Source organism: Lemur catta, chromosome 9 (assembly GCF_020740605.2).
Source record: "Lemur catta isolate mLemCat1 chromosome 9, mLemCat1.pri, whole genome shotgun sequence".
In the NCBI taxonomy this organism is placed as follows: Eukaryota; Metazoa; Chordata; class Mammalia; order Primates; family Lemuridae; genus Lemur; species Lemur catta.
Genome location: NC_059136.1, coordinates 25,230,822 through 25,369,557, shown reverse-complemented (window position 1 = coordinate 25,369,557; position 138,736 = coordinate 25,230,822). Strand labels below are relative to the sequence as shown.

At 57.4% G+C, this 138,736-nt stretch overlaps 3 protein-coding genes across 7 annotated transcripts; 2 read left to right on the top strand and 1 right to left on the bottom strand.

Moving 5' to 3' along the window:
- Positions 1 to 17,276: 17,276 nt before the first annotated feature.
- PTP4A3 (protein tyrosine phosphatase 4A3) lies at positions 17,277 to 57,837 on the top strand. 5 transcript variants are annotated; one of them, XM_045560930.1, is made up of 6 exons: positions 17,277 to 17,296; positions 48,518 to 49,441; positions 51,839 to 51,931; positions 54,184 to 54,314; positions 55,054 to 55,128; positions 57,296 to 57,837. In XM_045560930.1, exons 2-6 carry the CDS (start codon positions 49,337 to 49,339, stop codon positions 57,411 to 57,413), a joined length of 522 nt encoding a protein of 173 aa, XP_045416886.1. In that variant the 5' UTR covers positions 17,277 to 17,296; positions 48,518 to 49,336; the 3' UTR covers positions 57,414 to 57,837. The 5 variants fall into 5 exon arrangements, with proteins under 5 accessions (XP_045416886.1, XP_045416888.1, XP_045416887.1 ...); XM_045560932.1 differs by lacking the exon at positions 17,277 to 17,296 and adding an exon at positions 37,924 to 37,991; XM_045560931.1 differs by lacking the exon at positions 17,277 to 17,296 and adding an exon at positions 38,414 to 38,432.
- A 2,749-nt stretch (positions 57,838 to 60,586) lies between these two features.
- LOC123644386 (maestro heat-like repeat family member 5) lies at positions 60,587 to 119,766 on the bottom strand. Its single transcript, XM_045560466.1, has 32 exons — positions 119,687 to 119,766; positions 112,254 to 112,435; positions 111,156 to 111,301; positions 110,413 to 110,541; positions 108,370 to 108,529; positions 106,074 to 106,126; positions 100,034 to 100,141; positions 99,627 to 99,743; positions 98,832 to 98,951; positions 97,576 to 97,722; positions 96,777 to 96,899; positions 95,994 to 96,073; positions 95,331 to 95,475; positions 94,533 to 94,660; positions 93,774 to 93,903; positions 93,514 to 93,609; positions 92,332 to 92,436; positions 90,843 to 90,978; positions 90,398 to 90,576; positions 87,390 to 87,539; positions 86,420 to 86,574; positions 74,885 to 75,038; positions 73,393 to 73,573; positions 67,892 to 68,036; positions 67,314 to 67,431; positions 66,369 to 66,512; positions 63,064 to 63,240; positions 62,350 to 62,505; positions 61,603 to 61,725; positions 61,299 to 61,401; positions 61,033 to 61,107; positions 60,587 to 60,687 (listed from the first exon to the last, which is right to left on the bottom strand). The coding sequence occupies exons 1-32, from the start codon at positions 119,764 to 119,766 to the stop codon at positions 60,587 to 60,589; spliced, it is 4,146 nt and encodes a 1,381-aa protein (XP_045416422.1).
- A 10,651-nt stretch (positions 119,767 to 130,417) lies between these two features.
- Positions 130,418 to 134,218, top strand: LOC123644385. Its single transcript, XM_045560464.1, is given in 3 exon segments — positions 130,418 to 130,499; positions 133,730 to 134,078; positions 134,080 to 134,218. Coding segments are annotated over 3 exon segments (570 nt in total).
- The last annotated feature ends 4,518 nt before the right edge of the window (positions 134,219 to 138,736 follow it).

Below are 138,736 nucleotides of genomic sequence, written 5' to 3'. Positions count from 1 at the left end.
AGCTCCACCATCTTGGCAGGACCCGGGAGTGTCCTGTGAACCCCCCTGGCGGATCTACCCTGTGGGGGCAGGGCGGACTCACGGCTCCTGCTGCCCACCCTTGGCCTTGACTCCGAGGCCGGCCCTGCAGCCCCACGACGTGAGGGGTCTGAGAGCCTGAACCCCCAGGACAGTCTGTGTGCCCAAGGCCCTCTCAGGCCCCTCACCTCTGGGTCCCTCTTGCAGCAGGAGCAGTGAAGTCCCGTGATGCTGCACTAGGGACCCACAAGCCTCTGCCGTCCACAGGCAGTGTGGCCCGCAAGTCTCCGTGCTGCGTGACGGAGCCACAAACAGCAGCCGAGCAGTCGGGATCGGGGGAGGGCAGGGGACCCAGGGCCCAGCAGACACTGGTGCCAGTCAGCAGGTCCTGCCACCGGTGCTGGGGCCTGACACTCCAGCTCCTCTGTCCTCCCAAACGGCCCTGTCCGGTGCCACCCGAGGATGTAAATAGCCCCGGGACCTGGCCACGGTGTCCTGCTGTCTGGCCACAGGGAGGCCAGCCGAGGGGCCTGTGAGGGTGGGGGGCGCCCAGGCTGGCTCTGCAGGAGGACCCCACCCGCTAGGGAGGCTAGCACTATGGTAGGAGAAGGTGGAAGGGGGCGTGGGGAGCCTCTAGTCGAGGGTGACCCCGTGAAGACCTGGGGTGCCTTCCTGAGGGGGTTCAGGGCCACACTACCCTCCTGCACTCCGGACTCCCTGAGCAGTGGCCAGGGTGGGCAGGGGCCTTTCTCTGCCCCTGGGGAGAGGGGAGGGGCCCCTTGGACAGCCCTGGATTGATCACTCACTGCTCTGATCCTCAGTTTCCCCCCTCAAAGTGGAGACAAGACGGCCTGTGCTGATGCTGGAAGGGGCCCCTCTTCTCAGGACGTGCCTAGTCCTGCCGTTCCCCCCAGACATTCCACGGAAGGATCACGCCCAGGGCAGATGGAGGACGCGAGGCTGCGTGGGGAGGGGCCCACGGCAGGGGGGGGGGCTCTTCGGCCTCCTGCACGGCACCTGGGGGCCGGAGAAGCAGGGGTGGGCTATGGGGCCCAGCAGGGCAGGACCTCTGAGAGTGAGTGAGGGGTGGGCGGGGGGTCACCCGGGCCAGCCTCCTGGCGGAGCCCCGGGGGCACCTGGTGCAGTGCCTGCTCCATGGTTGGCCTCTGTGCACGGGATCTCAGCTCTGGAGCTCCGTGGAGCCATCCCAGGGTGACGCTGGCACCACCGCCCTCTGGGCTCCCCCCCGACCCTGTTCTCTGGGCTGCCCTCCCACCACCACTTGTCACTCAGGAGTCCCCTCAGAGCTCATCCCGTCCTATCCCCTGTTCTTACAGCCAGAGAAACTGAGGCCCAGAGAGGGATGGAGACCTGTCCAAAGTCACACAGTGAACGGGGCATGCAGACTCTGGGCTGGAACCAGGGCTAGGCTTCCAGCCACCCCAGCAGCCGTGTGGCAAAGCCCCGACTCTGAGGCCAGCAGGCCACCAGAGTGACCTTCTGTTAGACTCGGTGTCTTGGACTGTGGAAAGGGAGCCCCCACAGAGCAGCCCCTTCTGTGGGGTCCAGGAAGGCTTGGCCCTGGCCCACGACAGGCACAAGTAGGACCCAGTGCGGGCTGTCAGTGCTGCTGAGGGGAGGCCGCAGGGACACATGGAGCAGTGGCCTTGAGCCCCATGAGCCAAGGGGGGGCTTCTGGGCTCATGGGTGAGAAGCACAGGAAAACCCCAGGTCTCCGAGGACTCAATCCAGGGGTCCTTTCTGGAGGAGGAGGTCTGGTCCCTGGCCTTACTGACCCTTCCAGCATGCCCATCAGCTGCCCAGCCTTGCTGTGTGCCCAGGAGCCTGGAGTGAGGTCTGAGTGTGCGGGTGTGGGTGGGGCTGGCCACTCCCCTGACTCTCAGCCTCTGGAACGGGCCAGCGTGGCCCCTGAGAGGAACCCCTGAGCCAGTGGGCCTTGGCGCCCACCGAATTGGCCCCACTTTTTATAGATGAGGAGACCAAGGCCTGGAGTGGGCTCAGCCATCAGGACTCACCTACAGCTCAGCCCCACTCCGAGCCTCCCTGAGGCTGGGCAGGGGCTCCCTGTCATGGCCCTCCCTCCTTGCCTGGGGCTGGCTGGGACTGGGAAGGGTCACTGCCTATCCTCCTGGGTCCCCAGGCCCACCCAGGGCCAGCTGGGAGATGCTGGGGGAATGAATGGTGGGTTCTCTGCCCCAGGGCAGAGACAATGGGACAAAGATTGCCACTTTAAGTGGGGGGTTCCCGTGTGTCCCACTCCAGGCCTGCACCTGGATTAGTGCATTTCATCCTGCCCATTTCCTGGCGAGGGGCCCCATGTAGACAGAGGGGGCCAAGCCCATCCCCTCCTTGGGTGCACACAAAGGCAGCGTGGAGGCCTGGGAGCTCCCACAACCCTGGGACTTTCTCCACGGGGCCTGAGGAGGCACAGAGCCTCCAGGGTCTGACCCGCTCAGCAGGGGACGCTGCCCCCAGGGTCCTTGCAGGGGCTGACTCCACGGCCTCCCTCCAAAGCCTCCTTTGCATGCTTGGCCCAGCCTGGGGGTGGGGGTGGTCCGGTGGGCTGGCACAAGTGCCTGAGCAAGCACAGGTCTTATGATTTGGTGACCTGGGGAGGTGGCAATGAGGGGCCCTGCTTGGTCCTCCATATCCTGGGCACAGTAATACAAAACGGCACCAAGTATGAGACCCCACTAAATTGACCCCCTGCTGGGTTGTGATCTTTAGCTTGAAAACGCTGGTCCAGGGGGTCAGTCGCTCAACAAGCAATGCTGACCGATGGCAGCAGCTGCCGGTACTGCGCACTCACCACAGCAGCCCCAGGCAGGCGCTTTGGGAGTGTTTACTCCCCAAACAGCCCTATGGGGGGGCGCTTGTTGCCATCCTCAGAAGAGGAAAGGGAGGCTCAGAGAGCTGAAGTCACTTGCCCAAGGTCACACAGCTACGAAGGGCTTTGAACCCAGGTGGCCGGGGCCAGGTCTGGAACCTGGGCTCTTGAGTCTTTCACCCTGCTGCACAGCCCTGAAATTGCCCTACTGAGACCAGCCAGCTCTCTCTCTGGAAGCTTCCAGAACCTATTCCCCAGGCATAGTGGCGAGGGCCCCCCCACCCCAGGACCCAGCACCCAGGGTTTGAGATCTCTCCTGGGTCCAGGCCCAGTGAGCTGGCCGGGCCAGGCTGGGCCGTGGCTCCCTCTGCAGAGTCAGACTGACCCACCCAGGTCAAGAGCCGGCCACGTCTCCCGCAGGGCCTCTGGACCTGCTTTCTATTTCAGCCCTTCCCGGCCTTAGCTGGCCCCGAGGGACCGGAGTAGCCGTGACTGTCTGTGTCTGTCTGCCCTGGGCCTCAGAGGAGTGCCGGACACCCGGCTCTCCTGACCTCGGCTGCCTCACCGACCCTGGAACAGCAGGGGTGGCGAAGCGTAGTGTCCACGCAGGGACGCTGTAGCGGCCGCTGTTCTCTGCCCACCTCCGTCCACCTTCCCTTACAAGGCCATGAGCTCCCCGTCACCCAAACTGCCTGGACCCAAACAACCCAAGGGCTGCCACGTGGACGCCAGACACTGGGTGAGCTGGAGGACTGACGACCTCTGAGAAGTGTGACATGAGACGCCAGGTTCCAAACTTTCTGACTCTGAGGTTCTGTGTTTCCAAACTTCCAAGATGCTGTCACTTCTAGGAGCCCAAAGTTTCTGGGACAAGCCCTCTGTGGCACCAGCTTAAGGCAGAAAGTCTGACCCTGAGGTCCCTCCCCACTGTCTCCCTCCCACGTGCACGTTCTCTGCTTGGAACACCCTCCGCGTTTCTCTTTACGGATCCAAACCCACCTCCTGCAGCAAGGCCACCTCTTCCACGAACCCTGCCCTGACCGGCTCCTTTCAGCCCCAGTTGTGAGGGCAGTGAGGCCTGGATCACAGGCTTGGGAATGGGAGGAGGGATGCTGTTGTTGGCCGGGTCGATCACTTTCCGGAAAGCTGGTGCCAAGTCTCCCTGTGTTGGCGGGCAGGCAGGGCACTGGGAGGCCGGAGGCAGGTCCTCAGAGCACTGGTGGGAGGCAGCAAGCCCCAGACTCAGAGTCTGGGACCTGGGCTCAGGTCCCCCCTCGGCACCTGCCCAGCTGTGGTGAGCAAGGCCAGGGCTCCACGCCCCTGAGCCTCAGCCTGCCCTCCTGGACTAGAGAACAAGGACCTCTCTGTCCGGGCCTACTCGTGGGGCCACATGGGGTGTCAGGGTGAGGCCTGGGTTAGGGTTCGGCCTGTGAGCAGAGTAGGTGCTCAGAGTGGGACCAGGGTCAGAGTTCATTGTGTGGCTAGGATTGAGGCTCAGGCTGTGACTAGGACCAAGGCTCAGTGTGTGACCAGGATCAGGGCTCAGTACCTGGCCAGGGTCAGAGCTCAGTGGGTGACTCTGTGTGAGTCAGGGCACCCACCTGGGCACATGCTTCCTAAGAAAGGCTCTCAGAGACCATGGGCCCTATATGGGCACTTCCTGTGACCTCTGTGCCCTGCCCTGTCCCTGCCCCAGGGAGTTCTCTCCTTCCAGTGAGGAATGGGAGGTGCTTGAGGCCCCATCTAGGCTCTGCCCCCTCCCTTCTTCCTCCCCACGGAGCTGGTGGGGTCTGGGATCCTCCAGGCCTGCCTGTCGAGGGCTGCTGGCTACTTCCTGCTTACGAGGCGTGTCAGGAGGACAGAGACCAGGCCCAGAAGGCGCTGAGATGGGCGGGTGGGGAGTGGGCTGAAGCTCGGGAAGGGCAGAGTGAGTCAGGGCTGTCGGGACGGCTGCCTGTGGTCCCCGGTGCTCTCTGAGGGCCAGCAACCTGGTTTCCGTGCTGCCTGGCCACTGGCTCCCTGGGTGACCTCAGGCCAGTCAGTGGCCCTGGGCCTCTGCTTCTGGCGAGGTCGTGCTTTGCGTCTGGGCCTCGGCCCCACACCCCTCCCGGGAGCAGGACCCAGGCTCCGGCCCCTCCCCGCTGGCTCCCAGGAAATGCGTTCTGTGTCCGTACTGGGCGCCTTCTCTGCGGGGGTGTGACAGATCCACAAACACAAATGCACGTCACAACAATGATGATGGTGACGGCAATAGTCATTGTGACAGTGACCCCTGCGCATTGAGCTGCCAGCTCCCCTCCAGGACGCCTATGCGGCTGTAGTTAGGAATGCATTTGCTGCAAATAGGAGACTCCTCCAGGGAGGCGGAAGCAAGCAAGGGGGAAGTGACAGTCCTATGGGGCCGGGCTGGGCTGGGCCCCCAGATTCAGCTTATCACTGTGGGGCATCAGCTTCTCCCCTAACTTGGGCCGGGTGGGCCGCTGGGAAGGCAGAGCTTAGAGACCTGCAGTGTCCGGACCCTCAGGCAGCAGAATGGACCCCCTCGCTGACCCCCTGGCAGAGTGGGGAGGGAGCTCGGGGCTCACCTAACCTTACAGTCAGTCCCCCTAGCTACAAGCAGCAGAATGTTTTGCCCATAGAAGTCACATGTGTGTCCTCTATGTGAAACAAGCAAGAGGGCTGCGCCAGAGGCAGAGGGGGAGGGGCACAGAGCCCCCTTTCCTCCTCCTGTTCCCGGAGCCCTGGGCTCGGGGACCTGGGGAGAGCTCTGGACCTGGGACGGCTCCACAGACCCGTCAGACCCTGGAGAGCCCCGGGCAGCAGGTGGGACTGAGGGCTGGCTCCACCGCAGGAGCAGGGGGCTTCTGGGAGGGGAGGGAGGCCTCAGAACTGACAGCCAGTTCTAGGTGGGGCCTCCTGTCACCTGGGGCAGGGGGCAAGATAGGTAGGGGCTGGACTACAGCAGGGCCCATGACTAGGAGCAGATGCCTGCTCTGTGTCCTGCCTGTGGGTGTCTGGGGAGGGGGCAGGGGGCTTGGCCATGGGCAGGGAAAGGGATGTGGCTTTCTCAGACCACAGGAAGGACCCTGTGGTTCTGACCACCGGCCCAGTCTCTGTCCCCACCAGGCATCTGTGTGTGGGGGACATTCTCCAAGAGGAAGCTCTTAGAGTCTTTTGTGTCTTTAGCCAGGAGGCCCCTCTAACGTTCTCTGATTCAGGGTTCTGGATGTGAGGTCCGGGGTGGCCTCATGAACCCCCAGAAAGCATGTGTGCCCAGAGGCACAGGGATCACCGAAGTCCCACCAGGGCCCAGGGGATGGCAGCTCAGAGTTTGGAGGTGAGGTCCCTGGATCACCCAGCTGGCATGGGGCAGAGTCAGGACTAGGACCCAGGCCCTCAGTCTCCAGCACACAGCCCCTCCCCACAGGACACCCTGTGGGGCAAGTGAGGAGAGCGAGGGAGCAGCCCTGAGGACCCAGACCCGATGGGGACAGTCAGCCCCTACCCTGGGGACCCCGATCTGATGGAAGAGGCAACAGGAAAATGACTCATCAACAGGGTGATGGGGACATTTGGGGATGACAGATTTGGGCTCAACCCTGGCCCCACTGCCTCCTACCCAAGGCAAGTCACGTAGCCACCCCACGCCTCAGTTTCCCCATCTGCATAGTGAGGGCAGCAATGTTTGGGGCTACGTGAGATAACCGTGCCCACATGGGGTCCAAGGTTCCGGAGTGTGCCCATGCCTGCTCGTGCATCAGAATCAGCTGGGGGATTCCATCAAAGGCAGATGCCTGGGCCTGGCCCCAGAGGGGCTGCCTGAGGCGAGCTTCTGGGCATCAGCGTTTTTAAAAAGCTCCAAAGTGATTTTCATGTGCAGCCGGGGTGGCCGTCCCTGAGCCCGCCTTTGGCTCCGGCAAGCACACTGAGACGCCACCAGAGGGGACCTGGGTTCTCCACGCGCTCGTCTCCCTGCTACCTAGAGACGGCTGGCACTCGGCAACTGCGAGTCCAGCCCCAGCCAACATCGTCAGTCTCCATTTGCTCATTCACTCATTCACTCGTTCCACCCATTCATTCATTTACGAACAATGGGCTTTACTTTATCCCAGGCCTTGGAGATAATTATTTTCCCCTCTGTAAACCAAGTCCTGTCTAAATCCGTCCAGATCCTCCGGCCGCACCCCGCCTGCGGCCTGCTCCCCATCTCGGGCCCAGCAGGTTTGTTTAAGGCCCGGCTGACACTGCTCCTCCTGCCGCCTTGTTGTGTTTACACTGGGCTGTCAGTGGAAACTCCAGGTGCGGGAGGGAGGCCAGAAAGAGGGCAGGGCCCACGGGGGGTTCAGGCACCCCTTCCTCAGCGTCTTAGGCGGCCCTGTCCCCATTCTCACAGGTGCAACCCCAGGCCTCCAGGCCCTCCCCACTAAGAGGGGTGAGCCCAGGAAGGCTTTTTGAGAAGGGAACACCTGAGCAGGTTTCTGTGGAGACTGAGAAGCCAACTAGCAGGTGTGGGGCAAAGGGTCTTACCAGCAGGGAAGAACAGCGAGCAGCAGCTGGAAGCCTTGAAAGGCTGTGGCTGTCCATGCAGGGATATGGCCAGAGCACAGGCAGCAGGCTAGAGTCTCAGTGTGAATCCTTCCACCACCACCTTCCCGCCATGGGGGCCTTAAGCACATTACCTAACCCACCTGTGCCTCCGTTTCCTTACCTCTCCCGTGAGGGAATCATTATATTAACTTCTCAGCCTCATGGTGAGGGTGAAATAATCCAGGGACACAGGTGGGCAGCCTGGGATGCCATGCTCAAGAGTTTGGGCTCTGCCTGACAGGCAATGGGGAGTTGTGGCAGGTGGTTGAGCAGTGCTGGAGCTGGACAGACTTCTGAGTCTCTGAGCTCCCAGGGCCTTTTTTGCATGGCTGGGTTGAGGGGATTTATACTGCCGCTCTCTTACCAATCACAGATCACCTGCCCTCCCTCCTGGCCAGTGACTGGTCCAGGAGTGGGTAAGCCTAGACTGATTTGAGCCAATGAGAGGAGCCCAGAGGCTTGGTGTGGGTTCTGTGCTCTCTCCAGCTTCCGGACAGTCAGGCAGCCTTTTTGTGACCGTGAGGGGGAATCTCAGAGAAGCACATCTGGAGCCTGATCATCCTGTGCCTGCCGTCCGTGCTCCCTCTGCACTTCCGGTTCTGTGAGATCACAGATTTCCTCCCTGGGGAAGCCAATGGAGTCTGGGTTACTGTCACTTGCTTCTCAAAGTGTTCAATCTCCACAGGACCCAGAGCATCTTCCTAGAGCTCAAATCTGACTGCATTAGTACCTGCGTAGAACCCGTAGGAGCTCTCACCCTTTGTGATGAAGCCTAGCGCTTTACCCAGGCCCACAGGGCTCCGTGGACTGTGGCTCCCACTGTGGTCTCCAAGCCCCAGCCATGCAGGTTCCCTGTCCCTGAACACACCAGGCACATGTCTGCCTCAGGGCCTTTGCACTGGCTGCTCCTTTGGGCAGGAATGCTCTTCCCTCAGCTTACACCACCTCACCTCCCTCCCCATTGAGGGCCTGGCTCAGATACTGGCTCCTCAGAGCGGGTGAGCGGTCGGGACTGCCAGGGTTACACGGGAGCAACACACAGCCCCTGACTCTCTGTGGCCCAAATGATGAATGCTTGGTTCTCATGCCACATGTCCACTGCAGGTCAGTGGGGTGGGGCTCTTGCTCCTTGGCCTGGGGACCCCAAGTGACAGAGGTTCCACTCCTGCACGAAGCCACCGCTGTCTCCACAGGAGGCTTCAGGGTCCACTGTGGTGGGGAGAGCGGAAGAATCAGACAGCAGCATCTCTGCTGCTCACACTCCAAGGGCCACGGCTGGTGGTGGCCATGCCTAGTGTGGGGGTCTGACCCGGAGCCTATTCTGGACATTTCATATAAATGGAATCATACAACATATGGCCGTCCGTGTCTGGCTTCTTCCACTTAGCACAGTGTTCTCAGGGCTCTGTCCCGCGGAAGCACGTGTCAGGACCCAATTCCTTTTCATGGCTGAGTACTATTCCACTGCAGGGACAGACCACATTTGGTTCACCTGTTCACCCACTCCTGGTAGACGGACGTTCGGCGTTTCCTCGTTTGGCCTGAGCCGTGCTGCTCTACACGTTCACGTTCCAGTTTGGCTTTCAGCTCTTGCAGGCAGATACCTAGGTGCCAGCCGTCCAACTCCGTCACTCTGTAGATCACTTTCTGCAGTTACTCCCACCACACCTCGTGTCTCAGCCTGGGAACTCGGGATGTCTCAAATCCTTGCCTCGGGCGGGGGGTTCCACAAGTAGAGGAACTGGCTGCCCTCGCACCCCCCACTGGCACGGCTGGAGGACGCATCTGGGACTGCCGGGCCCTAGCACAGGACTGGCACGCAGCAGGTGTTCGCCAGATGCTTGCCGAATGCATGAACAAACTAGAGCTGCAACTTGGGTTTTCCTGTGGGGTTTTGTTTGCAAGAAGAAATCTGTCGCTACACAATGTAAAATGTGTGACAAACACCACACTTGGAGGCTCTGCCTCCTCAGCCAGCACGGCTCACATGCTCCCAGGGCCCGGGGATCAGGGATGGGGCCAGCCCCAGGTTGGGGGGGGTCTGTCTACCCTAGCAGGCAACTCCTCCCTGCCAGCTGGTAGTGAGGTGAGGGTGCCCACAGTAAAACACCGTGTTTGGACACAAGCCAGGTGGGGCTGGGTCACGCTGCGTTCTTCCTGTGCCTTGTAAAGTGGCTCCAAAGAAAATTCCCCAAAAGGAGTTTCAGATGCTGCCATACCCGGGATAGTAGGCTGTTCTCCCTCCAGCGGGGAAATCTCCTCTGCCATCTCCCAAGGGAGGCGTCCCCAGAGAGGCTGGGCTATCCTCCACGGGCAGGGGACTCACTGCCTCTCGGGGATCGGAATCCACTTTTGACTGTCCTTCTCTACATCCTACTAGAAACGTGGGAGTCCCCCCACCCGCAGCATCCCGTTCTGGCTTCGCTGGTTCCTCACTCCCTTGGGCCGTCACCCTCGCTCTGGCTCCAGCCTCCCGGAAAGCACAGCCCGAGAGCACCCTCAACACCCTGCAGGCGGCGGCCAAGGGCACGGGCATCGGGGGTCCTGGGTGTGCCAGCCAGCTCCTGCGCCTTTGCTGTTTGGCTTTGGTGGGCTCCTCCCCTCCCTGAGGCTTGGTTTCCTCCCTGGTAAACGTGGATAAAGAGATGGCAGAAAATGTGTTTGGCCCAGGGCCTGGCACACGATGTGTCCACATAGATGCCAGCTGCAACCCCAAGACCATGGCTAATGTGTCCCCTTCCGGGAGCCCCAGAGGGCAAAGCCTGAGCACCCCAGCATGGCATTTGAGGCCCTAGGCCATCTGGACACACCTCACCAGGTGCCCCACTCCTGGTGGTGCAACCGCACTGTGCGGGGCCAGGATGCCTGCATGTTCCCAACCTGCTGTGTGCTTCTGCGCCTCTGTGACTTTGCAGGTGCTGTTCTCCTGCCCACGATGCTCTTCCCACTCTTGGTGGCCTACAGCATCCTGCAAAGCCCCCAGCTCTTGTCCCCCAGACCCTGTGAGTCTGTCACTCCTGGAGGGCAGGGTCTGTGGTCTGCCTCTTCCCCCCAGGGCCCTATCATTACTTGCAGATGGGGCCTGGGAAGACTGCGGGGGTTGGGGGCCATGTGAGCCCAGCCAAGGGTGGCCACTTCTCCAGCCCGGGAGGCTGGTAAGTGAATGCCATATGCACTCTCCTGGTAAATGACACAAACTCGTAAATGGTGCGGAGGTCCAGCGCTGGTGAAAAGTCTGCAATTTGCACCCTCTGGTTTAGAACATCGTAGAGATTCAACACCTGTCTGCTGATGAATGCTTGGATACTCTGATGACGGAGAACTCACTACCTGTCAGGCCATGTTTTCAGCAATGGTGGCTTGCTGGGAATGAGGGCTCAGCCCACCCAAAAAGGCTCCCTTGGGGGAGGTCAGCATCCCTGGGGGGCTGAGGTGGGGTGGGGGGGGAGAGAGAGAGAGAGGAGAGAGAGAGAGAGAGAGAGAGAGAGAGAGAGAGAGAGAGAGAGAGAGAGAGAGAGAGAGAGAGAGAGAGAGAGAAGGTGCTGCCCCCTGGTGGCCACTGCCCATAGGTGCGGAGGTCTCGCTGGCCTGGGTCTGGCTCCTGCCTGGCCTCACTCAGCTCCTAACTCTGAGTGCCTGCTGGTGGGAATGAGGGAGATGGGACAGTGAATGGATGTCCCAGGCCCCAGGTGCCCTGGGCCAGTGCAGTGGGGAGCACGAGGCATCTTCAGGCTTGGGAGGCCAGCGGTGCCTCCTGGAGTCCCTGGGTACCTGTGGCCTGTCCCATGCAAGAGAGGGTCAGGGACCTTCAGTCACTTCAGGCTTCCTTGGCCTGCACCTACCACATCTTGGGCAGCATCAGCTCAGTGTTGGGGCCCCACAACCTCAGGGTGGGGTCACCTGGGTTGCCCTCTGCCCCCACCAGGCTCCTCTCAATCCCAGGGCTGGCCAGCTGCCCCCCTCCCTTGGGTCTGCCAGGGTCTGGGGGCCCTCTCACCTTCCAGCCCCAAGCAGCTGGCCCTGCTCTGTTCACCAGAGGTCCTGGACCCCGCCACTCCCACTTCCAGCCTCATCCAGTGCAGGGAGGAGGGACAGCCCCCTCTCACTCCCGCACCCCCCTCACACACACGTTAGGCCTTCCCTTCTCTTCTTCTCCTTCCCTCCCCCCTTCCTCCTCCCTCTCTCTGCCCCCTTCCTTCCCTCCCTCCCTCTTTCTCCTCTCCGCCCACCCTACTCTCCTCCCCAGTTGAGGGACATTTATCTAATCTGGGAGAACAGGAGAAAACAACCTAATCTCAATTTTTTTTTGTTTGGCCTCATCACAAATTCCCCAAATTGTTCTTGGATTGAGGACTGGGAACTTCAATGTCAGGGTTGTTTTCCTGGTTTTGTTGCGGTCTCTGAGTCCTGTGGGCTTCCCAGGGTCTAGGAGGGGCCCCAGGAGAATGGGGGTGGCCAGGATAGAACCCTTCTGTCAGTACCCCCACCAAGAGTGCAGATGCCTCCCCAAACTTGGGGCCTCTGGAAGGGCCGGAGTGCCCTGAACCCAGGGGGAAGGCGGCTCCCCACTCTCCCCAGACCTCCAGGGGCTCCCCCTCTGCAGACTGGAGGGGTGGGCTTGCTGAGACACAGCCAATGGTCTTCCTTCAGAATGACCTGCCACTCCCAACTTACTGGTGGTCCTGACTGCACCCTCTGCCCCCGCCTTGGAGCCCCCCACCAGCCCCCTCCTGCCCCCAGAGCATCTCCTGGATGAGCCCTAACCCCCACTCACTCTTTGGGGACCAGCACAGATGTTTGCTCCTCTGGAGGCTCCCTTCCCTCTTCAGGGGTCATGCCCCCAACTTCAGTGAGGGGTACAATGACCCTTTCAATGCCTGCTGTGGCCCCCAGCCTGCGGGCTGCACCGGGGGGTGGGGGAGTGGGGTCCTGCTGTGGGCCTTGGTGGCTGGCAGGTGGGTGGGGCAACATTTGGACCAGGCTCTCCCACCAGGGGAGGGGAGAAGGACTGGTGGACATCTGGGGCAGTCCTGGCCCCCAGGCCCCTGCCAGGTGCCAAGGAGGCCTCTCCCAGGGCCATGGTCACTGTGGACTGACATGCGGAGAGTGGCAGCTGGGCCAGCTCCCTGACACCGGCCAGCAGCCAGGCCTGCTCCGAGGCCCCAAGTCCCCTGCCACCCTTGGGGCTCTCATCCCAAGACTCTGCTCCTGGGACAGACAGGAGCACGGTTCTACCCTGTCCCTCGCTACCTTCCACTCTAGGCCGGCCCTGATGGACCCCAGGGTGCAGAGAAGACTGAGCCAGACTCTGCCTCGATGGGCCCACAGGAGGGGACACAGCCTCTCAGACACATCGGAGGACCCCCCCTTGGCTGTGCCTCACATGGGAGACCCTGGGTCAAGTTGTTAACATGCTCACCCTCAAAGGACTGCGATAAGGGCCCTGCCCAGGGCTGTGCAGAGGGCTGACAGGTGCTGGTGGGTGCTTGTGGCAGTGGCACGTCCTGTTCTGGCAGCACGTGTGCCCATCCCTTCCTCCCTCCCTCACCAGGAGGGTGGTAGGGGGTGAGGAGCCAGCCCTAGGCCTGTGTTTTGCCTCTCGTCCTGAACAGGGTCCTGCAGGGCCCAGGCGCTGGCACGCTCACAGCATCTCCTCTGGCTCCCAGCAGATGAGATCAGGGCCGGGTGGGGCCCACAGGCAGGATCAGCTACGTAATTTCCAGGCCCAGTGCAAAATGAAAATGCAGGTGTCTTATTCAAAACGATCAAGGGTTCGTGATGGGGACGCAGAGCATTAACTCTGCCGAGGGCAGGGCCAGAGGACAGGGCCCCGGTGACCCACTGCCCAGGTGGCACACCAGTGCAGCAGCCCTGCCCCCAGGCACCACGAGGGGGCGCCCGCGGGGCGTGCCCAGTGCCTGCTCCCAGCTGGGCCAGAGCTGCTACCCCAGCCTTCCCACTCCAGCCCTCGTGGGAGGCTTCGATGATAACGCCAGAAGTGTGCGTGTCCCAGCTCTTCGCTGGTGGGAGTCCTCATCGATGGGGTCTTCCAGCAGCAGGGTGTCACCAGGTGCAATGGTGGGTGCCAGATGGGGCTGAGAGGCCAGCAGGGCTGGGTTTGGGGACACACCTGGCCATGGGGACACACAGGGAGGCCCTGTGTCCCCAGTGACACCCCAGCTCTTGCCTGGGACCCGAGTACCCAACCATGGGGGCTCTGCTGACTCCTCCTGCCTGCCCCTACCCCAGGCGCCCTCCTGTTTGCTGAGCACGCTGGACACTCCACCCCCAGCCTTTGCACACGCAGGGGCATGTTCCTGAATCTTCCCTGACCCAGTCTGCTTGGCCTACAGGTCTTCCTTCAGGTGCAGATGCCCAGGGCGTGCCTCCCCCAGAGCTGCCTGGGGGATCCCTCCCAGCCCCAATCTGGAGCCCCTAGGGCAGCCTGGCACAAGTGCTCAGTAAAAGTTTGTCAAATGCATGGGGCAGTGGGAGCCACGGGCGTCTTAAGCCAGCAAGGGGCTACAAGAGGGGGCACAGCCTAAGCTTCCAGGCTTACGTGGGCCCACCACACCGCAGGGCCTCCAGCTCAGTGCCCTGCTGAGCTCCCACACCCTGCTCCATCGGCGGCCTCAGAAACCTGGGCTTGGGCACTGCCCACCCCACACTAGCACTGGGTGGGAAGACTTCCCCCTCCCCGGACCCCAGGGCCCGAGCTCATCCTGCAGCTGCCTTGCCACACAGTCACAGCCTGCACAGGCTCAGGCCCAGGCAGCTACCCAGCTGCCCTGCCCAGGCCAAGTGATGCTGTGCGACTTCTGAGGCCGCGTGCGTCTCGTCGGTGGTAAGCCCTCACGCTGTCAGGACACTCAAGCAGCCCACGGGGGGAGCTCACCAGGGGAGGCACCGAGGGCGCAGCTGACACCCTGCACCGCCTGGCCAGCGTGACAGTGGGCCGGTGTGGAAGCGGCTGCCCCAGCCCCAGCCGGGCCCCACATGATGGCGACCCTGGCCACCTGACCACACCTCACGAGGGACCTGAGCCAGAAGCACCCAGCCCGGCTGCTCGGAACCCCTGACCACAGACACACAGAGCACATTTCACAGCAGAAGTAACCAACGCCTAAGTAATACACAATGTTTTGTCATTACAGTAGCACGGCTGCATTATTGAAAACTTGGGAATGAGAGAAATGAAAGGGACCTTCCGCACATCCCTCCGAGTCCCTGCTTCCCTTAAGTCCTGTTTTTTCTTCCCATCTGGGGCACAGCTGCTTACTTTGGTTCCCAGGATAGTGGAGCCTGAGATGGGGACGTGGGCACAGGTGGTTTATCTGGGCTGATCCCAGATGAGGGAGCCAACGTGCAGGTGTGTCATGGAGGTCGCGGCTGGTTTCAGGAACTCCTGGGAAGTGTGCCAGGTGCCCCCAGGATGCCTGCCTGCAGGCCAGGAGGCAGCGTGAACCCGGCTCCCTTCCTGCACTGGGGAGGGCTGGCCTGGGGTGCTCAGTCCTGCCGTCAGTGGGCACTGTCGGGATAAGGAAGGTCCAAGCTTGCTCAGAACGGGCCACTGACACTGCGGCTGAAATTAGGGAGCGTGGCCACCAGAGCATCATTCCCCAAGTTCTTCTCATTCTACACCTACACTCTTGCACTCGGCTTTTGGTTTTACCTAACAAAACTAAATGACAAGCACTTTTTCTTTTGCTCACGTTCGGCCTTCAGGGCTTGAGGAAGATTCTGGAAGGAGAGTCATAAAGAATATTTACTGAGCACTTGCTCTGTGTCACACAGAAACCACCCAGCAGCTGATAAGCACCATCTTCACAACAGCCTTATAAGACTGGAACTGTTACCACGACCCCACTTATGGATGAGCAAACTGAGGCAAGGAGAGGCGACAGTGTGGGGCCCAGTGAGGGTGGCACCAAAGCTGCTGCTGGTGCCATTAGCCCACCTGCTGCCCTCCATGGCTGGATCTCAGTCCCCCAGCCCTGGCCCCTCCTGTGTGGCCCTGCCGTGTCCTGGGCCAGGGTCTGCTGGGCTGGAGGTGGCTTTCGGGAAATCCACTTAGCACTGACCTCCTCTTTGTCCTCCTTGGATCTAAGCTGCTAACCCTGGGCCCCACCACTGCCTGAATCCTCCCGTACGCCCCCCCTAGCTGGGGGCCTCCTCCCCGCCATGCCTCCAGGGTGGCAGGTCCAATGACTGGGGGCAGGTTGGAGGTGGGGTGGGGGTCCTTTCTACGGAACATACTCAATCCCACGGATGATTCGGGGGACCAGGCCTGGGTTCTGACTCTGTCTCCTCCTGGCTCATCCATCACCTCCATGGCCCCATTTTCTCCTCTGTAAAACAGGATCACTTCTGAGCCACCCGCTACCCGACCCTGCTGCTGCTCAGGAAGGGATCAGGGGCCTCTGGACATCCCCCTGCCTCACCCATCCACAATTTAGCATGCATCTGCCAGATGCTGGTCTAGGTGCTGGGGACACAGCTGGGGACAAGCCAGACAAGGTTCCTGTCTGGACCACAATCAGTGTTGTAACTGCCTGGGGGACTTTCTGGCAGAGCTGAGAGCACAGCAGGGCTGAGCGAGGGGTCAACCAGCAAGACTAAGCTCTCAGAGGAGGCAGCAGCTGACAGGGAGCACATGCTGGGAAGGATGGAGCCCCTGGGATAGTCTGGCGCCAGTTTCCAGGCAGGACACTAAGTGCAAAGGCCCCGAGTTGGGAAGGAACCTGGCATGTTGGAGGAACAGCTTGTAGGTGTTTTGCAGAGAGGCTGAGGGAGCGAGGGGAGAGTGTGTGGGGCACGGTCAGGTGGCTTTGAGACAGGTTTGGGTCACTGGTCTTCACTGGTGAGGTGGTGCCCTGGGATTCTGCAGAGGGGAAGGTGGCTTTCACTGCTGCCTGCCGGTCCCTCTGGCTGCTATGAGTGGATGGATGGAAAAGCATCCTCTTGGGGAAGTGGAAGCAGGACAAGAGCAGGTGGACATTCAGCTAGGCCAGGGCTCCAGGGACTGGCATGGGGGAACTGGGCTGGGTGGGAGAGGACCGCGGTAGACTCCAGCTTGCCTCTCTGCTCCCCTCTGTCCTGGGCGTCTTGCACACCCAACCACTGGTTTTCCCACTAACTTGAGCCACAGCCTCCCTAAGAAGGGCTGGTCCAGAAGGGGACACCCTCACTGGTCCCCAAGGGAGCCTCTGATGTCCCCAGGGGCTGGCTGGGGGCTGAAATGCCACCCTCACCTGGGCGGGGCCGCGCAGCACGGAGCAGTGGCGGCGGTTCGCCGAGTGTGGGCCCTGCACACCCACGATCTCGCCCACGATCTTGCCACTTAACAGAGGGGGCCCAGGGACCTCAAACCCGATCTGACCCCAAGGCCCTGGGCCGGGTGGCTGCTATGTCGTTGCCGCATCTCCCAGCAAGTCCTCCTGTGGCGCGGGACTCAGCCCCGATCGACACGGGGAGACCGAAGACTCCAGAAGTTTCGTGAACCTTCTGGCCTCAGCCGCGGGCACATCCCGCCCTGTTCATCCTCACTCGGGTCCAAAACCGGCCTTACAACGCCCGCCGGCCGTAGGCCCCGCACTAAGAGGCCAAGATCAGACCCCGAGGCCGTCCCCAAGGTTGCCGCCGGCTCTTCCCGCTCCGAGAGGCCGCCGAGCCGCGCGCGGGGCCGCGGGCGTGGGCAGCGCTCCCATTGGGCCGTGCCCCCACGTGACCCGGGGCCGGGCGCGCGCCCCGAGCCGGAGGAGCCGCGGCCGCGCCCGTGCACGAGGGGGCGTGCGCGCGTCCCGAGCCCTCCGCCCGTCGTGCCGGCGCCGCCCGGACCGCCAGGTCAGTCTCCTCCGCGCCTGCTCGGGGCGGGGGCGCGCGGCGCTTTGTGCAGGCGCGTGGGGGGCCGTCCGCGCGCGAGCCTGCTGCCCGCTGCGGGCGCGGCTTCGGGGCCGCGCAGGCCGGAGGGCCCGCAGCCTCCCTCCCTGCCCGCGCGTCCCGGGACCCTGCGCCTGGCGGCCGCTCCTGCGTGAACGCCGGCTGGGTGGCTGCCACGTGCCACGTGCCATGTGCCCGAGGAGGCTGCTCTTGGGGACGCTGCCTGCCGTTTCCCCAGGCGAGCAATAGGACAGCCCTGGCTGGAAGGCGGGACTCCGCTCCGTTTTCTGGGGGCGCGAAAGACTCCCTACTCCGAGTTCATCCTCCCCAAGGTCCCGCCCAGCATCTGGCTCTGCCACCATTCACTGCTCAGTTTCTTCATCTACACAGTTTTGGGGTGATGGAACCCCACAAGCTTCTCTGCCTCCCTGGCAGGATGTGGAAGTCCGTGGATGTCACCGGGTCTGAGTCCTGGCTGCTACCCACGCGAGTGTTGGGAGCCGGGGCGGGGCCTCACGCCTCCGGGCAGTAGCCTGTAGAACCCGGTCAGCAGCCCTGTCCCAGGGGCTGCAGGAGTTAAACAGCTGACTCCTGACACGCCTGGGGGGAATCTCCTGGGCAGCTGGTGGCCGGCAGAGTTGGGGTTGGCATGCCCAGCTCCAATCTGGCCTGGTGCTTCCCTGGTGGAGCATGGCGACTCTGCAGGCGGGATTACAGACCTGAGGGTTCTCGTCCCTTCTTTGATAGCGGGTCTGAGGGCAGCGTGAGGTCCCGGCGGCTGGTCAGTGTGCCGGGCACCTCGAGCTCTGGCAGACAGGCATGTGCTGCACTTTCTCTGCCTGTGGGCTCTGGGGTCAGCACACACGATTCACCATCATGCCTCAGGTGTCACTGTAGCGTGTGGACTCCATGGGGGCCCTGCTCTCAGGCTGGAGCAGTGTGTGTGTAGAGGGGGAGCGCTGTGCACCCGATGGAGGTCCGTGGACACAGGCCTTGCCCAGACAGAGAGGTCTTGGCAGCTCTGTGCAGGACCATGCTTCTCAGGCCTCAATCCTCCCACAAGGATTAACCTATTTCTCAGATGAGGGGCCGAGGCACAGACGGTGGAGGCAGGTGCGGCCCCTTAGCCTGCAGGCCTAAGAAGAGCCTTGGTTTTCTCATATGTGAAGTGGCCGCTGGTTGGCCCGCCCTGCAAGCTGCTGTGAGGACTAAATGGGAGAGGCACAGAACCTGTGGCCCGAACTGAGCCAGCCTTTGGGGGTCTCCTCACTGCCACCCTGGCTGCATGTGTTAAGGAGGAAAGGCTGTCCTGACCCCGTGGGAATTCCTGGGCTGCTCCCAAATGGCCCCTTGGGGAGCTGGCCACCCTCTAACACCCCAGCAGTGAGTGTTTTCCAAGCGCTCCCTCTGTGCCAGGCCCAGTGCTGGACTTGGAGGGGGGTGATGGTGTGCCCAGACCCATGACCCCCTTGGCTGGTGGGGCAGGGCAACTCGCAGACAGGGCCCCACAGGCAGTCAGTGTGGTGGGAGGACACGCAGGTGGTGAAGAGAGGGGCTCTCCAGGCCCACTGGCTCCTCCTTGCCTTTGCCCTACACCAGGGTGTCTTTCCTGACCACTGCAAGGAGGCTGGGGGCCTCAGCTGGTCCCCTGTGTCCCCAGTGCCAGCGCAGGATGTGGTGAGGGTGGCTGGCCAGTGCAGTCAGTGGCCTAGGCTTGGTAGGCAGGAGGATAGCTGGATGGGTGGGCTTCTTTCCCAGATAAGCAGTCCATTTGGATGGTGAGAGACTCTTGGTGTCACTATGGGTGGGTGACATGAGGTCACCAGGCAGGGGCTTATGGTAAACGCTTAACAAAACCCTAACTTGGAGCATTAGCCAATTTCTGTGGTGTAAATACTCCCAGGCTACCAACCTGACTTCCCTGTCTGTGGACTTGGGAAGAGGCGAACCCAGTCGGCCTGAGGGGGGCGCAGGCTGGTGTGACCCCTGGCTGACCACTGGCGGGGAGGGGAGGGTGTTGGCAGATGTGCAGGGCGTATGCAGGTGACCTCCCTGGAGACTCACATCCAGATGGGGACGATGCAGCTTGGGGAGGCACTCACTGGTGGCAGGCCCTGGTGAAAGGGTGGGGTAATTGGAAAGCACACCGGCTGGTGTCCAGGTGGCATTTGGCCAGAGGGGCCAAGCCGGGAGCTCCTGGGGCTGGGGCTGGCAGAAAGCAGTGGGTATTTTCCCCAAGACCTTGGGTTTGCCTTTGTTCCCCAAGGACTCAAGCCTGACAGCAGGCTGTAAGCAGAGGATGCACCTTGGCTCACCTCTCACCACACCCTCCCTGCCAGCTGCCGGGCCACCTTCTACACAGTGCCTTCTCAGACCACCCCAGGGCACTTTCTTAGCTGCCGCACCTTGAGCACTGCTTCGTGTCTCCCCACCTCCCCCGCAGCCTGGAGGACCACCGGGCAGGGCCTGGGCAGGTGCGAGGGCTGATCAGCCCCGCCCTCTCCCACTGTTTCAGAGTTGGGTGGGGAGTGGATGCGGGCTGCAGGTGGAGGTCCTGCATTTTGGACAGGGCTGTGGTGAGGGTGAGTGCTGGGGGAGGGGGGTGGAGGAGTGGCTGCATGCATGTCCAGAGCCTGCCTGCCCCTGCCAATCAAGCCGGCCTCTGGGGGCGAGCCTGGGGTGGGTGGGGTACTTCCTCCGTGAGGGGTCCCCAGGGGAGGGCAGAGGGTCCTGCCGGCCATGGCCTGGTGCCACACTCAGCAGTGGAGCTAGAGGAGAATGGGGATACCATTGGCTGTGGCCCTGCCAGTGTGGGTGGAGGGCTGAAGGAGGTGACAGGGCCCATGGGTTCTGAAGGCTCCATAGGAGTTTGCCTGGCACAGGGGATGTGTGTGTCTCCCACCCAGGGGGCGCGTGAGGTCAAGACCCCGAGAACCTCACTTTACCCCTTTGAGCTGGGCTGAGGCTGTTGTACGGAAACACAGAAACCTATCAGAGGCTGTTCCTCCCAGGTTGGGGGTGCCCTAAGGAAGCCACCACTCCTCTACCAGGCATGTTGCACACACTGTCCCAGTTGCCTCAGGGGCAGTCTCCTGGGGCTGAAGCGGAACTGAGGGACCAGAGCTCCGCTGACCAACTGACGTGACCATGTGGCTCAGAGCTGAGCCCCTGCGTGAAGGTGGACTCTCAGGTGTACTTTCCTCCTGGAGCTAGGGAGGGGAGCTGGGGCACCATCCTCTGCACACCCAGCTGCTTGGGTGCCCCAGCCCTCCCCCACAGCCCAGCACACGTGGGCCCTCCTGTGTCCCCCTCCCCCCGGCTCTTCTCCTGCCATCTGCCCCAGACCTGGGTGCCCCGTGTCGGGGCTCATGCTTCTGGAAGGAGGTGAAGGAATGTAGTATAATCGTTGTTGCTCCCATGGGCCATCATGGCTGGTGACGTCTGGGGCTGCCTGCCCTCGCCCACCTTGGCCTGGCCCTGCCCCAGAACCCACCCTGCTGTCAGCTTGGAGGAAGCAGGAGTGTAGCCCCTGACCCCGTGACTGTGTAACCAGGTGCCATGTGAAGGTGGGGGTTCCGCAGGGCCTGGTGATCGCAGCACGATCAGAAATGGCCATGGGTACCACTCACCATGGCTGTCATTAACTCACGTTTAGCACTTGATTCATTCTAACTCAAGATGAGGATTAATGCCTCTGGGGTATTAGTATTATCACCCTGTCCTACAGCCAGGGAGGGCCCTAGGGTTACAGTGATGTGCCCAGGGTCATTCTGCCGAGAGAAGAGCAGAAGAGCGGGAATTTGAATGCTGGCTGTGCCTCCTCTTTGGGGAAGGGTCAGTATATGGGTGGGGGAGGGCTCTGGTCATCTGGGAGGTGGTCCTCAGTGGGGTGGGCTGTGCTAGGGTCACCAGGTGATGTGGAATGTGTTCACGTAAGCCATGTCTTCCCGGTGAGAGAGGTTGATGGGCTTCCCTTCCCTGTGCAGCCCGTCCTCGGAGAGCCTGGACTGTTTGAAATCCATGGAGTGCCGGGCGTTCAGGATCAGGGGTGCATGACGGGGCTGGGCATCAGCGGGATCACGCGTGTGTTCTCCTGCCGGGGGCTGGATGGCTTCAGGTAGCCAGTCCAGCATTCTTTTCTCACTGAGCCAGCAAGACTTGAGCCCCCACTGCATGTCTGGCTCTGATCTGCCCCTGCGGAGCCGGCAGCCAAGTGGGGGCAGACACACCAGAGGCTCCCACACCTGCAGTAGAGATCACGTCTGCTGATGCACAGGCCAGGAAGGCCCAGGAAGTGGGGTTGCAGGCCAGAGGATGGCCCAGGACGGGCTGGGGCGAGACTGGACTGTGCTCCCGTGGACTTGCCTTCATGTGCCAGGTGTGCTGGTGGGTGTCCCGAGGGCCCAAGTTCAGCTTCTCCATCCCTGCTGCTTTCTTGCAGAGGATTCAGGCTGGAAGGGATGTTCAAGGGATGAGCACAGGTCGGCTTGCCTTGAAAGCGGCCCCGGCTCCTTCCCTGGGGGCCAGAGTGTCTTCTGCCACACAGCTCTGGGAGGCAGGGGTGAGAGCTCTGTTTGACGGCAAGGAAGCTGGGGCTCAGGGGACGGTGATTGCTGCGGTGTGCCAGGCCCTTCCTGACCCCGTCTTGGTTGGCCCCTGTGAGGGCTGTCCCGGGTCGGAGTTGGGTGGGAAAGCGAAGGGGTCTTGCCAGAAAGTGCCTCTGCCACGCCGGGCTCCAGCCACAAGCATGGTACAATGACTGTTTTGCCACTTGGCTACCCCATGCTAGGCGAGTGGCCTCCCTGGCTCAGGCTTCGTTTAGGAGCCCAGGGAGCCAGTTCATTGTCCCCCACAAAGCCCTGCAAGGCAGGTGGTGGGATGGGTGTCTGGGCGCAAGGACACTGCCTCAGTTCCAGCTTTCTTGGGACCAGTGTCCTTGTCTCTCAAAGGCAGTGGTCTTTCAGGACAGCTGGCATGGGAGTATGCCGTCTTTCCCTGTCTGAGCTGGAAGGGGGTCTGGGAAAAAGTCACCCAGAACTTGGACCTACCCCTCCTGTCCCCATTCTCAGGTCTTCTGCCACTAACTGCCTCTGTGTGCTGGGTCTGCCATGTGCCTGCTGTGAGCCCGGCTGTGCGTGGATGAGTCCTGGATGTGGGCCCTGGATGGTCAGTGCAGCTGAGCAGGGAAGGAGGCGGCCTGCCTGGAGATGCGGGGCTGGAGCCCTTGGTCCTGGAGGATGTGGGGTTGGGGCGGCAGGGAAGAGTGCCACTGTGCCTTGAGCCCTGGGGCTTGGCCCATAGCAGGTGCTCAGGAGTTGTTTGCTGGGTGAGAGGCTGAGTGGGGCTGGGTTTGGAAGGTGGGTCAGGGCCTGAATCTCCTGCTGGGTGACCCTTGGGGGTGGGCGTAAGCCCCCTGTGTCTCCATTCCGCACCTGGAAACGAGAGGCCGGACCAGGTCTGTGGCTGTAAGTTGGGGAAGCACCTTGCTCGCTTGGTGCTGTTTGAGGTGTACACCCACTGGGAGATTCTGACCCCCACAAAAGCCCCCATTACTGATGTGGGCAGATGGCAGGTTGGGAGCCCCTAGGCTGCAGCAGGCTGTTGTTTGAGTCCCTGACTCTGATTCTGGGGGAGGGGTGGCAGGGGCTGTGGAATGTTCTAGAGCAGGGGTAGTGGGATGGAGTGGAGCCTGTGGGATCACAGTTCCCTGGGTGTGCTCCTGGGAGTGGAGGCTCCAGAGGAATGCTCAAACCACTGGGGGTCGGGGGGCCTTGGGCCCATGGCTGAGGGCTAAGGTGCTAGAGCAGGGCTCCCTAGCTAAGGAAATCGGGGTGAGGGTGCTGAGGTCTGGCTGGGGAGACTCTTGCCTCAGTTTCCTTGGTGTCCAGGCCTGGGCTGCCCAGGGGACTCTGTAGTTGATGACAGGTTGTCTGGAGGCCCTTCTCCTCCTGGGCCTCAGTTTCTCCTTCTGCAGAAAGGGCTGGACCCACTGTCTCCAGCCATGCCACCCCACCCCCTCCTGGGAGCTGCAGGAGCCTGTTCCCACAGCCTCATCCTCACCCGCCTCGGAGACCCCGAAGCCAGGGCTGGCCCAGCTGGAGGAGGTGATGGATGGCCCTGCCCCATCCCTGTCCCCGTCTCTGTCCCCGTCCCCATCCCCTTCCCGTGGGACTGGCGCTCCCAGCCGCTCTCCTGGCCCTGCCCCCTACTCCCCAGCCTCTGTGACTCAGGCTTCCTGGAAGAGGCTTGGGAGGGTTCGGAGGACTCCCTGCCACCCGCCAGAGCTCCTGCTCACCTGCCCACCTGCCCCAGGTCCCCGTCACTGCCTTTGCTGTACACAGTGGTTTCACCTGCCTGTCCACTCTGTCCCCACCCCTGAGAGGATGCCCCTTCCTCCTGGTGCCCCTGCTCTGCCATCTTCTACTGGTGCCTGGAACACTGTCTGCCCTCTCCTTCAGCTGGACCTGGGCCCCCTGCCAAGGCAAACATTTTGTCTCCTTTAATCTCCCCATCCGGGGTCAGCTGCTGAGGTCCTTCCTCCTGGGCTTTGCTTCTTTCTGGCCAGCTGCCTAGAGGCCCATCTGCTGGGAATTGTCATACGGAGCTCAGGGGGTGCCCGGGGCTCCCGGCTGTCCCTTCCCACAGTGACCTCCCTGTCCCCTCCACAGGGCCCTAGGGAGCCACAAGGCATGGCCCCAGCTCTGCCAAGCCTCTGTGGATGACCCTGGCCCTGCTCCTGCCCTCCCTGGGCCTCAGCGTTCTCATCTGGAGAATGGGGAGCTTGGAGGAGACCACTGGACCCCGCAGCAGACAGAACAGGGGATCAGGACAAAATCTGGCAGCCTTGATGGCCGAGCCCCAGCCACCTGAGCCAGGCTACCTGCTTCTGATCCCACGACTGCCACGGACACACTGGATCATGGCAGGCACACCCTTTACTCTCTCCCAGGCCTGTGACTTCAGCAAGGGCCATCCATGGGTGCCTCAGTTTCTCTATCTGCCAGGGCCGTGCTCTTGGGGCAGGTTGATGACCTGTAGTGGCAGCACTGCCCGGCCCCGCTAGGAGCCCTGGTAGGGGAGGGGCAGCATGCGTACGATGCAGTTAAGATTTTAATCGTAGATTTGGTGATGTTTGTTATGGTAATTCACACAGCCCAGGAAACCCATAACTGCTTTGGTGCCGGGCTTCTGGGCATATGCTTAATTTCACAAGAGCAGGACGGATTGCGTTTGCTGTTCTGCATCTCACTTGAAACTTCCCTTGGTGTGAACTGTGGGCCGCTTCCCAATGGCACCCTTGGGCCCTGGGCTCTGGGTCTGGATGGGCCCTTGTTTATTAACTGGCCGCCTCCAACCCTGTGATGGGCTCTTATAAAGGAGGCTGTGGACAGCCAGGGACGTGCGTCTGGGTGCTGGGGGAGGCTCCCTACAGTCCATCCACAGAACCTTGGGCTGAGTGAGAGGGTTGACAGTGTCCAGCCTTGTTCCCGCAACCCGCATTGCTCCTGTCTTGGCTGCTGTGTAGTGGGGTGGGGGGTGCAGGCCTCTTGGGGGCTGCCCAGGCCTGCACTGGCCCCCATGGGAGATGGCAGTAGGCAGAGAGGGTGGTCCTGACTCCAGGGGGTCCCATGGGAGAGGAGGACTTATGGGAGACAGCAGTCACCTTCCTGGAGTATGTGCCCCCAAGACAGGTTGTGGGGAGGCAGGAAGGGGACTCCCTTGCCAAGTAGGGTGGGGTTCTGGGAGGAGGTGGCGTGCTTTGGAGGGAGGGGTGCAGGCTGGGTGAAGGCAGGCTCCTGGGGGTTCGCGGCCTGATGGAGCAGCGTCACCCACAGCAGCACCGTCCTGATGCTCTTCTGGGACAGCAGCGGAACTTGCCCAGGGTACCTCCTTAATCCTTAAGGTGACCTGTGGCAGCTGTTGTTGTCGGGGAAGCTGGTGTCTGAGGCTGGCACCTGCTCAGGTGGCACAGTTGGGAAGTAGCGGTGCTGGGATGGAAGGTGGGGGCCTTGGTGCACGTCGAGTCCCACAGAGTGGCCCAGGGCAGCTTTTGTCCCGTCCTTCGCAGATGAGGCCAGACAGGAGCCTGCAGGTGTGGGGGCATGGAGGGGGTGCCGTGTCTCATTAGTTTACAGGAGGCCCTGCTGCTGGCCTCTGGTGTGACTTGCCTGTCCATGCTTCAGTGTCCCCTCTGTGGATGGGGGCATTCGGGCCTCTCTCTGGGGTGTTGGAGGCCCAGGCAGGCGGGGCTCTGTCTGCAGTGGGTGCTGCAGGCCTTGCCCTGCTCCCGCCAGCTGGGCCATTCCCACGCTGCCCAGCCGCAGGAAGCCATCTGGAGGCCTGTTGACCCCTCCCCCGCCTCCCTGGCAGGAATTCACCGGAAGGGCTGTCCCAAGGGGCCTGGGCCTGTGAGGACAGCCAGTAGCTGGGGGTCTATGCTGTGGAGTCCCGGGCTGGAGCGTGGGGGGCAGGGAGCCCGGGGAGCAGCTGGGCACTCCGGGGGCCACTGGGGTGTGGGCTGGAGCATGGACTAAGGCAGTTGTGGAGTGTCCATCTGTCCATCCACCCTGCCAGTTACCCCTCCCCTATGGACCCCAGAGGAGGCTTTAGCCAGGGTGGCCTGGGTGATGTCAGGGCCACTCCTCCAGCTCCAGGCCCCGCTCCCCCACCTCCTCTGACCTTACACAGACCACCCTGGGTGGGTCTGGGGGGAGGGGTGGGGGAGGGGTGCAGGAAGAGGGTGGGGCCACCGGGAGAGGTGGGTCTGCGAGTGCAGGGTGTGGGGTCAGGCTGACCCAGCCGGCAGGAGGCAGGGTCTGGGGGCATGGATTGTGCCAGCAGGGGTGGTTGTGGACCTGCAGGCCCCCGCCCCCACCTCCCCCAGCTCTCTGGCCCCTCCCTTAGGGTTCCCCCAGGGCCCCCAGATCAACCTGTAGGCCTAGACATGCCTAGAGCAGCCTCCAGGGCTCTGGCTTCTGCCCCCTGGGACATGTCCAGCTGCCCTGGCATTTGTGGCAGCCCCAGTGCCCGCTGACTGGCCTGAGTGTGGCCGCAGGGCCTGGGGCTGTTCCCACGGACACTGCCAGCTGGGCTGCCTGGCCCTAGGAGGAACTTTGGCCCCAGTGGAGCCTTGTGTCCTGTGTTCTTGGCTGCCTCGTGCCTGCGCGAGCCTCCTGCCTTCAGGAGTCGAGTGGGCCTGGGGGCGAGAAAGCCCTGCCCCGGCCAGCCAGGGGAGGCCACAGAGCAGCCCCCCAGCCCAGGTGCTTCCTCTCTCCACCCCCACATCTCTCCTGCTCCCCTCCCTCATAGCTGTTTCTTCCCTGCCCCCTCCCTTCCTTCCCCTCCCTTCCCCTCCCTTTCTTTCCCCTCCTCTCCCCTTTGGAAGGCTCTGGCTTGCAGTCCTCAGGGGCAGAGCCCTCCCTGAGAGCTTATTGGGGTTTCTGGGCCTGGCGAGTGTCCCCCCAGCCCCCTCCCAATGAGGGAGGAAGTGAGCGTGAGAACCGGGGCTGCCGAGGTCCACTGGTGGCGGAGGCATGTCTGTTGGGGGCCTGGCCAGCCAGCCAAGCCGGCGGGGGGGGGGGGGCAGGGTAGACGATTCAGAGGCCTAGGTGAGTAAGAACAGGCAGCCACACGTGTCCCAGGAGGGCCACCGGCTGGTCCCAAGTGCCTACTATGTGCACCAGGCACACTGTTCTGTGGTCCAGCCTCACAGCAGCCCTGGGAGTGGGTACCCCTATTTTCAGAGGGAATGACAAGAGTTAGGATCAGCTACCTCCCCAAGGTCACACAGGTGGAGCCAGGGTGACCCCAAGTCTGAGCCACATCAGCATCTCCATCCTACCTTGTTACAAGACACTATTTAGAACAGAACGTGCCGGGAACATGCAGCCTCAGAATGGACTGCGGAAATGGGGGGAGCACCGAGGGGCGTCGGGGGAGCACTGGGTCTGCGAGTCCAGAGCCTGGGGAGGAACCCCAGGCCCTTTTCCTGGGTATAGTAAGTCCTCAGCGTCATCGACAGGTTCTTGGAAACCGTGACGTTAATTGAAACATATAATGAAACCAATCTGACCATAGGCTAATTGATACAAATAAGAGTTAGGTAGTTCCTACGGCATATTTCTGGTCACAGAAACATCACCAAACTTGTAAATAAAGACCCAAAACACTTCTAACGTTGAACACTGAAACAAATGTGAGCTATACATACATTTAAGAAAGACTAATAAGAACAAGTATACTAATTACCCAACTTTTGATGAACAGTGAGTTGAACAGATGACGGTGGTTGTTGTGGTGGCATGTTAAATGAAGGAATAAGTGTCTGCAAAGTGACAATTGTCAGGAGCACCTCCTACCACGAAATTCAAAAACAACTCACATGTGGTGGGCTTGCTGAGCGCTTGCATACACTATTATGATTATCGTATACTTTGACAATAATTTGTATTTATTCATTCCTTTTCCCATGCCAGTTTGGGGTGGCGGGTGGCGTGTGCAAGGTGGGTACCAGCCCTGGGACAATAGGACACCAGCTCATGGCAGGGCACGTCACATACACACTCACTCCGGGACAACGTGGACATGCCAGTGAGCCACATGTGCACATCTCTGGGATGCCAGAGTACCCGGAGAGAAGCCACGCAGACGTAGGCAGAGTGTGCAGACTTCACACAGACGGTGGCCCTGTTGTCATGAAATGACGTTGAACAGTGTTATTCTAGGACATACTGTGCTTTATTGATGGTGTAGGACAATATAGGACCCTCTCGGCCCTTCCCCCTCTGGGGGGGGTCCGGGTATAGAAACTGGGTCCCATATGGGAGATATTTATTGTGTTGGAGGGTCCAGGGGCTCCCTAGCACCTGAGGGCCTTTTTCTCCCTTGTGCTGTTGAGGGAGCTGGGGTCCTCAGGACTCTGGCCCCCATGAGGTCCACCACCGGGTTGCTGTGTCCAGATTCATTATCATGCCAGGAGCTGCGCTTTTCTCCCTCACAAGCTCCCGTGGATAGGGTACTGCCCTGGCATCCAGTCGGTGCTCAGGAAGTGTGGGCTGGGGAGTGGGCCTCCACGAAGGTGGGATTTGGGGGATTTGGATAGACAGAGTGGAGCCAGGAGGGGGTTTAGGTAGGTGACCCCATGGGGACAGGGTATCCCTGAGGCCTCCTGAGCACATCAGCAGGAGGGTGGGGATGGTCCCCTCTGGGAAGGACCAAGGAGTCAGACCTGCGAGGAGAATGGCAGGGCCTGCACAGGGCAGTGATGTCTGGAGAGCATCCCTGGTGCTGTTGCTTAGAAGGGGACAACAGGTCAATGTCCAGGGCACCTTGTGAGTGGACCCAGGACCACTGTATGCTGTCTTTGCGGAGGGGTGGGGTGCTCCATCCTTGGGGACCCTGGAGGGCCTCCAGGAGGAGGCAGCCATGGGCCTGGCATGGAGGAAGGTGCTGCAGCCCTGAATGGGCTTGTCCCAGCCCTGAGTTCTCTGCTGCTCCCTGGACAGCTGCCCGTACGGTGAGAATTGCTGTCACTGCCAGCGGCTGTGCTCATTGAGCACCAGCTTGCTACATTGCTGGGAGCATTTGAGAAGTAATTTAAAATGGTAGAAATCTTCATTTTACAAGCTTTAACCAACAGTCTTGGCCCTGTGCCTATGGCTGGAGACCCAGCATGGATCAGTCAACACCCCATCTGCTGTCCATGACCACGAGGGTGGACAGACAAGTCACCAGCAATCGGGTGCGGGGCTGCCCAGAGGAATAGGCAAGACCTCCCTGAGCACTGCAGGGCCGGGACTGCCTGGCACCACTTTGGACCCTGGCCTCCTGAGGGAGCAACGTGGCTGGGTAAGGACCCTGGGGCCCTTGGGTCCTGCATGCCCCACTCCTGGTTGTGCAGCCCCCATGCAGAAGTGACCCATAGTTCTTTCTGGGTGCTTGGGCATGTCTTGTCTTCCTTGGGGGCTCCCTGGGCGATTTTGGTTAGGGCACCCGCAGACCCTCCTTCCTGCAGGCCCTCCTGGATCCCTGAAGTTGGAGCCTGTTTTCCCTAAGACGATCCAAGCAGTGACCTTGGGTCCACCCATGAGGTGCCCTGGTCACCGTCTTGCTGAACTGGCCCCCAGGCCCTGGGAGGGCTCAGGTGGGAAGGAACTGGCCTGCCAGCGGGTTCTCTCTCACCTTCGCTGGCTGCAGGATCCGGGCCAGGCCTGCCTGGGCCTCAGGGCCCTCACCTGTCAGCTGGGGATGGTCATCTCTGCCCTGCCTCCCTCTCACAGGACAGGTAAATGCATCCAGACATCTACTGGGCACCTACTGTGTGCAGGCCTGTTGAGAACCAAGGCAAACGCGGGTGGGGCTATGAGTTTCTGCCCTGTGGGGGAGGGGCCAGAGAGCTGATGCAAGGGGGAGACCGAGGAAGCCGGCAGCGTGGGTGCAGGATAGTGGGTGGGGTGTTGGCGGGCGCTGAGCCTGGGAGGATGGATGAAGGGACAGAGGCCATGGGCACAGCCAGTGCAAAGCCTGGAGGCAGCACCATGCTTGCCAAGTGGCAGGAACAGCTGGGAGGCAGCAGGCTGGGGCAGAGAGGAGTGGGGAGTGGAAGGAAGGCAGAGGTCAGGTGGGGAGCAGGTTGAGTGAGGCCTTCAGGGCGGTCAGGGTTTTAGGCTACTGAGTGATGTGGGCACCATGATCTGACTTAGATGTCACAAGTAGGGGGCAGGGGTGAGGGTACCCAAGATGCCGGGTGGGGCTGGCTCTGGGCAGATGCTCCCGACATTCCTGGTCACCCTCACCGGCCCCATGCTGGGGCAGGGGCTCCAAGCCTCTGCGCCCTGGTGCCACCATCTCACCTGTCAGCCACCCACGGCCTGGGGTTCTGGGGACTTTCCATTTTCTCTGCCTGGATGCAGGAGTGTGGAGACTCTCCACGCCCTGCAGCCATTCTGCGAAGCCAGAGGAGCCTGCCTTCCAGGGCAGCAGTTCCCCGGAGTCCTCAGCTGGCCTTCCGCTGGCCTTCCTGCCTCTGGGCTTCCGAGCTTGCCTGGGACGCCCGGCTCCCTCCACTTGCTTTGTTGGCTCTGCTAAGACAGGTCTCGCGGATGTCTGTGCCCACTGCGTGCGGACTCAGTGAGGCCATGTGTGGATGCGTAGATGTTGGGTGGAGGCGCAGGTGGATGTCGTCTGGTGGAGAAGGTGCCCATATGACGGCTGCATTGCCCCGTGGGCCGTCCCCAGCTCTGTCTCATCTTTTCCGGCTCAATCCAGCGGGCACTTTGTCTCTCAGGCTGTAAACACTTAGCCTGGGAATTCTCCTCTGAGCCGGTTTCGTCTCCTGCCGGTTCTGACCAAATGAATTAAATAAATCTTTGACTTGTTCTCACTGTATGTGTTAGGGTCGTGTTTTTAACTTGAAGAAACACTTTCTATAAATCTTTCCCCTTGCTGAAAGCCCCTCTCGGATGCCGCCTTCACCTCTGGGCTCCCCCCAGGGCAGTGGGCTGGGCCCTCAGGGGGTATCAGCTTGGGACCCTCTCCACCCCGCCTGGCCACTGGGACCTCCCTCCCTCCATGACCTGCCTAGCATCCTCCCTCAGTGACCAGCACAGGCCAGGAAGGGCCCCAGATTCTGCCCACCTGCCCTGTGTCGCCACTGCCCACACTGCTGCCCGGCCTCCTCAGGAGCCTGGAGCCCTGGCCCCTCTCCTGCCCTCCTCACTCCTCTGATTTTGTCACACACGTGGGTGCATGGTCAGGACTCCATGGGGGCCCTGCAGGTAGGATTTAAACCTCCAACACCCCAGTACCCCACGGGGTCTCAGCAGAACATATGCTGTGGATGTTTGTGAAACGTAACACCCGCTCCCCGGCGATGTCCAGCACAGCCCCCTGGCCCAGTTCCTTAGGGTAAAATCAAAACAGACTTGGAAATGACCCAAATGTCCATCAAACTAAATGTGGCATATCCATGCAGGGGAATATTAGCCAACCAGGGAAGAATGAAGCACCCGCATGGGCTAAACCATGGGTGAGCCTTGAAGATACCATGCTAAGTGGAAGGGGCCGACGCAGAAGGCCAAATATATAGTGCATGATTCTGTTCACATGAAATGTCCAGAACAGGCCGATCCATGGAGACAGAGGCAGATGGGTGGTTGCCAGGGGCTGGGGATGGGGGCTGGGGGGCGTGACTGCTGATGAATCTGGGGTTTCTTTTTGGGATGACGGAACTATTCCAGAATTAGAAGTGGTGATGATTACACAGCACTGTGAATATACTAAAAAACACTGAATTGTGCACTTTGATATAGTTAAAATGATGAATTTCATGTTATGTGAATTTTATCTCAACTAAGAAAAACAGTAAGCCAGCCCCCTGCCCTGCACAGGGTCTGGCCTCAGCAGGCTCTCTGTACCCTGACTCTGCCCCTGGGGGCTTTCTCAGGTGTTGGGGAGGAGAGTGAAACTAGCGCTTGCACAGTGCTTGGGACACGCCGGGAACTCAGTGGGTGCTAGAATTAGAAGGAAAGGTCCTTCCCGCTGCCCCTAGCAGGGTGCCTTGCAGCCAGCTAGCTTTTGTTGAGCGGATGAAGGAGTGAAGCTTAGAGACAAGGTTGTAAAACACCCCACCCTCCCCTGCCTGTAACCCTCCTGCTCCCTGACCAGTTTTCCTTACTTATCTGAGTGTCCCGCTGGGTATTTGCTTCTGGAGGGTAGGGGCCACTGGTCGGCGGGTTCCCTGCGGACCCCCAGGGCCTCAACGTGAAGGAAGTGCAGCCCAAGGCCTCCCGGTCCCCAAGGTGCTGCCCAGCAGCTGCCTTCCAGAGTCCTCAGCCGGCCCTGTGGGAGGAGGCCTGGGAGCCGCAGCATCCGTCATACCCGTGTGAATGGCCCCGCCGGCACTGCCAAATAGGGCACAATTCCCGGCCCCGGGGCTGTCCTTGGGGGCCCTGTGGCTGGTGGGGTAGAGACCAGCTCCTCAGGGCTCCCCCCACCCCCAGATCCACCCCGCAGCTCCAGCTGTTAGGTGGCAGCTCCTTGTGGGTGTGTGTTGGGGGTGGGGCTGGGAGGGCTGGAAGCGTCCAGTGCCTCACCCGGCCCATCTGCTTGCGGGCCTGCTGTCTGTGGCCCGCCCTCCCGCCTGCCCCTGCTGGGCACCCACAGCAATGCCCAGAGTCCCCGAGGGGCTGCAGGGAGGGCATCAGATGGAGCAGGGCTCGGCGCAGCCCCAGGCTGGAAGGACGGGCTCTGAGTCGAGGTCCTTCAGAAAGTGCATGTAGGTTTCTGGTCCCTCCCCGGGGTGCTTGTGTCCCGGATGCCTGGGAGAACAGGGGTTTCCCTCGGGTCATCTGGTTTTGAGGGCTCCCTCTCTCTTTCCTGGGAGCTGGCCCAGTCTCAAGGTGGGCGGTGCAGGCTCTGTGGGTGCCCACATGCTGGGCTCTGATGCCCAGCTCCCAGGACACATGGTGGGACCCAGGCCCTTTCCTGCCCTGCCTGGGAAGGCGGCTCTGAGGCATCGGCAGGGCTGGCGAGGGGTCGGTAGGGCAGTGGTGAAGGTGCCATGGCTGGGTGCCCGGTGGTGCCTGCTAAGGGGGTTCTCCTCCCTGAGGCTGGTGCCTCCCTGCCACCCACTGGGCTGGGTGTCCGGCTGGGTCTTGGCTGTTGTCACCGTGGCCGATGCCTGCAGCCATGAGCTAATCTTCCACCCTCAAGCCACTGTCATCATGGCTGTGATGAACATGGGGACATACAGGCTGGGTGGGGGGAGGTGGCTGGGCCTGAGGGTCAGGACCGTCACAGCCAGCGAGGCCTGCCTGAGTCTTTGAGTTTCATTTTACCGACGAGGCCCCAGCTCAGAGAGGGGGTCACAGCCACACAGACGAATGGGAGTCGTGCAGGCCCAGGCTCTCTGATGCTCAGAGCCGGAAACCAGGGGCACGGGATGGCCCAGCCTGCTGTTGCCCAGGTGGGGTTCTGTGAGGCACCCTCATTGCTGGTCCCTGGTGTCACAGCACTTGGAAATGCCCAGCCTGCTCCGAGATCCTGTGTCTGTGGAGGAATAAAGACTCTAAGAAGTCCTGCGGGCAAGTCTTCCTCCACACAACCCTGAGTGTCCCAAGCACCCTGCTGGAGAACTGTCCTCCCGGGTGCTGGCACCCATAGCACAAGCCTGAGTGTGGAGTCCTGGGGAGTTCTGCGTCCTCTCAGAGCCCCTGTGGGTGCCTGGCAGAGCAGCAGTGCTCCGGGGACTCGGGCAAGGCCTCTTGGAAAGGGGAATGTCCCTCTGAATCACAGGAGAGCACCAAGGGCAGCTCCGTGGACAGCCTTCCAGTGAACCCACCCTGCAGATGAGCAAACTGAGGCACAGAGAGGTTGGGGAATATGCCCAAAGTCACACAGCTCTCAGTGAGGGAGCCAGGAGAGGAAGCAGGCCAGACTCCCAAGCTGGTGACCATCTGTGCGGGTGGGCTCTGAGGACAGTGGCCACAGGGTGAGCACTAGTCAGGCAGATATGAGCTGGGCCTCGGGTGCCCAGCACAGGCCTTGGCACGTACTGGTGGCCTACGAATGCCAGTGGTATGAACGTGAAACTCACCCACTCACAGCTCAGGGTCTGCTTTTTGAGAGGGAGGCAGCTCAGAGAGGAAAGGCCCCCTGTGCAGGGGCCGCCAGCAGGCTCTCGGCACCTTGGGGACCATGCGGCCACTTGGGTCCCTCCACCACGTGTCTTGGGGGCAGACTTGCCTCACTGGGCCTCGGCTGCCCCTGTGCCCTGGATCTTTGGGGGTGCCAGGGCTGTGTCTCACCACCAGGCTGGCCCAGAAATAGCTGTGACCTTCTGCAGCTAGCTTGGCAGTGGCCGGGGCCGAGAGGCCTACGTGCGCCCAGCTGAGTCCGTCACCGTGCTGGGGTTGGCTATTTTGGACGAGGCCTCCCAAGGCCAGGTCAGAGCTCTTTCCCGCGGCTCCTGCAGGCCCCTCTGACGTGCGTCCACCAGGGCTTTGGCCAGTGGCCCTGGCTACCTCTTCCTGCCTGCCTGACCCAGCGCCCTGGGCTCTGGGCGGGGCAGGGGGGATCCTGGGGACTGAAGCAGGAGCTGGGTGACCGGGGCCCTTGGAGCCCTGACAGGGAGTGGAGGGCTTGGCTGTTTTAGGGAGAAAACACATAGAAAGTGCCCACCCTGGGCTGGCTCTGAACGCCCGCTCAGCCCCTCAGAGCTGTCACTGACTGTGTGGCCTGAGCCTTAGTTTCCTCACCCATAAATTGGGTGCCTTCCAGGCTGCTCTGGGGATGGACTTAGGGGGTGGCCTGTGCTGAGGGCACCGTGTGAGACCATCACACAGAGGGGTCCCCGAGCCTTCCCCTCCTTTCATGAGCCCTGACTCTGGGCTTAGGGAGCGGATATTGTGCGGTGTATGGGAGTGGTTAGCTGGGCAGTGTCTAAGCAAGGATTCGGGCCATGGGTGACTCACGGACCTGGGTTCCAGCTGGGCTGCAGTCTCCTCTTCTGTGACACGGCAGAAGTATACACATTTGGTGCCCTGCCCAGGGGGTGGTGGTGAGTAGACGTGGCCACCACACCATGATGCCCCAAGGTCCAGCCACCCTCAGGGACCACAAGCTTCCTGGATACCCCACTGATAGGGTGTTGCCGTGGAGGGACAGACCAGCCCCCCCTCCTCACCGAAGTGAGCACAAGTGACTGGGTGGGGGTGGGGCGTTGGCTGCCCTGCCTGAGGGTGGAACTCCTCCTCCCTCGTGGGTGCTGGGAGGGCTCCAACCCTGCTCCTGGGCTTGGCGTAGGGCACACCAGCAGCAGCAGGGAGGAGCTGCATGCTGACGGCCCTCAGGGGCCTGTCCCCTGTACTGGCCAGGAAAGTCCAGGGATCCTAGAGGTAGAGCCGTGGACGCTTTTCTGTAGACAGGGGCCGGCCCATGGCCTGGCTCAATCCAGGCAGGCACATTGAATCCCACTGAATCTGCTGAAAAGGGGCTTAGCTCAAACCCTCCGCACAGCACGCCTGTCCACCCCTGCCCTGTCGGCCTCTGTGACAGTTATGGCAGCGTTACAAGGTGCGGTTCCTGTGTGTTCTTACCTTGTGATGGGTTCATAATTCTCACACTGTGCTGGTGACTAAAAAGGCCCAGAGAGCTCAGGAGAGGGGCCCAGAGGCACACAGCAGCGCATGGGGACATCGCAGTTCCTGGTGGGCATCTGGGGGGAGGCTTACGCCAGGCCCAGTGGGCATGACTTGATGCTGGCCTTGTCCCCTTCCTAATGAGGACCTCTCTGGAGCCTCTGGCTGATCTTGGTGGGTAAGGACCTTCCTGGGAAGCCTCCTTCTGGCCAGCAAGAGGGGCTGTTAGGCCACATGGACCCTCTGGAGGGACACAGAACCCACTCGGCTTCTGCCCTGGGATCCATTGTGTCCGTTGAGGGTCCGCTGGATGGTCATGTGTGTATGTGTGTGTGTGTGTGTGTGTGTGTGTGTGTGGCACAGGATGGGTGGGGCCTTTGCCTGGTGAGCTGGCAGGCTCTGATCTCTTGGGGAGGCCAGAGTGGGGGCCTCTGCTGGGCCTCCTGGGGGCCACTGTGTTCCTGGCAGGGGTCCGGGCAGGGGCAGCATGAGGCCCCTCTCAGGGGCCATTAGCTCCAGGTGGACCTGTGGAACTCCATGCCCTCTGGGACACTACGCCCACTTCTGGGCACTGGACTTTAGGAGCCTTGGAGCCGTGGGTGGCACGGTGCCAGGAGTTGGCAGCAGCCTGAACGGGCCCCAGGAGGAAAGCGCTGGGATTGTGGGCACGCAGGCCTGACGCCGAGGCCAGGGCAGGCTCTAAAGCTGCTTCTTCCTGTCTAGAATTCCTGACCCCGCACCCCACACTCCGGTGTTACCCGCTTTTACTGGGAGCTGCTGCCATCGTGTCATAACCAGGACTCTGGGATGGAGGCTCTACAAACAGGGAGGCTGGGGGCAGGGGCCACCTAGCCATGTGTGTGAATGCAGGTGGGGGGCCCCTTGTCCCGGTGTGGCATGGGAACCTGCATGTATCAAAGCATGCGGTGTTGGAAACACCCATGAGTCTCGCCATGTCTGTCCCAAGACCAGTCTGGGCTGCCCCAGAGAAGGGCAGTGCCTGGCCCAGGGTCTGCAGTACGAGGTTCTGCCAAGGGCTTCAGCCCTCCAGGTACCAAGGCAGAGCCTCTGGACCCCAACAAGCTGGACACTTCATCTTGGTGTGGAAATCCCTGGCAGTGTGGGGGCAGGAGAGGTCATGTCCCCAATCCCAATTCCAGCCTGGGCAGAGGCTCTCCAGGCAAGATGGAAGATGGAGGCGTGGACTGGTGGGCATGGAGGGTTGTGGGAGGAGTGGGTCATGGTAACCCTGGAGTGTCTGGTGGGCACTGTGGTGCCAGGCTGCTGCAGGTGACAGGGTCCCCATCTTCCTGGCATAGGCATCTGGTCTGGTCATCCTTTTTGTGGCATGTGTGTGCACGTCGGTGTGCGCTCAGCAGAGCTCCGCATTGGGCAGTAGCCACACCGGGTTCTCAGTCACACCAGGAGGTGGGAATGAGCATGGGACCAGAAGTCCCCTTTGAGCCACTGACTTGGTCCCCTGTTGTGCAGCTGTCCTGTCACTTGCTGGACCTTCAGTCCACTTGTGTGCAGTGATCTCCTGAGGCTTGTATCCTCCCACAGGGAGATGCAAGAGGGACTGGGCGTGGCCCTGTCGTCTGGGAGCCCAGCCTGGTGGGTGACCCCAGACAGACCTGGCCTTTGGGACTGCCCTAGACAGAGGAGCTGCATAGTGGTGGAAGGCAGCTGGGGCGGGGGGTAAGGGGGGTTCCTGCAGGGGGAGGTTGGAAGAGGTGGCCCTGCAGGGAGAAAGAAGGGCAGCTGGACAGAGGGCACAGCAGGAGCAGAGGCCTGGGGGCAGATGTGAGTCACAGCACCTGGCAGGGGCCATGGTAGGTGCCTTGAGGAGCAGGCAAGGTGGCCGAGTGGATGGCTAATGAGGGCCTGGGCGCTGGCCGGGGCTCAGGGGAACCTAGTTGCTGGGCCTTTGGGAAAGGCCTGCAGCTGGGGTGGGGTGTTGGTGGGCAGCTGGCAGGCGGCTGGTGGGGAGTCAGGGGTGTGTGTATGGTGGTGCCCAGGCAGGGGTGGCTGGGGGCGGGTGGAGCCCTCTCCCACAGATAGGATTTGCCTCTGACTTCTTGAGGTGGGCTTTCTCTGCACAAGAGGTACAGTCCTGGGGGCTGAGCTGGGCTGGGCTGAGACCCCCCACACTCCCTACAGGATGAGGGAGGAGGGCTCCACCCCTTCTGATAGCACCAGGGCTGGGGCAGCATCCTGATGGGGGAGGGGCAAGTGACCCTGGCCCTGGGAGGCAGGAACAGCCCCTCCCCCACTGGTGGGGTTCCCGCTTCCTGCGGAAGGAACTGTGTTAGTGCCTGGGGGTTAGTGGGAGAGCCTGGAGCCGGTCCTGGGTGGGGTCTGCAAAGCAGCTGCTCTGCCCACTGTCTCCCTGGGCTTCCTCCTGGAGGAAATGGTGACAACAGGCTGTTGAGAGCCTGGGAGCCCCAAACCTGGGTGGCTCCCTGGAGGGGCGCGTCCCGAGGCCTCTTGTACGCGCTGGGGAGGACGCAGGGGCTGCTCAGGTGGGGCGCGCCGCAGAGGGCCGGGACTGTTTCTGGGTGAGAGGGTGGGAACTGGCGGGGGTGTGGTGAGGCGCCCCCACCCCCAGCAGGGAGCGGGCCCTGGGACCCTCTTCCCCGACGGCAGCAGGCAGGGGGAGATGGCGGAGACCGGGAAGCCCCCAGGCTGCCCCACCGCCAGCTGCAGGCCTGGCTTTGGCGCCGCCCTCCTGCCCCTCCCGCCGGCTCCCGCGGTTACAGGGCCCTGGGGACGCCCTGCCCCCCGCGGCCCCGGAGCGCGGCGCGGGAGGGGCCCCGTCCCCGCCGGACAGGCTGCCAGGGCTCGCCGGATCCGCGGGGGCCGCGCGGGCTCGCGCCGGCCCTTTGACGTGCGCGGGGGCGGGCCGGCCGGGCATAAAGCGGGCGGCGAGGCGCGGCCGCCAGAGCGCGGAGGACCCGCCCGCGGTGAGTGTCGGCGGGCCCGGGGCGGGGGCGGCCTGATCGCGGTCGCTGCTGCGTCGGGTGGGGCGAGGGCGCCGCCCTGGCGGTGGGACCTGTTCCCCGCAAAATCCAAGCGGACGGCTGGGACCCGGGCTGGAACTGCGCGTCCTTCCAGGCTCTTTGTGTATGGTGTGCCCCCACCGCGATGGCCCCTCGGTGCTCCCACCTGCACGGGGCTGACCCTCGGGCCACAGCGTCAGGAGGCGGAGAGACCTTGGGGCAGAGCAGGGACTGGGGGCCGGGCGGGTCCCAGCCTCGTTCTTCCACCACTGGGCAGTTCCTGAGCCCCTCTGCCTGTGTCCTGTGTCGTTAGATGAGGGTGACCACGCAGTGAGGCATGGTTTGTCACCTGCCTCCTTTCACTGAGTGGGGCTGTGAACCGCCACTGTAGGACCGCAGGCGTGGTCCAGGGCTGGCCGGGCCACCCAGTCATGTGAGCACCCTTGGAGGTGCTGTGGGACCAGAACCACGTGAATCTGTAGTTGGCATTGCCCTGGCATGAGGGGCCGATTTCGACCAGGACCTCTCTAGCTGGGGTGTAGACCCGATGCAGCCTTTGATCCTTGCAGCACCTGGTGAGGCTGCTAAACTCCACTGTGCAAAAGGATTCAGTGGCGGGTCAGAGCTGCAGAAAGTCCCCCCAGTGAGTGCAGGCAGATTGTTTGACCCTAACAGGCTTAAAGCTTCTGTCCAAAACTGGGTTCTCAATATGTGGTAACTGCCATTATTACTATTTGGTGTTGATAGGTGGCAGCTTAGATGGTCCTCTTTTATCTTGGATTTTAAAAACTCCCTGCAAGGATTTGAAGTGTCAGTGGCTTTCCAGGATGGTCACACTTGTGTGCAAAGCCAGACTCCCTGGCTCTTGATGGGCTTCTGCCATCTGCTCTGGCCGCCCTGGGGGCCTCCGTGTGTGGTTTGTGTCATCCATTGGGGTGGAAGAGAAGGAACCCTGGGCTTACAACTAGAAAACCAGGTTCCAGGCAGCTGTGCTCCGCCCGACTGTCTGGCCTCCGTGTAAAATGGGTCCCACATGTCTTGGGCCTCAGGTGGGCGTGTGTGTGCCTGGGCTGGGGGTGATGGAAACATGGGCACGAAAGGGCCCTGAGCCGCCAGTGGGGACAAATGTTGGTATGTGCTGTTCTTGTGGGACATAGTCCCCACCCTGGGAGCCCATGCCACATTTCGGGGGGATCCAGCATCTCTGCCTGAAGGCCACCTCCTCAGAGAGGCCTCTGTGACTGCTCCCTCCTGTGGTGACTCTGCCTGGTCCTTTGCTCAGCCATTGTGTGTCCCCTCCCAGACAGTGCACCCTGAGGGTGGGTTGTGGGCTTTGCTCCCCCTGACTGCCGCCCAGTGCTTGCCATGGGGCCTGGATCCCGGAGGGTGCTTGGTAGGTACATGTATGAATGAAACTTGGTGGGGAGACCTGGGCACTGAGGACACCTGTGGGCTTCCTGGAGGAGGAGGGTCTCTGGCCTAGTCTTGAGTGTGAGGAATATTCAGGGGCATTCTGGACGGAGATGACAGAGTGCCTGAACTTGTGAATCCTACAGCTTCCTCTTAATTCCCCACCTGCTAGGGGAGGGGGAGGGGCCAGCGGGCCAGGTTGAAAAGCCAGAACTTGGCTCTATAGGCCATAGGGAGCCATGGAAGGTATATGAGCAGCGGCAGGGTGGGGGCCTCCATCCTCTCTCCAGTCCTGAGCCAGGCCTCGCTTGTGGGAGTGTGTGTGGCTTACTGGGTGGGTGGGCAGATGACATGGGCCCTGATCCTGAGACCAGTCTGAGCTGGAGGTGGGATGCACACTTTGTCAAATTCAAAGTGAGCTGCCGTCTGAGACGAGGACATCCCCTGATACCCGCCCTGGCTGGGAGTCTGGGCTGGCTGGTTGGGTGGGAGTGGGGGAGAGAGAAGGGGAGTGGGTGACGCCAACCAGGTTGGGGAGGAGGGGAGGCACCCAGGGACCCCTCAAGATTCCCCTCTCAATGGCAGGGGCAGGGCTGGCAGGTGGGTGTCCTGCGAGGCAAATCTGTGCTCCCCCATTTGGTTCTAGGCTGGGGTCCTGAGGTGCCTGGGGTGTCGGGGATGCTGGGAAGGAGGGGGCATAACAACATGGGTGTGAGGCCCTGAGACCCAGGCCCACAGGAGGTGGGTGCCAAGGGCACTGTGGCCTTGGAGGGCCCCAGGCCCGAGTGCCCCATTCCTCACTGGAGGACCAGGAGAGGAGGCAGTGTGCTTCTTCCTGGGGTACGGGGATCAGACTGGTGACACAAACAGCCAAAACTTGGGTAGAGCACCTGTCCCAGGCACTGTTCTGAGCACTTTTCATGACTTAATTCTTTTATTTCTGGTAACTGTGTGAGGAAGTTACTGTTGTTATCCTTTTTTACAGATGAGGAAATTGAGGCACAGAGAGTAACTGTCCGAGGTTACCCGGTTAGTAATTCCCTGAGATGGTGCTTGAGCCAGAGCATGAGGAAATGGGCCACAGTGGGCCCAGAGGCCCCTCGGCTGCGGGGAACTGCATGGCTAAAGGCTGGGCCATGGGAGGGTGTCGCTTGCCGGCTGCAGCTGTGCGGAGGCAGCTGGTGGGTGCCTTGGCTGGGCCCATGGCAGGGTGACAGCAGGGGGAGTGGAGGCCTGAACACCCTGGAACCTGGTCTACCGGCCTTGGGGGGTGTCCCAGCTGTGAGCCAGGCAGCCCACATTCTAACCCTGCACATGACAGCCTGGGAAACTGAGGCAAAGGTTGAAGTGAGGTCACTTCAAGGAGCCCAAGTAGCTCAGCTCCAGGGATGAAGTGACCTCTGACTCAGCAGTGATGCCTGCATATGGGGACACGATACTGTGGTTGTCCGGCCCATGCATGGTGAACATCTGGGAGGCAGCTTCCCAGTATGGGGGTGGGGCTGCTGGGCAGCTGACCTGGAAGACGGGACAGGGGACGGGACAGGGCAGGCAGGCTTTCGCTTGTTCTGTGCATTCCTTTCCCTGTACCCCCAAGCTTAGCCCAGCACCTGGGACTGGCAAGTACTTAATAAATATTTGTCAAATTGGATGAATGAATGAATGAATGCCCAGTTCCCTTTGCCCCTCGGTGGGAGTCCTGAGGTCTGGGCTGGGAGTAGCAGAGTATGCAGGTGGCACAGCCAGTGCTGAGCCTCAGGGAAGGTGAGGGCAGTGTGGGGGGCGGGCATGCCAGTCGGGGGTGGTGGGGTGAACGGTGGGGCTTTGGGCAGGGGTGGGCAGCCCCAGGGTGCTGTCCCCACATGCCAGAATGCTTGGAGGAGCCATGGCCAGTGTGGCACCATGGGATATCACAGGCGGCCTGGCCAGCAGTGGCTCCTGGGATGCCTTCACAACCACTTGCAGCCCCCTCCCAGGTCCCTAGACAGGGGAGGTGGCCTGCCTGCCCTGCTGCCAACTGGGCTTGTGGAGTGGCAGAAGGGGCACCTGGAGGGTTCAAGTGCCCACACTTTAGGGTCCCAGTTCCCCTGGCTGTGCCTCAGTTTCCTCATCTGAGCTGCTGCCTGGTGGCCAGAGGACCTGTGTTCCAGCTCTCAGTACCCACTGCCTCCTTTGTCCCCTTGAGACCCAAGTAAGGCAGGGCTTGTACCTTTCACGGGGGAGAAACCGAGACACGGAGGGAAGAAGTGGTCACAGGCAGCACTGGGTCTGACCCTGGGTCTGTGTGAGCCCGAAGACTGGTCCCAAGCATCATGGTTTGGTGCCACCCTGTGAGTAGGATTGGCACTCCTCGCTGTCCTCTCCCTCCTCCCCTGCTCCTCCCTGGCACCTCTGGTCCCTCTAGAGGAGGCACCTCCTGGGGGTCAGGTTTCTACCCATCACTGGGGTGGTTCTCCTGGTGCCTTTGGAGGCTGGGAGGCTCGGGGTGGGCCTGGCAGGGTCTGAGTGGCACGAGGTCCTGGACACCTGTGGTGCCTGGTGGGCCTCACCCTGCTGCTTTGCCCCAGAGTGCAGTACCCGGCCGGCCTGATGACAGCCTGGTCTGGCCCCCACACACATGCCAGGTGCCTGTCCTCGTGCCTGCCCATGGAGGTGGCAGTTACAGCCCCCGGCTGTGGGGCGGGGCTGCGGCCTGCCTGAGCAGTGCTGGTGGCTGGCAGCATGTGAGGGTGGCCTGGGAGGGGTGGGCCACCTGGGTTGGACAGTCTGTGTTAAAGCTGTGCGTGGTGAGGGTGCCTGTGTGGCCTCGGAGGGGCAGTGGCTACATGCGGGGAGTGTCCTTGCAGCCTACTTGTCTCGAAATCCCCGGCGGGTAGAACAGGTGCCTGCCCAGTGGGAGCCCACGCCTGTTCCCAACAGCGGCACTTCCAGGTCATAGTCCGGGCGCCCTGTGCCTGGCTTGGAGCTGGCACGACCTCAGAAGGCAGCTTCCCTCTCTGGGTTGCACAGGGAGTCAGGGGCAGTGGGTCAAGCCCTGATGTGAGACTCCAGATAGCAGAAGCATGCCTGCCTCTCCTCTGGCCAGCTCCTCCAGGAAGCCTTCCCTGACCACTCTGCCGTCTGGATCAGCTGCCACCTGGGGCTTCTTTTACTTGGGGGCTTTGCCCGTCCCAGTGAAGGTGCTCAGGAAGCACTAGAGAGGGGTGGATAATTCAGGCAGCTGCCCGAAGGCAGAAGGCACAATGGCTGCCAATGGGTAGTGAGCTCCACATCACCAGAGGTATGCAAACTGGGGCATTAGGTGGCGTAGGTGACCTTTGAGTTTCCTCCAGATCTCAGGCTGAGATTCTCTGATGGGTTCTGGATGTTTCCCACATCTGGACCTCTGCCCAGAACGTTGGGTCATTCGTTCCTTCCACAAACAAGTGGGAGCCCTCCTGGTGCCAGGGCTTGGGAGGTGGGGTGGAACTGAGGCCCTCTCAGTCCCTCCTCCAGTCAGAGATGTCTTCCCTGGGGCTGGGATGTTGTGCTCTAAAGGGCATGTGGCCCGGGGGACAGGGGATAGGACAGGCGCTGGGAGAATGGGTCAGTGGCGGGGGGCTGGACTCTCGGGGCTGCTGGTGCAGGGGGCACGTGGGCTCTGGGAAGGTTTCCTAGGGGATCGGGCGTGGGTTGGCCTGCCTGGGTCTCCCCTCCTGGCGCCCCTAGCAATGGGCGGACTTGGGCTCGCTCTGGGAGGATTCCAGGAACGGCTCCTGCCCCAGTATAAATAGACTTCTCCGAAAGGCTTGGGGCTGTGCCAGCTGAAGCAGGTGCCCCCCAGGCCTGGCCAGAGGGCCCCAGGCAACGGAGTGGGGCCTGGTGGGGGGAACAAGGATGCTGTTGGCCCACATTTCCAGCCCTAGCAGCATGACGGGCTCTCTGTCCTGGTTGCGGCATCACAGAGCTCGATGGGACCTTTCACTAAGAGACCCATTTTACCGATGAGGAAACTGAGGCTTGGGGTGGCAGGAGCAGCTTGCCCTAGAGGTTCCTTCTCCCAGAGGGTTGGGGTTGGGACAAACAGGTTTTTGGGGTCGGCAAAACAAATCCAGCTATGGTTCTTCTGCTTCTGGCTGTGTGACTTGGGCAAGTTGCTCAACTTCTCTGAGCTGTGGTGTTTTATCAGTACACTGTGGCTGGTGTTAGTGCCTTGTTCCTGGGATGCAGTGTCTGACAGTCCTCAGAAAGCAGACGAGGTGGGAGATTGGTAGAGCAGTGAATGCCCAGAGCTGACCCATTCCCGCCTTGGTCCTTCAAGGAGAAAGTGCTGGACGTGGTGGGCTGAGAGCACTGGAGTGGGAGTCAGAAGCCGAGGTCTGCCCCTGGTGCTGAGTGAACCCACAGGGGCAGGAGTACCCTCCAGGGAGCTTACACCAGTGGGGGCCCCCTGAGCTGGTGGGCAGGGCTACCTGGCTCGGAATGCCCTGGGCGGGGGCTCCTGCCGGGCCCTCCAGCCTATAGGAGCTACCCTATCCTTCCCTCCCCGGCCAGCTTGCCCACTGTGGGGTGGGAGGAGGTGGAGTTTGCAGATGTGGCTGTGCCAGGCTGGGCTGATGGTGATGCTCTCTGGATGTGTATGTGGGGGTGCTTGGGACGGAGCCATCTTCTCGGCAGGGACCCCGGCCAGCCTGCCTCTACCTGCCCCCACCCCAGGCACTAACCGCTGATTGCCAGGACCAGGCTGCCTGTGAGCTGGGTTCCCAGGGAGAGAAAGCCTCCAGGACCCTGTGTGCTGGGGGCTCTACCCACCCTGCTCCGCCCTGCCCCAAGGGCCCTTGAGTGCAGGGCAGGTACCCAGCTAGCTGACCGTGATGCCAGGCTCCGCTCCCGGGCTCATAGTCTGGGGAGCATGTGAGCTCCCAGAGACTGTCCTGGAGGCAAAGCCAGGGCCCTCAGGGTGTCATGGAGGGCTTCATGGGAGAGGGGGCATCTGCACGGAGCCTTGGCAGTTGAGTGGGATGTGGAGATAGGTCCCTAGCTGAATCCTGCCTGCTGGTGTGACCCTGAGGCGCTGCTATTCTCAGTGCCTCAGTTTCTTCACCTGTACGTGGCAGGCGGTAGGAGGGTGGATGAAAGTAGCCACCCCGCAGGGTGCTCTGTAAACAGAGGAGTGCTCCGCCGTGAGGCTGGTGAGCTGGGCAGGGGTCTGAACAGGGCCACCCTTATCCTGTTGGTGCCAGTGCCTTAACCGGCCCCCACAGGGTACCTGGATGTCTATCTCCAGAGCTGGGCGTGCTCCTTCCAGGCCTTTGCCTGTGCTGAGCTCCCGCTCTGCGGGCCTGGGAACGCTGTGCAGCCCCCTCGTCTCCGCAGCAGCCGTGGGAGCCTGGAAGGTTCTAGGGAGGGAGGCAGGGCAGTGCCCTGGGGCAGCAGTGGGTCAGCCTTTCTCCTCTGAGGGTGCTTCGGCTCCTTGATGGTCCTTCTGTCTGCCTCGGGCTATATTTAGGCGGCAGGTGTGGGAGCCACCCCCAGCTGGGTCGCATGCAGGTCGCCACCCCCCACGTGACACTGGGTGCTATAAATAGCTGCAGGCCGAGGCTGCGGGCATCGGAGCCCTTGCCACTGTGGGAGGGGCGCCCGCCAGACCCTGGCCCAGGCAGCTGGCTCGGCTCGGAGGCGCGGGTGAGCCTGGGCGGGTGCGACGGGCTGGGTGGGGAGCCCCCTTGTGCCCCCACCCCAACTGGCCCGGGGCCCCCAGCCTGCCCGACGCCAGCCCTTCCCATGGAGTGCCTGGCCTCTCCTGAGACCCCACTGAGCCCTAGGCCTCCAGCCCTGCCAGTAGCGTAAGGGGGGACCTCTCTCTGAAGCCTGAGGATTCAAACCTTTTAACCCACAGTGCCACCGGGAATGAGGGCAGTAGCCTCCCTGAACCTCGGGTTCCTCTTCTGTACCCTGGGGTTCAATGTTTTCCTGCCTCCTACAGCTGCGGCTGAAGAACCCACTTAACTGGGCGTCTGGTCTGGACAGTGCCCTGAGAATGTTCTCCCCTCTCCCGGCCTGTTTCCGCATCTGGCAAACAGGGACACAGATGGGCCCTCCCTTCAAGGGTCACGAGAGGGTCTGTTATGGCACTATGGCAGCTGGGGGGCAAGAGGAGAGGAGGGGCTGCAGCTCCAGCAGGGCTTCTGTGGCAGGGGTGGGATGGAGTGGGGTGGGGTGGAGTGGGGTGGGGGCTGGCAGCAGCAGAGAAGCTGAAACAAGGCTAGTCTCACAGCTGATGGGGGTTGGATGGCCTGTCCCGATTTCACAGATGAGAAGCCTGAGGCCTTGTCTGTAGGGAGCTCTCATTGCTCACCTTGGGGATTCTGCTTCTGCCCAGATCTGCAGCCGATGGGGATTGGGAGGTGGCCAGACGGGCCTTGGCTGCCCATGGGAACCACCGGCTCTGAGGGCCAGCTCTCTGCCCCCATGGGGCTAGAGTTCCCCGATTAACCCTTGCTCTCTGGGCAGCGTGGGTGTGCATGGGAATCCTCCCTGGGGAGTGGCCACCAGGCAGTGTTTAGCCATGTGGAGCAGGAGGGTGGGACATCACTGCTTTGTTCTTACCCGGGGCTGGAGACCCCAGACTGCAGAGACAAATGGGGTGTGTGGCAAGACCCCAGCCCAGCCTGGTCCAACCTCTGCCTGGATCCCTGACCCCATTCTAGCCTGAGCCCTGACCCCTGACTGCAGCCCAGTCTGAGTCCTGATCCCTGCAGACGTGACATCCTCAGGCCCTAGGCAGGCAGTAGTGTGGGGTGGTTCAGAGCCCCCTCGCTGCCCAGCGACCCTCAACCCCGAGGACCTGTCCAGGGATACCAGGCAGCAGAGCCAGGCATGTGCTGTTGTCTGTGGGGTCTCCCCGGGTCCCCAGCAGCTGTGGGTGGTGAGAGTGGGTCAGCCCCCCACAGTGCTGTGGCTTTTGGGGCCTCCTTTTCTTCTTTATTTCTGTAAACATGAGCTCAGCTCAGGCACGCGTGCGCGCGCGCGCACACGCACACACACACACACACGCACACACGCACACACGCACACAGGCACTTAGGGACATTCTGCTGTCCCAGGAGGGACCCAGCTGTTTGTGTGCTGTTGGGACCCGGTGGCTTTCCTCACCTGCACTCAGAGCCTGTGCTCGCTCCAGGCAGGGCAGTGGGGGCTGGCTGCGCTAGGGACAGGAATCCTTCCCTCTGCCTTTTGCCTCCTTCTGGGGTCCCTCCATCATAACCCTCCCAGGACCCTGCGAGGGACAGAGTGTGAGATGGCGCCTGCCCTGAGCCTGTGAGTGCTGGCCACTGCCCAGGGTGTGGCGGGCAGGCTACTGAGGAGCCCCCACTGTCCTGCGCAGCCGCAGCCCTGGGCAGGGGGGCCTGTGCCTACGGCTCCTGGCCAGCAGCGGTGGAGCCGGCTGCTCTGAGCGCGGGGGCCCAGCCTCGTGCCCTTCCTGCACCCAGGCCGAGGCTCTGGGGGCCCAGCCTCCCTGGTGGGCAGCTGGAGCAGGGGCGCTGGGGCAGGGCAGAGGTAAGAGGAGGCGGGGGATGGAGCACCGTGCCAGGGGGCACCCATGAGGTGCCCCTTCCTTGGGCAGAGAGAGGGAGGCAGGGACAATGAGCAGATAGGAGTGACAGGGTGGGGACTTGGGTTGTGTCCAGTGGCTGGAGGGTCTGCTAACCACTGGGTCACAGCTGGGGTCGGGGGGCTTTGAGGTTATCTTTTAGTCCCCTCATCATGTAGATGGGGTAACTGTGGCCTCCAGAGGCCAGTGGCATGCCCAGGGTCTCCCAGCACTGCTGTGGGGGGGGGAGGGAGGCTGCGTGCTCCTGAGACCCCCTTGCCCGAAACCTTTGGGGTCATGAGACCCAGAACCCTGTCACAGGGTGACCCCACTCCTGGCTACCTAGTGGCTGGCCCTTTGGCTGTTGTGGTCTGTCCCTGCCTCTCCGAGCTCTGGGAGGGCAGAGCCCGGCCTGTGTGTGTACCTGGCCGGCCCCGTGTGTGCGGTGGAGCCACCGTGGCTGGGTGGACAGGGACGGGCAGGACACGTTCTGTGCAAAGTAAGAGGTGACTAGGGTGGCTCATGGCCGTGTGTGGGGCCTGCCCCAACTCCGGTGTACCCCGGCAGCACCAACTAGGCCTGAGCCGCTTTCCCGAGGACGGGCACCCCAGAGTGACCTGGGCTCAGACATTCCGCAGGGGCCAAGGATCTGAGAGGAGAAGGGCGCAAACCTGGGGTGCAGTGGGGTGTCTGCTGCCCACAGGCTGCTGGGCAGGGGCGAGGCTCAGCCCTTCGTGGGGGCTTGGCCTCTGTCACCACAGTTGGACTTGTGATGTGTGCACTGGGGTTCAGCACGCTTCTGGGGGGGCGTGTGTCCCTGAAATCCCCCTCTTCCTCCGTTCCCCTCCATCACGTCCTGGTGGCTGTCCCATCACCTCAGGCCCCTGGGTCGGCCCTGGTAGGAGCTGTCCTTCCTTGTGCTCTTACCTGGGGAAGTTGAGGCCCTTGGAAGGTCACTTGTTCATGTGGCCACGGGCAGGGCCTCGGGAGAAGCCCCTGACTGTGGGCTCAGGGCGGGAGTTGGGGCTCCTGGTGACCCCTTCCTGACCATTTCTCTCCTCCCTAGACCTCGTTTCCTGCCGCTGACCAGCGGGGATGCGTGGAGAGGGCCTCAGGGCCGCTCTGAGTCCTGCTGCGCCCTGCGCCGGCGCGCCTGCTGCAGAGGGGGCCTCCGCCTCCAGCCCCCACCATCGCCCTCGCCCGCCGATGGCCTCCGCTGCCTGGCCCAGGGCCGGCTCTGCAGCCTGAGACCCCTGGCCCCCTCCAGGACTCCCAGGACTTGCTGTACCCTGATGGGGTAATGTGACAGAGGCCCTGTGCATCCGAGGCCTCAGCGGCCGCACCCCCAGGCTGCCGGAGTTGGATCAGTTCATTTTTCCTTGTCCTTGGGAGTTTGGGGCCCGCCCTTGAGCTAAGGGGGCTGTCTGCCCACCCACTGATGCAGAGAGGGTGTCCCCAGGGGTGGGCCCAGCGCTGGACACTGCCCCGGTGGCCGGATTCACTTGGGTTTTTTAAGTTTTCTTTGCTGAATTTTTTTGGTGGTTATTTTTGTTTTTGCCCCTTTATAATTATCCAGCTCTGAGACACAGGAGTTTGGAGCTGCTCGTTTCACTTTGGGGGCCTATTTTGTTCCCCTTGTTCTTTAAAGAGTTGAATTTTCTTTTTTAATTATCCTAATACCCGGCAGCTTCCTTCCCCTCTCCCAAGTATTTGCACAATATTTGTGCGGGGTGTGGGGGCAAGATTTTAAGTCTTTTCTCTCTCTTGGACGAGCATAGGGATCCCATTCTGCTTGGTTCTGGGGGCTGGTGGGGCTTCTCTGGCCTGGCCCCAGCCTCTCCAGCCCCTGCTGGCCCCGCTCTGCCCGTCCCGGGTCGGGCGGAGCATGGCGCGGATGAACCGGCCCGCCCCCGTGGAGGTGAGCTACAAGAACATGCGCTTCCTCATCACGCACAACCCCACCAACGCCACCCTCAGCACCTTCATTGAGGTGAGTGGGGGCCGGGTGGGGTCCATAGGCCAGAGCTGGCGGGATGGGGTTAGATCTGTCAACGCCGCGGACTGCTTATGGGTCCTCTTATGGGATCCTGAGGGGGGACGTAGGATGTCCTGGGGGCTCACTTGGGTTCCATGGGGGGCCTGCGGAGGGCTGGTGTGAGCAGAAGGGACTGTGTGCTGCGTGGCTAGCGCTAGGTTGGGAAGCGAGGGCGTAACAGGCTGGGCTCTGATTGGTGGGACATGGCCTTGACTAGGGCCGTCCCGAGCCCTTTGCTCACCCTTTGGCCTCCGTGCAGAGGCTGAGCAAGAAGGGAGGGGGGCCCTGATGTGAGAAGTTGCTGCTTAATAGGGGATAGGCAGATGGGGAGAGGTGTGCAGGTCGGCTCCATGGCCAGCCCAGGCCACAGGAAGCCTTTTTGGGCTTCAGCAGGCTTCAGGTTAGAACAGGCTGGGCTGGGGGCTTCAGGGCTCAGATCTCTTGTGTGAGGAGGGAGTGGCCACGAGGTAGTGGCCACCGCACCCTGGAGAGCCAGGAGCAGAGAGACCAGCTCTCCGCAACTCCAGCAGACGTGACCACAAGTGTTGGCAGAACCTGTGCTGAGACCTGGATCTGGAGCTGTCCGCATGGCCTCCTGTGGCCTCCTACACAAGGCTGCTGCAGAGGTTGCAGTCGAGTGCAGGGCTTTTTGCAGAGCTTGCAGCCAGGTGCCCGGGTCATTTGTGGCCTCAGACTCTATTTTTTCCTCTGCAACATAAGTCACCATGGACTTGTCATAATTAACAGGGACATGGGCATGAGAGGGCATGGAAAACTAGAGAGGGGGCAGTGGGCACCTGGTCACTGAGCTAGATGCCCTATGGAGGATGTCTGCCCCCTCTCACAGCTGAGACCCTTGGGATGACAGCAAGACTGGTAAGCATAGCACTGTGAGTGACCAGGGTCAGGGCTCAGAATATGACCAGGGTTGGGGTTCAGTGTGTCACCAAGGGACAGGGCTCAGTGTGTGACCAGGATTAGGGCTTTAGGTCTGACCAAGGTTGGGGCTTGGTGTGTGACCAGAGTCAAGGCTCAGCGTGTGACCAGGGTCCAGGCTCAGTGTGTGAACAGGATCAGGGCTCAGCATGTAACTAGGGTCCAAGCTCAGTGTGTGACCAGGATCAGGGTTCATTGTGTGATCAGAGTTAAGGCTCAGTGTGTGACCAGGATCAGGACTCAGTGTGTGACCAGGACCAGGGCTCAGCATGTAACCAGGGTTGAGCCTCAATGTATGACTAGGATCAGGGCTCAGTGTGTGACCAGGACCAGGGCTCAGCATGTAACCAGGGTTGAGCCTCAATGTATGACTAGGATCAGGGCTCAGTGTGTGACCAGGACCAGGGCTCAGCATGTAACCAGGGTTGAGCCTCAATGTATGGCTAGGATCAGGGCTCAGTATATGATTAAGATAAGGGCTCAGTATGTGGCCAGGGTCAGGACTCAGCATGACTAAGATCAGGGCTCAGTATATGACCAGGGTCAGGGAGCGCTCAGCTGCCCCTGCTGAGGGCACAGAGGGACTCTGGTGTACCCCCATGGTCTCAGAGCCCAGCACCTCCTCCTACTCCTTGTATTCTTAGAATAGTTGGCTTTTGGCCTCCCTGTGTCCGGTGTCCCCATCGCATGATCAGCAAGACCCAGCAAATGATCCCTCACCACTCCCAAAATAGCTGCAGGGAGCAGGTCGGGGTGGGAACATCCCCTGCACGTGGCCTGTGTGGAGTGGGGTATAAATATCTGTCTGGCTGTGCGTGACCATGACCTTTTCCCTGGTAGTGTGGGCTTCCCCGCTGGTGTGCAGGGTCTGGCTATCTGAGCGGGCACCTGTCCCCCTGCTCTGAGGCCCCCTGCCAGCTGAGACCTGCCCCTAGGAGCCTCTGAAGGGCTCCTGGGCTGGGCCTGCCGGTGGGGGGCTGCCCAGATGCAGGGCCCATGTGTGGGCTGGGGGGGCCTCTCCCTCTGGGGGGACTCAGTAGCTTTGCCTGGAAAATGGGGCCTTGCTGGTAAGATTGGGTGTCCTGAGCACCGCAGAGGAGGGAGGCAGTGTGCTGAGAGCTGCGGTCACAGCTGCCCAGCTGTGCATTACAGCGGCTGTAGGTGGGAACACCTTCCTCTCTGCTGTTGGGCCAAGGGTCAGGTGCCCGGCAGCATCAGGAAAGGCTCTTCCACCCCCAGATGCCACCCTGGCCCGTCACTGAGCCTGAGGGTCCACCATAGGCCGTGCACACTGCATCTGAGCCTTCCTGTCTGGTCCAGGGGACATGGCCCTGCCCTGGGGGCCCCAGTTGGTGGGTCCTGACCCCTGATCTCTGCAGCCCCAGGCCAGCCTGCCTCTCCCTCTTCCCCTACCAGGACCTGAAGAAGTACGGGGCCACTACCGTGGTGCGTGTGTGCGAAGTGACCTACGACAAAGCCCCGCTGGAGAAGGACGGCATCACTGTGGTGGTGAGGGCTGCGTGGCGCTGGGACACCGCTGTTCCATGGGGGACGGGGTGGAGGGACCCTCTCGTCCTGTGCGGACCCTCTCGGCTGGGTGCTCCTCTCGGCCTGGGCAGTGGGTTTGTGCTCCTTGCTGTGGGGCAGGCACGTGTGGCCGCTCTAGTGCCACCAGCCATTCTGCAGCCTGTTTGTGCCTGGACCACATGTGTCTGGACACACTGGGAACAGGCTGAGTGTCAGGACATGTGGCCCAGAGAAAGTCACCCCCTCTGCACCCCATTTTTCCACCTCTAGTGTGGGCTGGGCCAGCCTGCAGGGCAGGGGGTTGCACACACTTGGTGTATTAGCCCGGCTGCAGCTCCTGAGAGCTGGGCCCTCCTGCGTGCTGTGGTCTTAGCCTCACAGCAGCCCCTTGCATGGTTCCATCTTCGGGAAACTGAGGCTTGGGGCAGGCCACATAGTGGGAAGGCATGAGCCTCTGCCTAGGGTGGCACACAGTTATGGTCCTGACTGCTGTGTGTGCTCCCCATTGGGGTCTAGGGCCATAACCTCCGAACAGCCCTGCCTGGCAGAGCAGCCCCCCCTGTGTGGACGGGGCTGCTGGGGTGCAGTGGGTGTGCGGTCGGTTGCCTGTGAGAACCCTGGCAGAGCCAGCCCCCGTGGGGCTGCGTGCAGGCTGCCTGGCTCCTCCACGCCTGGGCCTGTCTCAGGCTTACCTCCCTCTCCTGCCTGGTGTCTGGGGCCCTGTTGCCGGGCAGCAGGTCCCTGGGAAGGCTCCCTGCAGAGGCCGTGGGGAGGGACCCTCAGAGCCGTTTCCCTGGCTCCTCCAGCCTTGGGGACCCAAGTCTAGGTGGAGGGTAGGGCAGTTCTGCTGCCATGTCCCTGTGGAATGGGCCACAGCAGCCAGAGCCCTGGAGCCAGCTCTGTGGGGTCCACCCCAGCCTGGTGGCCCGCGGCTCCCCTGGCGCCGGCTTCCCCTCCCGGGCCGGGGCAGGGAGTGAGGCCAGCCCAGTGTGCAGCAGGCCCGCCTCGCTGTGCTTGGGCCTCTGTCTCTTCTCCTCAGTGCGGAGGACCCCTTCCTCACTGCCTTTCTTTGAGGGCCCCATTTTGACAGGTATGGCTGTGTTTAGTGGCCACTGCTTGCCATTTAGGAGTGGTGGGAAGAGCTGGTGCTTTGGGGCCAGACAGGCCTGGGTGCATCCTGCCTCTGCCCCTTCCCAGCCCTGTGGCCCCACAGGTCACTCTGAGCCTCAGGCTCCTCATCTTAAAGTGTGGGTGCTTGGAAGGCTGGGAGGCGATGGCATGTAAGCACCTCTTGGCACAGGGCACGTCAGTGACCCTCCTTCCCTGCACTGCAGCAGGAGGATTTGGGTTAGACTTTGGGCAGTGGTGCAGACAGGCTGCCTCCAGGGGTTGCCCTGCCTGGAGGCCGGAGAGGGGATGAGGTGACCCTGAGGGCTGCCTTTCAGCCTCAGCGGGCCCTTGTGCGTTCACCCCTGGTAGCACACGGCCCCAGTTGTGGAGCAGTCTCTGGCCCTGCGTGAGCTGCCTCACCAAGGCGGAAGGGGCTCTGTCCCCACTGCGGTGCACCCTCGGCTGAGCCCTCCCCACGCAGACTCAGGCTCGCCTCACCTGCCTCTCCAGGGCGGTGGGGCCTGTGGGAAGTGCAGCTCATTTTCCGAAACCAAGTTAACCCCCTGCTCCCGGGACACCTGACTGGAAGGCCGCAGGCTTTACTGACTAGTCCTGCTCCCGGAAATACGGCCTCACCCTACTGTCCTTTCTTCATTCCTCCCGGTGTCAGAGCTGTGTAGCGGCGTTTGGGGGTTGGGGACACAGACAAGCATGCGTCAGCCATCTTGTGTGCCACCGTGGAGGACAAGACCCCTTGGGCCTGCTGACCTCAAACCTCTCAGGCTGCCACGGACACGCAGGCGGAGGGATTGCGACCCCAGAGCCAAAGTTCAGGGTGATGGGGTGGAGGTAGCAGGGCTCATGGGCTGCGGAGGAGGTGCTTGCTACTCAGTAAGGGGTGGGGTGGTCCAGGAAGGCTTCCTGGGGGAGAGGACAACTGAAGTGAGCAGGAATCGATGAGTCTGGGGCACTCATGGTGGGGCACTCATGGCCACCCTAGCGGGCTGCTGGCATCCACTGCCTCTCTCGGAGCACCCTGTCTCGTCCCAGCCAGCCTGAGCCCCGGGGCCACCTCTCCCGGCCACCTCCAGGTCGGGGTCCTCACGGGCTGCTTCCCTCTGCAGGACTGGCCGTTTGACGATGGGGCGCCCCCTCCTGGCAAGGTCGTGGAGGACTGGCTGAGCCTGCTGAAGTCCAAGTTCTGCGAGGACCCTGGCAGCTGCGTGGCCGTGCACTGCGTGGCGGGCCTGGGACGGTGAGCGGTGGGGTGGGCTCGCCACGTCAGGTGCTGCTGCTGTGAGCTCAGCTTGAGCCTGGGTACCTGGTGGTCTGAGCTTCTCGCTTTTGGGTGTGGGTCTGGAGCGCACGTCCCTGTGACCTTCCCAGAAGCCCATGCACAATGGCTCCCAGACAGGTCCGTTAACAGTCTCACAGGAGGAAGTCCTTCCCCAGGTCTAACCCAGCCCCCTCCTGCTGTAGTTCAAACTGTCCCTTTACCTTGTGCAGGAAAGGAGCTGCTGCTCCCCCTCCCCAGACACAAGGACACCCCCAGGGCCTTGGACCCCTGTAGCAGGAGGAACGGCAGCCTGGATTTGATTGAAATGACCCAGGCAGTGGGACCCCACCCCCCATTTGCAGAGGGAGGACCATCCAGCAGGGTTGATGGCAGTGTTTCAAGCTCTCGTCCCAGGCCAGACCCGGGCTTAGTGCTTTACCTGTGCTTCCTTGTTTACTCATCCTGCCGATGAATTTTACATGTGAGGGGCCCGAGGCACAGAGAGGTTGCCCGAACCACTGGAAGTTGCACAGTAGGGACAGGAGGGATCTGGGATTTGGGCCCAAGCAGCCCGACTTGGCTCCAAGCCAGTGCCCTCATTGGGGAGCTTAGGGCAGTGGGCCCCCTTGGGCCCCATGCCCTGCGTCTTCCACAGGTGGCCTGTCAGGGGGCCAGGGCATGTGGGCTCAGATGACCCCAGCCTTACTGTCTGTCCCAGGGCTCCGGTACTCGTGGCGCTGGCCCTCATCGAGAGCGGGATGAAGTACGAAGACGCCATCCAGTTCATCCGACAGTGAGTCCCTGGTGGGGGAGGGCGGGCTGTGATCCCTGCGTTCGGGTGAGAGGTCCCGGGGCCCAGGGCCTCTGCTGGCTGCCCACCCCTCCAGCACCCTGTGGCTTCTGCCGTGTGGTGCCCTCAGCTGAGGCTGCATCGGTCAGGACAGGCTGGGCTGAGCTGCAGAAACAGGCAGCCCCAAAGCGTCCTTGAACAGCCGGGAGGCAGAGGACAGCAGCCGTAGTGACAGCACTGCAGCGGGTGCTGCTCTGCTCACCGCCACAGAGGGCCGCTGGCCCTGCGCGTCCTTCCTGCCCTCACAGACACGAGCTCCTGAGGCCCCCGCCATCCTGCCGTGGCAGTGGGACTCGCTTCGCTGTTCAAGGAGGAAGGACCTGTGGAAGTCATCCAGCCCAGCCCCTCGGTGTAAACCAAGACCCTGAACACCCCCACAGCGCCATGCCCACCACAGGGCGAGGACGCGGCTGGTGTCTCTCGGAGCTTCCCCGGAGTCCCGCTGCTCCCGCCCTACCCCCTAGAGGTTTCCAGGCCCGCTCTCCCCTCTGCGTGGCTGGGTGGCCTCCCTGGGGAGGGCTCCCCTCTGCCCACTGCTCCCAGGAAGAGGAGTCCTGGGGGAGTCAGGCAGGCACAGCAGGGCCACCTCTACAGGCACATCGATGCTGCACACCTGAGGCCTGCCCCAGCCCAGCTGCTGCATGCACGTGCACGTGTGTAACACACACGCTCGTGTGCTGCTCCTGGATGGCCTTGGCCGGGCACAGCCATCTCTTCATTCCCGAAGCAGCTTGTTACCAGCCACGCCGGCCCGCCCTGTGTGTCCACGTGAGCGGGCGTGCCTGCAGGCGCCCAGGTCTCCTGGGGGAGCCCAGGTGCACACGCATATGCACTCACCCATGGACACGTGCACACACACAGGTGGCTGTGTACACACACGAATGCATGGACACAGGCACACACACGCACACAGGTGGTGCACACACATGTACATTCAATTGTGCACATGTATATGCACACTTACACATGCCAGCACATACATGCAAGCGCAGATGTGAACACACTCTCACTCTCTTTGTCCCAGTGCACCTTGCGTGGCTCTGAGGAGGGCTGGCTGCCAGGTCTTCACCGTGGCTGTCCCTGCCCCAGGCCTTGCTAAGCTGCCGTGGCTTCTGCTGCGTGGCTCCCTCTGCTCCAGGCTGCATCGGGCAGGGCAGGCTGGGCCACGTGGCAGCAACAGGCAGGCACAAGCCCTGGTGCCTCACAACAGTGATTGTTTCTCGCTCACACTGTGTGCCTGACATGGTTAGTGGGGGCTCCGCGCAGGGACCCAGCTGAGGCCAGGGTCCGTGGTCACACCTGAGGTCACGGGTAGGTGGGGATGGATGAGCCTCCAGAAGTGCTAGGCCCCCACTTCCCCTGTCACCTCAGGGTGTCTCAGGCTCCTCTGCAGTGTCACCTCCTCCAGGAAGCATCTCCTATCTCCCCGGCCAGGTACATGTGTGAAGGTGAGATGGCAGGAACAGTGTGACCTCACAGGCCAGGTTCCTGCTGTCTTGGAGCTGGAAGCAGCTCACTGCCACAATGACCCCACTGGTCCCACTGCCCTGTGCCAGGCTCCGTGCTTACCATCGGTCCTTTGGTCCCCCTCTGTCCCACCACCACAATCCCATTTCACAGATGAGGAACCAGAGGCTCAGGGAGGGAGTGGGACTTGGCCAGGGTGGCAGAGCTGGGAGGGTCAAGGCAGGACTGTGGCTCCTGAATTGTGTGCACAGCCCTGCCTAGCTCGCAGCCCCCGCCCGTCCCCTGATGGTGGAAGTGCCCAGGCCCCCCCACCCTTGGGGCCCTCTTAGACTTCACGGCCTGGGGTGGGTTGTACCCAGCTGGGGAGCCCGGGGAAGTCAGTCTAGAGGAGATGACACCTAAGTGAGTTTGGAAGGCAAGCAGGGGTGAGCTGCAGGTGACCAGTGACCACAGGGAAGGGGACTCCGGCAGTGGGAACAGCCGGGCAAAGGCCCCAAGGGAGGAGGGGCTCTGCTGGCCACAAGGACACTCTGCTGGCCACAAGGACCCGCTCCCCCCACTGCACTCCGTGCCTCGAGCTCCTGGGGCAGGCGAGTTGGCCAGTTGGGGCCAGATGACCCCATCCCTGTCCCCATCTTCCCAGGAAGCGTCGTGGAGCCATCAACAGCAAACAGCTTACCTACCTGGAGAAATACCGGCCTAAACAGAGACTGCGGTTCAAAGACCCACACACGCACAAGACCAAATGCTGCGTCATGTAGTTCAGGACCTTGACCAGGCCTGGGGCCTGTGGTGGCCCCGCCCTGCCCCGGCCCGCCCCTAGGGGCTCTGTGCCTTGGCCGGCCCCCATCTGGCCTTCCCTTCTTGTAGCCTGGCACTTGTGGCGTCCAACTGGCCCACCGGCTGTGTGTATGTGCCCCCTTGCTGGTCTGCCTCTGCCCCCTGGTCCTGCGTGTCTGAGCCCAGTCGGGCCCCCTCTTCCCTGGCCTCCCGCCAGCATCCTCGATGCCACCTGGGCAGGTCTCCTCTCTGGCCTGTTTATTACAGGGTGGGGGTGTGTTTTTTAACCACTGGGCCCAGCCCCTCCTCTGCGGCCCCTCACCGGACCTGTTCTCGGCACCTTGTTATCAGATCCTGGGCAGCTGGGTATTCCGGACCCTCTAAGGCAATAAAAAAGGAGCCATGCCTGTGCGTGGAGTGGGGTGCGGGCGTGGGTGGGGTGGGCGGCAGCCTTGGCGCCAGAGGAGGCTGCTGTCCCCGGAACCTGCTGCCCCTGCACGGGGGCTCCCATGGCGCCCTCTGGTGGCCCCGCTGGGCCACACGCCCCTGACTTAGAGGCTGCTGGGACGTCTCTGGACTGAGTTGCTGGTCACGGTTTGGTTTTGGGGGTTGGGGCATTAGAAGGTGAGACTTGGTGGGTACGTCTTCAGGGCCCTGTGTCCTGTGGGGTGGCCTCAGTCTCAGAGGCCCAGAGAAGGGAGCCGGTGGTGGTGGGATGATTTTGGGCGCCGTGGCTCAGGGTGGAGGGATGCACCATCCCATCAGCCCGGGGAGGAAGGGCACACACGGGCGCTTGGGGCTGGGTCTGAGTGTGCTCAGAGGCCCTGGGGAGGGGGCCTGCCTGAGGCCCTGGACTGAAGCTCACATGCCTGTGTGTGCAGGTTTTTTTCTGGGGGACGGGCCCTGCCCTGGGCTGAGAAAAGAGGTGCGAGGAGGGTGGGGCCACACCTGGGAGGAGGATGGCCCAGGGCTGGCCCGGCTGGGTGTGTGGAGGCTGGTGAGTGGTCTCTGCCCCAGGCCCCTCCCCCAGGCACTGTCACCACCCAGGGACACCACCCAGAGGACTTACTGGCCCCTTCTCTGAGTCACTGCCCCAGTCAGGTGCCTCAGTCCCAGAACAGGGGCCCAGGCTGGCCCCCACCTGGCTGCCCGCCCTCCAGCCCCCCTACACCTGCCCTAGGGTAGGGCCTCTCACCCATCCCCCCAGAAATAATTGTTCCCTTTTCCCTGGTGAGGAAACGGGCCAGGGTGAGCCTTGTGCCCAGGTGGCAAGGCAGTGCCTTGTCAGGGGCTTGGTCCCCACAAACCAGCTGCCCACCACCAGGGCCGTCGTGTCCACTCTCACAGCAGGGGCTTGGGGTGGCCAGGTGGGCTGTGCCTTCCTGGAGTCCTGGGAGGGTGGCCCCAGGGGACACAGGCTCTGTCCCTCCATCCTGGGCTGGCATTGGACTGCTGATAGCACTGGTGCCGCTGATGGGACACCCACTGTCCACCAGGCCCTGAGAGGCTGCTCGCCCTGCCCGGTAGGAATCAGGCCCCTCCCCATCTCCAAGTCAGTGTCGGCTCCAGGAATCCATCGAGCCTGGGCCCCCCAGCTCCATGCTCTTGCTAAGAGAGACTTTCCAGAAGGGAGGATGAGCCGGAGGACAGGCCAGCCGGCCACTGCTCAGAGGCGCCGGGTGAGCGGGCGGCACCAGCAAGCCGACTCCCGGGGCAGGCCGCACCCCTGCCCGGGACACAGCTCTAGCACCTGCTGCTCCCCCAGCCTCCAGTCGGGGGGCTTCAAGTGAGGAGGGGCCGGTGGCGGGTGCCCGAGGAGGTCGGTGGACAGGATGGGTGAATGCAAAAAAGGCAAAACCTCCCGAAAGCCCCTTCTCAGGCGGCCCCACCTCAGAGACGGACGATGGGTGAGACGAGTCCAGACCTGCCGCCTCGGTTCCTGTGCGGAGGGGCTTCCAGCTCCACCCACGGCCATTTGCTCCTTTCCTCAGACACGTCTGGAACTCAGTAACTCTGTGTGTTTGGTGAAGGTCGCTGTATTTTTCAATCCACTATCCAAGGTTTGTGCAGTGCAGCCCTGCCCCGAGGGGCTCACAGGCTAGCAGTCCCCTCTTGAGAGGGTGGGGTGCTCCGCGTTGGAGGGGGAGTTGAGGAGGGATGGGGTGGGGGACATGGGAGCTGGGCCTTGGGAGGTGAGCAGTGTGGGAGGTCAGGGAGGGCTTCCCGGGGAAGGAGCTGCCCCAGCCAAGCTGTGGATGAGGGTCAGTGCGGCCCGAGGGAGGGAAGGACGGGGTGGGCTCTGGGCTCTCCTGCTGGAGGGGCGCTGGCTGGCTTGGCTGGGGTCTGGAGAAAGACACAGCCCGGGGTGAGGCCCCAGGAAGAGCTCTGTGGGGAGGGTCTCTCCAGGTGCTCCCTGGGGCCACAGGCAAGGGAAGGGCCCATCTGCCCGTTTCACATGTGGGAAAACCCAGGCTGAGGGGGAAGGACCTGGCTGAAGGTTGGACAGCTCCCCAGATGGCCCTCTGGGAGTTGGGGGGAGCCTCCTTTGGATTTAGACTTCTAAGTGGTCTTAAAGATGGAACAGCTTAGGCTCAGAGAGCCAAGACCCTTGCCTGAGGCCACACAGGGTGGGCCAGGCTCCCTGGGAAGGTCCTGCTGCCAGCCCTGACTGGACAAAGCAGGATGGAGGGGTGGAGGGAGACAGTGGGGTCCCCGGGCCGAGGGTGCCCTTCCCCATTGCTAGCCCCTTGGTCGTGGGGCACCCCAAGCTGGAAATGACTGCAGACCACACGAGCACCTTGGGGAATGCTCCGGGGCAGAGGCTGCCCCTGCAGCACCTGCCAGCCCAGACACCACAGGCCTTGGCTGGGATCAGGTCGTGCTGACCAAGTTGATCCCATCTCTGTCCCTGGGCCTGACCCTACCCCTGTCCCTGAGTCCTGCCAGTGCCTCCTGGGGCTTAGCTTGGTCACAGCAGAGGGGCCCACGGGTTGGTGGGCAGGGAGCTGACAGGTGTAACGCTTGTTTGTTGAATCTAGATCTTTCTTTTAAATGGAAAAATGTTATGCAACCAAACTCTGTGTGGGCAGATGGGGCAGGGCTGACCGACCAGGTTGAGGGGGAGGAGGACAGGGTGGGGGAGGACGGCTGGAGGTCACTGCTGGGGTCTGGCCAACACCTCTGGAAGGATGGAGAGCTGCCTGGTGGCGAATTCCCGGATGCCAGGCTCTGGGTCTTTCTTGAGATCTTCAAAAGCTCCAGGAGAGGAGGGACCAGTTAGGGGACCCCAGCCTGGCCTGGGTGGGAGGTGGGAGGTGGGCAGGGTGTTGCCCTGACCCCACCTCCTCCGACTCCAAGCCTGAGACAACTCCTTTCCTTGCCGTCCTTGTCCATTTCTGGCCCCTTATTTTATCAGAGCCCCCAGCAGCTCGGAGTGGTGTGAGCCCTCTCCCAGGTGCCCTGATGGGGCCTGAGAAGGGGCTGGAGAAGCCCCTCCTCCTCTGGGGCCTCAGTCTTGCCATCTGTGGAATGGGTTTTAGAGCACTAGAGCTGGGGGGGTGTAGGTGGGGGGAGGGTTTTGCAGGGCAGGGGGCTGCTTACTGCGGAGCAGCAGGTTGGAGTCAATGTTGTTCACCATCTGGGACACAGCCTGGGGGTGGTGACAGATGGTATAACCTGTGCAACAGATGGAGGAGCAGCTGGCCAGTGGGTTGGGGCTCCCTGTCTCCTTGGGGGGCTCAGCCCCACCCCTATCCCTCCTCAGCCCCAAGGCCCTCCTCAACCCCCATCTTTTCTTCTCCTGCCAGTGGGTGGGTTGGGGTGGGTGAGGGTCAGGAGTGCTCAGGAGGGGGCAGGCCCTCTCCCACCTATGAAGAGTGCAGCCCACATCTTGATGTGGCAGTGGTGGCTGTGCAGGTAGCTGATGGCCTGTGACAAGTGGATGCTGAACTCCTCCTGGCTGTGGGTCATCTGGCCAGAGGAGGACACACCCATCACTGGCTGGGGCCGGGGGCCTGGCCCTGGAGCGACCACTGACCTGCCGTCCTGCCCGACCTCCCCCAGCCCCGGTGTGTCCAAGATGGGTGAATGGGGAGCAGCCAGCCTGGCCTGCCACCCCTGCCCTGCCTCCTGTCCCACCACAGCCCAGTGTCCCCTGGCCTGGGCCCTCACCAGGCAGGTCCAGAGGAAGTGGCGGGCGCTGAGGCCCCTCTCCCAGGCCAGTGTGCAGAAGAGGGTGTGCCGTAGCCTCCAGCGCAGCAGCACGGCACAGCGGTAGAAGGCGAACTTGGCCTGCTGTGGGGACAGGCAGGGGAGGAGGTCACCCACCACCCCATGTCTCCAAGGCCCGTCCCCCGAGACCATGAGGCTTTGGTGGGCATCGGAGGCAGCTTGCTGTGCCAGTGTTCCCTGGCTCCTTCCCGCTGCACCCCTTGGGAACATGTCCCCTGCCACCCTGGCTGCCTTGGGTTGCACTGCATACAGCTCTCTGTTCTGTGGAACTGGCTGCTACTTGTCTGTCTCCCTGACGGCAGGGAGCTGAGCTGTGTCTAGGGGTGGCTGCATGGGCTGGTGCTGGCACTCGGCGGGTGGACTCAATCCATATTCAACAAGTTCAGTGAACAGCCTGAGCCCCTGCCACGTGCCAGGCACTGCCACACAGCACTGAGCAGAACAGACAGTACAGCCTTGCTATGTATGTGTGTATGCGTGCACAGGGAGGGAGCAGACTGATGGTGGTCCGGGAAAGGGTGCTGGTGGCCAGACCCTCTGCCTGCCCACCTGCTGCCCTGTGGAGCACCCCTCACGCTCAGGCAGTCCTACTGCCATCTGCCTGCCCAGTCCCTGGCCACCTGTGGGCCCCAGCCCTGGCCAGGGCGAAGGCCTGCCAGCCCGTCTTGCCTGCAGGTGGGCACTGACCATGGCGACAGCTGGGCATTCGTCCTTCAGGTGCAGGAGCAAGGGCACCATGCTCTGGTGCACCTGGGTGCGCAGGCTGCTCAGCTCCCCGTCTGCCATCGCTGCCACCAGGTCTCCAAACAGTGCCATGGCTGCCGCCCGAATCTTGTCCCGCTCCTGCAAGGCAAGGGCTCAGAGCCACAGCCAAACCTGCTTAGGGGTTTGACCCAGCTTTCACCCAGCTTGGGACCCCACACCTCATGGTGGGGCTTGGGGGTCCCAGGGCAGGGCCAAGTCTCCCCTCAGTCAGAGCTGGCAGGGCCATGTTCCAGCCTCCTCAAGGACACGGCATAGTTTCTTTCATACCCACAATCACGTCCTGACACCCAAGCGCCGTGAGTGCAGCTGGGGGTGGACTTATCCCCCTAATTTCCCAGTGAAGGAAAGACATGATGATACGTCATGAAGTTAAGAAATCTGGGCAGTCAGTTGTAGGACCGGCGAGGCCGGAGAGAGTGAATGCTGACACTGGTTTACATGGAGGAGGGGCGGAGGCCCCTGGTGACACCGGGCATACGGGGTCCACCTCTGCCGGGGTGCACACCCAGGCGCTATTGGGCCTCGCCTCCCGGCCATAGCGGGAAGGTGGTGGTGGGGGCTCCCCGCGGTGGAGGAAGGGGGTGCGTGTGGCAGGTGCAGGAAGGGCGTGAGCAGGAAGGCCCCTGTCGCGCTCACGTCATTGAAGAATGAGCAGGCGTTGATGGCGACGCTGAGGCTCTGGGGACCTGCGCCTTGTGAGCCAAGGTGGTGCAGCACGTCTGACACGGTGTCCATAATGCGCACGACCACGGTCTCACTGTTCTGGAAGAATCCTTCTAAGAAGAACGGCAGCTGCCTGCGGAGCAGGTTTCCCTGGGGGCGGCAGGAGGTGGGGCGGTGGGCGGAGGTGCCAGGCCCCACTGCCCCTGTCCCTGCCCCCATGTGCCAGGGGCCTGCCCGGGGGTGACCCAGAGCTGTGCGTCTGGCCGGCTCTGCCCACCATGGGGCGCTGCACAAGAGACCTCAATACTAGTTGGGTCCCAGCTCCTTCCTTCACCAAGTCCTGGGCCACCCTACCTGTTCTCCACCCCACCCTGCCCTCCCCCACTCCCAACCTGGCCACAGGTCAGGTGGAGTCTGGGGAAGGGACAGGACAGAGTTGGTCGAATAGCCCATACTGAAGTCACTGGTTTCTCCCATGACGGGGATTTTGTGTGCCCCAGGTGGTGGCTCCAGACCTTTTATGTTGCAAATGACCATTATGTTCCATTTTTACACTTTGCTTCTTTTTTAAAAAAAAAAAAATTTGAATTTATTTTCAGCCAATTCTGTCTGCTCCACTTGTTGGCAGTGCATTCCTAAATTTGCTAGATGAATTGTCAGAAAGCAATGTGTTGGCAAATGGATGTTTGCTGCCATCGGGCCCCTTATCTATGACTTGTGTGCAGACCTGGGTGATTTTTTACAACTTTTAAACAAGTTTAAAGCAATTTTACTGGCTTCCTAAGCTCTGTTTGGTTTTAAAATACTAAATTCATTTTCAGCAAGTGAGTCATTCAACAGCAACACACACTTTCTGAGCATATATGGGGCAGCCAGTATGCTAGGATTGGGGTTTTGCCTGGGGAGAAGACAGGCAGAACAGAATTCTAGTGGAAGGGGATAGAAAAGGACCTAAAAAGGCACAATACGGTGTGTGTCTGCTCAGGTGGAGCAGGCTGGCTGCTCCAGCCCTGCCTGGTACAGCCCATCTGTCCCACACCAGCAGGCCTCCAGGACTGGGGGTGCTCTTGTCTCTATTTCCTCTGGCCTGCTGACCAGGGAACCGCACCCCCTTCCCCAGACCTGGCCCTCCTGGTCTAGCAGAGCCCTTGTCATCCTTTGCCATTTCCCACAGAGCCCTCCTCAGGGCAGGGGACAGAGGAGGCACATGGAAACTGCCTAGATCATCTCCCTGCCTCGGACAACAGCTGGAGGAAGAAGTAGAGATGTAGATGTAGACAAGTGACCACTGAATGAATGAGTGAATGAGTGAATGAAGGAGGGAGCTAACGTGAATAACTGGTTGACTGAATGAATGAATAAATTATAAAGAATAAAAAAATAATGAAAGAATGATTCATAGATGAAGGACCCAAGGAACAAGTGGATGGGTGGAGGGATAGATGGGGGGGTGGATGGGTGAATGGATGGACGGATGGATGGGGAATGGATGGGGGACTGGATAGGTGGAGGGATGGATGGGGGGTGCAGGGATGGGTTGGTGGATGAGTAGATGGGTGGAAGGATGGATGGGGGAGTGGATAGGTGGATGGGTGGAGGGATGGAGGAATGAGTGGGGGAGTAGATGGGTGGAGGGATGGATGGGGCAGTGGATAGGCGGATGGGTGGAGGGATGGAGGAATGAGTGGGGGAGTAGATGGGTGGAGGGATGGATGGGGGAGTGGATAGGTGGAGGGATGGGTGGAAGGATGGAGGGATGGGTGGAGGAATGGATGGGGGTGGATGGGTGGATGAGTGGAGGGATGGATGGGGAGTGGAAGGATGGATGAGGGAATGGACGGGTGGATGGGTGGAGGGATGGATGGGGGTGGATGGGTGGAGGGATCGATGGGGCAGTGGATGAGTGGATGGATGGATGGATGGGTGGATGGGTGGGTGGATGAGTAGATGGGTGGAGGGATGGATGGGGAGTGGGTGGGTGGATGGTTGGATGGGTGGAGGGATGGATGAGGGAATGGATGGGTGGATGAATAGATGGATGGATGGACAGATCAATGAGAAAGTGGTATCTAGTATCCATCCCCCATAATTAAGCACCTACTAATGCATCACGTGTATTGCAAAGGGCTTTTCTGGCCATGGCCCTAGTGGAGCTCTCCTTTTAACCATTTGGAGACCTGTGAGTCAAACAGAATTGGCATGAACTAGGCTGATGGGCAAGTGGCTTTGGGATTTCTTTGGAAACTGTCCCTTCTGCGGCCTTCCTATGATCACACTTTGCCCCAGAAGCCCTGAAAACCTTTATGTTCATAACAGCCTCCTCTGACAGCAAGAGAATGGGGACTGAGCATGTCCCCTTCCTCTGGGGTCTTAAAGCAGCCCCTGGGGTGGATAAGAGGAGCTGAAGGTGCCACACTTCCTGATTAGATGAGAAAATCTCTGTCTCTCACCTGGCCTTTCATTGTGGAGTTAGCCCCTGGCAGGACCCACCAGGTGCTGGGCATGAAATGTTGCCGCTGCCACCGCTGCACTTGAGCAAACTGTTGGAGGGCTGGCTGTGTTCCAGGGACTGGCTGCAGCACAGCACCCATGACCTGCCTACCATGAGGCTGGTACTATCCACTCCCATTTCATAGATATGCACCCTGAGGCCCAGAGAGCTGGAAAACCTGCCAGCTAGAAGGTGCCAGAGTGGGGACTGGTCCAGGCCTGGGCTCCTGACCATTGCATGAGGCCCTGGAGCCCACAGCAAGGGCCACGTCTGGAATTCTATGGACTAAATTGTGGCTGTGGATGGTCTAAGGCCAGGTCCCCCAAAAGCAGCATCACAGGCCTTCTTCCCCAGCTGTTCATTATGGGATGTGGGTCATTATGGTGATGAGGTGGAATTGGTTGGGTACGGAGAGGTAAGTCAACAATGGCTTGTGGGGGGACCCATCCATAGGATTCTCAGAGGACATTCTCTCTGGGCCAGGCTTGGGAGCCACCTGGCCGGCTCCTCAGCAGCACCTGGAAGTCTGTAGTAGGATTCGTCTCTCTCCTGGGTGTGGAGGAGACTCTGTCCCCAGGGACTAGAAACTTCCACCCCTCCCATAACCTGCTCGATTCTATGGATGAGGAAACTGAGGCTCAGAGAAGTGGAGTCAGTGTCTCAATCCACATTACTGGAAGTAGTGGCAGAGCTGGGATTCCAGCCCAGAGGGCCTCGTCCACACCTGCTGCACCTGGCTGCTCTGTTGGGTGGGGTGTGCGCCAGCCACAGCCCCTGCGGCCCTTACCTTGTCTGGTTGGAAGAGGATGTTCCCCAGGCCCTGCAGGCTCAACATGCGGACTTCGGGGCTGGGGTCCCTGAGGCCTCGCCCCAGCACAGTCCGGGCAGCCTGTTTGGGGAGGACCTCCAGCAGGGCAGGGCTGTAGAGGAACTGGGGCAGCCCCCAGGAGGGCAGGCCGTTAAGCTCAGCACCCTTTTCTGGGGAGCCTGTATCTGGGTCAAGGGGTGGGGCTCTGGGACCAGGGTCTCGGTGGGGGTTTGGGGAGGGTGGTTGCCCAGCATCCTCTGGATATCTTGGGTAACAAGCATTTGAAAACTACCTCATTCAGTGTGCATCTGGGGAAACTGAGGCCCAGAAAGGGAATGGGCCTTGCCTACGGTCACACAGCAAGGCTGGGGCCAACGTATATCAACAGCCTGGCTCATGGGACACCTGGGGAAACAGCCCCTGGAGGGTGGCCCAGGCAACCTGCTGGAGGGGTGGGCGCCGGCATGAAGCTTTGACTTGGGTTCCTCTGACTGGTCCGTTTGGAAAGGACACACCTTACCTCTAGCCCTGCCACTGCCCAGAGCTCAAAGCTGCAAAGCTGGCCACACCCTAGCGTGTCAGGCTCTGACCATCCCCTTCCCACTACTCCCCGATCGCACAAGGGCAGGACAGGGCTGAAGTTCGAGCCCGGGTCTGACTGAATCCATGGGCCCCTTCAGCTCTGCAGGGGTCATGCAGTGAGGGAGGAGGGAGTGGAGACACAGGTCCCCCGAGGCTGCAGGCTGACGGGGGCCTAGAAGTGGGGGGCAAGCCAGGAGCCCCAGACGGTGGATACCCCTGCAGAGCCGGGGCAGGAAGGCAGGGCTGTGAGGGTTCTGCCTGGGTGGCCCCACCCCGCTCAGGGTGAGGTCAGCTGTGGGTTCAGGCTGGAGGATGGTGGCTCAGGCCCACCTGCACCCCTACCTCAGTGAGGATGAGCATGGCTGCCTTCCTTTCCCGCTCCTGTAGGCTCTTCTGCAAGCTGGACAGCAGCTGGCTGAGAACTGCCTTGATCTGCCTGCAGTGGTTTTGCACCATGGCCCTGAAGGACAAGGCCTGGGTTTGTGGTCACTGCCCTGAGCCCACCCCACTGCCACCACCCAACCTAGGGGGCCGAGTGGCCAAGAGTGTCCTGATGTGGGTGGGCAATTCTTTGAGCCTGTTCCTGTGCCCCTTGGCACTTCATGTCAGGCCTGGGCTGGCCATGGGGGAGACAGAGAGGCAGGTATAGCCTTTGTCCCCAGGAGGTCCAGGCCAGGGTGGGGACTGGGGGAAGACACCTGCATCCACAGGCTCTGAGGCAGTGTGCCTGTGCCCGGGCACAGGGGGCACGTGCCTTCCCATGCCGGAAGGCTGCTGTGTGCATTCGCGTGAGTGTGAAGGGTCATGCTCACAGGCAGGCCCTGGGGGCTGCAGGTGGCTCCAGAGGCCCCAGGCCCCATCACTGTGGTCCATACCCCAGGCCCCCAGGATCCCCCCACCTGCCCTCCGCCCATCCATACCTGGCGAGGAGGCCCACGCCCTTCGGGTAGGTGTGGATGGTGGCGAAGAGCTCCCAGGCGCCCTGTAGCTCCAGATGGGCGAAATCGTGCCAGTGTCCCGTGGTGGACAGCAGGCTCTTCAGTGCCTCCAGCGATGTGCTGCAGCCAAGCAGAGGGGGTCAGGGCCCACCCAGGGCCACGAGTGGCCACGTGAGCCCCTCTGTCCATGGAAAGGACACCCAGTGCCTCAGATAGAAAGACATCTTCTGGCTCGTGCCCTGGCTCCAGTGCCTGATGTCCCGAGGCCTCCCTGGGGCTGGCTCATCCCTGCCCTCATTCAACACGGGATATTGGGGCCCAGGACGTGGGGGTTGCTGTCCTGGGCATGGGGAGGCAGCATGAGCCCACCCAGAGCCCAGGCCTTGCTTGGGCAAGAGACCAGAGGGGTGCCCTTACCAGGGAGGGGAGGGACCAGGCGTTGTGGAGAGGCTCGCTGTGGGTTTGGCACATAGTGAGTGGGAGGTGCCTTTGGAGCATCTTAGAGGAGACAACACTTGCACTGAGGCTGGATTTACATGGCTGAAGCTCGGAGGACAGGGCTGGAGTGAGAGCTGAGGAGCTATCTGGGGACTGGGGGTCTCCCAAGTCATTAAGTAGAGAGGGTTGGGCTGGGCCTCAAGGGATGACACTTAAATAAGGGTGAGAAATGCAGAGGGGGGTGGCTGGGGGAGGGAGGAGGAGCCGGGGGTGTATGGCATTCAGGAAGCTCAGAGAAGGGTCCATATGCCACTCCTGGGATGGGTCCCCTGCTCTCAGAGGACACGGAGTAACCCTGTTGCACTGGCCACGCACATGTGTGATGGAGAAAGAACACCACAGATGGCACGTGGTGCAGCTGTGTGAGGTGCTCACCTGCCCATCTCAGGTAGCTCTCTACTGCCACTCCACTGCCACAGAGGAGGGAGCAGTCTAGGGAGGGGACATGTCCTGTCATACAGCCTGGTCAAAGGCACAGAAGTGGGATCAAGCTGGGCCCTGGCTCCAAACTGAAACATCGATGTCACTGTCACAGGTACAGGGCTGCCCCAGGCACTGAGCGCAGTCTTGGGAAACAGGTAGAAAGCCTGAGAATGCAGGCCTGGGTAATGCAAGGCCACCCTGGCTTGCTGGCCTGTCACCATTCCAGCCACCCCTTGCCTGGCTGCTGTGGGCGCATTGCCCTGGATATGTGAGCGTGCCCTGGAACGAGGCTGTCAGCTTGGATCAGGCAAGCAGATTTGCAAAACTGCGTGTCAAAAGATGAAATGCCATTTTGTGAAAGTCCCCGATGGTGCCCATCCAAATGCCAGCTGGCTTGTCCTCTCACCCCAAGCTGTGCCATAAAAAGAGGCAGCATTTTCCAGGTCACTGGCCTTAGCCACAGAGTGATGATGGTTTTCAGAAGACAACTTGGGAGGCATGGCATTTTGCTCGCTCTGTGAGGACTCTGGCCGCCCTGGTCCTGTGGCCCCAGGATTCCTCGCCCTTCATGATTGCCTTGTCCCTGCAGCCACAGCAGGGCTCCAGGAAGATAACGTTCAGCTGATTTGAGCATTCTTGAGACTCCCTGCCCAACTCCTGGGGTGAACCACCCCCCTCTCCCCCCACACGTCCCTAATACCTAAAACCACCTCCAGCGCAGGACCCCCGGGCAATGCCCAGGGACATGTGTATCCTGAAATGCACATGCAGCCCCAAGACCGAAGCAGATGGAGCTCCTCAGGTCCAGGCCCAGCCGTGGCAGGACCATCCTCCTGGGCCCAAGGGCTTGCCCTTCCTTCAGCCTCTTTGGACACTCTGCATCCTAGTGATGCTGCCCTATACTCGACCAAACCCCGGTCCCCAGCCTGGCCCCAGAGAGGGCAAAGGCTTCCAAGAGACAAGGAAGCCCATTCGCTCCCTGAGGACAGTCAGACCCCAGCCTCCCACCTCCCCAATCCTCCTCCCCACCCCCACCACTATTTCTTCCTCTTCTTCCTGTTTTACTTTCCTTTTTAACTATGGTGAAATACACATCTCATACAAGTGACCATTTTAAGTGCACAGTTCAGTGGCATCAAGCACATTCATAGTAGTGAGCAAACATCACTACCATCCCTCTCCACATCTATTTTTTCTTCTTAAGCTGAACCCCCTTAAACACTAATCCCTATTCTCTCCTCTTCCAGCCCCTGGCACACACAATTCTATTATACTTTCTGTCTCTATGAATTTGAGTGCTCTAGAGCCCTCATATAAACGGAATCATACCATTTGCTCTTTTGTGACTGGCTTATTTCACTTGTCATGTCCCCCAGCTTCATCCATGTCGTAGCAGGTGTCAGACTTTCCTTGTTCTCTAAGGCTGAATAATGTTCCATTGTATGTACACATCACATTTCGTTCATCCAGTCATTCACTGCTGGACACTTGAGTTGTCTCCACCTTTTGGCTACTGTGAATAATGCTGCTATGAACATGGGTGTGCAGATACCTGTTCCAGGTGCCTGCTTTCAATTCTTTTGAGCATAAATCCAGAAGTGGAATTATTGGGTCATATGGTAATCCCATATTTAATTATTTTAGGAACCTCCATACTGTCTTCCACAGCAGCTGCACCGTTTTACATTCCCACTAGCAGTGCACAAGGGCTCAAGTTTCTCTGCATCCTCGCCAACATTTGTTATTTTCCCTTTTTTTGATAGCCACCATCCTAATGGGTGGGAGGTCCCTCCTCCTCCTTCTATCACAAGCCTTTGCCCCTTGGCCTGGGACAGAGGGAACTGAAGATGACCGGACGGTGAGCATGAGGTATGCCTTTGAAATAAAGGGAAATGAGGTACTGCATGAGAATTAGAGAGTGTCAGCCCATGATGGATGAAGTGAAAGAACAAGAAGTCCTTTGCGGGGCCGGATGGAGATTGGCTGGAGGAAGACCTACCTGAGAACTGACCCATGCGGGTCACCTCTCTGAGGAAAAGGGCTTTGCTAGTGACAGGAGCCAAGGGGAGGGAGCGTCCCGCAGGCAGGGCTGGCAGCGCCGTTGCAGCCCCACTGGGGGAAGGGTGCCCTGCCCAAACCCCACTCGCTGGTCCCAGGCGGCCCAGCTGAGCGGGACATCAGGGCCCTCGGACAGCCAGGACAGTCCCACCATGCTGCGATAGTCGCCTAGCTGCCCCTGCCCTGTGCCAGCTCCACCCCGCTGGGGGCGCAGAGACAGTGGGCTGCTCGGCAGTGAGGGGCCCGATGCCCTCGGCTCCTCAACGGTGTCACAACAGCCTGGCACACGGCCCCAGGCCCTGCGCCACTGCCACACACCTGGGTGATGCTGCCCTGGCAGGGGCCAGCCTCCCCACCGCCCCTGACTGCTAGTGGCGGGAGTCACCGCCCAGCGCCTCGGCCCCTTCGGCGGGGAAGGGGGCGCAGGCCCCGTGCGGCTCCAGGGAGGGCGCGGGAGCCAGGCCTGGCCAATCAGAGCCTTATGGGAACCTGTGGCCAAGGTGATTGGTTCATGGGTGGGCATGTGACCCGCGGTGGGCCAATCAGAGGCAGCGGACCATGTCCAGGAGTGAGTTTCTCCTTTTGTGGCTGTTGTGGGGCCTCAGTGCTAGGAGGATCTGACCCGAGGCGTTAGGAAAGCAGCAGCCAGTGCAGAGGGACACACCGCCTGGGCATCTCCAGTGGGCCTGGGCAGAAAGCTACTCACAGGCCCCGGGAGAGACGGACAGATGCCCCTGCTCCATGGGGGAGCCCGGGAGAGACAGACAGACACCCCTGATGCCTGGGGGAGCCCGAGAGAGACGGACAGACACCCCTGATGCCTGGGGGAGCCCGAGAAAGACAGACACCCCTGATCCATGGGCGAGCCGAAGAGACAGACCGATGCCGCTGCTCCATGGGCGAGCCGGGGAGACAGACAGACGCTCCCCGCTGCATGGGGGAGCCTGAGAGACAGACGTGCCTGCTGTATGGGGAGCCTGAAAGAAACAGACAGATGTCCTTGCTCCCCAGCACCTTCTGATCTGTGAGGTGCAGGGAGTAAGCCAGGTAAAATGCAGACAACAGATGTTAGATGGTGATGGTGCAGTGGGGAGAAGAAAGCCCGGAGCCATGGGAAGGCCAGTGATGGGGCTGCTGTCTTGGGGTGGCTGGGGAAGCCTCAGCAAGGTCACAGGTGAGCAGAGCGCTGGCGGAGGCAGAGTCCCTGGGGAAGAGCAGCCAGAAGGGGGAGCAGCACGGAGGAGGACTTCAGCACTGCTTTCTCCCAACCCTCCCATGCCCTGGCGGAGAACGTTTATTAGCTTATTAGGGAAGATTCATGCATTTTGCATGGTTGATCTGAATAAAAAAGGAACTTTATATGCACATTTGAATTCAGGGGCAAGATGAGAAGAAGTGACTTTTTTTTAGTCACTTGCCTTGGGGAGAGCTGTTAAAACTGACAAATTGCGTGAAGCACATCATAATACAAACAAATGAAAAGAGTTGGCCCCAGTGGTTTTTAAAGACTTGCTTATTGGATTTCTGGAAATATGACCTGGTGCAGAGGGAAGATGAAGGCAGTCAGCCCTACTGCAGCCTGAATATGACAGGCGGGGGCGGGTGACAGTCCATGACGTTCACACAAACATGTGCCAGGGGCCAGTGAAATGCCGGAAGGCTGTCTGTCCCCAGGGGGTGAGTGATGGCCTGGTGGGGCCTTGCTGTCTAGGCCAGCTCCACATGGATATGCTGTGTGGCTCAGGGGAAGCCTCTGACCCTCTCTGAGCCTCAGTTGTCTCATCTGTAAAATGGGAAGATGACATTCATCTCCAGAATCCTTACAAGGAGCACACTGGGGCAATGTGGCACACTGTGTGGCTACTCTTGGTAAGTGCTGTCCCCGTGTGGTCCCTGTATGGCTGTGACAGTCTCTGCTGTAAGTGTCCTCAGGTGATGAGTGAATGGGACACAGCTGCGCTGTGGGTACTGACTGTACCCTGACCCTGAATGGTGTTTGGGATCATGACTGTTGTGGGTTGAACTGTATCCCCCCTAGAAAGGACATGTGAAAGGTACCTGTGAATGTGACCTTATTTGGAAATAAGGTCTTTGCAGATGTCATCAAGTTAGATGAGGTCATTAGGGTGGGCCCTAATTCAGTGACCAGTGTCCTGATAAAAAAGGGAAATTTAGACACAGGTACACAAGGGAGAAAGTCAGGTGACTCGGGCAGAGATCCGAGTGATGCAGCTTCATGCCAAGGAACACCCAGGACTGCTGGGAGACACCTAGCAGGTGTTGTACCTGCTGGGAGACACCAGAAGCAGGAAGAAGCCAGGGAGGCTCCTCCCCTGCAGGTTTTGGGGGACCGTGGCCCTGCTGCCATCTTGACTTCAGACTGAGGCCTCAGGAACTGTGAGGCAATACATTCCTGTGGTTTTAAGCCACCCATTTGTGGTACTTTGTCACTCAGCCCTAGGAGGCTAACACACCATCTTTGCCCTGGGCAATGTGGTCTTACCTCTGGGGGCTGGGTGTGGCCGCCCCCTGGGCCTGCTGCCTGGGCTGAGGCTCCTCGGGCAGGTTCAGCTCCAAGATGTAGTGCATCTGGGTGAGGAGGGCCAGGAAGAGCTCGGGGTAGGCCTCCTGCACGGCCTTCTTGAACTCTCGGGCGAACTGCAGCTCGTGCAGCGTGTTCATGGCCTGTTGGGGGTAGAGGGGGCAGGGATGAGGCTCCCAAGCCCTAGGGGCCATGGGGCAGGGGGTGCTGATCCACTGTCCCACAAAACCCAAGTTGAGTGCCCAGATGATGTCCCCCCACTCAGGGCCTGGCACTTGCCGCCTCTGCAGACTCAGCCTGGCCTTCTCCCACACTCTCTGGACCTGCTGTTGCAGTCACCTTGCTGCTCAACAGCCTGCCTCCTCCCTGCTGTCTGCCTGGGATGCTGCTTGCCCCCACCCCTGCAGACCTCCCACCATGACCCAGGGACCCTGACATCTGCTCTCTGCATTTAGCTACTATCTGAACGGCTTGATGCTTGGTGTCTCGCCCCTCCACTCTGTCACTCTGAAGGTGAGATCCTGCTGCTGCATGGTCCCCACTGTATCCTTAGCTCTGTGCCTGGCACACAGCAGGGCCCTGGAAGGCAGAGTCTGCCCACAGCAGCCTCCAGCCCCGAGGCTTGCAGTGCAGCAGCCGCCTTCAGTCTAGCATGTTGTCTGGGTGCGGGACAGTACTGAGCAATGATGACCAGGGGAGGGCTGGGGCTGGGGGCACAGTGGGCCGCAGGGAGGGCCACCCTGCTGTGACCTGGGTTGGTCTGACCCCTGCACTGCTCTGCTGGGGTGGGGGCTGGGGGCTGGGGGCTGGAGAGGGACTCTCTCTTGCTGCCATTGTTCAGTCATCACCACACCCTGCTGCAGGCAGCAGCCTGTCTGGGGGGCTCCAGGTGGGGGCAACTGTGAGCTCTGGGCCTGTGCTCAGGGGACTTTTGGGGCAGGGACTCAGCCTGGAAAGTTCCAAACAGGGTTGGGGGCACAGCTGCTGCCTTGCAGAGTCCAGCCAAGGGGGACAGATGTGGCTGCATTAGGAGGTAAGCTCCCTGCTCCTGGGGGTGTGCAAGCAGGGCTGGGCCTATGGAATAGGCTGGGGCAGGGATTCCTGCAGGAGGGCGGGGCTGCAGGAGGCAGCCCTTAAGATTCCTCAAGCATGTACGACTCCAGAGCCCAGGCATGGGGCAGGGGCTTCAGTCTCTCCCTTCCTCTCTGCCTGAGCCCCCCTCCGAGGCCTGGCACACACCACAAGACTGAGCCCCTGAGGACTGACACACTGTCCTGATTCACAGATGGGGCGGAGCCTTGGCCAGGAACTGGGGGCCGGGCTGTCCCGGGGCCCTTTCCTCCTGGCTGGGGCTGGGCTGGGCTTCTGCAGCCTGCCACACAGTGGGTGCTCGAGGTGCCACCACCGTCTGACTGAACGTCGCCTGGGGTCCAGGGGTGGCAGCAGAGACTCACGGCCAGCGAGCGCAGGTAGGGCTTCTCCTTGGGGCCACTGTCGCTGGCACCGGTAGGCAGGGGCCGATTGTGCAGCCAGGTCAGCAGCATGGTCAGCACCAGTTGGCTCACCGGCTGCTCGGTCCCCAGGGCCTTCCACAGCTGGAAGGCGTTGCTGTGGGCAGAGAGGGGCCATGAGGGCAGGGCTGCAGCTCAGGCCGGCCTGGCTCAGCCATGCCAGCAGGCCACCGTGACCAGGGCCTGGTGCCAGGAGCATGGAGTCCAGGGTAGAGGCTGGGCTGGGCCCTGAGCTGGACCCTGATGGGGCGGGGGCCGAGGGGTGGACAAGAGCACTCTGGGCTGTCAGGGAAGGGGCACGAGGGGTGGGGCTGTACAGGAGTGACCTGGGGACAGTCGGCCCCTGGTCCCTGAGCGTGTCTCTCATCCACAGCAGCCTCTTACTGGGTCTCCCCGGTTCCAGGGTCTCCCCGGTTCCAGGGTCTCCCCTCCACCTTCTTACTCAAGCTGGAGCTGCCTAATCTGGCTCTGTGTCCCCACTGCTCGACTGCTTGTCACCTTCCATGGCTCCCAGGCACTGTGGCCAGAGCCCCAGCCATCTGCAAAGCCATCACCTCTGACCTGGGTTCTCTGGCTTCCAGGTCTGCCTGACTTTTCCCCCTCTCCTGCCTCTGGGCCCCCACACCTGCAGGTCTTGTGCTTGGAGCATTCCCTGTCACCTGGCTAATTCCCACTCAGCCTTTAGGGCTCACCATAGTCACCTCCTTCTGGAAGCCTTCCTTAACTACTCCCCTTCTAGTCCTGGGTTTGCTGGGGTCTGGGTCCTCCAGCCCAACCTGCTTCAAGTTAAGGGTCATGACAGTATGTACACAGAGCTTGCAGTTTCTACAGTGTCCTTGTGCCCATTTTGCAGATCGGGAGACTGAGGGCTGGAGAAAGGAGGCTTGCCCCGATCACGGCCCTGCCTTGTGACTGGAGGCCAGGCCTGTGCAGGGCTGTGGCCTTTCCACCTAGCCCACAGGAATGACCCTGGGAGACCTGAGGGAGCAGGGGGCAGCAGGGCTGCCCTGAGATGTCAGTGTCCATCATGGCTGTTTTTTGCCCTAAATGGTCTTTGGGCCTGAGTGCTGGGTACAAGGGGCTTGAGGGGCATAAGGGATCCTGGAGTGATGGGGCAGGGGCTGGGAGGGCTGTAGTGGGCTGGCTGAATGAGCCCCCACCCCTGCTTTAAGACAGACTCAAGGAGGACCAACCCTAAGGCCCTGGGGAAGCCATCCCAGACCCGTTTGACCCTTGGCTGGGTGGGCACAACAGCCTGGGGGACTCCAGGAGATTCTCTAAAGTATAGTCCCCACCCACCTGAGAAGAGTGGGCCTTTGGTGTAGAAGGGCCTGGGCCCAAATCCCCACTCTGCCCTGTGCTGCTGTGTGACCTTGGGCAAGTCACTTAACCCCTCAGGGCCAAAATATAGCAAGATAAGGAGAAGCCAGCACAGGAGACTGAGCAGGAGTGGCCAGGGAGGTAGCGGGAGAGGGAGGGGAGGGGACTCCTGGAAGCTAGGGCTCGAAAGTGTTCCCAGGAGGAGAGGGTAATTGGCTGAGCCAAATTCTGCTGACAAGGTCACGTTTGGTGGGCACAGAGAACTGTCCATTGGACTTAGCAAGGTGAGGGTACCGGTGACCTTGACAAGAACAGTTTTATTGCAGCAGCAGTGGAGAAAGGCTGAGCCAAGTGGGCTTACGAAGGAATGCGAGCCACAACTCACAACAAATAGACAAACAATGCAATTCAAAAATGTAGAAAGGGCTTAAATAGACATTTCTCCAAAAAAGATACACGAATGGCCAAAAAGCACACGAAAAGATGCTCAACATCATTCGTCATCAGGGAAATGCAAATCAAAACCACAATATGTCATTTCACACCTACTAGGATGGCTGTAGTCCAAAAATGAAAAATAACAAGTGTTGGCGAGGATGTGGAGAAACTGAAACCTCATACATTGCTGGTGGGAATGTAAAACAGTGCAGCTGCTATGGAAAATGGTATGGCAGTTCCTGAAAAAGCTAAACATAGCACTGCCATATGGCCCAACAACCTCACTCCTAGGTATACTCCCAAAATAATGGAGAGAAGGGACTCTAACATACACTCGTATGCCAATGTTGACAGCAGTGCTATTAAAACAACCCAGGTGTCCATCAACAGATAAATGGATAAACAAAATGTTGTCTAGACATAAAATGGAATATTATTCAGCCATAAAAAGGAATGAAGTTCTGATACATGCTACAGCATGGATAAAGCTTGGAAACATGCCAAGGGAAAGAATCCAGACCCAAAAGGAACAATATTATATGGTTCCACTTACATGAAATATCTGGAATAGGCAAATTCATAAAGACAAAAGTAAATTAGAGGTGACCAGGGGCTGTGGGGAGGGGAGCATGGGAAATTATTGTTTAATGGTTACAGAGTTTCTGCTTGGAGTGAGAAAATGTTTTAGAATTAGATAGCGGTGATACTTGTGCAATGCTTGCAAGTATAATTAATGCCACTGAATTGTACACTTAAAAGTGGTTGAAATGGCAAGTTTTATGTTATATATATTTTACTATAAATAAAAAATTAATAATATAATATACTAAAATGATTTAATTATATGATTTAAATTGGCAAATTGTATAGTATGTGAATTATATTTCAATAAATCCGTTAAAAAATAAAGAAATGGGAAGACTCCTGTTTTCCAGTAATGGTGCACTAATTTACTTGAATTGGCTCCTCCGCTGAGAAGGCTGGAGAAAGGCCGATGTGTGGGGAATATGATGACCCTGAGAGGTAGGGGACAGGAAAACTACTGATGCCTTGAGGGCATTTGACAATCCTGGAAGATTAGATCCTTTGTTTTGACAGCCTTGTGGGATGAAGGGATAGACGCTGAAGCTCAGAGACTGCACAAGGTAGTTAATCTAATAGCAGACCCTCTACCACTTCCAGGGGGATGCTGGAGTGGATGTGAAAAAACCCAGGTGAATTTCAGCCAGGTTTGAATTGCCTGGGGGCATCCAGGGAATCGCAGGCATTGGATTTGGCTTAAGGTAGCCTTGGGCTGAAGTGTCCTTAGGTGGTTGGCAGAGGCAAACACAAATTCCCTGTGGAGGAAAATATCTTCATTATAGGCCTCAAATTATTCCTACTTTTTCTCCCCAAACAACGTCCAGTATATGGACAAATATAATCAGACATGCAAAGAAGCAAGATTCCATAAGTGACATACAGCAAGAACAACAGACAATATATACCTGATGACAAGTCAGATATAAGAATGATCAGACATGACCTATAAAACAACTATTTGACCAGGAATAAAGAAATGAAATATAAGCTTAAAAATGTCTCCAGGGAATAGTAATCTACAAATGATACAGATTAGAAAAAGAACAATAGAAATTTTAGAAATGAAAAATACCAAATCTGAAATTTAAAAAATTCAATGGAAAAATTTAATATCATTTTAGACATGGTTGACAGAAAATTAGTGAACTGGAAGATAGGTCAAGAGAAATTATCCAGCATTCAGCACTGAGGACACAAATATGGGAATGCATGAGAGAGGAATAAGAAATTGTGCTGGATATCTTCTGTTTGCCCCTTCAGATCTAGTGTCTGTCATTCCCTGTCCTGCCCTGTGTCGCAGGATCTGTACAGACTGCATCAAGAGGCTCCCTTGATCTCTGGCTTCCAGTTGATTTGGCTAATGGCAAACATTGGCAGAAGGTCAGAAGGTGGGAGTGGAGTGAAGTCAGGGTATTTATTATATACCCCAGGCTCCCTCCCTGCTGGTGGCCAAAGGATTGCTGTGTCCATCTGTCAGGTGGCCTCTCCATAAAGACATCCCCTCTCAGTTCTGGAGGGACTCCCACTGCCTGTCCCTTCATGTCTAGAAGGTGGTAATGACTCAGCATTGTTTATTATACGATTCCCAAGAGACTGGACCTGCCCTATCAGGCACATTAAACTTTACCCTTGGCAAGTAGTTCTTTTAGTAAACTTTTCTCACCTCAGCCAGTTTGAGTATTATCTTTGTTCATGTAGGACTCTGATAGTATTAATACAATAGACAATATAGTGAGATATCTAACATGTCTAATAAGTGCCCTAGAAGGAAGGTGATAGAGAATGCTGGAGAAGCACTATTTGGAGAGATAATGGCTGGGATTTTTCCAGAATCAGAACATTCCAGCATAGGAATTCAAGACAGGATAAACAACAACAAAAATCCTTTCCTAGACACACCACAGTGACACGTCAGACAAAGAAACAAAACAAAACAACAAACAAATCCCCCAAACTGAAAAAACTAAAGAGAATACTGTAAAACCAGTCACAGAATAAAACATCGTGCCTTTGAAAGAACAACAGAGTGACGGCTGACTTTCCAACAGTAGCAAAGGAAGCCAGAAGGCAGTGAAATGTTATCTCGAGATGCTGAAAGAAAGTAACTGGCAACCTAGGATTCTACACCCAATGAAGATGTCTTTCGTCATTGAGGGTGAAATAAAGAAATTTTCTGATGAAAGCTGAGAGCATTTTGCTAACAGCAGACCCAAACTAGAGGAAAATGGTCTCAGAGAGGAGGGTTGAGCTTTAAAAAGGAATGAAGAACAAAGTAGTGAAATGTGGACAATTCTAAATGAATATATACTTGTGAGATGAAAAAATATAGAATTAAAATAAACAGCAAAGGCATTAAAATTGGCAGTGTGTTAATTCCATTGAAAAATTTGAAGGTTATCTTTTAATTTTTTTTTGGAAAGAGTAAAGATGATAAATCCAATCCCAAACAATGTTAACCATTATATTACATGTAAATGGAATAAGTGCTCCAATTAAAGACAAAGAGTAGCAGGCTATACAAAACTCAACTAAATATTGTTTACAGAAGATATGTCTGAAACAAAAGAATGTAGAAATATCAAAAGTACGGAAAGAGGCAGACCATGCAATACTAACAAAAGAAAGCAAATAAAAAAATAAAAAAAGGAAAGCAAAGGAATGGTGGACCTTAGATGGAGTGAGCTGGGCATGGAAACCAGTGGTGGGAGACAAGGCAGTAGAATATCCCATGCAGCCTAGGATATTTGAACAGGCACATCACCAAAGAAGGTACCAAATCACCAAAAAGAAATGAAAAGACGTTCAACTCCTTCATTATTTAATCATGAATGTGAAAATAAGTCCCACAGTATGATAGCACCACCAGATTGGCTAAAATGTTGATGATTGGCTAAAAAATTGATGCTAAGTGTTGGTGAAAATGTGGAGCAACAGCAACTCTCAAAAAAGTACTGCTGGGAGTGTGAATCAGAGCAAGCTCTTTGGAGGACATTTGCATGGTATATTGACGTTGGATGTATGCATAGCTTTACAGTCCAGACATTTCTATCCCTGTGCACACACTGTGGAAACTCAGTGCTTGTGTGCAGCAGGGCATGTGTATAAAAGCAAGTTCACAGCAGCATCGCTGATCACAGTACCAAACAGGAAACAGCCCATATGTCCACCTACAGAGAAAAAATAACTGGCACTCACAAAATGGAATACTACATAGCAACAAAAACGGATGAACTGCAACATGTTAGGATGAGTCGTAAATATGCAATGTGGGAGGGAAAAGAAGCAAGACAACAGAAGGATACTGGAAGAGTACATATTGTACAACTCTGTTTCTACTTTTAAGATACAGTTCACCATTATTGCATGTGCCTCTAAGAAAGAAAAATTGGCCAAGATGGGAGGCTAACAGGAGACCCGTACACAGAGCTGGGGTCCAAAGGGCAGCATGTACAATTTAAGGGCGATTAAAACAAACAAATAGAACTCTGCCCTGCAGAAAGAAAAAGCCAGAAAACCTTCATGCTTCAATCGGCACACTGGATGGGAAGAGGGGATCTCCTGGGAATCTGAACTGCAAACCTGTTTTGATGTTTGAATTCACATCACCGGTGTGGCCCAAAAATCTCAAGCAGAGACTTTTACTTTGAAAGTGGTGTCGTGCCGGTGGTGATCCCAGATGACCGTTCAGGAGCCTGTACAAATTCAGGTGTAAGGCACCGTCAGTGTAACATGCACTTCTATTTCATAAATGTCAAGATGTGAAAAATGTGCTCCTTAGAAGTGAGGAAATAAGAAATAAATTCTGATACAATTAAAACAACTATAAACTTCTAGGTAGCTGGAGATGATGCCTGTTGCCTAGGTTTCCACCTCCCAAAATTTCCTTGAAAAACAACACAGAACAAGAAGAAGGAAAATGTAAAACTACACTAAACCCATGACCTTAGCATAAATACAGAGAATGCCCAAACTTCAAAATTACCATAAGCAAAAAGTGAAAGAATGCCAATGTCAGCCTGCGATCTCTCACACCCCTAGCCCCACCCGCTCCACCACAAGGGTGTGGGGCAGTAGAAGCAGACTGAGAGACACTGCAGGGGGGGAAAAAAGAGAGAAGCTAGTGACAGGGCTCAAAGTTGATACAAACCACCTTCAGGAAGACTAAGTCCACCCTAAGTCTTAAAAACACTAAGAAACAACAACAACAACAACAACAACAACAATAATAAAAGGTCCAAGTAGTTCAGAACACCAGCTAGAGAATGGACTTAAAAGCATGTCCAATTTGAAGGGTAGTCTTCAAAGTGCACAGCTTTTGGGAGAGAAAAGGGCAAAAAAGAAAGGAAAAGTATCCTTTGGAAATTGGGTGGTGAAAGGGAAAGTGGTAAGAGGGAAATATTTAGGGCCCTGCAATAGAAAAGAGAACCAAACAATTGGAGGGCACATTTTTGCCTACCACCAAAACCGAAAGTCTATTAAATTATCTGGACTTTGATATATTGACAGAAGAGGGTGCCATTGAACTTGAAATCCTATAAAATGCTCCAAGAGCACAAATACGAACGGAACGAAATTAACATATCCATAGAGTTATTGCAAAAAATCAGAAAACAAAAACCAACACACACAAAGCGAGGAAACTCCCCCTGAAAAACAATTATGATGCAGGAAAAACCCTAAGACAACATTTATTCCAAATGCAGCTAAATATACTCAAACAAGCATTTAAAGATATGAAAAACCACCCCAAATTATAAATTGAAAAAAGGATAAAAGGCTCCAATAAGAACTGAAAAGACAGTTGATTGAATTCAGGAAAGAAATGAAAGAGCTGAAAAAATTATCTTAGAAATGAGGAAAAATTACAAGGTGTTCAAGAAAGATAAGACTCAAGTGCAAATTTAATAAGAGGCATTTAGGAAAGGAAGAAAAACAACTAAGAGAATGAATGTGACTTTAGGAAACTAATAAAAAGATACCAGGAACGGTGGCTCACGCCTGTAATCCCAGAGCTTTGGGAGGCTGAGGCAGGAGGAGCACTTGAGATCAGGAGTTCAAGACCAGCCTGGGTAACATAATGAGACCCCGTCTCTCTACAAAAAATAGTAAAAATGAGCTGGCCATGGTGGTGTGCACCTGTAGTCCCAGCTACTCAGGAGCCTGAGGCAGGAGGATCGCTTGAGCTCAGGAGTTGGAGGCTGCAGTGAGCTATGATAGTGCCACTGCACTCCAGCCAGTGCAACAGAGTGAGACTCTGTCTCTACAAAATTGAAAGAAGGAAGTGTCAGAGAGTAGTGGAAATGGAAGCTAGGCAAGGAAGGAAGAGTATTTGTATTATTAGAGTCCCTGAGGAAGAAAAAACATCAATGGAACAGAATTAATATTTAAAACTATAAACAAGAAAACTTTTCTGAATTAACAATAACAAAAAGACCTAAATCTATATAAACAAAGGATGTATCAGGCACCTGGGAAAATTAACCCAGAATGATTAACTCTGAGACATTTTCTAGTAAAATGATTAGATTTTAAAGATAATGAAAAAAATCCTCAACCATATCAATAAATATCAATGGACTTAACTCATCTATTTCTAAAAAAAGATTTTCAATTTGGCACAAATCAAGACAAAGTAAATGCTGTATACAAGAGGCACACCTAAAACAAAGGGATTCCAAAAGGTTAAAACAAAGAGATGGACACATGCATACTAGACAACTGGAAAAATTAAAAAGCAGGAGTAGTGATCCTGATAACAAAGTAGAATCCAAGCCCTCAAAACATTAAGTGTGTCAAAGCAGGTTACCTGTTAATGCTAAAAGTCATAACTCATAGAGAAAGTAGAATACTTATTGGACACACCAAATAACAGGGCAACTATCTTTACGAAATAAAACTACAAGAGTTGGAAGGATACATGGATAGAAACACAGGAATGTTTCTTTAGTGAGACTTTAACAAACACTCTGTACAAGACAGATCAAGAGGACAGAAAAATTAATTAAGGATGTAGAAAACCCAAATACTACAGTAAGGAAACCTATGGACACACAGACACACCTCATTTTATCGTGCTTGACTTCATTGCCTTTTGCAGATGTGCTTCTTTGCAAACTGAAGGTTTGTGGCAACCCTGCGCTGAGCAAGTCTATTGGCACCATTTTTCCAACGGCATATGCTCATTGCGTGTGTGTCACATTTTGGCCATGTTTACAATATTTCAAACTTTTTCAAGATTATTATGCCTGGTATGGTGGTCTGTGATCAGTGACCTTTGATGTCACTACTGCAATTGTTTTGGGGCACCATGAACCACACCCATATAAGATGCCAAACTTAACCAGTAAATGTGTTCTGACTGCTCCGCACGCTGGCCATTCCCATCTCTGTCTTCCTGTCCTCCTGTCCCGCTATTCCCTGAGACACAACAATATGGAAATTAGGCCAATTAACAACCCTACAATGGCCTCTAAGTGTTCAAGTGAAAGGAAGAGTCATCTGTCTCTCACTTTAAATAAAAAACTAGAAATAATTAAGCTCAGTGAAGAAGGCACGTCAAAAGGTGAGATACGCCAAAGCAAGGCCTCTTGGGCCAAACAGTTGGCCAAGTGTGAATGCAAAGGGAAAGTTCTTGAAGGAAATTAAAAGTGCTACACATGAACAATAAGAAAGTGAAAACAGCCTTATTGCTGACATGGAGAAAGTTTTAGTGGTCTGGGTAGAAGATCAAACCAGCCACAACATTCTCTTAAGCCAAAAATCAATCCAGAGAAAGACCCTAGCTCTTTTTAATTCTTTGAAGGGCAAGAGAGGTGAGGAAGCTGCAGAAGAGTCCGAAGCTAGCAGGGGTTGGTGCAAACAATTTCAGGAAGGAAGCCGTCTCGGTGACATACAGGTGCAAAGCGAAGCAGCACGTGCTGATGTAGAAGCTGCAGCGAGTCATCCAGAAGCTCTAGCTAAGATCACTGATGAAGGTGGCTGCATTACAGAACAGATATTCAGTGTTCTTCCTTCTGTTGGAAGAAAGTGCTATCTAGGACTTTCATAGCTAGAGAGGAGAAATCAGTGCCTGGCTTCACAGCTTCAAAGGATAGACTCTCTTGTTAGGGGCTAACGCAGCCGCTGACTTTAGGTTGAAGCCAATGCTCATCTACCATTCCAAAAATCCTAGCGCCGTTAAAAATATTGCTAAATCTACTCTGCCTGTGCTCTAGAAATGGAACAACAAAGCCTGGGTGACAGCACATATGTTTATAGCATGGTTTACTGAGTATGTTAAGCCCACTGATGAGACCCACTACTCAGAAATAAAGATTCCTTTCAAATATTACTTCTTATTGACAGTGTATCTGCTCACCCCAGAGCTCTGAAGGAGATGTACAAGGAGATTATGTTGTTTTCATGCCCATTAACACAACATCCGTTCTGCAGCCCATGGATCAAGGAGTCATTTCATAAGGCTACAGCTGCCACAGATGGCGATTCGTCTGATGACCTGTGCAAATTATACTGAAAACGTTCTGGAAAGGATTCACCATTCTAGATGCCATTAACAACATTCATGATTCATGAGGGGGGGGGGTCAACATATCAACATTAACAGGAATTTGGAAGAAGTTGATTCCAACCCTCATGGGTGACTTTGAGGGGTTCAAGCCTTCAGTGGAGGAAGTAACTGCAGATGTGGTAGAAATAGCCAGAGAACTAGAACTAGAAGTGGAGCCTGAAGATGTGACTGAATTGCTGCAACCTCATGATCAAACTTCAGTAGATGAGGAGTCGCTTCTTATGTTTGAGCAAAGAAAGTGGTTTCTTGAGGTGGAATCTACTCCTGGTGAAGATGCTGTGAACACTGTTGAAATATTTAGGATATTCCATAAACTTAGTTGATAAAGCAGTGGCAGAGTTTGAGAGGACTGACTCTGATTTTGAAAGTTCCACTGTGGGTAAAATGCTATCAAACATCATCACACGCTACAGAGAAATCTTTAGTGAAATGAAGAGTTGATTGATGTGGCGAACTTCATTGTTGTCCTATTTTAAGAAATTGCCACAGCCACCCCAACCTTTAGCAACGACCACACTGATCAGTCAGCACCATCAACATCGAGGTAAGAACCCCCACCAGCAAAAAGATTACAACTTGCTAAAGATGATCAGGTGATCAGTAGAGTTTTCTACTACTAAAAAATATTTTTAAAATTAAGGTATGTACGTTGTTTTTTCAGATATAATGCTATTGTACACTTAACAGACTACAGTATAGTGTAAACATAAGTTTTATATGCACTGGGGAGCCAACACATTTGTGTGACTTGCTGTATTGCGGTGGTCTGGAACCAAACCTGTGATATCTCCGAGGTACACCTGGATACCAAACTCTACACCTGGTGATAGAAAACACACCTTCTTCTCAAGTGCCCATGGGACAGTCACAAAACATGTTTAGAAGATCAGTAAATTCTATAAAGTAGAAGAATTACAGACAACGCTCTCTGATCACAATGCAATAACACTAGAAATTACTAACAGAAACAAGAGGGTGTCCCTGACCAAGAGCTACCTCTTCAAGGAGTGAGGGGTGACCCAGGGAGGGTGTGTGGTGGATGGGTGGCAGGCGGCATAGACCGAGGATCTAGGATTCAGAGCTAGGATTTTGGGGAGGCAGGGCCGTGAGCCGCACCGAGGACCCTAGCCTACCTCTTGGCCCAGGGTTCCCAGGGCTATGAGAGAGAAGCCAGCCCTGAGAGGACAGTGGTGGCCTCTGGGGGTTGTAGGGGTCCTCTGAGGAGCAGGAAGAAGAGAATGCTGGAGGATGAGGATAAGACAGAGGGGTCTTTGCTGATGGGTGGCGAGGCTTTGGTGTTGGCTGGGGTCTTGCCAGGAGTATCCCGGGTCCTGGGCCTTTTCTCTATCAGATGATGGGGTGGTCGAGGCTGGGGCAGGGTGATCCATGGGGAGCACGGATAGGACAATGGTAAACAGTGCCTCCCCAGAGCCCGCCCCAGGAGGTGCGAGGTACGTGAGCAGGTGTGGGCTCCCTCCCTGCACCCGGTCCTAGGCAGCCGCAGGGCAGAGGTCCTGAACTCTGCTTGGCAGAGGATGGAGGGGGCAGTGGGGCAGGGTGGGGCCGGGTACCTGTCCAGGGGGATAGAGAAGTCCAGGAAGGTCGCCACCAGCTCGGGGGTGTGGCTCCGGGCCAGCAGGGTGATGGCGCGCAGGGTGTTTTCCTTGGCTTGGGGGATGCGCATAGAGCAAAGGTGGAGGTGGATGGCCCGGCCCATGTTGGCCACCTGTGTGGGGAACAGATGGTCTGAGGGAAGGCCCGGCCTGGCCTGGGAGCCCTAACGGTGGGGGGTCTTTCTTGCCCTGATGAGCATGAAGCCCGTTGAGTTATGGTCCTGTCCCAAGCAATCTGACGGGGGAGGCACTGCCTGCCCTGGACGCCTGGTCTAATGGGTGTCCTGGTTTGAGGGAGGCAGGTCCCCACAGCTTGCATGGCATTCAAGGTCCTCATACTCTGTCCCAACTGCCCAGTCACTGGAAGGTTCAGACACGGCCCCCTGAATGTCGTTCCTTTGCACCCACCACTCCCGTGCCCAGAGAGCCCTCTGCCTTCTGTGTGCCTGCCTGGCTTATCCCGACCCTGGTGCAGTATCCCTGCAGAGCCCACCTGTCTGCACACTGGCATCAGGCAGCCTTGTGCTGGGGCACACCCTGCCCAGCCCCGGGTCCCCCCTTGGCCTTTGCATCTGCTGTGCTGCCCTGCCGAAGCCTGCCTGCATGTCTGCCACCCTCATCAGATGGCACCTCCATGAGGGTCTGGTCTGTGTCCTCCCTTCCTCCCCACCCCACCCCCACATCAGGGGCTGCAGCAGCTGCTGGACTGAGGTGTGTGTGCCCCATGACACCTCAGTCACCACCCAGGACCCGGGGGACTTGTGTGGGCCCTCCCTCATTCATTCATTCGAATCCCTCAGACTGGTTGCTGCCTAGGTGGGACCTGTGTCCCCCACATCATGCCCAAGGCCCTGAGCCCCCAGAGGCTGACTGCTGGGCCCACCCTCTGCCCCAGCCTGGCCCTTCGCGGGTACCCCAGCGCCCTCACGGTCTGCAGCTTGGCCCCATGCTCCTGGACCACAGCATGTAGCATCTCGGCAGCTGCCTGCACGCGGAAGGGGCTGCTGGAGCCCAGGCTGTTGATGGTCATCCAGAGGAGATCATTCAGCTCCACCAGCGTGAGATGCTGTGTGATCTCCTGCAGCAGTAGGGGTGGGCAGGGCTGTCACTCTGGGCCCCTGTGCCGGCACCTGCCTCCCCCACTTCTGTGTCACCTCTTCTCCTCTGCCCCAGCTCCCAAGTCTCTGGCACATCCAGCCTTCTGAGCACTCTCTGGGTCCCCAAGCATGTGTCCAGCGATTTTCAGCTTACCATTTCCACATATCTCAGAGCCAACCATGGCCCAGGGCTCTTTTCCTCACTCAGACCCGGAGCTTGTCCCGGGACCCAGGTGGCCCAGCCAACCTCCTCCCCTCCCCTCATAGGGCTTCCTCATCTGCCAGTCTCAACCAGCGGTGCTCCCCCACTGCCAGCCCCTGTCCTCCTTATGAGCATTTTAACCAAAGAGAAAGTGAACTTCATAGCTGTGAAGGATCTTCAAGGTCACCTATACCAACCCCAAGCCCAGAAAGTGCACGAGCTGCCCTTGGCCATGGAGCAGTGTGGAGGTGGTGGGCAAGGCTGAGTCTGGGACCCAGGGCCCCTGTACCTACAGCAGGGCCACTCCAGGACCCTGACTCTGCTCTGCACCCCAAGAGCAGCTCTCAAGGTCCAGAGAAGGGGGGTCTCACTGCCAGACCATGAGCTGCTCAGCGGTAATGAAGGGGCTCTCGGGGAAATACACAGTGGTGGTTCTGATCCCTGCCTCACAGCCTTAGACTGCAGCCTCCTGGAGGGAGGTCCTGGGCCAGATCACTGCTGCACAGGTGGGAACCTTCTGGAAAGATTGTGAGCATTGCTGCCACCAGCCACATGTAGCTATTTAAATTTACATTTAATTAAATAACACTAAAAACTCAGTTCCTCAGTGGTACTAGCTGTATTTCAAGTGCTCGAAGCTCCAAGTGGGTAGTGGCTACCTTGGATAGCATAGAGTTAGAACACATCCATCCTCCTGGAAAGTCCTATTGGATGGTGTGGATTCAGCATCTTCCAATCAGGAGAAGTCAGGATGATGATGCCAGAGAGATAAGAGGGAAGCCTGATAGAAAATTATGACTTTGCAAGGATGTTAGGATGGTTAAATGCTTCTTTGCATGTTAGGTTATTTGTTGCAGTGTTTGAAAGTCTATTAGGATGTTTCTATGTATATTAAAGTATAAAAATAAATGTTAAATAATGGATATACAGATATTTATTTGAATCTTATAATTCTAAAATTTGGTACAATGTGAGAATGTTAGGTTATTAGTATGTTGGTTAGAATGTTAAAGTAATTTTAATGGAATCTTTGTAGTTTGTAACTACTTTGGTTTTTGAATATTAGGCTATTATAAAGAGAACATCTGTTATAAGATTAAATTTAAAATTGTTTGCTAGAATGTTAAACTTCTGGTTAGAATTTTAGCATTTAGAATGTTTATGAAGAAATTCAACTTGGAATAGTAAGTAGTAAGACTCTTGGAATCCCAGAATACTACAATCTCAGGATTGAAAAAGATTTTTGAGGTGTCTTACTTTAATCAAGGGCATGAATAAATATGAAATGGAGGTGGCAGTGATGATGGAGAGGATTGTTTAAGGTCATAGTAATGGTGTGGTGATGACGGTGTAGTCATGGTGATGGTGTGGTAATGGTGAAGAGGCTATTGTTGGTGATGATGGTGGTGGTAGTGGTGGTGATGGCAGTGGTGGTGGTGGCGGTGGTAGTGGTGGTGGTGGTAGTGATGATGGTGGTAGTGATGGTGGTGGTGGTGGTGGTGGTGGTGGTGATGGTGGTGATAGCAGTGATGATGATGAAGGTGTAGTGTACATAAGACCACACGAAGAATCAGGGACAAACTTGGGACCAGAACCAGGCCAAAGTGTCTGTTCTGCAACCCAACCCTTCCCACATCTGCCATCCCATGATTAGCAGACCCTCTAATGCTTTCCCCTCTCATTACCCCCATCTGCCCAGGGAAAGGCCAAACTGGACACCCATAATCTGTGTGGAGGGGCCACACAGGCTAGAGCAGGCTGCCCCTTCCCAGGTCCTGGACTCTATGCTCCTAGTTACTGAGATCCCCTGAGGGCCCAGGTGCTCTGAGGTCCTTCACTGCTGGTCCCACCGAGCTGGCAGCCAGTGAAGCCCTTCCCGCCCTGCCCTGCCTCTGCCCCCGCTCTTTGACATAAACTGCAGCCAGGCCAAGTGCTCCCCTGCGGGGCAGAGACAATGGATGTCTTGGCCCCAGGGCTTTAGATTTTCCACACTACACTTCTCCAGATGGGCCTCAGCACTCTGACAGCTCACTACAGCTGCCAAGAGCAGGGCTTCTGGAGTCAGCTGGGACTGGATCAAATGCCACAGGGGCACTGACTAGCCATGTGCTGCCACTTCTTCATCATTTGGTTCAATTTGGCTCAATTTCATGGGTGTTTACTGAAGGCCAGCTCTACCACAGGCCGCAGTGAGACCCCACCTCCAGCATGGAGTGCTCAAGGTCTAGCAGGAACTAGAGCTGAGTACAGGGGTCTTTGTTAGCCAGGGGTCAACACTGACCATGGCAGACAAAGGTCATCATCTCAGAGGTGACTCTGAGGAGGCTCCATGAAGCACCGCCCAACATCTCCCTCACCCTGAGCCTCATGTTCAGAAGATAATACAATTCAAATCACAACACGAGGTGGGGGCTGCAATGGGAGATGGGAACAGTCTAGGAAAGGTTGGAAGAGTTGAAGAAGGGGTGTGGTAGTGTCTGTGAAGCCCTTGGAGGATGGCAGACATCCAACATGTGCTGGCTCCACTTCGACAACATAGGAGAGAGTGGACGAGTTTGGCCCCCACCCCCAGATACCAGGGGTGTGCTCTGGCCATGCCCCCCACCCGGCCCTGCCCATGACTCTAAGGGCTTTGACCTTGATGACTTGGGAGCTGCCTAGCTGGAAGATGCGGTCTTGCTCCTTTGGGAACGCCGTCTCCTGGGAGGGTGGAGGAGTGGCCCTCTGGTCTCCACTGCCCCAGAGGGGGGTTTCATCCTCACTGGGTTGAGAGAGCTTCTTGGGGTTCTGCGATTCTACCTGTGGGGCTTCTCCTGCTGGCCAGGGGCAGGGTGGGGTGAGAGCCAGGCAACAGTGGGCTTGGGGTCTAGGCTGGGGCAGAGTTAGGGTAGGGTCATTTGAATCAGGGTCAGGCCTGTGCCCCAGTTTGGGGACGGTGGTCAGGGTGAGGCCATTATAAGGTTAAGGATCAGATCAGGGTTGTGTTTGTGGACAGATTTAGGGCAAGCTTGAGTCTGGGGGTGCTGGTGTGGGTCTTCCTGTGGTGGGAAACGGGTGTGCCATGGGGGCCGGGGAGGCTCACCTTTGTGGCACATCAGGAGCTTGTGGAGATGGCCCATCCCTTCCAGGCTGGTGCGCTGGGTGGCCCCGTCTGGGTCCTGGCAGAGGATCCCCAGCATGCCCACCAGCTGCCCGATCCGCTTGAAGTTCCCGTTTGGCTGTGGTGAGAGTGCAGGGAGCCACTGACAGCAAAGCCCCCCACAGAGTCGCCACCCCGCCATGCGCTCACCCCAGCACCGCTCTGTCAGAAGCCATCACCTCAAACTGTGTGGCAGGGCCGGGACAGGGGCTGGGCAAAATATAAGGGGTTGCCAAAACCTCGGAAATCAAGGGAAATAATATTTTAATGCAATGTTTAGAAAAATCAAAAGAAATGCAAAAAACTCCAGGACGAACAAAGTCTCAACATTTTTAGCAAAGACAGGACCTGACCCCGTACTTGCAATGACCCCGCCCCACTGGCCTTACCCTAATTCTGGCCCTGGTGCCAACAAAACTTTATTTACAAATACAAGTAGCCTATCCCTAGACCATCATTTGCTGATTTGATTTTTAAAAAGATCACATTAAAATATGATTTATCTTGATTATGGATTTTTTGGTGCCTCTGCGAATTTTGCTCCAAAGGCAACTACTTTGCTTGCCTTACCCGGGCAAGTGGTGTGGAAATGGACTTTGAGTGAATTGAAGCCACTCTGAGCCCATCCAGAGGGGTCCTCCTCCTCCTCCTCCTTGGAGTGCAGCGGCTTTCCCGCGACAGAGCCATCCCTACACCTCCCTCGCACTCTGCCTCCTGTCTCCATTGGACCAGGCAGCCGCTGGGCAGCAGGGTGAGGAACCCACTTCCTTGTCTCCCTGACTTCCCTAAGGAGTTGATGCTGGTCTGGGCTGATAAACAGTGGCTCTCCACATCTGCTGACGTTCACCCAACCCAAGGGCAACAGCCACAGATTGGGGTTAGTGGGGACCATGAAATGGGGGGGGCCCCACCCTGGGGTATGGGCGGGTAGGGGCATGGCGGGCCCCCATTCTGGTGCAGGCCTCACAGCCGAGGAGCCCTCTCACAGCCTCTACCTCTTCTGGCTCCCACTGCAGCCCTCTAAGGAGAAGTCATTTCCATCCATTTTATAGGCGAGAGCTGAGAGCCTGAGGCTCCAATAGGAGAAACACCTGCCTGAGGCCTCAAGGTGTGTGGATAAGAGCCCAGCCTCCTGGGTCATGGTCAGGGCCAGCTGTGAGGCCTTGAGCCGGTCCTCCCCTTTCCCCCTCCCACCTCCTTCCCCACGTGGAAAGAGGGAGACTACCTGGGCGTCTGCCAGCCTGAACCCAGAGGGGGCTGCAGGGGACTCAGGGACCCACCCTGTCCTGGAGGCAGGTGCCCAGGGGCCTTGAACCCCATGAGCCCCGGCAGGCTCTGGGCGGAGGGCGGCTCTGGTCAGCCCCTGGGCTCCAGGGCAGGGGGCCCAGCCAGTGCAGGGGTATGTGTGGGGGGTGCTGAGCTGGGTACTCACGTCCAGGTGGAGGTTGTGCCTCAGGAATTTGAGGAGGCTGGTGCAGCTGCTTACAGCCCGCTGTCGCTCGTGTGCCTTCTCCGATGCCAGCCAGATGTACATGTGCTGTGGGGTGGGCAGGGGCAGGGGCAGGGGCAGGGAGTGGGCTTCCGGGGGCCAGTGCTGCAGCAGGAACTCTGGCACCCGGCCTTAGATGGCCAGGCCTCGCCCACCATCAGCCAGGCCACACCCATTGGCCCAGGCCCCGCCCACCCACCTGGGCTCCACCCTTCAGTGGGCTCTGCCCCTTGGCTTTTCCTGTCCCTCTGCCAATCCCTCTGCACCCAGGCAGTACTGCCACAGGAGGAGTCCTCATCTCCTTTTGTAGCTGACACATCCCCTCCTGCTTAAAGCCCTTTGAGGCTCCTGGTTCTTAACCTGTTCTGTGCCATGCACCCCCTTCTAGAATAGTGCTTTTCCATGCACAAAATATGTGCCTAGCGTTACAACAGGATACAAAGGCATCTTGAAACAGCTATGTTGAATAGCATTAAGCCAAACCTGAGCCTCTTTTTAAAGGCGATATAGGATTAGAGTTTTGATTCTGAAGTGGGATGAGGATGTATGGTATTTGGAGATTCTGTAACCCAGTGATGTCCCAGAAAAACATCTGTGACATCACTGGTGGCATCCCCTGCCACTCCTGGTACAGTGTGGTCTGTGTCTGGCATTCCCAGGGGACGGACATGCTACCTTGCAGCTCAAGGTGAGGGACCTGCAGATGGAGTTTCCTCCTGTCTGTGTTCCCCCGACTTCCATCTGGGCACCCCAGGTTGGGAGCCCCGCCTCACCCCCACGCAGCTGCTTGACGAGGTCCCCCAAGCCTGCCGAGATCTGGCCCCTGCTGACCAGCTCTTGCCCTAGCCCCCCCAACCCCCTGAGTCCTGCTCCCCCATGCGCCCTCCCTTCTCCAGCATTTGGAGCCCCCTCTACTCTCCCGCTGGCCTCATCCATGCTGCTCACCTTGCCCTGCCCTGGCTCTGCCCAGGGGGCCTCCCCTTCCCTTCTCTGCCCAGGACGCCTCAGTCCTCACTCAGGGCTCCACGGTGAAGTCTCGCTGGCTTTGATCTCTGACCTTCCTGCAGAACCAGCCTCCCCTCCTTGGGCCCTGTCCCCACCCCACCTGGCACCCTGCAGCCTCACCGACAGCAGGAAGTGCAGCTCCTTGTGCGTGGGGTTCAGTGTGATGAAGCTCTGCAGCATGTGGTCCAGCTCCTCCGCGGTCTTGTTGAACAGGGACTGTGCAGAGGGGAGGGGCAGCTGAGGCAACGCCAAGCCCAGGGTGGACTGAGGGCCAGGGGCTGCCACAGGGCCTGAATGATGCCTACTGCCTGCACACCCAGGCTGCCCCCCATTGGAACTCACCCCCCTGCCCACAAAGGGGCCATCACGTGCCCTCTTACGCAGACGTGGACACTGGGCAGGGAGGTGTGCAGGACCACTGAGGGGCACAGATTGCAGAGTGGCCCAGGCGAGTTCATGCCCAGCGGGGCTGGCTTCAAGGGCGGGTGACCAGGGCAGTCCCTCAGGGCCCTGGACTCAGAAGGGCCCTGTACCTGGATGCAGCCGGCTCTGGTTGCTGGTCTTGCACCCCAGGTCCCCAATCCTTACTGGTTTGCTTGCCACGTGTGTTCAGGGAGGGAAGGGGACCTCAGAAATATCCCCGTCTACCCTCCTATCCACTCCCCACCTGGAGCAGAGCCCTGGGACTCGGGCCACTCCCTGTCTGGGTGCCCTGGTAACTCGCTACCCCTCTCTGAGCCACTTCCCTCACCTGAGAAGAACATGAAGCCAGCCCCACCTGTGGGGTGGAGGCAGGCAGTGGGTGGGAGTGAGCAGGAGGCCCGGCCCGGGCTCCCAGCTCCCAGCGCGGGAACCCCTGGCACCAGTGATGCTCTCTGGGTGAGCTAGCTGCAGTGTCACTGTGTTAGTTGGTCATGGGGCACTCTGGACTCCTGTGGGGTTGGGGTGGGGGCAGACACCACCCTTCTGGAGGGCTGTGGTGTTGTCCTGGGCCCAGGGGACCCCTCTCTTTCTCCCCCCACCATCGAAAGTGCTTATCTGTTCAGTTCTAGCTTGGACCCAGCCTGGGAGGCAGGCGTGGGGTTCAAATCCTGACTCTCCCACCAGACAGCTTCATTTCCCTGAGCCGGTTTCCTCACCCTTGGGTCACTACTGGGAAGGGGCTGGCACATAGTAGGTGCTCAGTTAACACCAGCTGCCCTGCCCTTTGCAACAGGCACTCAGAGGCTAGGTGCAGAGACTGTACCCTGCGAGCCATACATGCCTCCTGGTGGTGACAATGTGGGCGTCTGGCGAGGGGTGCTGACAGCAATCCCAGAGCTTCTTCCTCCAGCCTCCCAGGGGTCAGGGTGGGCTGGGCAAGGCCTGGGTTGGGGTAGCTGCGTGGTGAGACTGAGCCCACCCTCAGGGAAGGTGACTTGCCCCAGGTGTTGTAAGGACTTTGTGGCTGAGTTGGGTCCCTTGGACCCCTATGAGATTGGGGAACTCATCCTTTAGAGAGAGGTATCCCCCCTCTTCTCTGCTTCCCTTGGGCTGCTGGGGAGCTTGGAGGAGAACTCCAGCCTGGTCTGCCATGTAGCATGTTGGTGGAGACCTGCAGGGCTGAGCAGCACAACTCGCTCTCAGGTCAGCAGAGGGAGGGAGGCCACGCGTACTGCCACGTACAGAACACCTGTCCCCTCAGTCACTGATCCCAGTGGCTCATTTCAGCTGCCTGGTGTTCAGTGCCATCAGTTCTATTGGCATCATCCCCGTCACAGGTGGGCAAACACCCAGGTGCTCAGAGCAGCTGAGAAACTGCCCAGGGACCCCCAGCCTGGGGTGTGGGGTGATGGCAGGGACCCTGCCGGGCACCCTGCCCTCCCAAGCCATGAGCAGCAGGCAGAGCTCAGTGCCCTGCTAGAGAGGCGTCTCCTGGCTCAGGGTGCAGGTGCCACGGGCCGCACCTCGATGTTGGGTGGCTCCAGATAGAGGCAGGAGTGTTTCTCCAGGGCGTCGAGTGGTGGCAGAGCAAACACGCTGCGGAAGCAGGTGGAGAGCAGCTGCGATTTCTTTTCCAAGTCCAGGGGTGGCCTCAGCTGACTGTCGGGAAGACAGAGGGTGGTGAGCCTAGGGGCTGGGGGCTGGGGAGAGGCCCGTGAAACCAGCCGGCGAGCCCTGGGCAGTGCCTGTCTTTGCCCCGCAGACTCCCAGCCTTCTGCCACGTACGGGAGGTGGGGGGGCTGCATGTGCCCGCCTTCCCAGCCCCGCCCCATCTCCGCGGTGAGCTCCTGGCCCACTTCTCCCTTCACTTCCTGGCCTTAAATAGCTCATTGGTGCCAAGGACCCCAACCTTGTGTCTCCAGTCTGGGCTTTGCCCCTGAACTCCAGGCTCACGTTACCAGCTGCCCGCTGCTTCTCACCTGATGTCTAAGGAGTGTCCCAACTCAGCCCAGCCCCAGCTGTGCCCCATCACGTGGATGGCCATGCCATCGTTCTCGCGGCTTGGGGCACATCTCAACTGCTGTCTCCCCCCACCTCGCTGTCCGGCCAGCACCAAGCCCTAGCAGAGAGGCTGCTGTTGACGCGCTGGAGGGCCCTGCGTGGGACCGGGGGCCTACCAGAGGCTGCAGATGATGTGCAGGGTCTGCTGGCGACTCTGCGTGCACAGAGTGTCCTGGGGCTCCTTCTCCATCAGAACCTGCAAGTCCCAGGGGATGGCTGAGCCACTCAGGCCCGGCCCATCCCACGTATGACACCAAGTCTCATCTGCCCGAAGACCTCAGTGCCCGGCAGCCCCGGGAACCACAGCATTTTGCTCCAGCCCCTCATCCACCAGGGTGGCCTCTGTGAACCGGCCCTGCCTAGAGGACACGGCACAGCCACTGCAGTCAGACGGGTCTGGTCTAAATCCCAGTTATCCTGTACCAGCTGCATGGCCTTGGGCAGGTCTCCAAACTGCTCCGAGCCTCGACTACTCATATATAACACGGCCGTGTTGCACACGTGTTACACAGGAAGCAAGGCGTGCAGAGCAGTGTCTGGGTCCCCGCAGGAGTCAGGAAATGTTTTTATTGGTGTGGTTGTTATGGTTATTGTAACTAACTGCCCAGTAACTCCCGTGTTTCCTCCACCACCCTGGGGGACCCACGGTGCCTCTAGCACCAGAGCTCTAGTAACCAGTTTCGGCCCTCAGTGAGGTCAGCGTGTGCACAATGGGTGGCGCTGGCCTTTCTGACCTCAGCTGCACCCCCTGTGAGGTGGACGTAGGCAGCTCAGGGGCCCTGGAAGAATAAAGTGACATGGGGGATATGCACGTGCCCCCAAGTGCGAGGCTGTGAGGGGCTTGGGCATGCTCTAGAAATTCATGCCCCCACCCTGCCCTGCCCGGGCCTGGCACGCACCATCAGACACTGCAGCAGCTCGGGGACCTGGGAGAACTCGTAGCTGCGGGCGCCCTTGCCCCGGCTGATGGCCGCCGTGAGCATCAGGATGGCAGTGAGGAAGCTCTGCTTCAGGGTCTCGTCCTGGCAAGAGGTGGGCCGGGGCAGGGGGGACAGTGTCAGGGACTAGAGCCTGGGGGTGCGCAGGAGAAAGGGAGCGCATGGGGCGCAGAGAGCGCCAATGGGGGCCCACATGGGAGGTGCTTTTGTTGGGGGCGGGTGTGCATGGTTTTGTTTAAAAAATGTGAATAAGTGGAAATGTTTAAACACTAGGAGAGTGCCTGAAAGTCTCTCGAGACGTGGGAGCCCCGAGCCCCAGTGCCACGGCAGCTGTGACCCGGGGCTGCGTTGTGGCCACCCTGGGGCAGAAGCAGCCCAGGGGGGCCCTCGTAGCGACCTGGGTTGGAGGCCCCTGGAGCAGAGTGTGGAGCCAGGGGCTTGTCACAACATGGCATGACAGAGTCACCCCAGCCTGTCCATACCCTTCGCCCCCTGCCTGAAAAGGGAAAACCCATGGTTCGCTCTGAGAGGAGACGCTGGGGGGCGGGGCCACCCTAAATGCCCAGGGAACTTCAGTGGACAGCAGGGCAGGGGGCAGCCAGGAAACTGGCGGGAGGCGGGGTGGCTCCGAGGCCCCGGGAGGTGCAGAGGGCCCCGACTCTGGTGCGCTGGTGGACCTGCGGGGCTGGAGTCCAGACTCAGTCCCGGGGGGACGTGACAGGATGCTGCGACCCTCCAGAGGGCAGCCCCGGGCCCGTACCCAGGAGCTGTACTGGAAGTAGAAGATCATCCGCGACAAGACGTTGTCCACCCGAGGGAGGATGTGGGCCCTGGCCCTGGCCGCCACCTGGCCGTACGCGAGGAGGATGGTGCTGCTGGCCCATTTCCACCGGAGGTCCTCCAAGTTCTGGCCGCGGGGGGTCGGGGGGCAGATAAGGAGTGTCAGGGCCCTGCGGACCCCTCCTCTGGGAGCGGTGAGCAGAGGTCCAGGGCCCTGGTAGGGCACCGGAGGCAGGGTGTCCTGAGGGGTTAGGGGTGGTGGGCCCCCACTGACCTCAGCAGGAAAATGGGGAAATGGAATTGGCTCTCTGGGGGTTGGATGGGACTTGTCAGGGCCACTTGGGTGTATGCAGGCACTCGGCTCTGCTGGAACTGGCCGGCGTCCAGGCCCTCACCTTGCCCTCCTTGAGGGAGCCCCTTACCCGGGGGCCCAGGGCCCATCCCTCACCCACTTCCGCCCTTCCTGCTGGACGGGGCGGTGTCTGGCATGCAGCCCTCCGCTTGGGCTGCCAGGGGCCTGGGAGGGTCATGCCTGACCCAGAGAAATGGGCAAGTGGAGCTTTGGTTCTGGGTGAGACCCAGAGAGCAAGGGGGAAGGGCCGGGTGGGCCCATTCCCCCGCCCTGAAGTCACCTAAGGGCTACTGTAGCTCATTAGTGACTAGGTGCCCTAGGTGCCCTGAGGGTCTGCCACTTGCTGGCCGCGGAACCTTGAGGTCTCTGGCCCCAGCTGAGTTGTCAGACCCAGACCCAAGGGTGGCATGGGTGGCCACCTTCCCCTCGCTTGTCCTTGGGGCTCCCTGAGGTGCAGTCTCAGGCACTGTTTCCCCCAGCAGGAGTTACCGCGTGCAGTGCAGAGGGGTGGGTGTGCTGCTGTCTACTGTCTATAGTGGGGCACGAGGCTACTCTGTGACCTGTGTCTCATGTTTTGGAGAGGTCAGTGCCAAAGGTCTGGCCGATAAACTCACAGCATCATCACAGGCACGGCTAGGCTTGTCCTTGCTGAGCCCCACTATGTGCCAGGCACTTCCAGGGCCAGGGAGGGAGGAATTATAATCCAAGAGAAAGAAACTGAGGCACAGAGGGGCTGCACTGCAGGTGGGTTAGAGGTGGGACTGGAAGCCACACTCCTGACCTTGCCCCAAAAGTCCTAGCTTGGAGGCTTGAGCCTTCACGGAGGGTGGGCGTCCTGCTGTCTGAGCCCCTTGGCAAGGTCCCTGAGGTCCCTGGGCCCGTACCTTCTGGGAGAAGCTGTGGAGGCTCCACTTGATGGGTGCGCTCCGGCCAAACTGCTCCAGGATGACCCAGACATCATCCAGGTGTTGGACTGCAGCCAGCCCCATGGTGAGAGCAATGCCCTGTGTGAGTGGGGGACCAGGGCCACTGATGAGGGGACACTGGGGTCACAGGACCTGGCCTGGCCACTCACCTGGCAGGTGTGAAAATCTAGGCCCAGATGGGGGCTGGTGACTCATCCAGGATCACAGGGCATCCACCCCCACCCACACCCTTTAGGACATGCAACTCCGAGCCCAGCCCGTGGGCCTCTCTCATGGGGACTGGGGGTGCTGCTGAGGGGAGGCAGGAGGCAGAGGTGGATGCCTGGAGGCCTGTTGTCCCTTGCTGCCAGCTCTGGGCACACCTGTGCCAGGGCTAGGAATGAGGAGATGTATGTGGCATGAAGGAAGAGGACCCAAGTTGTGGGTGAGATCAGGGATTAGTCTGTGCCCAGGGTCAGGGCTCAGGCTGTGACTAGGGTCAGAGTTTAGCCTGTGTGATCAGGGTCAGTGTATGACCAAGGCCAGGAGTCAGGCTGTGACCAGGGGCAGGACCCAGGTTATGACCCAGATTGGGGCTCAGTGTGTGGCCAGGATCAGGGTTCAGTGTATGACCAGGGCCAGGATCAGGGTGTCAGCAGGGAGAAGGCTCAGTCTGTGATCAGGTTTAGGGCTCAGTGCGTGACCAGCCATCAGGCTAAGCCTTGTGGCCAGGGTCAGGTAGTTGTGGGGACAGGATGGAGCCTGGGTGCTCACCTCCCTCTGCTTGGGCCACTGGTGGGACGTTTCCAGGAGGGCTCGCAGGTGTGTCTTGACCGTGGCACTGTTCCCTTCAGCTTGAAGGATCAGTCCATAGTAGGTGAACAGGAAGGCCTGTGGGAGGGTTCGCGCTCTGTCCGGAACTTGACCTGCCTCCGATGGGCTCCTCTGAGCAGTCTGGCCCTGCTCACTTGGCCTTCCTGTCCCCTGCAGACACCCTTACCACCCTGCTCTGGGACTGCCCAAGCCTCTGCCTGGTGGTGCAGCAAGGTGCAGCTTCAAGCCCCCTACTTCTCTGGGGTGCACCAGTTCCTTTCCAGGGCCCTGTGCATGCTCTGGACAGAGCCCCCTGAGCCTGTGTGTGGGGCAGGCAGGGGCTGCCTCAGGACAGACGGGGGTCCTACCTTTTCTGGGGGCAGCTCCTGTTGGGTCCGGCTGGGTTTGGTGAGTGCCCAGAGCAGCTCCTTGGACCACATATCTGTGTTCAGGAACGGGACTGACTTGACAGCTATCTGTTAGCAGAGGGGGGTGGGGTGGAGCTGGCCCTTCCTCCACCTTAGGGTGGGGGTCCACCCTGGCCTCCCCGAGCCCTCACTCCATCGTCCGCTTGTCCCTTCCCTCTTTTGAGTCTCCAGGACCCAGCTCTCCTATTTGTTTGTTGGCTGTCAGGGACAGGGAACTCATTCTTCAAGATTTCCTCCCTGGAGATGTTCCAGGTGAGTCTGGAAAGCCCGGAGCCTGGGAGGCTGCAGAGTCCAGTCCTGACTGTGTCCCCAGCAGTGGCCAGGGGACAGACATAGCAAGTGCCCTTCTGCAGGTGGACACCAGGAGGCAGGACTTTGGTTCATTTGCGGCTGTATCCCCAGCACCCGGCCCAGTGCTTGGCACATGCCAGATATCAATACTACATTGATGTTTTTTTCAATCAATGAATGAGAGATCAAATGAATGAATGAAATGTTCCTTCAAAGTATGAGGTCCTGAGAGTTCTGTTCCTAACATCACATGATTTTATAATGATTATAAGATTTCTCTATTTCCAACATCCCCAGATGCCACGATTCAACAATGCCAAGATTTTTGATCCCAAAATGCTTTTGGGGTGGAGGACACCCCTCCTAAATATGATCCCAAACCCCAAATCTTAAAAGAAAGGATTGATAAATGTGAAGATAAACATTTTAAAAAGTTTGTTCAGCAAAATTGCTATAAATTAAATGGAAAGATTTAGCAAAGTTTTGTTTTTTGCTGTTGCCTATGCCTATTGCCGAGGGTTAATATCAGTGATAAACAAAGCATGCTTTATAAATCAATAAGACAAAGACAAACAATTCATTTTAAAATGATGAAAGGACATACGTGATGAGGATACTATAAGCTCGAACTTGCTACTATTTAAGGAGTGGAAATCAAGGTTATGCATCATTTTGGCCAAGACGGGCAAAAGGTAAAACACTGAATATCAGCAGGGAAGCGGCCTTTGGTGGGAGAGTGATTGGATCTACAGTTTTTTGAAGGTTTTCATGATATCAATTTAAAGGCAACATCAATATCAATTAAAGTTTAAAATATGCACACATTTCCCCAAGCAACTCCATTTCTAGAAATTTATCCTAAAGAAATACTAAAAATTTGCTGTGAGCACAAGGCATGCCTGGTTGGGCATAAGACCACCCTTTAGAGCACCCCCTCCCTGGCCTTGAGTCCTTGGTCCCTAAATGGAAATCGCTCCTCACTTATGGCAGAACCTAGATGAGCTTGTCTGCCCCCTCCTGGCCCATTCATAGGATGCTGGGGTGCAGCAGGACCTGGGCGGCCCCCCACCTGCAGCCCTGAAGGACCAGGAAGCCCCGAGTTTCCCCAGAAGTGCCAGGGACTCCTGTCCCCTCCCCCAAACCTCGACTGTCCTCGTTCACTGCTGTGTGCACCAGCACCCCAGCTCTTCGTCTGAAATCCAAATTCCCAAACTCAGAAAATTAAACATTTTTTCCCGACAGCTTTGCAGCAATGTCATTGGCCGGCAAAAGCTGACCCAAGGTGACATGACACGATTTATGGGACTTAGTGTGAATACTTTTTGTATGTTTCTGTAGCAGAGATATTAACATAGTTGATTGTGCAGCTGCCCTAGACCCTGCTAAGGATGTTCATGGAATATACAGGGTGGGCACTGTATTGCTTTTAAAAAATCTAAACTATTCTGAATTTTGTAACACATCTCTTCTCCAAATTTTTAATTGTTTTAAATATTTTGAAAATTGAGGTGCACTTAACTATAGTGAAATGCACATATCTTTACTGAGCAGCTCATGAATTTTAACAAATGTTAGACCCCTGCAATTCACACCCCATCAAAATGTAGAGCAGTTGCCAGCACCCTGGGAAGCACTCTCACGCTCCTTCTTAGTTAATCTCCTTCACCACAAAACTGTTTCGATTTATTTCGCTATAGATTAGTTTTGCCATAATTCCAGTTAGCTGCATATAACTGGAATTATGCGGAATGTGAGTTTGTATGGTGTTTTTTCCCTCAGCACAATGTGTTTGAGATTCATCCATGTTGTTGCGTGTATCAGAAGTTCATCCTTGTTTTCTGTTTTAACTTTTATTATTTCTTTTGCTTGCTTTAGGTTTAACTTGCTCTTTCTCTAGTTTTCTCAGGTGGTCGCTTAAATGATTGATTTTAGATCTCTGGGGGAGGGCACGAGTTCCTGTGCTTGCCACATGTCGTTTCCGGTCTGAGGCTATGATGAATAAGGCTGCTATGAACACTTTTGCATGTGTACGGGTCATTTTGTGCAGGTACGTTTTGGACATCTCTTGGGGAAAATACCTAAATGTGGAATTGCTGGGTCATATGTTAGCTTTAGAAGAAAATGTCAATTTTCCAAAGAGGTTGCACCATTGAACTGCCCCACCAGCAGCATTCAGGCTGCTCCACATCCTTGCCAACGTTTGACGTTGTCATTTTTCATATGTGCTCTCTCAGTGGGTATGCAGTGGTGGTTCATTGTGGTTTCAATAGACATTTCCCCGAGGACTAAAGATGTTGATCATTTTTTCATTTGCTTATTGGTCTTCACTGTCTTCCTTTGTGAACATTTTGATCATTTAAAAAATTGAACTAGTTGTCTTTTTCTTACTGAGTTGTACAAGTTCTTTATTTATTTTGAATGCAGTGCCTCGTCAGATACATGTATTTTGGATACCTGCTCCACGTCTGCAGCTCTCTAATTTCATTTTCTAATGATATCAGTTGATGAGCAGATGCTTTAATTTTGAAATCCAGCTCGCCCATTTTTTTATGCTGATTGCTTTCTGAGTCCTAAGAAATACCTACCCCACAGTTGGCAAGATTTTTCTCCTGTGCTTTCTTCTAGATGCTTTTTAGTTTTACCTTTTACATTTAGGACTTGGTTTCATCTCTAATTAATTTTTGTGAATGGTTTGAGCTAGGCAGTAAAGTTCATTTTTTTCTTATATATATGCAAATTTTCCAGGACCATTTATTCAAAAAACTTTCCTTTCCTCATTGAATTACTTTGGAACCTTAAAAAAAATCAGTTGACTGTGTAAGTATGGTTTTATATTGGATTTTCTATTCTGTTCCACTGCTTTATTTGTTTAACCTATGCCAACGCCTCACTGTCCTGTTTACTGTAGCCTTACCTTGAAATCAAGTAGTAGAATTCTTATAACTTTGTTCTTTTTCACAATTGTTTTGGCTATTCTAAGTTCTTGAAAATTTCTATATAAATTTTTAATCTACAGGTTATATTTCATTCTACTATAAAGTCTTCTGAGATTTTGATTGGCATTGCATTCAACCTACAAATCAATTTTGGGAGAATTGATATCTTACCATTATTGAATCTTCTTATTCACAAACATCTTATTCCTCCATTTTAAAGGTTTTCTTTAATTTCTCTTTACAATGCTTTGTAAAGATATTGCACATATTTTGTTACATTTATCTTTGCATCTTCTGTATCTTTATTGCTGTCATTTTTTAGAAAATTTTCATTTTCCAATTGTCACTAGTATTGAATTTTGTATATTGATCTTACATCGTGAGAGGTTGCTAAATACAATTATCAGTAGTTATTAGCGCTAGTATTTTTAAGATCCTGTAAGATTTTCCATGTATGCAGTCATATTGTCTGCAAAACAACTTTTACTTTTGTGGTTGCAATCTGCATGTCTTTTTTCTTCTTCTCCTTTTTCTCACCTGATTGCATTGGCCAGAAGCATCAGTGTGATGCTGACTGGCAGTGCAGAGATTGGACATCTCTGCCTGATTCCTGATCTCAGCAGCAGAGTGTTCAGCCTTTGATCACTGAGTGTGTTAGCTGTAGAGTTAGATGTGCTTTGTCAAGCTGAGGCCATTTCCTCCTACTCCTAGTTTGTTGAGAGCCTTTATCATGAATAGGTTTGAATTCTGTCAAATGCTTTTTCTACATAATTTTTCATAAAAGTGATCAAAAATATTTCTACTTTATTCTGTTATTGTGTTGAATTGCACTTACGGCTTTTCAGATGTTAAACTGACCTTGAGTCCTTGGGATAAATGCTACTTGATCATGATGTATTATCCTTTTATTCAATTTGCTGATATTTTGTTTAAAAGATTTTTGAGTTTATCTTCATGAAAGATATTGGTCTTTAGTTTGCCTGTTTTTGGTAACATCTTTGGTTTTGTTATCAGGGTTGTGCTGGGCTTGTATATTATTTGGGAAGTGTTTTTTCCTCTTTTATTTTCTTAAAGGAATTTGTGTAGAATTGGCATTATTTCTTCTTTAACTTTTTTTTCATTTTTCTTTTTAGAGACAGGGTCTTGCTCTGTAGAGTGCAATGGCGTCATCACAGCTCACTGCAGCCTCCAACTCCTGGGGTCAAGCGATCCTCCGGCCTTAGGCTCCCAAGTAGCTGGGACTACAGGTGCGTGCCATGCTTCCTTAAATTTTTGATAGAATTCATCAGTGAAATGTCTGGGCTCGGAGTCTAAAGGATTTGTAGTGTTGTTCCTTATTCCTTTCTGAAGTTGGTATTTTGTGTTTTCTGTCTTCTTGATCAGTCTAGGGAGGGGTTTATCAATTTGTTGAATTTTCAATGAACCTACTTTGATTTTATCCATTCTCTATTATTTGTCCTTTTTTAAATTTCTTTGATTTCTGCTCTAGTTTTTGTTGTTTCCTTCCTTCTACTTACTTTGGGTTTAATTTGCTCTTTTTTGGGATAACCTCTTAAAATGGAGGTTTAGATAATTGATTTTATCTTTCTTCTTTTCTAATATAGGCATCAAAATTTCCTTCTTAGCATTGCTCTCTGCTGTATCCCACAAATTTTCGTGTGTTGTGTTTTCATTATCCTTCAGTTCAAAATATTTTCTAATTTTTCTTGTGATTTCTTTTTTGACCCATGGGTTATTTAGAAGTGTGACGTTTGATTTCCCAGCATTTGGAGTTTTTCCAGATATATCTAATATTGAATTCTAATTTATGTTTTGGTCAGAGCATGTACTCTGTTCGGTTTCAGTCCTTTTAAATTTATTGAAACATGATATATGGCCCAGCATATGGTCTATCTTGGTGAATGTTCTATTTGCATTTTATTAGATCGATTTGGTTAATTGTACTGTTCCAGTTTTCTATATCTGCAGTAATTTTTTGTCTTATCTATCAATTACTTGTATTGCTGTGGCTGCTGCTACCAGGCACCATTCGATTATGACTGTTCTGCTGCTGCTCCTGCTACAGCCATTGCTACGTGATGACAGTAACTAACATGCAGCAAAGGCTTCCTGCGCGTACCGACATCGCGCCAAACACTTCACATGGGCTATTTCCTGCGATCTTCACAACCAGCATTTGAGTGAACTCCTTTCAGCCCCCTTTGACAGGTGAGAAAACTAAGGTACAAGGAGGCAAAGTAGGTCACCCCAGGATGCACAGCTGCGATGGACTCGGAACCAGGTCTGCCAGGGCCCGGTGCCCTTCTCTCAGCCAGGCAGGCCCTTCCCCTGGTGTGCGCAGAGATGGGCCTGCGCTGACTCTGCTTCTTGGCCATGGCATCCTCAGTCCACCCGACCTGCTTCCTTCCTCCCCTGGTCTCAGCCTGGGCCTCTGCGTCCTCTCTGGTGCCCCGGTTGTAGGTCCAGCTCACAGTACAGAAGGGAAGGTCCCATGTGTGCTGGACACCTGCTCTGTGCCAGGCCTTTAGAGACCCAGGTTCAAATCCCACCTGCCCCAGTGACCAGCCTTGCTGGCCAAGTCATGTCATCTCCCCAAGCTCGTCTGTCTGCTCATCTGTCCCTCGCTTTCCCCGTCTCCCTCTCTCCCTGTTCCTTCCCTCCCTTCCCTCTCCCCTCCTCTCCCCCCTGCAGCAGGTGCCCGTCCATGTTCGTTTGCTCCTCCCATCCCCAGCAAGTGGCTGGGCTTTCCCTACCTGGGTCAGCAGCTCCTCCCAGCTCTCCTTGTCTTCCTTGTTGAACAGCTCCTCTGGGGGCGAGAGGGGTGGGTTACAGGGGCAGGTCTGACATCCACAGCCAGGGGTGGATCTCAGGCCCCATCCCACCTGCCCACCTGTAGACACACTGCCAGAGTCGGGCCGAAACTGTCCTGCCTCTGCCCGTCCCGCTCACGGGGGAAGTGAGCTGGAGGGATGTGAGCCTGGCTTGGGTGTGGGGTCCAGAGCTGGACTGGGAGTTATGGCCCTGCTGCCCTTGCTGTGTGACCTTGGGTGGGCTATGTTCCCTCTCTGGGCCTGGGGCTCCCCAGTGGTGAGTTGAAGGGTCTCTCCAAACATGGCCCCTTGGGATACGCTGGGGTCCCCTCAAGAGTTGGAGAATAAAGCTTGGGGTGGGAGAAAGGGTGAGACTGGAAAGCCTTTTGGGGGCTTTAGAACTCCCACCTCAGAAGGAGGGGGTGCTTTGGGGATGATCCTGGGGTCTCAGAGGTCATCCCAGGTGCAGAGGGACCTCTACCCAGCCTGCCCATATCAGGGCGGGGGGCTCAGAGCTATGCCAAGCTGGGTCCTGCCTTGTCCCAGGCCTGAGAGTCCAGGCTCCTGAGCCCAGCTGGGGAGGCCTCCCCTGCCAGCCTGGGCCTCCCTGCAGATCACAGGACCTGCCATACCTGCTTCCTCCACTGCCCAGCCTCTTGCTGGCTGCTGACCAACTCTTCCTGAAGGCCCTTGGTGGAGCGAGCTTCCCTCCTCACATTGTTATGCATCCTTCCAGATGGGGCCTGTGCTGGCCACCTCCTCTAGGAAGCCCTCCCTGAAGGCCCCCAGGACAGCCAGTCACTCTCCTCTCTGGGCTCCCCCAGCTGCCCTCAAGGCAACGAGCACCTCCCCAGCTAGGCAGTAGTAAGCACAGCAGCACATGCTTGTGAATGAATGAGTGAGTGAATGAATGAAAGTTGGTGCTTGCCTCCCTCCCTGGACTATGAGCCCCCGTGGCTGAGGGCCTGGCACGTGGCAGGGGCTCAGTCAGTGTTTGCTGTCCTGCACCAGCTGAGCCCTCACCCTCCTCTGTGTTCCCCCTCTCGGGTCCTCGGGGCCCCCACTGTCCAGTGCAGCCCTTCCCGTGGCTCCGAGGCAGCAGCTATTGTGAAGCAAGCTCTGGATGCTGCAGGCTGCCACGTGGCACCGGGTGGCCCTGGCCTGTCACGCCACCTCTCTGAGATGGGTCTCCTCACTGTCTGGGGGAGGAGTGCTGCTGCCTTGTGTGGCTGAGGGACAGGACAGATGCAGCAGTGGCATGTGGAGGTCCCCTGGGCCACATGCCGGACCCTCCTAGGTCGTCTGGTTCTGTCCAGGCCCAGTTGAACTACTGACAGCAGGTGCGTGAGCTGTCAGACGGGGTGGCACCACTGGGCCTGGTGTGGCCCTTTCCTGGGAGGTCCCGAGAGTGCCCGGGGGGCCAAGGGTGGTGGGCTGTGGGTGATAGGATGGCCTGGATAATAAACTGTCTAACAGGAAGAGAGGAACCAACCCACAGCACAGAGTTGCCCCTTTGAAGGGAAAGACCACATCACACAACAGCCCCTTGTAAGACTAACTGCCTGTGGCCTAACTTGTTTCTAAAACATTTTTCAATAGCCTTGAAGAGCCGCAAGCAGACAGCAGGGGTGCGAGCCCCATCTCAGCTCTCGCCAGAACCACATTTCGAGGACTTTGATAACTGGCCTCATGGAGAAGAGAAAAAACATAATGAAAGAAACAGACACAGCTGTTTCACAGCTGTTTTTGCTGTCAGCTGGCAGCAATCACTTTTTTACTTTTTTTCCCCTTTTCGCCCTAGTAAAAACCCCAAACCTCTTATCCTCCTGGCTGGCACGTTCCCTTTCTTTTTTTTGCTATATCCTGCTCTTTCTCTTTCCCTTCTCTCCTGAACTCCTGAGCTCAAGCGATCCTCCTGCCTCAGCCTCCCAGAGTGCTAGGATTACAGGCATGAGCCACCGCGCCCGGCCTCTTTCCCTTCTCTCTCTCTCTCTTTCTCTCTCTCAGAGAAGGTAAAATAAACCTTTTGCTTCTTTCTATCCTAATCTTTGTATAGAGAATTCTTTCTCGTCCCCCATCATGAGTCCTCAGGGCAGCAGCCCATCGCCGGCGGCTCAACCCTGCTTTGCCATCATACGGCTGACAGGTCGGCAGCCCTGCCTGGGCTCTGGGGCCTCAGCACCACCTCCTGGACCCCTCTCTGTGACACGCCCCATCCCCCCGCTGACAGCTGACTTACTGTCAGAGGACAGGACGCCCATCACGTAGAGCAGGCTGCGGTGCGGGAAGATGCCCGTCAGCAGCTCTGCCTCCAGATGCTGGGCCACGGCCCGCCACGAGTGCTTGCAGATGCCCACCAGCACGTTGCCAGCCGCGTCCTGGAATGCGTCTTCCAGCTCCTGGGCAGGGGCGGCAGGGACAGGGAGGAGAAAGTAAGAGCCAGCTTGTCCAGTGGGCCTGGCGGGTCCACAGGCTGGTCTGGCCCAAAAGGCAGGGCAGTTATTAGCAACCCTTTTTTGATAGGAAACTGAGGCTGAGGGAGCCTGAGGACATTCCTTCTCCTGCTTCTGAGCCTCTGCTCACACTGTGCCCCTGCCTGGAACCCCATTCCCACTCCCTGTTTGTCCAAATCTTAGGCCATTTTAGAGCCCCCACATTTTAGGCCTGGGCTCAGGGCACCCATCCTGAAGCTTCTAGTCAACACCCTTCCCCTCTTCTGGAGCTCCCAACATCTCAGGACAGAGTCACATCTTTATGTCTGCAGCTTGGGCAGTGAATTGGGAAGGGTCCCTTGACTGGCGATAGGAGTCCAGGGCGGGGCAGATCCCAGGATTCCACTGAGCCCCAGCCCGGGGTGGGGGACGATTGTATGCTTTGCAGGTCTTGACCTGGTGGCGAAGTAACCACTGTCCCTGTGTCCTGCCAGCTTGCGGCACCTGCAGAAACGCCTGCACTGCCCTGGGGAGCTGCACTGGGCCGTGGCGAGCTTAGATTCAGAAAACACAGAACAGCCCCGACCAGCTTCCTGCAGGCTCCTGCCCAGCCCGCCAGGGCCTCAGCCCAGCCTCACACGGCCCATGATGGGTCTCAGCCACCCCCAGCGAGGCTGAAGCCAGACCATGACCCTGCGACTGTCCTGCAGCCCCCACCCCTGGCTCTCTGTTATCACAGATCTGTAACCTGTACCAGATGCCACACGCTTGCTAATAAATATGCCCTATGGATGCCACAATGGCAAGTTAAATAAGCGAATAAATATAATTTAGAAAGAAAAAGAAATGAGGCAGATATGGCCCTTGTTCCCGGTTTCTCTCTGTCCTTCACACCTAGGGTGGCCTCACAGGCTTCTCTGGGGGAGCACAGGAGTCTGTCCACCTGCTCCACCATCTGGGCTCTGGGCCTCGGTCTCTCCGTCTGTGAATGGGTGCCACAGACACCTGTTTGGAGAGTGCATTAGCCATGTTTTCAGACTCTACTGGCTACTTGACATCTCTTATTCCTAATAACCTCTCCATAAGGCTGCTGAGTCACAGGGCCAGATGGACGCCCAAAGTAGTTCACTTGCTTGCAGGTGTGTGAAAGTCACATTGCAATTCCCCAGCCATGGACCCTGACCTGCCCGTGTCCCCTTAGCCCCCAGGGGACGTCTCCACTTAGTTCCTGCCACCATCGTCCTGAAGGCACAGTCAAGATAGTTCCTGTCTGCTTCCTGATCCCTGCAGGGAACAGGTTTTTGTAGTCCTGTGTGGCGTGCTGTGCCTTTCGGTTGCAGCGTGAGTGTTAAAAACCTTTCAAATGGCATTTGCCTATCCATGTCATCGCTCATAAATTAAGACCTGGCACAATACAGAGGGTTAAATGGTGCCTAGTCACTCTTCGAGGGGTGCTAGGGTGTGGACCCATGGTGGGCCTTGGTGATTGCCACGTGGGTATTGAGTAGTCCACCCTGGGGCTGTCTTGGCCTAGTCGGTCTGAATAAAAGCCACAGGTCCCCAATCTCCCGGAGCTGCAACCAGTGGAGACTGTGGGCTGGCCTGGGGGCGGCTGCCTGGACTGCACGCCTGGGGCAGGGCAAGGCTGTTCAAGTCCAGGCCTGTCAATCTCCTTTGGGCAGGAACCCAGATGGGGAGCCAGGGGCTGAGTCACAGCCCGGGAATGTGTTAGACTCGCAGCCAGCCTTCCCGAGGCTGGGCACACCAGCATTGCTTAGATCCCGGGGCAGCCGCCTACATTCCCAAAGCCCTTGCAGGACTGGCCCGTTTGCTGGGGAGGGGAGGCCCACCGTGGACTTGGTCATGTTCTCCAAGGCCAGCCTCATGAAGATTTTCTCCCAGTTCTCGTCCAGAAAGTCACTGGATCTAATGACGATTTCCAGGGCCTGAAACAGCCGGAACTTGTGCCAGGTGGAGATCTGTGAATGGCAGAGCAGACGGAGGTGCAGGGCCAGGTTGGTCTGATCGTGCAGGAGATGACGGGGACTGGTGCGCGTGGAGGCCAAAGCGAAAGGGTCAGAGGTGGCTGCTTTGGCCATTCCCCTAGTGACCATTTAGTGAATACCTACTATGTGCAGGTCCCAAACCAGGTGATGCAGAGAGAGAGGAATAAAAATTTGTCCCTACCCTCAGGGAACTGCCATGGCATTTAAAGACATTCCACCTTCAAAGTCAGGTCATTCATTCATTCATGCTTACATCTTCCCCTCACTGTCCAGTATCCTTCCCTCCATCCTGCCGTCCATCTGTGCCACTTAATGGTTCTGTGAATTTACGCAAATCACTTCCTGTCCCTAAGCCTTTGTTTCCTCATCTGTGAGGATCATAATATCAACCTCATTCCGAGGGTGGTCAACACATGTTGGTCTACTGTTCTTCCCGACACAGCTCATTCAATATACGAGGAAATTGAAACTTGCCCCAAATTATCTAGCTGTTCTATCTATGTAGGATCAGGATTTGAGCCCACCTTGGGGTCCAACCCTCCCCTCTGCTCCCCGCGCTTGTCCCCAGTGGCCCATGTAGCCCCCACCTCCGGGTTTTCTATGAAGTAGTCATGGATGGTCTCCAACACCAGGTTGGGGGACATGTGAGCCATGTTCTTGATCTTCTTGAAGACGTACTTCAGGTGGAAGGGATCGGACCCACTCATGTCCCGGAGCATCTTGAAGCAGATGGCTGCGGGTGGCAAGAAGGGTGTAGGGTGGGTGGGCCATGGAGGGTCACATTGTAGCTGCAGGGTTGGGTAGGCAGGGAAGGCAGGTCTGGGAAAGGGCAGGAGTGATCTGAAGTAGGACTGCACAACTGGACACATGGGAAGCCCTGGACCTCTTGACTGTCCAGCGAACCCCTCTGGGGTGTGGATAAGGAGCAGGAGTGTGTGCAAGTCTGCATATCCTCACTCACCCAGTCACATTCCATCCACTCACTGACCCAACTGCTTTTTCATCCATCCATTTATTCATTCACCCATCATCCACCTATCCATGTACCCATCTGCCCATACACCCACACATTCATTCATGTATCTGTCCCTCAACTCATTTATCCATCCACTTATTTGTCTATCTTGCCATTCATCTACTAACCCATCCAAACATCTGTATATTCATAAATGTATCCATCTTTCCATCCATCCACTTATAAATTCATCCATCTACCACTATTCATCCATATATAAATTAATCCATCCATCCATCCATTCATCTGTCTGTCCATCTATCCACCCATCTATTCATAAATTAATCCCTCTATCCAGTTATCCAACATTCAATGGTGTCTGGATGAGGGAAAAGCATTCCAGGGAGGAGGCCAGGCGTAAGCTGAGGTTTTGAGTGTGAGAGGGTGTGGGAGGAGAGGGAGGGTGGGGTATGAGATGGGGCATTTTTTGGCTTTGGAAGGTGCCCCAGGAGGCATGAAGAGGCCAAGGCAGGTGTGCTGGGGTCTCTGCTGAAAGCTTCAGTATGTCTACTCCCCTTGACATCCTCAAGGTCCTGGAGATGGGATGCCTTCTACCCCTCACCCTCCAGGACTGCTTTGGGTGGAAGGACATGGTGGGAACTGCTGGAACCTGACTCCCCCTGGGAGCCACCCTGCCCCTTCCCTGAGTCCTGGGGCTGGTGAGCCTCACCTGAGTTGTAGGCTTCCTCCATGAACATCTTGTGCTCCTGGGGTACCAGTACGGCCTGGCTGCTCTGCGACTTGTGGATCAGGATGGTGGTGGGGTGCAACTCTCTGTCCCTGCGGTCAGAGTCCTGAGGTCCCTTTGTGTAAGATGTGTCATTCATGGATGTGGAGACATGGGAGGAGATTCTGAAATGGAAAAGGGGTCCTGGGTGTACACATCTGGGTGCATTTGTGTGTTCATGGTTTGAGTGCAGGTGACACTGAGGGCAGCATGGCTTTGGATCAGGTCCAGCAACCTCCTTCCATTTGTCCACCCTTCCGGTCACTGGACTGGCTGAGCCCTGGGAGGAAGCTGTGGTCTGAGGCCTTGGGACACTGTGGGCTCGTGAGGTCTGGCTTCCCAGCAAGTGCCGTGGGACAGATGTGGCCGTGGGACAGACGTGGCTGTGGGACAGACGTGGCTGTGGGACAGACGTGGCGGGGCTCAGGGTCTGGCACCCCAGCTCCAGCGCTCACACTGACTTGGATGAGCCAGGCCCTCAGGACCACACACGAGGCTGCCTTGGCCACCCAGACATCCCTGCGGGGTCTCTGAGGGGAGGGCAGGTGCTGCGGGAGTGGGGGTTGGGGCAGAAGCAAGGAGGGATGTAGGGTGCCTTCGAGCTGGTCTAGGCCCCTCTGCCTCCCTCCTTCCCTCCTTGTACCGGAGGGATTCCCTCAGACTGTAGAGCTGTGGGGACATATGGGGCTGAAAGAGAAGGCATCCTTCCTTTTGGGGGTGTGGCCCGAACCTGGCTTCCCAACTCCCATCAGCGTCCCCTTGCAGGGACACTTCCTCGGCACCCACTTCCAGACCTTTCTGCTGGTTCACTCTCAGTTCCCACTTCCCAAGTACCTACCATGGGCAGGACATGTTCTAGGTACCCGGGGAACACCCGTGAGGAAGAAAAACAACAGCCAACAAATTAAATAAGTGAATTCTGTGCTATGTTAGAAGGCAGTGCATCTCTCAATATCTTATTCATTCATTTGTCCCACCTTGTAAGAGGGCATGTCAGATCATGACACTCAGAGAACCCCCGTGGGTCCCCCTTCCACTCAGAGTGGAACCCCAAGTCCTGAAAATGACATAATGAGACACTGTTCCTTCCACTCAAGATGCAGTAACAAGGACCAGGTTCACCCTCCTGCCTTAGCTCCAAAACTGGGGAACATATACAATGCCATGGTTCTCAGACACCAGGCAGCAGCAGCACAGAGCAGCAATCCCCGAGGGATGGAAAACCAACAAACAAAGCCCCAAACTGCCACAGGTAGCTTCCAGGAAAGTTTCTAGTTTGCAGCACAGGGAGACAGAACCCAAGAAAGCCCATTTGTCCCCTTGAGTTGAGGCAATGGAGGTGGAAGTTTGGGGAGGCCAAAGTGGCCAGAGTTTGCAGGGACAGGTCATAGGAGAGAGCTGCAGATGGTGGGGACGGAGTGCTGGAGATTCGCAGAGGGTCTCCCTGCATCCCCAGGCTTCATCCCGGTTCAGTGTGTGTGGGAAAAGAACCCGAATACCCCACAGGGTGCAGAAAGGACAATCTTTTTGGAGCTCATACAGGCCTAGAAAGAGTTTCTTTTTCATCAGCCAGAGCAGAAAACCTTGTAATGCACAGGGCACTGGGTAGAGTACTCTGGTGTTACTTCAGTGATGCTTGTCCCTCCCTACCGAAGCTTTAAAAACAAGCCTCAGAAGGACCAAATTGTTTTCAAATAATTTAATTGTGTCCCAGAACAAAGCTCAAGAATATTAAAAAAGTATAGGAATATCCAGTACCCAATAAAGGTAAAATTCATGATGTCTAGCATCCAGTCAAAATGTATCAGGCATGCAAAGAAGCAAGAAAATATGACTCACAATGAGGAGAAAATCAATTGATCTGAATGAACATAGAAATGACAGCATTAGAAGACAAGGACATTAAAATGGCTATCATAACTATATTCCATATGTTCAACATGGTAGAGTAAAACATAAGCATGTTAAGGGGAGACACAGAAAATATAAAAAAGATAAAAAATATGTTTTAGATTAAGAATATAGCAGATTAGACACTGTAGTAGCAATGATTAGTGAACCTGAAGACACAGCAATAGAAACTATCCAAAAATGAAACACAAATAGAAAAAAGAGAAAAAGTGGAACAGAGCATCAGTGAGCTGTGGGACAACTTCAGGTGGCATTATGTATGTGGAAATTGAGTCCCCAGAGGAGAAGGAAGAAGGAAAGAAAAAAGATTTGAAGAAATAATATCTGAACATTTTACAAATTCAATGAAAATTATAGATCTACAGATCCAGGAAACTCAATGAATTCCAAGCAAAAGAATCATGAAGAAAACTACACTAAGTCACATCAAATTAAAATTTTCCTAAACCAATCACCAAGAGCAAATCTTACAAAAAGCCAGGGAAAAAAGACACTTGAAAGGAATAACAAAGTGGGAGCATAGTTCTTCTTGGAAACAATGCAAGCTGGAAGATAGTGGGCAACACTTTAAAGCACCGAAAGAAAAACAAAGCAAAACAAAACAACAACCTGTCAAGCTAGAATTCCATACACCCCCCAAATCTTTAAAAACAGAGGGTGAAATAAAAACTGTTTTATACATACAACGGTCATAAGAATTTGTCACCAGAAGATCTGCACTGCAAAAAATGTTAGAGAAAGTCTTTCAGACAGAAGCAAAATGATACCAGATGGAAACTACACAAAAGAATGAAGAACATTGGAAATGGTAAAAATGTAGGTAAATAGAAATCAATGAAACTAACAGGTGTTTTTTTTTAAAAGATGAATACACTGATAAATCACTAGCAGGATGTATTAAGACAAAAAGAGAGAAGACACAATTTATTAACATCAAGAATGAGAGTGAGTACATCATTACAGGTACTACAGACATTAAAAAGATAATAAAGGAATAGTATTCATAACTTTATTAATAACTGTATTCAACTTAGATGAAATGGACAAATTCCTTAAAGTCATAAAATACCAAAGCTCACTTGAGAATTAAATAACAAGAATTGCCATATATCTATTATAAAAATTGAATCTGTAGTTCAGAACACTCCCCCAAAGAAAACTTTAGGCCCAGATGGTTTCATTCTTGAATTCTACAAATCATTTAAGGAAGAAATAATACCAACACTACAACACTTTTCTAGAAGATTGAAGAGGAGGAAACAAATGCTTCTCAACCAATTCCATGAATTGGAGTATGTCTTTCTTTAAGTGGGGCTTATCCTGGGAATGCAAGACTGGTTGAACACTTGAAAATCAATCAATGTAATTCATCATATTGACAGACAGACTAAGGAAGAAAATCATATAATTATCTCAATAGTTGCAGAGAAAGCATTTGGCAAACTCAAACATCTATTTACAATAAAAACAGGGATTAAGGAATCTTCCTTAACTCAATAAAGAGCATCTACGAGAATTGTATAGCTAATATATCATACTTGCTAGTGGAAGACTGGATGTTTTCTTCCTCATGATTGGGAAAGAGGCAAGGATGTATGCTATTAACACTCTTATTCGACATTATATTGTGGGCTTAGTCTAGGCGAAAAGTCAAGAAAAAGAAATAAAAGGCATATAGGTTGGAAAGAAAGAAACAAATTGTTTCTATTTTTAGAAGACATTATTATCCAAGTAGAAAATTTCAAAGAAGCTACACAAAAACCTACTAGAACTAAAAAGTGAGTTCAGCAAATTTGCAAATTATAAGGTCAGTATACAAAAATAATCATACTTCTATATACTGGCAATGAATACTTGGGAATTGAAATAAAAAATGTACCATTCACATTAGCTAAAGATCATGAGTTATTTAAGTATAAGTCTAACAAATAACTGTAAGGTCTATACACTGTAAACTACAAAATATTTATGAAAGAAATCAAGAAGACTTTTAGTAAGTAGAGAGATATACCATGTTCATGGATTGGAAGACTCAATATTATTAAGATGTTAATTTTCTCTAAGTTTATCTAAATATTCAATGCAATTTCAATCAAATTTCTGACAGAATTTTTTGTAGTAACCAACAAGCTGTTTCTAAAATTTATTTGGAAGGTAAAGGAACTAGGATAGCCAAAATGATTTTGAAGAAGAACAAAATTGGAGGACTGCTTTCAAGACCACTACCAATTTCAAGACTTATTGTAAAGCTAAACGATCAAGACGATGTGATGCTGATGAAAACACAGATATATAAATATATGGAGCAGAACAGAGACTCCAGAAAATGACCCATACATGTGAAGCCAATTGATTTTTGATAATGGTGTGAAAACAATTCAATTGAAAAATCATTCAATGAATGGTGCTATGATAGTTGAATAAACACAAGCAACAAATAGCCCCCAATCTATGCCTCACGCCATATACAAAAATTTACTGAAAATAGATCATAGACCTAAAAGTAAAACCTAAACTTCTAAAACTTCTAGAAGAAAATATTGGGGGAAATCTTTATGACATTGGGTTAAAGATTTATTAGATGTGACACCGAAAGCACTATCCATAAAAGAAAAAATGATAAATTTGATTTCACAAAAATTAAAGACTTCTGGTTTTTGAAATATGTGTGAAAGTTGTTGGAATCAAAATGGGTCATATGTTAAAAATCTGACAAATGGGGCTGAGGAAGACCATAAAGGGAGGGTTCTGAGGCATGATGCCTAATAACAAGAAGTATCACAAAAGACTGCAAAAACCACAGCCTTCTACAAAGGCCATTGCAACCTTACGCATAAAAAATACTTCTGTGGGGACATCTGCTCAGCAACTGCATATTCAGGCTTAGACTGATGTCATCCTTGTTATTGATCATTGTAGCTAAGATTATTGTTTCAAAACAATTTATGTAATCATCTTCATTTTACCTTTAAAAACTTCCTCTTACCCCAACCTCCTTGAATACACACATAGTTTACCATATGCATGCGTATTGTAATGGCCATTCATGAATAAATACCATTTTTTAAAGAAAGTCTCTCTCTGTCTTGTATTTAGGTTGACAGATATCTATAAAAAGTGAAAAGGTAAGCTGCAGACTTGGAGGAAGTTTTGCAAATCACATATCTGATAAAGGACTATATCTAGAATATATAAAGAACTCTCAAAACAAAACAAAACAAAAGCACAAACAACCTAACAAAATACAGGCAAAAGATTTGAACAATCTGCCAAAGGAAATGAACAGGTGGCAAATAAGCACATACAAAGTGCTCAGTGTTATTCCTCATGAGGGAAACAATGACAACCACAGTGGGATATGAGTCTACATCTACTAGAGTGGCTAAAATCAGAAACACTGAAAGCACCAAGTGCTCTCTTTTCCCACCATGTGAGGACACAGCAAGAAGGTAGCTGTCAGCAAGCCAGGAAGAGAGCCCTCACCAGAAACTGATTTGCTGGCACCTTGATCTTGAACTTCCCAGCCTCTAGAACTATGAGAAATAAGTGTCTGTTGCTTACGCTACACAGTCTGTGGTATTTTGTTATGGCAGCCCATGCAGACTCATAAAGTCTCTGAGCTTTACACAGTGCCCAGAATAGAATCACTCCTTCCTGCCTTCATTCACTTGGTGAGTATTTATTAAGTGCCAACTATGTGCCAGGCACTGTTTTAGGGCCAGGGGGCTTGTTAGTTAACAAAATATACAAAAATCCCTTCTTTTGTGGGGCTCACCTATTGGCAAGGGGGCAAGACAAGGAAGCCCTAGACTGTCAGCTGGGGCCACAAGGTGGAGAAGTCAAGCAGGGACAGGGTCCTCTACACCACACCCCAGCCATGGACAGGTGGCATTCTGAAAGACCACACAGCCACACCTCAACAGGTAGGACGTTGTCAACCATGTCCCACAATCCCAGGTCAGCTCAGCCCCACCAGGGACTCCCCCTGGTCAGGAAGGCCTGGCCAAGGACATGCCATTTGGGTAAAGCCATCCCAATAGGTTCCAGTGTGTGTCTGTTGGATGATTGAATAAACGAATGAGAGATGAATGAATGAAGGCATCCTGAGAATAGTGCAGCTCATCCCAGCTGAGCACAGGTTCCTGCGGACAGGTATATAACCTTGATTCTTATTGGCCTCACCTCTGCCTGCCCCCGCCTCATCACCACCTCCCACCATTGACGATGAGGACGGGGACAGGCTAGGACCTGGCCCTGACTGCAGAGCCTGAATCCTGGAGGCCATGTGTTCTGACATCTCTTGGGGTCTCAGGGCCAGGGCAGCTCTGGGGAGGCCCTCGAGGCCGGCTCTCTTGGCCTCCGCAAGGTCAACGCAAACTTTACCTCTCCCGGGAGCCTCTCTCCCTGCGGCCTCTCAGGAAACCAGCTACCTCCCTACTCCGGGAAAGCCCGGCCTTCCAGCCTGAGCCTGGCAGGTGCTGACTCTGCCGGCTCCCCTGCTGGCCTGAGCTGGAGCCTTTTCTGCCTTGGGCACGGCGACGGTCGGGGCGAGGGCCACAGGTGCCGGCGAGGCTCCTACCTCGCCCACCCAAACCCGCATCACAGCCCCTGCGGCCTCCAGTGTCAAATGCATTTTTAAAAATAGAAAAACGATGCGAACACACGATCAGCAAACATCTGCGGCGGGAAGTGCTTTCTCGGCTTAGAACCACCACAAGCTGTGACAGGGGAGACAGGCCTGACAACACTCAGACGGACGACAGTGCAGCAGGCCCAAAATAGCCAGGTTCACAGGCAGGTACCAAGATGCTCCTGCAACAGCCTGAGGCGGCAGGGATCGCGACCGGGAACCCCCGCCTCCGGGGCCCCCACGGAAGGGAATCCCCGGCTCCGGGGCCCCCACAGAAGGGGAGCCCCGGGCTCAGGGGTCAGAGCCAGGCCCGCCTCTGCCTGCCCGTCAGACACAGGAAGGTGGAGCTGCCCTTTGTGTCTGTCGGGTCTGTGGGGACACTGGGGGTCCCCAGGGCCCCGGAAGGGTGTAGAGGAACCTCCCTTTAGTCACATTCCCTTAAGTCTCTGCAGGAACACTGGGTGTCGTCTCACGGCCGTCCTGCCGAGGAGAGCTGAGGCTCTGAGAAGCAGGTGGACAGTCCGTCCGTCCGTTCGTCCGTCCACATGCCAGTTCGCAGCAGGTGTGCGGGCGCCCCCTGGTCCTCAGCCCGCGCCCCACCTCCCGGCTCCGCCCCACCGAGCAAGGGCTGCCGCTGGTGAGGCCCCCCAGAGCCCTCCAAGGCTGCTCCTGGAGGCGGGACCCCTCCCTCCTCCACACAGGGCCTGGGGGCTCAGCCCAGGTGCCCCTCAGAGGGTCCCTTGCTGCCCTGAAGAGAGATGGGGGACCAGGGCCTCTGTGGGGAGAGGACAGGGTCCCCCAGGCGCTGCCATGTTCCCTGCAGGGCTGAGCTGACCTGGGGTTGTAGGACAGGGCCGGCGACGTCCTGCCCGCCGAGGCGCGGCTGTGTGGCCTTTCAGGATGCTGCCTGTCCATGGTTGGGGTGCGGCGTGGAGGACCCGCAGGGCCCCACCGACAGCTCTGGCCTCACGCCGTGGACCAGCCCTATCTCTGGACACTGCCCCTCCCCCGCTGTGGCCGGCCCTGACCTCACCCTGAGGTCACAATGGTTCCAGTGCCCACAGCATCCTTTCTGGAGACAGTGTCTGTGTTCTGGGGACGGCATGTGCCTGTGCGTGTCTGTGTCTGTGATGCATGTGTGTACTTTGTCCTCAGTGAGGCCTCGGGCCTGGCCCTCCTTCTCTGAGCCTGTTGTCTCCCATGAGATCTGTGGGTCCAGCTTGGGGGTTTGTTTGATGGACACACGTCCCTGTGCTGATGGCAGGCCGCAGGGGCTGGGGCTGTGACTTCCCTCCTGGCCTGGGTCCGAGCACCTGTGATGTGCTGGGCTGTCCTCTGGGCGTTGCTGCCGGATGCCTCTGGGGCCCTCTCCAGCCGCAAGAACGGGAGCAGGTATGGCCTTCGGGGTAGCACGTGGGGTGGGGCAGGCTGCCCGGAACCAAGTCCAGTCCTCTACCGACCTGTTGCAAGCGACTCTCCCCTCTGCACCTCAGTTTCCCCATCTGTAAAATGGGAGCATTGCTGCCCCAGCTCCTGGGCTGCTCTGTGGGTTAGTGAGAGGACACGGGTGAGGCCCCAGCACAGTGCCTGGCTGGCCAGGGTGCTGTCGTGATTCCAGTGCCAGAATCGTGGGCAAACTGGGTGGCCTCTGCCCCAGCCCAGGGGTGTCTCTGCAAAGTGATGACAGCCAGATGTCACCACTGGCTGATGGTGCCAAGCGTCTGGAGATGCAGCCTCAGTGCTTAGACTTGGGGTGCCCTGGGACTCACCTCCTGCCCCACAGTGCAGGAGGCTCAACGGGAAGCCAGAGCAGCAGAGGTGGGGCAGGCAGGTCAGGGGCGGTCAGGCAAGGACCAGGAAGGGGTTGGTATGCACAGGCAGCAGGGGGCAGAGGTGAGGCCATCTGTGTTTGCAGAGTAAATGACAGCTGTGCCAGCAGGTGGGGTGGGGTGGCTTCCATGAGGATGGGAGGCAGGGAAAAGCCTGACCCCAGAAACAGAGATCATGGAATCCCATGTGTCCCTGGGTCCTGGTTGGGAACTGAATGCAACCAGATGACGCCGGGGACTGTATAGAGCGACATGGGCAGAGGTGTGGGCAGGGTTGTGGGGAGGAGGGGGTGGCACCCAGGGACCAGTCCCAGGGGAGCTGTCACTGTCCTGGATCTGAAGGCATGGTGGAGCCCTGGCAGGGCAGCCACTGCTGGGGAGGGAGGGGGAAGAGCACCCAGCCCTCCCTCCTTGCGCCCTCCTTCCCCCTCCCATGCCCACCCTGACTCCCGGTGGAGGAGTATGTCTGTGTCTGCACCTTGGGGGCCGCCCAGGTGTGCAGAGGATGGCGCAGGTGCCCTTGTGGGCACGAGGAGGAAAATCTCTAAGGAGAAGAAGTGGGAGTGATGGTGGGAGGAGCCAGGAGAGAAAGGTCAGTGAGATGGAGCAAAGGAGTGAAGAGGACTAGTGGAAAATGGGGGGGTTAGGAGGGCTGTGGGGCTGGGCTGGGCTGGCAGGGCTGTGTGCAGGGCAGGGGTGTGTGCAGGGGCAGGGGTGTGTGTAGAGCAGGGGTGTGTGCAGGGCAGGGGTGTGTGCAGAGCAGGGGTGTGTGCAGGGCATGGATGTGTGCAGGGCAGGGGTGTGTGCAGGGCAGGGGTGTGTGCAGGGCAGGGGTGTGTGCAGAGCACGGATGTGTGCAGGGCAGGGGTATGTGCAGGGGCAGGGGTGTGTGTAGAGCAGGGGTGTGTGCAGGGCAGGGGTGTGTGCAGGGCAGGGGTGTGTGCAGGGCAGGGCTGTGTGCAGGGCAGGGGTGTGTGCAGGGCAGGGGTGTGTGCAGGGGCAGGAGTGTGTGCAGAGCAGGGGTGTGTGCAGGGCAGGTGTGGCGGAGTAATATCCAGGGTTTGGTTTTCTGCTCCCCTTGAGTGGCTTTCCTGAGGCAAGAGCCCAGGCAGGAGTGGCTCAGTCCCCTATCCTCTGAGACAGACCTCTGGGGCCAGCCCCAGCCCTCTCCCTCTCCAGAGTGGGTGCAAATTGCCCTTGGAACCACCAGCCCCCAGGCCACCACCAGAGCTCAGCCTCTTGTGTGAATGCTGGGCTGAGTGTGTTTTCCCAACTTGCCTGGCATCATCCACGAGAACCTCACTGCAGAAAGAGGAGAAGTCCCCCGGGAGTCCCGTGCAGGAGCCGTGTGGAGCCCACCTAGGTTCTTGGAGGCTGGGGGCCCAGCGTGGGGAGTGAGGCGGGGTGCAAGCCATGACGGCACTTCCCTTGCACTGTTCCAGACGAGGTCCTGGAGGAGGAGAGGTGCTGGTGAGGGGCAACGGAACCAGGATAAACCTGCCTGTCTCCTTGGCTGTGTGGCCAGGGCTTTGGTGGGAGCGGCATTAAGACAGCAGCTCCCACGAGGAAGGAGGCCCATGTGCCCCAGCAGCCCCGCCCCGGCCTGCGTGCCTCAGGTGTGGTTGATCCTACACGGTGCCAGGACAGGTGTCTCCTGTCTTCCACCACCTGACAGCACCCTGCAGTGGGTGCAGGAGGCCCGGCCTGCTGATGGGAGGGCACAGGGCCTCATGATTCCGGCCCCACCTGTGGGCCATCCCCTCCCCTCAAGTGTGGGCCGGGCCTGGTGACTCGCTTCTCGTAAATAAACCACGGCAGGTGTCACTCCTGAGATGACTTTACAGAAATGACTTCTGTATTGATGGCATCCTTACTTTATTGCCTGCTTGCATGCACCATTGATGAAACAAGCTGCCATGTCGCACGTGGCAAGGGATTGCGGGTGGCTTTTAGCCAATAGCCAGCGAAGAAACGAGGCTCTCAGTTCCCCAGCCCGAGAGAAACCACGAGAAGGAGATTGGAAGCTGAGCCTCATGAGCCCAGCCCCAGCCAACACCCCGATGCAGCCTCGGGAGAGACTGAGGCAGAGGACTCCACTGAGCCACGCCTGGATTTCTGACCCAAGAAACCGAGATGCTAAACGGTGTTGTTTTAAGCTGCTAAGGTTTGGGGTCATTTGTTACACAGCAATAGATAACTAATACACACTCCTTGCCGGGGAAAATGTGGCAGTTTCCACCGTGTGTGGACACAGCAAAAAGGCGGCCGTCTAAGAACCAGGAGGAAGGCCCTCACCAGACACCAAATCTGCCAACGCCTTGACCTTGGACTTTCAGCATCCAGAACGGTGAGAAATAAATTTCTTTTGTTTAAAAACCACCTAGTCTACGGTATTGTTACAGTAGCCCAAGCCTGGAAAACCCGTAACTCACGTTTTTCTATCCTCCCTGCACCATGAAGGGGATTGTTAAAAACTGAGTCCATAAACCCATCATGAAGGAGGGTCGCTGGGCAGCCTGACGGCAAAGCGGCCAGAGCAGGCGTGTGGGAGTGCCTGGCTGGCTGCCGGAGACCCCTGGGTTCGCCAAGAGCTGTCTCCCACGCCTCCAGCCCACGCCCTGGCCGCCACTTGGCTGGGCGGTGCTGGCCAGTGGCTGCTGAAGCAGCCCAAACAGCCTTGCAGATGGATTCCTAAATTTTCAGGAGGTTTGAAATACGGCTATAGAAACTTACAGTTAAATAGATTACATTCAAAACAAAGGCAATAAATACCGCAAACGCATCACTTCCTAATTATCTGGCAGTATTTCACCATGGTCTATGCCTTTGAGAAGATTCAGATCTACTGCACCTGTGTGGTGGGAAGACCACGTGACGGTGGCCACCAAACAGCTCTTCCCAGCTCTGCACTCTGTGACATCTCACTGGGGGCTTGAAATCAGCTGTGGTGGCAGTATTTACACCACAGGGACTGGCAGACTCTGCATGTCAGTGGACAGCTGGTCGAGAACTGTTTACTGGTCATGTCGCCTCCCCTGGGAATGTGGCATCGGAGTGGAGAGTGAGGACTTGGGGTGAGAAGTGGGGTCCTGCAGGGCTGCCACACCCCTTAGGACTCCAGGTAGGAGGCAGGAGAGGCAGGAGGGACGGTGGGAGGCTGAGTGCCCAAGGATGAATCTTTCACAGGCCCAGGCTGCAGACCTTCCCAAGACCTTCTGGGCCTTCCTGACTCCCAGAACGTCTTAGACTGCCGCGTGCTGGGTTTTGGTGAGGCAGACTTTCCCTAAGAGAACACATTTGAAGGTAAGGGGAACCTTTCGGCAGGTCCTGTGCAGCCCGAGGTGGCGAGCGTTCTGTCTCTGCAGTGTTCGGGGGGTGGGGTGGGGGTGGAGGGGCAGGACTGTACGGAGAAGAGGGATCCGAGCACCCCAACGGGGCACCCCAGGGGACACAGGCAAGGGACACTTATTGAGACCTGGATCTGACCCTGTGCACGCCCCCTACTTCACACTGCATTTGGAAATGGTGGACGTCAGGGTGGCAGTGCCCTGGCTGGGTCGTGCTGCACACCTCTCTGCCCCATGACCCCCGCCCCCAGGAACCAGGCAGCACATCCACCCCTGCTGGATGCAGGCTCCCTGCCTGGCTGCCACCTCGATCTCACAGCAGCCTGGGAGCCAGCTGTGCTCACTACCCTGGGAGTGGGATGAAGCTCATCGAGGGCCAGGAACGGGCCGGTGGTCACACAGCAGTCAGTGGTGGAAACTGGTCTCAAACTCAGGCTCCCCAGACCCAAGTCCAGGGTGGGGATGAGGTGCCTGTATCATTGGCACCCTCTTCCGGGAAACCAGTCTTGGTGGGGCCCTGCAGGCTCCTCCCTCCCCGCCGGCCTCAGTGTCTGCCTCCCGCCTCTGCCTCGCCGCCCCCTCCCCAGTCGCGGCAGGGCCCCCCTCGCAGCCGGCAGGTGGCGCTGTGGGCCCAGGCAGGGCCGGCGGGGGGTGCTGCTCAGTCCGCGTCCCCTCCAGCCAGGGGCGGGCGGAAGGGGTGTCATCCCACCGCCTCAGGCCCTGGGTGGCCCTGGGGGGTGGACACTACCCATCGCGAGCAGAGGCTGTGCGAGAGCTCCAGCTGGTCCCCTCTTGCTGGGGGCCACACAGAGAGGAGGAGAGGCCTGACCTAGGGCAGAGCAGCCCCCCGCCCCCACCCAGGCCCCTTCTTTCTGCCCCTCCAGACTCCTCCCGGTTCCGGGGCTCCAGCAAGGTCGCCCCCTGAAGCTTGGTTTGTGCAGCGCCTTCCTCCTGGAATGTGCCCCACCCCCCACTTTCCTAAAGAGACCCCTTGGACTTTCCTATTTGCCCCTGGAGACCTAGCCCGGGCCACCTCCTCTGTGAAGCCTCCCATAGCATTTATTCCTCTTGTGGTTGGCTCAACGTGCTGGGCCTGCCTGGGAGGCAGGACAGTGAAGGCTGTGGTTTGACTAAAGGTGACAGGAGGGGCCAGTGGGCACCTTTGCCCCTTCTCCAGGTGGGTCCTACCGCCAGCTCCTCTGGCTGCTGCCTGCCACAAGGTCTCACCCCCGGGGGACCCCTCCCAGGGGCACGATGGCCCTGTTTGACCTACTGACACCCCCACGGAAGACTTAAACGTAAGACCTGAAACTATAAAACTCCTAGAAGAAAATGTAGGGGAGGCTGCTTGACATCGGTCTTGGCAACGATGTTTTGGATCTGAAGCCAAAAGCACAGGCGAAACAAGCAAAAATAGACAAGTGGGACTACATCAAACCAAAAAGCTTCTGCACAGCAAAGGAACAAGACCAAAAGGCAGCCTATGGGATGGGAGAAAATATTTGCAAATCCTGTATCTGATGAGGGGTTAATATCCAAAATATATAGGGAGCAGCTGTCACTCAATAACACAAAACCAAATAACTCGATCCAAAAGTGGTTGAAGGATTTGAACAGACGTTTCTCCAGAGAAGACGGACAAATAGTTAATAGGTACGTGAAAAGGTGCCCAGCGTCACCAATCATCAGGGAAATTCAAATCAAAACCATAATGAGAGAGGCCCTCACACACACCTGTACCAATGGCTATTAAAGAAAACCAAAGCGAGGTAACGAGCGTTGGCCAGGATGTGGGGGAAAGGCAACCCTCGAGCTGTTGGTAGGGATGGAAGTGGCACAGCAGATAGAGAAAACATTATAGAGGTTCCTCGACGATCTAAAAACAGAACTTCCATATGATCCAGCAATCCCACTACTGGGGATGGATCCAGAGAAAATGCAGTCGGGATCTCCAAGAGGTGTCTGCACTTCCGTGTTCATTGCAGTTGTATTCACGGTAGCCAAGATATGGAAACAGCCTAAGTGTCTGTGGTCAGGTGAACGAATAAAGAAAATGTGGTGTATAAACACAGTGGAATAATATTCAGTCTTTACAAAAAAAGGAAGCCTGCCTTATTTGACTGCGGGAATGACCCTGGAGGACTTCATGCTATTTGAAATAAGCCACACAGACAAATTGTGCATGATTCCACTTACATGTGGAATCTAAAATCGTCACACCCGCAGGAGCAGAGAGTGGAAGCGTGGCTGCAGGGGCTGGGGGATGGGGGAGTTGCTGTTCAGCGTGTATAAAGTTTCACTTATGCCAGAAGAATAAGTTCCAGAGATCTGCTCTACAGCCTCGTACCTAGAGTTAAAAATATTATATTGTGCACTTAAAAACTTGTTAAGTGGGTAGATTTCATGGGAAGTGTTCCCACCACAGAAAAACAAAAGCAACAGCCACGGAGCATACCCCGCCCTGTCGAGTGCAGAGCTGGGATCCCAGCCCGGGCTCCAGGGCCTCACTCGGGCCCCTTCCTCTCCGCTGTGGCCTGAGCAGGGGCTCTGGGAGTCACTGTCCTCTCCCAGCCTCTATCCTCATGTGCACAGGGGGGACAGACCGAGCCCCCTCTTGAGGGGTGGTGAGGACGCCCACCTGACAGACCCGTGCCCGCCCTGGCCCTGGGTCAGCCCTCTACAGAGGCCGTCCAGGGAGGGCCCGCCGCAGCTCTGGGGCCCACACGGTAGGGGGCAGCCCGAGTCAGCACGGACCCTGGGTCCCCACGCAGGCGCTGCCCACTCCTCGTCTTCCAGGGCTCCCCTCCTCCTTCCCACCCCCTCCTAATCTCTCACAGAAAAACGAGGGGGAGGAAGGCAAAGGCAAAAGAAAGAGGTTTTCTCCTGTGTGTTCTGAAAATGAGAGTTTAAAAATAACTCCTGGTGGTGGCAGCCCCAGGAGGGGATGGTCTAGGGAGGCCAACCGGGCTGGGCGGGTGCAGATGGCCCGAGTGCCAGTCCTCCCTGGGCAGGCATGCCTGACTCCTGGCTGGCAGGCCTCTGCCCCTGAGGGAGCCAGGGGCCTCTGCTTGTCCTGCTGGATGAGGCAAGTAGAGAGAATTGGGTAGTGGGGGAGAAGGAGGTGATATCATGGTGCAGGAGGAAGCAATGTCAGGCTGTGACCCCTGGCAGGTGCAGAGCCCTGGCCTCTGCAGGTCTCCTACTCTCTCCATGCCCTCGTCCCTCCTCTAAGCTCACTGTCCACCAGCCACAGGGCCTCCGGGGCTGTTTCTTATTTCTCAGGGGTGTGTGCTTTTTCCTGCCACAGGACCTTTGCACATGCTGTTTCCCAGACCCTCTTTCCCTCCCTTCACCCAGCATACCCTTCTCACCTTCAATGTCACTTCCTCTAGAGGCCTGGGGTCACTTCTCAGAAAAACTCTTTCCCTTAAATCATTGCTTTAGGGTCTCTGTGGTAGGATGAATAATGGCCCCCAAAGATGTCTGTGTTTTACTCCTTGGAACCTGTAATTGTTATCTTTTATGGCAAAAAAGGACTTTGTACCTGTGATTAAATGAAGGATCTTTAGCTGCAATATTATCTGGGATTATCCAGGGGGTCCCCAAGTGCAATCACACGTGTCCTTACAAGAGGGAGGTCTGACTACAGACAGAAGAGGAGGAGGCCGTGTGACCACGGAGCAGAGATTACAGGGATGTGGCCGCCTGCCGAGGGGCACAGGCAGCCACCAGATGCTGAAGGAGGCAAGGAAGGATCCCCGCCACCCAGGGCCTCTGGAAGGAGTGTGGCTCTGCTGACACCTGGATTTTGGCCCAGTGACACTATTTTAAACCACCAAGTCTGTGGCAATTTGTTGTGGCTCACCAGGCCGAGCTGGGGGTGGATTGGCTGCCCGCCCTGAGAGTTGGTGTTGGGTGGCCCGAGTGGCTGGAGCACAGGAAGATGGAAAACGCAGGTGAAATGCAGGCCCCCGCCCCGCCCACGGCTGGCTGGGAGGTCCAAGGGGCCGGCTGCGCTCCTGCCATGGAGGGTGGGGCCCGGGCCGAGGAAACACTCCATGCTCCCGGGCACGTATGGAGCATGCCGGCATAGTGACGTTGCAGTAGTTGTTGTCATCGGGGAGGAAGGGCCCCACAGGACAGCGAATGGGGGGAGCTGTGCGGGCCCCACGCTGTGGCTTGGGAACTGCAGGGGAATTCTCTATGTCATGTTGTTTCACAGCGGTGAGCGTACAGCACACTTTTACACTTCAGAGCAGGGCTGGGAAGGCTTCCCCTGTCCCACTTCCCCGTGAGACCCAAGGCTCTTCAACCACAGAGAGCCTGTCGGGGGGTGGCCAGGAAGCCAGCCCTCGAGGCTGGAGGACTCGAGTTTAGCCTCAGGCAGGCTGTCTTCCATCCTGTTTTACAAATGGGGAAACTGAGGCTCCGGGAGGCAATGCGGTTGCCCAGCTCAGAGTGAGTGAGTGTCCTGCTCAGACCCCAGCTTCTGCTGGGACCCCTCCTGCACCCCAGCATTGCTGAAGGTAGTGGGAGGAAATGGAGTGTGGCTCATCTGGGGGAGAAGGATTTCAGCCCCACTGCCAGGCCGGGCAGGCCTGTCCTTGAGGGGGTGAGAAGGCAGAGTGACTGCAGGGTCTTCACCATGCAACCAAGACCTCTCCTGCCTCCCACCTGCTCACCCCCCTAAGGCACCTGACCCAAGGAATCCCAGCAGGGCAGAGCCCTAGCTGGTCAGATGGTGTGGCCCTGAGGGACAGGGCCCTGGACTCAGGGATGGAGGTCGTGTGTGACCTGGGGTCCTCACTGGGACATATGAGAGCTCATGGGAGGACAGGGAGGGACCAAATCTAATTGGGTGACTTCTGATGGGAGGGCCAGCCGGGCCTGTGGGGCTCCGAGGTGCAGAGCAGGCTGGGAGGGCTTCCTGGAGGAGGCAGTGTGAGCTAGGACCTGAAGGATGAGTAGGAGTTTGCACTGCAGAGAAGGTGGGAAGAGCACCTGGTACAGGCTGCTGTACGAAGATGTGCAGGTGTGGAGGTGTGGAAATGCAGGCCGGGACGGTGGCTGATGAAGCCCCTTCCTGCCCCCATGGCAGCCCTGCTGTATTTGTCAGTGTGGCTGTGCTAAGAGACAGCCCAGCACCTGTGATGGCTCAAACCCCAGGGTGTTCTCTGCTAGCTCCCAGCAGAGTGTGGGGCTGGGGACTTCACCTCAGGGGGAGCCAGGGCCACAGCTACGACCCTTGAGGGTACTGACACTTCTTTGCCTGAGGTTGTCTCTGGCCCCTGGAGCCTGCTTGCAGGCCACACCTGTTGGGGAATGATTCTCCCCGGGGATTGCTCCTGGGGGTCAGGGATGAGCCCCCCACCTGCGCCCTCCGGTGGGCAAAGTAGCTCTGAGGCTGCCCTGCAGCAGTCACCACACCATCATGTGCCTGTACGGGCTTTGTCCCCTTCTCTGTATCACGTCTCCACCCCCCGACCATGCTTGGGTCTGGTTTGGGGGAACCCAACCCCCACAGGCTCTTTGTGGCCAGGGGCTGGGTCTGACCTGTGTCACAGGGACTGCCAGAGTTGCTGAAGGTGGCCGCTGCTGACCTGGGACCCGTGGACTTTGGGAATATCTGCAGGATGCCGAGGCTGGGAAGGGCAGGCCAGTGAGATGCCACCAGGCGGCCTGAGCAAGGCAGAAGGAAGAGAGGGTTGGTGGGGCTGGCCTGGAGGCTGAGTGCCAGGTCCGAGGGCCCTGTGCAGGGGCAGAGAGCAGATGTAACCAGAGTTTAGCCTCATAAGCCCTGCTGGGTGCAGTGGGAGGGTCTGACGGGAGGCTGGCCTGAAGTGAGGTGCAGGGTGCTGGGGAGGGCCTGCAGGGCCACCCACGAGAGGTCAGTGCATGAGGCCACCAGCCCTAATCCCCTTCAGAGTGGGACCCCTTTATTTTTTTTATTATTTATTATTTATTTATTTTTTGAGACAGAGTCTCGCTCTGTTGCCCAGGCTAGAGTGCCGTGGCGTCAGCCTAGCCCACAGCAACCTCAAACTCCTGGGCTTAAACAATCCTACTGCCTCAGCCTCCCTAGTAGCTGGGACTACAGGCATGTGCCACCATGCCCGGCTAATTTTTTTCCTATATATATTTTAGTTGGCCAGATCATTTCTTTCTATTTTTAGTAGAGACGGGGTCTTGCTCTTGCTCAGGCTGGTCCCGAACTCCTGACCTCGAGCGATCCACCTGCTTCGGCCTCCCAGAGTGCTAGGATTACAGGCGTGAGCCACCGCGCCGGGCCAGAGTGAGACCCCTTTAAATGCAAGGTTCTGTCCTCCCAGTAGGCCCCTCCCCCAATCTCCTGGCAGCCAGGTAAACAGAAGCCTGACCCCGGCCGCTGAGATGGCTGCCCCCTGTTCTGGGGACACCGGTCCGGCAGACCTGCCCCCTCCTTCTGTAGCCACTCCAGGTGAGACACATGTGGGCAAGAGGGACAGAGAAAAAGGGGGCAAGTGGCATTTGGGGTTCTCATCTCACACCCTCTTCCGGAAAGGTCACACAGCAGGAGAGTGTCGGCAGGTCTGGGCCAGGATGGGGGCATCGAACCCACCCCCTAAAGGCCCTTCTCCTTCCTGCTTCCCCAGGGCCTGCTGCCCCACAGCCCTCCCAGGGCAGGAGGCTGGTTCTCTTCCTGAAGCCCCTGGACTCCTGGGCATGGCGGTTGGCAGAGTCCTCCTCACTCCTTAGGGTCCCTTCCAGATCATGCCCCTGCCCCAGCTGAAACCCAGCTCTGGCTCTCTGGAGGGGCAGCCATCCCCCCCACCCGCCCCTACTGCAGTCACTGCCCCAGACGACCCCGTGCCTGCTCACGACCCTCTCTCCAGCTCCCCCTCTTCACGTTGGTGACTTCTTCCCTCGCCCTGGTCCCGTCCTCTGTCTCCTGTCTCTGACTCCTTCCCTGCAAGGACCTCGTCCTCCCCACAGACCCCTCACTCCCTTGGCCTGCTCGGCATCCAGACTGCAGCCCCTCCCTGGCTGCTGCCCTCTGGAGGCCCTTAGGGGGTCGAAGTCCATAGTGTCGTCCACCTCTGCCACCTCCTCCCACCCCTGCCCACAGCTCCGTCATGGTCACGGCCCCTCACACCCCTCCCTGGCCCTCTGCTGTTCTCTTGTGCCAGTCTGGCATGTCCCCACTCCCCCGTCTCGCCACACCCTGCAGCTGGCCCGAGCTGCTCGCACTTTGAGTTCCCGACCTCAGCCGTCCGCGGCCGGGCCGGCCCCCACTGCAGTTCCCGGCTGTCCAGCCGCTCCGCTCCTACCAACCGCCTCGCACCTTCTCTCCCTCGAAGCCGCACCCTCCTCACTCTCAGCTGCGGCTTTGCTCCCTCTTTCCTGGGGGAACCGAAGACGCCCACCCACCTGCACTTGCGCCTCGGACTCTGTCTGGCCCTGCTCCAGCCAAGGCCACCATCCACGTGTCCCATTCCCTCCTTCCTACTCACACGGTCACTCTGGCAAGCCCCAGCCTCTCTCCTGCACCACGACACGTCCTCTGTCCCTATCACCCTGTCCACACAAAAGCGCGCTGTTATTTGTCCTGTCTCCTCGCCCTGCTTCCCTGGCAGCGGCCGCCCTCTTTCTCTGCCCTCGTTCATAGCAAAGCCGCACGCAGGTTATGTGTCCTTGCTGCCGCCAAATCCTCCCCTCCCACTTCCTCCTGAACCCACTCTCCTCACGCCTCGCTAAAGCAGCTCTGGTCAAGGTCACCAGTGACCTCTGCGCTGGCAAGTCTGAGGTTAGTTCTCAGGCTCCATTTGGCGTGACTGTCAGCAGCACATGACTCAGAGTCCCCACCCCCACACCTGGCCTCCAGAAGCCCCATGCCCCCAGCTTGCCCCGGCAACTCTGTCTGCACTGTCTCCTCTCCCCGGCTGGTGAGTTCAGAGGGCCCCGAGCTCTGTTCTGGGCCTCTCCTCTTTCTTTTCCCATGCCCTTAGCGATGTCATCCAGTGTCGTGGCTTTAAATGCCATCTCTTTTCCAGCCGGGACCCCCACCCACTGCAGACTCAGAGCCATTCCTGCATCCCCACCCTGTGCCCATCTGGAGAGTGAGTCTCGACCCCAGCCCAGCCTGCCACTCTCCCAGCTGAACTGTCTCAGGAAAGGGCATTTCCTCCCTTTGGTGGCTCAGGCCACAAACCTCCATGTCTTCCCTCTTTCCCATGCCCCTGTCCACAGCCCCTCGTTAGCAGAGCCTGCCGGTTCTATCTTCAGAGTCTGAGCATTCTCAGCCCTGCCCTGGTCGAGGCACCTTCCCCTTGGTGGCCTCCTGGCTGCTGCCCTATCCCTCCGCCTGTCCGCAAGACCACGCCAAACCCGCCTGATGAAATGCAAGTTCCATAACGGCACTCCTCTCCTGGGGGGCCCGTCCAGAGCTCCCCTCTTCTTCCGAGCTTTTCCTTACTTCTGCCCAGAGCAACACCCCACTGTAGCGATGCCAAGTCCAGTGCTCAGTGAATGTCTGTGTTAATGAAGGAAGGAGAGTCATGACCAAGAGGCTCTCGAGCCAGAGGCTGTGGCACAGTGGAAAGCGATCACCCAGTCCAGGGCCTGTGTCTGACTTCCTGGGCCATATCCTCACGGGCAAGACAGGCTGAGTGTTCTTGTCCTCTCCTAGGGGCCAGAGAACCCATGTCTCTGAGCCTTGTACAGGTTCATCCATTCCCACCCCGGCCTCTGGTCCTGCCCATTCCCAGGGAGCTGCCCGGTCTTTGTCCTGCGTCCACTGTGGGCCCATCTTTCTCCCTGAACTTTGTGCTCAGGGATGGCCCATAGCTGCTTTACCCATGTCAGTATCCCAGAGCTAAGTGCACCTGCTGAATGAATGAATGAACGAATGACAGAAATATTGAAGCTGTGTCTCCTGAGTCAAGGGCCTGGAGTTGGGCACAGCGGCCCAGGCACGGTGTGGCCAGGGACCAGCAGTCTGGGCTCCTTCTGGGGCCACAGACAGTCTTCCAGGGTGCCGTGGCTGCACCAAAACCAAACTCCCTTCCAGCCTGATTCCTCGTCCTCTTGGTGTGGCTTCTCCCCTGGACCCCCGGGGCAGCTGTGTCCAAGGGGCAGCCAGGCATGGCCCCAGGCTGCTGTCCACCTTGGTCTGCAGGGCCTGGCCATTTGCCCCTCAGTCTCCCCCAGCTGAGCATTCCCCATCCTCATCTTCACCCTTGCCTGGATCCCACCTGACCTCTGGGCTGGGCCCCACAGTCCAATCTCTGCAGAGCACCAGGATAAACTTCCAACTGAGGGTCACTGCTTCACCTCCTGTCCCCAACGCCACTATCTGCAGTAGGAACCCCACACCGGAGCTTGCTGGTGGTCAGGGTGGCCAAACTGTGCAGTCACCTCCCCACCAGGGAACTTCCTGCCCAATTAATATTAATACTTAGGGATATACACCCTTCCTCACCCCAGGACCTTCTGCCCTTCATGGCTGGTTCTGTTCCCGCACAAACACAGATCCCACCGCCCCTTTACCGCGGTGGGGCCCCTACCTCCCCGGGCCGTAGGGTTTGCCTTTCGAGGCTCATCCAGAGTCTCCCACTTCTGCGCCCGCCTGCCTCTCTGCCGTGGCCGGGTGGGGAGCTTGCCCAGCGCAGGGTGGTCCCTGACCCGCCCGACCGCGCGGAGCTCACGGCCCCCGCCGGCCCGCAGGTCCCGCCGGCCCCGAGCCCCGGTTCCCGGACATCTACGGCGGGGACACGCAGCTGTGGGAGGCGCACTTCCGCGGCATCGTGCGCGCCTACCGCGCGCTGGGCAAGGAGGACGACTTCGCCATCCGCGTGCTCACCGAGGACTTCACGCTGCCCTTCCCCTTCGCCTGGCCGCCGGGGCCCGACCCGGCCCGCGGGCCGCTCTTCTATGACCCCCGCGACCGCGCGGGCTTCGACTTCTTGCTGCGGGGCCCCGGCGCATCGCCCCCCGCGCTGCTGCGGCCACTGCACGCCACGGCACAGGCGGCCCTGCGCAAGCGGCGGCTGGAGCGCCTGGCGCTGAGCTATGCCAGCGCGGGCACCGGCCAGCCAGGAGGCCTCGTCCTGCGGGCGCCCGGCCCCGCCGCCGCCGGCGCCTTCCCGGGGCCCGCGGGGCCCGAGGCGGGGACGCCCAGGCTGGCCTAGACCTCGGCGCCCTGAGAGGGAATAAAGTCTTCCTTTGCTTCTCCAGCCGGCTGAGGTGCTTTGCCGCGCCCTGGGACAGGCATCTGCACAGGCCTCGGCTGGACCCGGTGCAGAAGAAGTGGGGGGCAACCAGGGGCTGGGCTCTGACCCCAGCTCTGTCACCAGGCCAGGCCCAGCAGCAGGGAGACCAGGACAGCCACATGTGGCTCAAATGTTCAGTGAATGAAAGAGAGCAATCGAAATGGCCTTGGAGACAAACTGGCCAGGCCACAGGGCAGCTGTCAGCAGGAAGAGACTTCCGTAAGGTGGGTTGGTCCAGGCCCTCCACCTTTTCTGCCTACTCTCTGGGACCCTGGCCACAGCCCTGTGGTGGGCATTAGGTCCCCAACCCACGGGTCAGAACACCAAGGCTGGACTCCTCCACCGGGCAGCGGGGCTTTAGTTTCCTGTGTGCTGACTCCAAGGTCAGCATCTTTCTTGCATCTTCCATGAGAGGGGAGCACCGGGAGGGGGCACGGAGAGGACAGGGGGCAGCAGAGCAGAGGGAACAGAGTATGGGTGGGGAGAGGGACGGCAAGGAGGGGTCACCACAAGGCACAGTCTCAGACCTGCAGCCCCCCTCCCCAGCTCTGGGGAGCTGGGATGCCTCCTGCGTCCCCTACGTGGGGCTAAGCCCCGAATGGCCACCAGTGACCCAGCCTCCACTCTGGGTGCGTCTCCCTCTGCAAGTGACTAACCCCAGGCCTGTCTCCGCTGTGGGCCTGCTGGTGGCAGGGCAGAGCAGTGACAGCATGACCCTGGTGGCTTCCTCCTCTGACCTGCAGGACACCAAGCAGGGATCCGAGTAGCCTTTAGGGAAAAGTGCTCGGTCCAAAGGATCAGCCGTCCTCTCGCGTGGGGAGTTTGGATTCCAGGTGTGCAAGGGGAGGCCACATCCCCACTTCAGTGCAGATGGAGTCAGAGCTTTCCCCTTTTCTAATCTAGGAGTTATTTATAGCCTCCTAGTTGTGGGGAGAAAAGGTTTTTCCAAACCCTTCCAGACCTAGTTGCGAGGGAACGCTCATCTCTGGAGCAGGAGGCAGCCTCGGGGCTGTGAAGAGCGGTCTCCACTTCTTTCTTCTGTTGCCACAGGCCCCCGTGGAGGCCAGCAGCCCCTGCCCAGGCCCCTTCCACCTGTGGACTTGTCTCTTCAATTTTTTAGAGAGGTGCACAAACAGCGACGTTGTAATCATATTCATGCATTTGACTCCCGGTAGGACAACAGCACAATAACATTATGTATTATGTATCCTGTCTTGTATATGAATTGTTTGGGTTCCCCAGAAGCAGTCCCTAAACATGATTTGGGTGAGGTGGTTTATTGGGAGGTGCAAACACAGGTGGGAAAATGGGGGCGCTGGTAATGGGGGGGTGTAAAGCAAGTTACCCTGTGGGCAACTGGAGGTCAGTCCCACTGGGGACCCCTGGAAGACAGCGTGGAGCATGCCTCGTGCCTGGGAGCCATCCCACTTGAGGGACAAGGACCCAAGGATTAATCACTGACCCCCTGCCTTCACTGGGCGAGGGCCTCCCAGGGCCATCAACTCTCTGGCAGTTCAGCTTGCCCTGTGGGGGCTGAGCACGCGCCTCCCCGAACCAGCAGCAACTGAGAGTAACCACTTAGAAACTTCTATAACATTTCGATAGAGCAATTTTGTGACTGTAGAGTATAATAATAAAAATTTGGGGTTTATACTTTTTATTTTTTTGACTTCATTTTTCTAGAAATTTATTTTTAAAGTAGCTCACAAAAATACAGGTCTATGACAGATTGGAAACAAAAACCTGGAGCAGCAGGATGTCCTGCAAGCCCCGGGAGCTTCCCCTAATGACCCCTTGGTCCTCACGTGCCCACTTCTGAACAGTTCCCGTGGTCCAGAGAATGACACGCATTGACTAGCTTAGGCCTGGTTTTGGCCCCGGGCTGACTTCTGTTAAATCTCATACCTTCCCTCCAGGTAGACACTCCATTCCTAAGGAGAGGCATAGTCAGAAACGGCCACAGGGTGGGGTCTCTGTCTTTTGTGTAAAGCACAGTTGAAAATCTGATTTGTTTTCTCAGCATTTGTGCTGCACCATGTTGAGTGCTGAGCCTGGGCTTTCATGGAAGGAAGACACCTCCCGCCTCAAGGAGCCCACAGACGGAGGGTAAGAGGCTATCAAGACACACTGCTCATTGCCCCTCAGATGGGAGCCTGGGCGATCCCTCCTGGGACTCAGTTTCCTCTGCCCCCTTCACCACACAGGGAAAGCCAGGTAGTCCTCACGTTACCCTTTTTGCTGTGGATGCTGGGATGCTCAAAGAACATTTGTGCCCAGTTCTTCTAACTTCCCTCAGGCATATTTCAAGTTAGTTTGCCCCTCCTCTCTGGCTCCAGCGGACAGGAGTCTTATGATGTCTGGACTATAATTGTAAGAATGATGCTTCAAATTATTTCTGGAAATTAGGAGGAAACACCTTCTTTCTAAAGTCACAGATCCTGGTCCTGGTTTGTAGCACTTCACCCCCACCTTCCTCCCACTGATTGCCAGGAGGCTCTGCCATCTTTTCTGAACAAAGCCCATGGTCTATGCTGAAATACTATGGCTGTTTCCTTGGGGGCCCAGGGGCCCAGTGGGGTGGGCAGTGGCTACAGTGAAGACTTTGGGGGGACAAGACTTGACGTGAATACTGGGGCCTCTGCCTGCTGACTCAACAACCTCAGCCATCACTGCTTCTTTTAGGGCCCAGGGTCCTCCCGGCTGTGATCAGGGCCACAGTAATAGAGCCCCCTGGGCTGTCGCAGGGACTGTGAGAGTCATTGTGCGGATTGGCTCCTGGGTTCAGCCTGGCACAGTGAGACCCCGACAGAGAGAGGGCAGCTGCTTGCCCATGATCGTCCTTGCTCCCAGCCCCATGTGCAGGCTGCCCCAGCTACCTCCTCTGGGGCTAAGGTGCTAAGGCGGCCCTTGGTTTCCCCAACCAGCCTGCTCTTGGGCTCCGAGAGTTCTGGAATTAGGAGCTTGATGGTTCCTTCTCTTAGCAGCTGTGTGACCTTGGACAAGCCTCTTGACCTCTCTGAGGTGCAGGCCTCACCTATAAAACTGCATCACAAGCAGGTTTGGTGAACAGCCTCCACCAGCTAGTATCCCAAGCTGGGACACCTGCCCACACTGCATCCTGTAAACAGTGGCTATTATTGTCCCCTTGTCTTTACCCAGGGCTGGCCACCCCTGCTCTGTCCAGAGGTCAGGGCTACCTTCCAGGGTCCTGCTTCCTCTGCAGGGCTGAGGCTGCCCACCGTTTCTCTGGCTCAGCCCAGAACACACTGGCCTTGACCGGGAGCCAGAGTCACAGGGGAGCTGCAGCCCCGTCAGGGCAGGGCTTTGACCTGTTCCATGCACTGCTGACCCCACTCCTAGACCCGCACTTGGCTGTGTAGGTCTCAGTTAACATTTTCTGAATGTGCCAATGTGATCCCGGGATATGACCTTGCTGAGCAGATGGGTGTCCTGGGGCACTGTCATTCTGGGTGCAGGCAGAGTCCTGGAGGGAGGGCAGGAGTCGGGGGTGCAGGCTGCAAACCCCAAGGCTGGGTTCTTTCCACCTCCCAGCTGCCTCCCGAAACTTCATGCCCTTTGATGTTCAGAGGAGACAGGTGTCCCCTTTGATTCCTGGGCTGCCAGGAACAAGGGTTGGGCATCCCCCTCTCCTGCCCCTGCTCCAGTTTTCTAGGAATGGACTCAGAGGAGCGGAGAGGATGTTTAATTAATTGCAATTACAATCTTCAAAGGAAGCCCAGAGTTGAAAGTTGTTCCTAATTACTGTGTTAGGATGTCAGTCAGCGCCCCAAATTGATTGTGTTGGAATTTCCGATGGAGGATTAATTGAGTTGCTGCGAGGACTACTTTCTGTCCCTCCCCTTTAGATAAAGCTCACGTTTAGCCTCGGCAGAGGCTTGCGGGGCTGGAATGACAATGACGGCTGGGAGCTGGCGGAGGCTGTGGCAGCTGCCCTGCTAAGACCTCAGGGCCACGGTCGGGGCCTGGGGCCTGGGGTCTGGCATGAGGTGGCAGATAGGATCCGAATGGTCACCAGGGTAGTTGGCCAAGTGCTTTCTGTCCTGGCTCCTGGCACTTCTGGGGGCCCTGCTCCTCCTGGCCCTGGAGCTGGGTGGGGTCAGCAGGTGGCCAGCGCTGGCCGACTGTGGTGGGCATGATGACATTGGCCACTTCTGGGCCAAAGCATTTACTGCCAGTGAGAACCCCCCTGAGCCCACTGTCTGAGTCCCGGGGCTGGCTGGTGGGGGCCTCTGTCATCACACCGGCCCCTGTGAGCTGGGGCTGTTTCCTCCTCAGCGTAACCTCTCCTCTCCCACTGGTCCAGGCTCTGGCAGGTGGGGCCAGCTGTGTCCTGGGCAGGCCCAGTGCAGAACGAAAGGTGAGGGCCTCATGGGAAAACCAGTGAGATTTTGCAGGGTGGTGGCAGCGCATTCAACCCAGCTGGGCACTTCTGGGCGTGGCC

Coding starts and splice junctions, on each gene's coding strand:
- LOC123644386 (XM_045560466.1), bottom strand. CDS start 119,766: ATGGACAGGCAGCATCCTGAAAGGCCACACAGCCGCGCCTCGGCGGGC. Junction 86,575..87,389: donor ATGGGGCCAAGCTGCAGACC/GTGAGGGCGCTG, acceptor TTCCCCACACAG/GTGGCCAACATGGGCCGGGC. Junction 61,726..62,349: donor AATGCCCAGCTGTCGCCATG/GTCAGTGCCCAC, acceptor CTGTCCCCACAG/CAGGCCAAGTTCGCCTTCTA.
- PTP4A3 (XM_045560928.1), top strand. CDS start 52,802: ATGTCCCTGTGGAATGGGCCACAGCAGCCAGAGCCCTGGAGCCAGCTC. Junction 53,909..54,183: donor TTCAGGGTGATGGGGTGGAG/GTAGCAGGGCTC, acceptor TTCCCTCTGCAG/GACTGGCCGTTTGACGATGG. Junction 54,315..55,053: donor TGCGTGGCGGGCCTGGGACG/GTGAGCGGTGGG, acceptor TGTCTGTCCCAG/GGCTCCGGTACTCGTGGCGC.